The sequence below is a fragment of the Lagenorhynchus albirostris genome, chromosome 3 (genome assembly GCF_949774975.1).
Source record: "Lagenorhynchus albirostris chromosome 3, mLagAlb1.1, whole genome shotgun sequence".
In the NCBI taxonomy this organism is placed as follows: domain Eukaryota; kingdom Metazoa; phylum Chordata; class Mammalia; order Artiodactyla; family Delphinidae; genus Lagenorhynchus; species Lagenorhynchus albirostris.
In genome coordinates this window covers 161,474,011-161,587,845 of record NC_083097.1, presented here as the reverse complement: position 1 = coordinate 161,587,845, position 113,835 = coordinate 161,474,011, and the positions used below count along the sequence as shown (strand labels likewise).

Below are 113,835 nucleotides of genomic sequence, written 5' to 3'. Positions count from 1 at the left end.
AAGAGGCTGAGGATCACGGAGGCCCTCCCCCAGGAACCCCTGGCTTTCCAGTTACTTCCCTCCTCCACCTCTGTGGTTTGGGGGGTCCGTCACCCCTCTCCTGGAGAGGAAGCTGCTCGGTTTTCTTGGAAGCAGGAAGGAGAGTCTGTCTCCTCAGGCTGACTCAGCTGGGCATGAGGGGAGTTTCCCACAAAGCTGTTTCTGTGCCCCCCACTGCTGGCGAGGTCTTGGGGGGCCTGAGCATGGCTGAGATCCCAGATGCCCCATTTACGGGGGATGTGCTGAGAAAACAGGCCCACATCCCACCAGGGACTGAGGCTGCTGAGCTGGGCCTCCTAGGGGAAGTGACAAACAGCAGGCCGGGAAGGGGGGGCGATGGTTGGAGAGAGGAAGCACCAGGATCTCTGGGTGGGGGTAGAGACTGGCTGGGAAGCCCAGAGCCCCGCAGCATGGTCCAGGGGCACGTGTGTGTCTGGTTGGCTGTGGGTTAGTGTGTGGCTGGCCTGTCAGGACATGTGAGAGTGTGTGTGAGGCCTGTCTTCTCAGGGCATGTGTCTGTGTGTTGGCCCAACACTGCAGGGGTGTGTAGGACCTGCCTGCTTTGGCGCGGGGTGGGGGGGTTGGGGGGGGAGTGTGTGTGTGAGTATGTGTATGGTCTATGAAATAGGTTGCATGTGGCTGGCCTATGTACATGAATGTAGGTTGTTTTGGAGTTCATATGGCTAACCTATTCGTGTCTAGTGTGTCTGTGTGTCTGTGTGTGTGTGTGAGGTCCATGGCTTGCCTGTGTGAGGTCTGTGGCTGGTGTGTGTCCGTGGCTCAGCTATGTGTGTGTGTCTATGTGGGCTCTGTGGCTGGTGTGTGTGTGTGTGTGTGTGTGTGTGTGTTAGCCAACAGGTTCTGTCACAGTGTCTCTGTGCCAATGTGTTAGTGAATGTCCGACTGTGGCCTGTCAATGCTTCTCTGCGTTGGGTGTGACTGTCTGGCTAGACCATGTGTGTGACTGTCAGTCTGTCTGCTTACATCTGCCCAATCTGTCGGAGGGTCTGACGTGTGTGTCATCGGTGAGGTAGTGTGTATCTGTAAGGCTGACTTCTGATGTTCTCAGAGCATCTCTGAGTGTGTGTGCAACTGTGGCGGGAGGTGGCGGGATTCTGTTATGGTCTGTATGTGTCCTTCCCCATAGGTTTATGTATGTCCATCTCCCATAGGTTTATGTATGTCTCTCTTGCCTCTGAGTATCTTTTTGAGTTGGTGATCTTGCTAGTGTGTGTTCATGTATGTGTGTGTGTGTGTGTGTGTGTGTGTGTGTGTGCGCGCGCGCGCGCGCCTGTGTTGCTTTCTTGTGTGTCAGGATCTGACACTGTGTATGAACATCTCTAGTGCAGCTCTCGGGGAGCCTGCACTGAAAGTGACTGTCCCTTCTCTCTGAGTCTATCCACATGCATGTATTGCCCGTCTGTGTCTGACACACAGTTCTGTGTGTCCGTCCTGCCTGTGTGTTTCTGGCCTGTCACATTTGTCTCAGAGTGCCTGTGAGCATGCCACTGTCTGCCAGGCTGTGTGCTTCTCACCAGAATGTCAATGTCCTTCTGTATTTGTGTCTGTCCGTGTGTCCATCTTGCCTGTGTGCTGAGTTGATTTATCTGTGTCACTCACTCCCTGCCTTTATGCTTCTGGCCTGTCGGTGTCTTTGTGTGTTTGGCAGCATTTCAATCTTCCTCTTGAGTCTGCCCTGTCACTGTGTCTGTGTTTGACAGCCGTCTTGCCCAGATTTGTGTCTGACCCTGTCAGTGTGTCCCCGGTTGGCAGTCTCTCTGTGGCCAGGGTGACACGGGTGTTGTGTGTGTGACTGTGTATGTGTACACTCCTTGCCGCCCCCCCCCCAAGTCTGGCCACCCTGGGCCATGTTTACTCTGCCCCCAGCCGATTTCTGCCCTGCCCGGGGAGGGGCTGACCCTCCGGTCTGTCCAGCCAGCAGTCCACAGCCAGCAGTCCACAGGATGTTCCCGAGACGCTGTCTCCGCCGACATCCCCTCCCTTGGGCCACCGTCGGGTCAGGACCCAGGCGTCCAGGGCGGTGGGGGTGGGGCCGCAACGTGGCGGGGGGCATGCCAGGGCCCCGGAATGAGGGTGAGGGGTGGGGAGGCAACGGGCCCAACAGGTTCCGCCTCATTCCTGCCCCGCCTCTCACTTCCTGGGTGCCTGCCCCGGGCAGGGGGTGGACGGGATGAACCCCATGGCCTCAGAGCGCCTGGGTGGGGCATGGCGCGCCCCACAAGGACTCGCTTCTGCTGGTCACCCTGACACCCAGGCCTGAGAGACAGGAGGAGCCTGGGTCCTTCTACCGGCCAAGCCCCCTCCCTGCTCCTCTGCCCAGCTCTGGGAACAAAGCGTCCCATCTATTATTCGCTTAATCCCACAAGGCCACAATAAGTGGGTCATAGTTATTCCCCATTTTCAGATGGGGAAACCGAGACCCAGAGAGTAATGAGGGCAGAGGCAGGATTTGAACCCAACCCTGTATGCTACCCAAGACCCCCAGCCAGCTCACCAATAGCCTTCCCTCCCCTCTCTAAAAATGGTACATGTGGGGTGGAGTATGAACCCAGGCCCCCACGAGGCCCGGCTCAAGGGGGCGCCTGGCTTGCTCTGAGTCAAAAGGAGCCCCTGGATGAAATGAATAAGAAAACGGCTTTAACCGTTTCATCGCCGATGGGCTCTGCAAAAACTTCCTGTGGGCTATGGGGGAGGGGCTGGGGGCTGGGTTCCCAGAGGGTTGGGGGGTAGGTACTGCCAATTCAGGGGTGGGGGAAACGGCTCTAGTGACCTTGGCAAGGGATGTCTAAGGCAAGACACCAGACACCGACCCTCGCCGGAGGTCGAGCCCCACTCCTTAAGCTCTAGGCCCCCAGTACTCGGTTCTCAGCCCCCACTGCCTGGAGGGGGGGTCTCAGAGTCCGCAGCCCCCTCCCCAAGGGCTTGAGTCACACAAGGGGAAAGCCGCGAGGGGTGAGTCACGGGGTGGAGAAGGGGAGCGAGGTCGGCTGCGGCCAGGGGACCCTCAAGCTGGCCTGAGTCACGCACGCCAGGGCCTCGCTGACCCCAGCCCCTTCCCCGGAGACCAGGAGGCCAGGAGCGGGCAGCGCATTGTCGGTGGAATACGGAGCTGGAGGAAGAGCGGGAGGGGGGAGGAAGCACGAGCCCGGCCGCGCGGGAAGCTCCGGTTCCCATGGTAACCGAGGGGTCTCTCAGCTCGATGGCGGGGTTCCTCCCTCGTCAGGGACGGTCCCCGCGCGCCGGGGAAGCCCCCGCGCGCTCTATCGAGGGGCCACAAGTTTCAGGTCGGGCAGGAAGGGGTTAACGGCAGCCCCCTCCCGGGTTTCACCCGCGCCCAAAGTCCCCGCCAGGGTGGGGCTGTGCCCCGCGCTCCCCCGCGCGCCTAACCCCCGCGGCCGCCCACGCACGCACGCACGCAGCTAGCCCATCCCCCCGCGCTCGCACGCACGATTGCGTCTGGCTCCGCGCACGCAGCGACCCCCGTCGTGCCTCACGTCACGCACGACGCACGCGCCCCCGCAGCGCCGGGAGGGGCCGAGAGCGGCAGGACTCCGGGGGCTTGACGCACCCCCCAGCACATCACCGCCTCCTCACGCTCTCTTGTGTGACTTTGACACCCCCCCACGCAAGGTCACAAACTCTCAGATCCACAGTGTCACACGGACACAGGATACACCTGCCACACGTTGGCACAAACATTAACTAGTCCAGCCAGCTCCGCGGCGAATGTGGGCAGGGTCACACTGTCACACATCGTTTGTGGTAGGGCCATTTTCATACACAGATAGGTGGCATATACAGACACTCCGATAAAGCCACACCATCGAGACAAAGTAAGACACAGATAAAAGTCTTGGACCTCAGGACTCCAGTTGTCACACAGCCACTCCTCTCACATGGAGATTGTAGAGGTACAGAGACACATGCTGGGGACGGACACACGACGGTCATGCTGTCACGCAGACATCACAAGTAGGGCACATGAAGTAAAGTAGGGTCACAGACACAAACCCACAAGGCCACACACAGGGACACCAGATTGTCTCGGGGACATGGATAAACCAAGGACAAACATGACAGGCTCATGCTATCACAGAAAAACACATGATGGAGAGAAGTAGGACACGGTCACAGAAACACAACCTAAACCCATACTGAAGTACTGATTGTCATACATTCACTTCTCACACAAAGAATGACCTAGGGAGATAGACACACAGCAAGGTCCCATAAAGAGAAGCATGTGCCCTAGTCCCTGACAGCACCCCCCAAAACCACCAAATCACACACACATAGCCTGTTGGGTAAATTCCCAGGGCCCCAAGACACAGATAGATGCAAACACATAGGCCTGTGCACACACAATCACAGACCCACCATCTCACACCTACATAGATGTGAACACACTTCACATGGACTCAGAGACATGTACAGACCCGGGGAGGGGGTCAGGATGGGAGTCCTGGTGGAATGTCAGTGTCTGGAGAGCAGAAAGCCTGCCAGAGTCCCTCATGGTATGGGGCATGGTGTCCACCCTGAGCTTGTGGTCAGCCCCGGGGGTGGGGGAGGGGCACCATCTCCAAATGTGTGAACCTAGGGTCTCCATCCCAGCTCTCATGACTGGGTCTCTGCCCAGATGTGAAGGCCGGAGGGGGCGGGCGGGGGTCCAGCTGTGGCCGCAGGGAGGGGTTGAGTCACCCGCTTCCCAGCAGTACAGCCCAGGCTGGGCCCAGCTGTTCCTGGAAACAGAGAGGAGGGGGTGGGGTCCCCAAACCAGCTGGGGGCTGCTGGTCCAGACCTGCACCCCGTCCTTAATGGAGGCCTCCAGATCATTCCCCAAACTTGGGGGCTCTCTCCACCGAAAGTGGGGGGTTTGAATCCTTCCCCCAAATAAAGGATCCCTGCTTCAAAATGAGGGTTTGTGACCCCTCTCTTTGGATTGAAGGCACACTGATGCCCCCAACAGTGGGGTTCCCTGCGTCACATAATAGGGATTGCTGCTCTTCCCTGCCAACGTAGGGAGCTCCCTTTCCCCCCAAACATGAGACTCCTTGCCGCCCCAAATGGAGGGTTGTGACTCCTCCCCCAACGTGAGGGCACCCAGACCTTCCTTTAAATCTGGGGACTTTTGGCTCCCTGAACATCTATAACGCCTATAATATCATGGCAACGTTAAAACAATTCAAGTCCATGCTCCGAATATTTAGATTCCTCCTAAACATCAAGATCCCTGCGGGTTTTGCAAGTATTGGGGACCCCACTCCCAAATATTTGGCAGTCCTAGCATGTCTCCCAACATTGGGCAACCAGGTCCTCTCACAAATAATCCCAGCCTCCTCTCCTTGTAACAGCCATAGCTCCGGCTCACCTTCCACTTCTGCCTGGTGGCAGGGGGGCCCCGCTTCCCCTTACTGGCAGCACCCTCTCCTTAGTGGGTGCGGGATAAGGGAATCAGCGGCGGCTGTTCTCACGCCCGCCGCCGTAAGGCAGCCTTGTCCAGAAGCCGGCACTGTTGGCCCTTGTCCCCTTCCTCCCTACTCCCCCCCACTCCACTCTACTCCCAGGGGATGGAGGCTGAAAACAACTCGGAAGGGGACGTGGGTGTGTAGACGAGCCTCCAAGGCCCCTGCGTGCGTGCAGTTGTGCGTCTGAGTGGGCTGTAACCTGGAGTCTGGTGCTAGAGTGATTGTGTTCCTGCGATGGTGCGGGGAGCGGAGGAGTGCGGGCGGGAGAGGGGAGCTGTAGTCATCCTGCTCAACCCATTCGGGGGCAGGGTCGCCGAAGCCAGACTCTGGGTTGGAGGGAGCAGCTCCCCGCCCCTCAGACCTAGACCCACCCCCAAAGCAGAGTCCGCCCCTCTCTCGGTACAGCTAATAACCTCTAATTACTGCTCATTACCTCGCCCGCTCCGCAGGGGAGGGGCTGCCGGGGAACTCAGGCGTCAGAGGTCCGGTGCTTTAACCCCTCCCTTAAAGCCGGATCCACCCAGAACCTCTGTTTCCTCGCCTGCGAACCGGGAATTTAAAGAGCACTTGCTACCTAGAGTCGTGGAGATTTCAACCATCTATATATTTAAATCGCTTAGCGGAGAGACTGCATTTTGTAGGCACCCCATAAATGGTGGCTGCGATTTTATTGTTAACTAGTATTGTTAGCACTTTTCCTTTAAGACCCCTTCACTGCCCAGACGGGGTCTCAGAGTGGGCCCATCCTTTTCCCCGTAGGCCGCGTTCCTGCTGTCTGGGCGCCCCGGGTGGGCCGTGGCGATCAGGGCGGCCCTGTCCTGGGTTCTGAGGGAGGAGGGCCCAGGCGCGGGGCTCAGGGAGGGGAAAGGGCAGGGAAAGCTCAGTGGAGGACGGATCCAGGCTAGGCAAATAAGTCTGTCCGTTACCTAGGACATGTGTCTGACCCATCCTGCCGTCGACTTAGAACCCAAATCCCCTTGTCTACCCCTAGGCAAGACTATCAAGTCACCTACACTGGGAAGAACCCTTTAGTGTTGTTCCCCCTCCAAGTCCATAGAATATATTAAGACCTGCCCCTCTCCTGCGCAAAGGCTCTGATCATAATGTGGCTAGACAGCAGAATTTCTTTCAGCCGAAGGGAAGGGACGAGAATGCGCCTGTACAACAGGGTGGGGCAGCTCCGCCTCCGATGAAAAGGAACGACGGTGAAGTCTCCGTTACCCCAAAAAGAGCTCGGGGAGGAGGGGAGGCGAAGCCACCCTTGGGATGCGCAAGGCTGGCCCAGACTGACCCCTAGCGGCAGGCTGGCGCCCAAAAGCTTCCCGGATCTAAGATGGAGGGTCTGAAGCCCTAAGCTGGTGCCGGAAGGAGATCACGTGTCCAGGGCGGGGCCTGCGCTTAGGGGGCGGGGCGGCGCTCTAGGCCGAGCGGGAGGTCGGGGCTGCGGGCGCTCGCTGGTGGCTGATCTGGACGCCGCTGCGGTGGCAGGGCTCCGCGGCCGGGGTTGAATCCAATCGGGAGCCATGAGCGTGGACAAGGCCGAGCTATGCGGGTCTCTGCTCACCTGGGTAGGTCGGGGGCGGGGCCAGGGACAGGTGTACGCCCTCTCTTTTCGCCCGGGAGCCCCGACCTTGGCTCTGTGCACCCTTCCGTCCTGGGGCAGGGAGGAGGAAGGGGTCGTCGGCCTGCCAGGCCGTTGCACTCTGGCCTGAGCACCTGACCCGTCAAGTGGCAGGTTTCCGTGTAAAGAGCAGGTGAGGCCACGCCCCTTGGTGGCTGGGTCCTGTGGGGCGAGGGCACAGGTGAGCTGGCCTGGTCACGTGGTGCCTATGGGGACCAAGTGACTCGCGGTCTGACCTCGCCTGGTCGCGCGGGGTTTGTTGGGCAGAGGTATAATGAGGCCACGCCCCCTCCGGTCCGTCCAGGTGAGCAGAAGCCACTCCCCCACGGAGTTGGCTTGCTGAAGCAACAGGCCAGCCCCCACCCAGCACGTGAGGGTCCTGCTGACCGGAAAAGTCTGTAAAAGGGGTTTTGTTCCGTGGTCCCAGGCCTTGATAATGCCTGTTGCACTTTCCTCTCCCCCACCAGTTGCAGACGTTCCATGTCCCGCCCCCCTGTACCAGCCCCCAGGAACTGAGCAGTGGCCTCGCAGTAGCCTATGTGCTGAACCAGATGTGAGTGGGGCTGAGGGGGAGGGTCCCAAAAGGGTCCCCCAGCAGCTCATCCCACCTTCTCACCCCCAGAGACCCTTCCTGGTTCAACGAGGCATGGCTCCAGGGCATCTCAGACGACCCAGGTCCCAACCGGAGGTTGAAGGTGACAGGTGGACTCATGAATGGGGGACAGACTGGTGAAGAGTTGATCAGGGAAGGGTCAGTTAGACATGTCCTGGGTGATGGACAAACAGATCTGGACAGGAAGAGGGACAGATGTATGGTGACCAGCCAACTATGTATTTATTCCTTCATTCTATTAAGCAGGCCTGGGTGTGCAGCAAGGAATAACTCAGACAAAACCCTGCATACACAAACATTAACATTGACTTCCAATGGCAATTAGCTCTATGAAGACAATAAAAGCTGGGCCACGAGAGAGAGCAACTGAGAGTGGGTGGGTGGTTACTCTACATGGGCTGATCTCCATGTAAGATTTGGAGGAATAGCATTCCAGACACAGAGAGCAGCAAATGCAAAGGCCCTGAGTTGGAAATAAGCTTGGTGTGATCGAGGAAGGGCAGGGGGGTCAGAACAGAAAGCAAGGGGGCAGGAATGGTAGATGAGATCATCAAGGGCCTGGCAGGCTGGAGCAGGGAAGATAGATTCTATTTTAAGTGCTGTGTAAAGTCAAGGAAGGATTTTAGTAGAGGAAAGACACAAACCTGGCTTGGGCTTTAAAAAGCTCCCTCTGGATGCTTGTAGAGAAATGGAGGGGTGGGCAGCAAGAGTGGAAGCTGGTGCAATAATTCAGGTGAGAGATGATGATGGCTAGGGTCAAAGTGTAGTGGGGCAGGTGGTGAGAAGTGACTGGATCCTGGGGACACGTGAACAAGATGGGCAGGTGGGTAAGAAGGGCAGGCAGCCAGACAGGTCACTCCTAGGAGAGGGGACATACAGACAGAGAATGGGGCTAAACAAGATGAGATGACAAGGGATTGGGAGGCGAGACAGAGAAAAAAAGAATGGGCTAGACAGATTCAGGGTGGGGGCTGCTTGGCCCCTTCTGGGGGGATTTGGGACCCTGGACACAATTCCTTGCCCCTCCCCAGGTCAACAATCTGAAGACAATCTTACAGAGCCTGGTGGAGTACTCCCAGGATGTGAGTAACTGTAAAGGGATTTAGGGGGTTGGGTTGGGAGGAGGGGGGATCCGTCAGCCCCTGATACCCCTTCCTCCTCCCATCCTCAGGTCCTGGGGCATCCCATTTTGGAGCAGCACCTTCCAGATGTGAGCCTTATTGGCGAGTTCTCCGACCCAGAAGAGCTTGGCAAGCTGCTTCAGCTGGTGCTGGGCTGTGCTATCAGTTGCGAGAAGAAGCAGGGTATGGGAGGTTAGGGGGTCCCTAGGGGAAGACCTGAGGAAACGCTTCTTGCCCTTCCACCCTCCATCTCAGTCTCCCCCACCTTGACCCCCAGAGCACATCCAGAGAATCATGACGCTAGAGGAATCAGTTCAGCATGTGGTGATGGAAGCCATCCAGGAGGTAGGTGGGTATGCCCACTGTAGCGAGGAGCTTCAGGGGAGGGGACATCTCCAAGGCAGCTGGGCACAGGCTCTGCCCTGGTAAGGTCTGGGCTCTGTCTGGAACTCAGCTGGCCACATTTCCCTGTCCCATGTGTCTGCCAGCGCCCCCCAGCTCTAAGTCACAACCTAGCACACTAAAAGGGCCAGGCCTCGGAATTCCCTGGTGGTCCAGTGGTTAGGACTCAGCGCTTTCACTGCTATGGCCCGGGTTCAATCCCTGTTTGAAGAACTAGGATCCCACAAGGCGCGCAGCGTGGCCAGGTGGCCGGGGAGTGGGGAAGGACCAGGACTCCCTGCGTGCTGGACACATGAGGCAGCCTCTGGGCTGGGGTTATTGGGGAGGACTGGCTTTGGGGACAGGAGGATGGAGTAGTTCTTAGTCTGGATTGTAGAAGCCTTGGAGGCTGCCCTCATAGGGCCCAGTTCATCTCAATGTCCTCCCACTGCACCCCCCCCTCCAGCTCATGACCAAAGACACCTCTGACTCCCTGTCACCGGAAACATATGGGAACTTTGATAGCCAGGTAAGGGGTGGGGACCTTGTTAAAGGTCCGACCCCATTACTGATTTTCAGGGCTACCTAAGGAGCAAGGGCTTGACCTTAAGCCTGTAAACCACTCCCATCCTCCAGGGTCCTATCCTCTTCCCTTGCCAGGTCCCCAGGGTTCCTGAATTGCCTTTTCTCCAGTCCCCTCAGGTCCCAGCCCTCTCTTCTTAGATCTTGAGGGTTTCTTGGCTCCCTCCTCTCTGTCCCTGAAGATCCCATCCTCCGTTTCCCCATTTTCCTCCCCTGGATCCCTGAGTTTCTTGTTTCTCCCCACCCTCCCCCCTCAACTCCTCCCATCAGTCCCGCAGGTACTACTTCCTGAGTGAGGAGGCTGACGAGGGTGACGAGCTGCGGCAGCGCTGTCTGGACCTGGAGCGGCAGGTGGGGCCGAGGTGGGGGTCCACAGGTTCTCCCAGGGCAGGGCCGCCCGCATAGCCCCTCTCCCAGCTCCGGCTCGTCTGTATGCCCTGCCCACAGCTGGTACTCCTGTCAGAGGAGAAGCAGAGCCTGGTTCAGGAAAATGAGGTGCTGAGGGAGCGGGTGGGCCGGTCCGAGGGTGAGGGTGCCACCGGCCTCACCTCCAAGAAGCTGCTACTGCTGCAGTCCCAGCTGGAGCAGCTGCAGGAAGAGAACTTCAGGTATGGTCAGTTGGGGACAGGGCCAGCAGGCCAGGGGACTGGGGCAGGCACAGTCCCTTCATGTGGTGCTTCCCCCACCCCCAGGCTGGAGAGCGGCAGGGAGGACGAGCGCGTGCGCTGTGCTGAACTGGAACGGGAGGTCGCCGAGCTGCAGCAGCGGAACCAGGAGCTGACCAGCCTGGCCCAGGAGGCACAGGCCCTGAAGGATGAAATGGATGAACTTCGGTGAGTGGCAGGTCCCCACCACACACCCCCATTGCCAGAGTGCCCCTCTGATGCCATAGGACCTCTGTAACCCCCAAATTCCTAGTGGGCACCCACAATGCCCTGTTGACTCCACCGCACTATCCTGGAATCCACCTTGTCCTCTGGACAACACCAAACTCCCTGGATCCATGGTGCCCCCCAGGACCCCACAGTGTCCCCCTGTTATCCCACATTGTATCCCACATACCTTAGAGCAGGGGTCACAAACCCCTGGGCCGCGGACTGGTTCCGGTCCGCAGCCTGTTAGGAACTGGGCCACACAGCAGGAGGTGAGCAGAGGGCGAGAGAGTGAAGCTTCATCTGCCGCTCCCCATCGCTCCCCACCACTCTCCATCACTCTCCATCACTCGCATTACTGCCTGAACTATCCCCCTACCCCCCGCCGGTCCGTGGAAATATTGTCTTCCATGAAACCGGTCCCTGGTGCCAGAAAGTTTGGGGACCGCTGCCTTATAGGATCCCTGTGACCCCAGCAAGCCTAGGGGGTCATAATGCTCCCCAGACCCCACTGCACCATTCTGGGACCCATCATGCCCCAGCATCCCATGGTGCCCTTCAGGACCCCACAATGCAATAACTTTGCCCCTGGTGACCCCTCTGTCCCCCCATCACATGACTGTACCTTTTTATGACTCCACAGCATCCCTGCAAGCACAAAGTGCTTGGTAGGCCCCCATAGCACCCACCCCTCAACCTCACTGTGCCTTCTGTTGCCTCAAAGGGCTCCCCTGTGACCCCCATGGCATTCCTGTAATGTTAAAGTGCCTAATGAGCCCCTACCATACCTTCAAGAGCCCCACAGTGCTCTGCCTCAAAGATCCCCCATGACCCCACCACGGCCCCTGCACCCACAATACCCTTGTTAGGCCCATAGATACATCATGACTCCAGAGTGTCCATGGGGGCTCCTCAGAACCTCTGGGCCCCATCATTCCCCCTGTAACCCCACAGTCATTTTTGTGTTCCCCAGATTCTGATTTTGACCCTGGGCTAACCATTGATGTTTAGGGCTCCCTTTATGCTCCCTAATGATTCCCCCAACGCCACCAGGCCCCGCTGACCCCTGACCCTCATGACCCATCACCTTGCACCCAAATGCCCCAAGGCTGACCTGACACCTTCCCCTGCCCTGAGGGCCTCGCATCCAGGCTGAACCCCTGACCTCAGACCCGCCTCCTCTTCCCATTGCCCCCGCCCGCAGGCAGTCGTCAGAGCGCGCAGGGCAGCTGGAGGCCACGCTGAGCAGCTGCCGGCGCCGCCTGGGCGAGCTGCGGGAGCTGCGGCGGCAGGTGCGGCAGCTGGAGGAGCGCAACGCCGGCCACGCAGAGCGCACGCGGCAGCTGGAGGAAGAGCTGCGCCGGGCCGGCTCCCTGCGCGCCCAGCTAGAGGCGCAGCGGCGGCAGGTACGGGCGGGGGCCTGGACCTGGACTGGGGTGGGGGCTTCTCTTGGCCGGCCGCTGACTTTAGCTCACCCTCAGCGTGGTGCTAAGTCCTTCCACCCAGCGTCTGCTCCCATTTTTATATAGAGGCCACACCCTTTAGGCCAGCCAGCTCCTCCCTAGGCTTGTAAGCCCCACCCCTTAAGCCTCCTCCAAGTTCCCTCAGCTGGTCCCTCTGGCTCCGCCCTTTCACCTTGTACTCAGTCCCTGCCCCTCCTTCCCACCCTGCTGTCCTCTCCCCTCTCCTCTGTTTAGGTTCAGGAATTGCAGGGCCAGCGGCAGGAGGAGGCCATGAAGGCCGAGAAATGGCTATTCGAGTGCCGCAATCTGGAAGAAAAGTATGAGTTGGTGTCAAAGGAGAAGGAGGTGAGGCTGAGGTCCCTCCACCCAAGCCCCACCCTGCCCATCGTGGCAGAGCCCATTCCCTAGGACAGCAGTCCCCAACCTTTATAAGATTTTTTTTAAGGGAACTTTATTATTTTTATTTATTTATGTTTTGGCTGCGTTGGGTCTTCGTTGCTGCACGCGGACTTTCTCTAGTTGCGGTGAGGGGGGCTACTCTTCATTGCGGTGCGTGGGCTTCTCACTGAGGTGGCTTTTCCTGTTGCAGAGCACAGGCTCTAGGCGCACGGACTTCAGTAGTTGTGGCACGTGGGCTCAGTAGTTGTATCTCACGTGCTTGGTTGCTCCGCAGCATGTGGGATCTTCCCGGACCAGGGCTCCAACCTGTGTACCCTGGATTCTTAACCACTGCGCCATCAGGGAAGCCCAGAAGTGCCCAACGTTTTTGGCACCAGGGACCGGTTTCGTGGAAGACATTTTTTCCACGGACTGGGGGTTGGGGGCAGTAATGCGAGCAATGGGGAGCTATAGGGAGTGGCAGACGAAACTTCACTTTCTTGCCCATCGCTCACCTCCTGCTGTGTGGCCCGGTTCCTAACAGGCCGCGGACCGGTACCGGTCTGCGGCCCAGGGGTTGGGGACCCCTATCCTAGGAGACCGATCCAGCCTCAAGTGCCCTGTTGCATCCCGTCCCTCCAGCGGCTGCTGGCAGAACGGGACTCCCTGCGGGAGGCCAATGAGGAGCTGCGCTGCGCCCAGTTGCAGCCTCGCGGGCTGACCCAAGCCGGTGAGTTGGAGGCCCATCCCAGGGCCTGGGAGATGGCTGGCCTGGCCTTACCTGGTCTGGTGTGCTGTTAGGGCAGGCAGAAAAGGCAGTGTCCCAGGGCTTGTCTAGGTTGGGGGCAGAGCTAGGCCACATTGGAGGGAGGCTAGAGTGGAAAGAGGTGACATGGGCTGACAGAAAGCAGGGACTGTGTATCGGGGCTCTGGGTGGGGCAAAGGCAAACCCAGGCCAAGGATCATGGCTCCTTGTCATGCCAGGGGTGGGGTTTGGGTCAAGTCAGGCTTTTGGCCGAAGTTGAACCCCCAAAGATGCTTCTCGGAAAGAGGATCCTAGGGATGGGGACAGAAACTGTGCAGCTACCTGAAGACTTTTCACACATTCTCCAGACCCTTCACTGGATCCCACCTCACCGGCTGTGGAAAACTTAGCAGCCGAGATCCTACCTGCGGAGCTCAGGTATCCTGGGGTCACTCAGAGCTCTGGCCCCACTGGGGCCTGCCAGTGCCCACCCTCAGCCCCGTCCCCAGTACAGGTATTTACCACTAGCTAGGCCTGCTCAACTTGGTTCCCAAGTCCTAGCCGGGCTTCTAGGCCCACTCACTCCTAATTCTGCTCTTACCTGGCCAGGGCTCTAGCCCTATTGGTGCCTCACCTCTTCAGGATCCGTCCTGAGTGCACAAATTAGATCCAACCCATCTGTCTCCACTCCCCAGGCAAAAATCCTTTGCTCCAGCCCTGCCCACATTGGGTTCTGCCCCCAGGATACAGCCCTGTCCTCAGTATATTCCCTGTTAGGTTCACTGCCCTGTGCGCTGCCCGTAAGAACTCCCACCCCAGCTTTTCACTTTTCAGTGTCTTACTTTACCGGCAGCCGCATCTCAGTGTTCTAACCCTCTCCTGTAGCCCCACCCTTCCCTGGCGCCACCCCTAGACCCAGCTCATGGCTCCGCCCACTTTGCCCCCCAGCCCCACCGGCGCTCCGCCCACCCATGCCTAGGCGCTGTCCCCTGTACTCTAACCCTACCCCAGGGTCTGGCTGGGCTCTTCCCCCAGGGCTCTATCCCTCTCCTGGCCGCGTCTGCCCAGTTTCCCTGCTGGAGCCTTGGTAGGCCTGAGTGGTGACCCATCTCCCGCACTGCTCACTCCTTCCCGGTCCGCAGGGAGACGCTCCTACAGCTTCAGCTGGAGAACAAGCGCCTGTGCCAGCAGGAGGCGGCCGACCGGGAACGGCAGGAGGAGCTGCAGCGCCACCTGGAGGACGCCAACCGCGCGCGCCACGGCCTGGAGATGCAGCACCGGTGAGGACCCACCTGGCGGAGGGGGGCCTCTCACACGCTTGGAGGGGGGCTGAGGGCGGGCGCAGGCACTAAGTGGGCCCCCCAACCCTGCAGGCTGAACCAGCAGCAGCTGTCGGAGCTGCGGGCCCAGGTGGAGGACCTGCAGAAGGCCCTGCAGGAGCAGGGGGGCAAGACTGAAGATGTGAGTGCCCACCTCCTCCCTGCCTGGCCCTCCTTTGTGTCCCCCAATAACCCTTCTCTCTCTTCCCCCTGCTGCCCGATGCCCCGTGAAGTCCATTGTAAGTACCTTGAGCCCAGGGTGGCACCCCCTACCCTCAGTCTGGAAAGAGGTTGGGACCTCTGGAGCCCTCACTCACCCAGTGCCTCTTCTCTCCTCCAGTCAACCCTGCTGAAGAGGAAGCTGGAGGAGCATCTGTGAGTCCCAGAGTGGGGGTACTCTTCGTGGGGGGAAAGGCTGGGGCAAAGGTGTGGGAGGTGGCTCCGGTGTCGATGGGGAGTTCTTGATAAGGAAGGGAGTCTGACGGGTCAGCTCAAGTGGGGCCTTATAGACTAAGGGAAGGCATATGGAATGTTTTGGGGGAACAATGGGGTGCCACAGAGGAAATTGCAACAAGGTTGTGTGACAAAGTAATAGTCACCTTTTACTTTTGCATTGTTAAAAAGGAAAGTTGTTTTTTTGTGGTTTTCATTTTTGGCCACACTGTGTGGCTTGTGGAATCCTAGTTCCCCAACCGGGGATTGAACCCGGGCCCACATCAGTGAAAGCTCCGAGTCCTAACCCCTGGACTGCCAGGGAATTCCCAAAAAAGGAACTATTAAAAAAAAAAAGAAAGAAAGAAACTATTTTAAATGGCTATCACATTTATAGTTTAAAAACCAAAATGTATACCGAGCTATACAGAAATAAAGGGTATACCTCTGAGTGCTCCCTCATTGACTCAGTTTCCACCCCATTCCACCCTCATTTCTATTAGTTTATTATGGAAATCCTTCCAGAATTTTTAAAGCAGATCCAAATGAATATGAATATAGATTTTTACTATCATTCCTTATTTACACAAAAAGTAGTGTAATATGTGCACTTTGCTTTCCCTACTTAACAAGTTAACTGGAGAAATTTCTCCTTAAGAATAAATAAAGGAGTCCTTCTTATTTTTTTTTTCACATATAGCAGCCTTTGTCAACTGGGGTTCCATAGGGGAACTAGGCCTTACAGAAAATTATTTTCGTGACTATTTTCTCAGTTCTGCCAAGGATGCAATGAAGCTAAGGCTGACCTGGAACACAGAAAGTTATTTCCTTACAGAGGATGGATACCTGGAGGCATTAGGGCTTAATTCTCCTGTAGAATTCTGGTCCAGAAGGTCTGGCCCATAGCATTTTTTGTAATATTGTAATGTGTTTAACCCATTCTTTCTAGGTATTTGCAATTTCAAGCAATGTAACAAAGTAAACCTTGTACAGGCATCATTTTGCTTGTGTGCAAATATACACAAAAATGCAATGGGTGGCTCCCAGGGTACATGCCTTTGTAATTTTAGTAGACATAGCCAGAGGTTCACTATTAGATGTTACACCATGTTCCATGTCCGACACATGATAATAGTCTCACCTACAGGAATCTTTGGGGTTTTGCCACAGGTGGCAGAACTGTCAATTATTAGCTTGCATTTCCTTTCCTGTTTTAAAAATGTTTAAAAGTTTTAATTTATTTTTGGCTGCGTTGGGTCTTTGTTGCTGCACGCGGGCTTCCTCTAGTTGCAGCAAGTGGGGGCTACTCTTTGTTGCAGTGCGTGGGCTTCTCATTGCGGTGGCTTCTCTTGTCATGGAGCACGGGCTCAGTAGTTGTGGCTCGTGGGCTCTAGAGCACAGGCTCAGTAGTTGTGGTGCACGGGCTTAGTTACTCCACAGCATGTGGGATCTTCCCGGACCAGGACTCGAACCCGTGTCCCCTTCATTGGCAGGCAGACTCTTAACCACTGTGCCACCAGGGAAGTCCCATACTTCCTTTTGTTTTATAAGAGATTTGCATTCCAGAAAGATACCTGGCTGCTGGGTAGAGAATGGAACTGAGGGGTTGAGAGTAGAGGGGGCTGGCAAGGGATGATGGTGCCTGGACCAGCGAGTGGGCTGTGGAATGGGGAGAAGTGGACAAATGGGAGGGCTGGTCCAGGGCCCACCTGATGAGGGGTGTAGAGGGTTGGGACTCTGATGGCTGAGGAGATGGTGGGGCCAGCGCACATAACCCCCAGGCTTGGGGTCAGGCAGAAAGATCTGCAGGGACACTTCTGGCTGGCTGGGAAGGCTGTGGCCACCACTAGGAGAAAAGAAATGGGCCCAGAGCTCAGCCTACTGCTGCTGGTCCCCTGCCCGCAGGCAGAAGCTGCATGAGGCAGATCTGGAGCTGCAGCGGAAGCGCGAGTACATCGAGGAGCTAGAGCCCCCTGCCGATAGCAGCAGTGAGTGGGACTGGGTGGCCGGCTGGGTGCAGGGAGCCCCAAGCTTGGCACAGAGCTGAGGGGCCACCTGTTCCCCCAGCAGCCCGGCGTATCGAGGAGCTGCAGCACAACCTGCAGAAGAAGGACGCGGACTTGCGGGCCATGGAGGAGCGGTACCGCCGCTACGTGGACAAGGCGCGCACAGTGAGGACGGGCGCTGGGTGCCCTACACGCCTTCTGCCGAGGCTGCTGCCTCCCATTGGTTCATGCCTCCTGCCCCCACACCTGTCATATCTAATCATGTCACAGACTTTTACACCACGGCCTGTGAGGCCAAGGTCACCCTGGCTGTGTCTTCCCCAACCCCTAGGTCATACAGACCCTGGAACCCAAGCAGCGGCCACCTGGGGGGGCTCCTCCGGAACTCCACACCCTGAGGACACAGCTTCGAGAGCGGGATGTCCGCATCCGGCACCTGGAGGTGGGTGTCCTTGTCCCTTCTCACTGTCCTCAGCATATCCAGGTCCTTGACTATTGCCTCCTTAGCAGATGGACTTTGAGAAGAGTCGAAGTCAGCGAGAGCAGGAAGAAAAGCTGCTCATCAGTGCCTGGTATAATATGGTGAGTGCACCGTTGCCATGGCTGAAGTATTGGGTGGGCATGGCGGTCCTGTGGGCTCACCTGACCCCAACTATGCCCCTCCCTCCAGGGCATGGCTCTGCAGCAGCGAGCCGGGGAAGAGCGGGCACCTGCCCATGCCCAGTCATTCCTGGCACAGCAGCGGCTGGCCACCAATGCTCGCCGCGGACCCCTGGGACGCCTAGCACCCCTGAACATGCGCCCCACTGACAAGCATTGATGGATCTCAGGATCCTGCCACCTGTCCAGCCAATCAGGGCTTAATCCACCCTGGATTCCCCTGACTCACATGGGGCCCAGCATTATGCCTCAGCCAGTTGCTTGAGAGCCTTGAAGTCATAATCTCTGCCCTTTTCTCTCCCAGGTGGGACGAGAGTGCAGGATGAGGCGGGAGGCAGGAATGGGCCTATTCTTTTTAGCAATGTGATTCTTATTCTTGATTTTAGTGAGCTGCCAGGGGAGAGAGTGATTTTATATTTGAGAAGAAAGATAATAAAGACTTTCAATCTGACCTGGCTGGACTCTGGGCTCTGAGGGGAGGGAGAGAAGGTAGGCCAGGGGCTCAGGTCACTGCTTTTAAGAAAATCCTAGCTTGTGTTCTTACTAAAGTGTGAGTGACTGATAGCACCCCGTAGGAAGTTTGAATCATGTTTGTATCTGTGTAACTGTATGTGTGTGTGGTGGGTTTTGAAGAAGCTTCAGACAAAAATCCCTACCTCAGGAAGCTGTCAATTCCAATGGAGACAGATAATAAACAAAATAGATAAAATATTTGATGTGAGAAGTGCTACAGAGAAAAATAAAGCAGACAAAGTCATGGGGATGCAGGAGGTGGATTTGGGAGGTGGTGATTTTTTTTTTTCTTTGCGGTACGTGGGCCTCTCACCGTTGTGGCCTCTCCTGTTGCGGAGCACAGGCTCCGGACGCGCAGGCTCAGCGGCCATGGCTCACGGGCCCAGGCGCTCCGCGGCACGTGGGATCTTCCCGGACCAGGGCACGAACCCGCGTCCCCTGCATCGGCAGGTGGACTCTCAACCACTGTGCCACCAGGGAAGCCCTGAAGTGACATAATTTAAGCAGAGACCTGCAGGAGGTGAGGGAGGGACCATGTAGGTATCTGGGGAAGAGTGATCCAGGCAGAGGGAATAGCACGTGTAAAGGCCCTGGGACGAGACCTTGCTCGGTGGGTTAGAGGAACAGTGAGGAGGCCAGTGTGGCTGGAGTGGAGTGAGTGAGGGGAAGAGTGGAGAGAGTCAAGACCAGGCAGACTGTCCAGGGCCTTGTAGGGTGTGTGGATTACTTTAGCTTTCATTCTAAGTGAAGTGGGAGCCACAGAGTGTTCTAAGCAAAGGAGCGACATGACCTGATTCAAGTTGTCACAGGCTCCCTTTGGCTCCTATGGGAGAAACAGACTGCGGGGGTGTCAGGGCCAGAGCTGAGAGACCAGGTCACTCGTCCAGGTGGGTGGTTGGGTGATAGGGCTCTGGCCGGGGTGTGGACCCTGGAGGAATGGGAAATGGTTGGATTCTGGATACAGTTTGAAGACTAAGCTGATGGGGTTTGCTACTGGGTTGATAAGGAGAGGGGATGAAAGAAAGGAGTTGAAGGTGATTCCCAGGTTTTGTCCTCATCATCTGGAAGGACAAAGCTGACAGAGGTTGGGACAGGTGGGGAGCTGATAGGGAGCTGGTTTGGGGGCATGTTATGTTCGAAGTGCCCGTGAGCTCCCCACATGCAGATGTCAAGCAGGAAGTTGGCTCTCTGGGTCTCGAGTCAGGGGAGGGATCCTGGCTGGACTTCTAAATTCGGGAGTCACCTACATACGATTGATGTAAGACCTAGAGCACTGAAGGGGTATCTGAGAGTGCAGGGGCTTGAGGCAGAGGGGTCACTTGCAGAAGCATAAATCGAGACTGGCAGGGGAATTCCCTGGAGGTCTTGTGGTTAGGACTCCGCGCTTTCACTGCCTTGGGCCCGGGTTCGATCCCTGGTCGGGGAGCTAGGATCCCGCAAGCCACGTGGCAAAAAAAAAAAAAAGAAGAAAAGAAAAAGAAAAACGCTGGCAGGAGAAAGCTATGGTCCTTGGACCGTGGGTCCTACATTGATGAATGAGTAAAGCCCTGGGCACTAATGGGGCCATTTCAGAGAGAATTTGGGAAGAAGTGGGCAGGGCATCATCAAATAATCTGGAGGATCCCTTAAAGCTTACTTAGCATAAATGCCTGGCAGGAGTTGAGTAAAAACAAACAAACACTAAAAGTTTATTGAGCACCTATTATGTACCAAACACTTTAAAGCCACATTTCATTTCATCCTCACAGCGCACTGAGGTGGGCACTCATATGTCCAATTTGAGGAAAGAAGAAAGGCAAGGCACACTGATAAAAACTCTCACGCAGTGGCGGGTAGGAAGTAGAGCTGGTGGTAAGGACCGACAGTTCAAAGATGCTGGAAGAATACCCTGCCCTCAGTGCAGTGCCTGGCCCACAGGAGGCGCTCCAAGCCTCTGTGCCAAACGTAAAGGCGGGACGCAGGCAGGTAAGCGGGCAGGCGGAGTCCACAGGCAGCTTATAAAGCCCAAACCACTGCTTGCGGGCGGTGTTGGGGCATTTTCTCTATCCTTGGGGATCCAGGGTCCAAGGGTCTCAGGTTAGACTCTCCTCCTCCTCGCCAATGGGGCTGGGCAGCCAGGGTGGAGCCGGCCCCCGGGGCCCGGGCATTGGCACAACGGTGAAGGGCTCGGCGGGTGGCCCGGGGGCTGGCGGCTCGCGGCCGGCGTGGGGCTCAGACTCCGGCTCCAGCAGGCCTAAGGGTAGCAGCGCGTCACTGCCACTGCACTCTGGGGCCGCGCCATCAGGGGCGCCCGCGCATGCGCAGCTGGCGGCTGTGGATTCCTCCGACACGCAGCTGTTCTTGCGGCGCAGTAAAGACAGGCGCCGGCCCAGCAGGCCTCCAGCGGCCATGCCCGCGCCCACCGGCAGGAGGCGCTGCAGGAAGTCGCCGTGTGCATCGCTCAGCGGCGCATCCACGCCGTCCTGCCGCTGGAACTGCATGTCCTCCTTGGCCAGCCTGCGGAAGAGACAATGGGTCAGCGCTGCGGCCTCTCCCTTCTTCATCAACAGAGTTGGGACCGAGGAACACTGCTTTTCCACCCCATTGTCCCACTTATCCCAAAAGACCTTGGCTCCTCACCCGAGAGCCTGGCCTTATCCTCTGGCTCTGGCTATGCTCAAACTTAGGCCTCAAAAGGCTAAGTTGGGGCCCTGCCGCCTGTCCTTTGGTATCGCTTCTGGCCCGTCCAGTCCTCATAGACTGTAGCCCTTAGCTCTGCCCCCAGTTAGTGGCCGGGTCCCAGACCTTGACCCGGATCCCTGACCCCTGACCCGTCCTAGTCCTCATGACTTTAGCTCTTAGCCCCGAATCTCCAGGGTGTAGCCTTTAGCCCCGACCTGGTCACCCAGGGGTCACCCACAGCCCCTTCAATCAGATACACCCCGCAGTCATGAGCCCCTCCCCCAAGAGGCCCCGCCCATCCCCACTGGCTCACGTGATGTCGAAGGTGGAGCCCTGGAAGGAGGGCTGCTGCAACAGGAAGGCGGTGGCAGCGGTGTAGGGAGCGCGAGCCTCAGCTGCGTCCCAGTATAGGTCCTTCTCCAGCATGGCCAGGTCGTCGTACATCTCGTCCACGGCCAGCATTGACACCTGCGGGCGAGGATACGCGGGGAAGAGTGGGCATGGAACAGCGCCGGCACCGAAGGGTGGACCCCTCTGGACGGGTAGGAGTGTGGTGACCAAAGAGAAGGATGGATCAGGGGCGATGTCTGAGCGAGTCTTAGCAGGGGTGGGGCCAGGGCCGCTTTGGGAGCCCAGAGATGGTCTTAACCGAGAGAGTCTCACTTGGAAGTTGCGGTCGATCAGAAAGTTGGTCTCAAAGTCATCGTCGTCCTCTCCGAAGGGGTTGATGAGCTGCTCAGCTACCTGAGTGGGTAAGAGGAGAGGTAGGTGGAGAACTGAAAACCCCTGCCCGCTCCACCCCTGGAGTCCTGGCCTTGGGGCCCCACCCACCTTGAGCCAGCCCGCGTAGAAGAAGAACTGCAGCAGGGTGAAGATGGGTACGCACAGGTCCAGGTCGTGATCTTTGTAGCCCTGCGCCGGGTCCAGGAACTGGCGACCGATGAGGCAGGCCAGGAAGTAGCTGTACACAGCGATGGTCACCACCTGGGGGAGGGGCAGGACGGAGTGCTAATTCAGGGTTCTCTGGGCCTTGGGGGGTCATGGAGAGACCAGAGCTAGGATCGCGAGTCACTGTGATGGGGTCTTAGCTGGCCCTCAGTTTCTCCTTGAGACCAACGCTCCAGGGCCTCTGACGCGGGATATAAAGAGGCACGGCGGGGTTACCTGGGTGTAGACAAGGGGTACGCTAATCCAGTCGTAGTGAAAGAGCATCCCACACTTGGCCCGAAACACAGTCAGCTCCTGGAGGCAGATACACGTCATGAGGGGGCCTGAATAGTGAGCTCACATATGGGGATTAAGTGGGGGGGGGTGTACCTGGGATGGAGGTGAGTGGTCACCTGGTGGGAGGCGGGCGTGTGCTTCTAGGGACTTCAGGGAGAGTATTTAGTGGTGAGTGTACGCCTAGGAGTACTATGCACCTAGGAGCCGCCCCATAGAGATTTAAGTGTACACCTGGGGGCTGCTAGATAAGGGTGGTTGGGATCCGCCTTGTGGGAGGCGCATGGCAGACACACAACCTCAGGGTGCGTGGGGTAAAATTTCCCTGGTATTTGATATGAGTGACCACCCGGAGAGCCCACCTCCAGCAGCAGCTTAAGGGCGCCGTTGTTGCGGATGCGGCCCTCGCGCTGAGCCTGCGCCGCCAGGTTGGAGAACCAGACGCAAGGCACCCAGTACTTGTTGTAGGATGAGTTCAGGTTCTCGAACTTCTTGCGCTCCTCGCGGGTCATAAACCCTGGAGGGGCGAGGTCGGGGGTTATTTGCCCCACCCTCAGTCTTTGCGCCCCCCCGCCCCCCCCCACCCGCGTTCCTTTTGGCCGGAGCCTCACCTGCTTCCACCACATGGTCTATGGTGGGGAAGCGCTTGAAGACAGCGGTGCTGACAGAGCGCAGGATAAGCACAGCAGAGAGTCCTGCATAGCGCATGAGCGTGCGTCGGTAGAGGCGGCCGCGCTCGTCGCGCCCGTGCACTGTGCCGACCACCACGCACATGAGCGCGTCGGGCAGGGGCATGCATAGGTACTGGTTCCACCAGCGGTGCACCACCAGCGTTACGTAGAAGCCTGCGGGAGAGCCGGGAATGGGAGACTCAGTTGGGACACTAGGGCCAGGGGTTTGGGGTCCCAGGTCATGGGAAGAGGAGTGACATAGGGTCTTCATCAGGAACATGCGGTAGGCTGGATACCCAGACCATGTGGGGCCACCTGAGCTGGGAACCTGGAGATTCAGCCCTGAGGTCAGTCCAGGCTGGATCACCCTGGCTACTTAGATGTCACCTGGGATGGGAGATTAGGATCTCCGTGTAGAGGTGGAGACAGAGGGCCCACAGGCAGGTTGTCACCAAAGCCACAGGGAGCCCCGGAGCCAGGGATGTGTGAAGGGGTTGGGCATGGTGTCTAAGTCAGGGAACCTGGGGCAGGCTGGTCACCCCATCCTTGTGGGCCCAGAATGGTGGGAGGAAGGCTGAGGTCAAGTGAAGTCACTGAGGACAGGGAGCTGGGACTTGTCAGAGTCCCTTGCCCCTCAGGCTGGACTTGAAAGGAGGGAGTCATGTGGGGCTCTTGGATGGGGGTCCCTGGGGCTCAGTACATGTGAGGGGAGGCACTAGTAATCCCATGCAGACACAGATGGGAGTCCCTGAGTTGACCAGGGATAAAAGCCTATGCATGACACGGAGTTCTCATTGGGGGCACCTCAGGGGACCCTCTGACCAGATGACATACAAGGTCTCAGGAATTGGGGCCATACTTGGCCTAAAGGACGCAGAAATGGGGATTTGTGGGGGGGTGGCTTTGATGGGGGGGTGTCTCAGAAAGGCAGGAATGGGAGTCTCCAAAAGGCATGAATGGCAATGGGTTTCTCAGGATGAAGGGAATGGGGAACTCAGGAGCGCGAACGCACCGAGCACAAAAGAGACCGGGATGAGACTGGCGTACTGGTCGCAGTAAAGAACGAGCTTCTCAAAGTAGCGCTTCTGCTCTTCGGTCAGCACGAAGCTGCGAGGGAGGGGGCGCGGGATCACGGGCGAGCCCCGGTCCCCAGTTGCAGGTCTCCCTTCCAGCACCTCCTCCGGGGCCGGCCCGCAGCCCTCCCCAAACGCCCCCACTCCGGCCGGCCCTCCCCCCTCTCCCGGGGCCGCCTCACCGATAGGCGGCACTCAGCGCCATGTAGAGCCCAAGGAAACACAGCAGCTCGCGCCACAGAAGTTTGTAGATGCTCCCGCGCCACAGCAGCAGCAGCTTCGAGAAGCCGCCGAAGCGCGCGTTCGCCACGCAAGCTGTGTACGTGACAGTCATCGCGGCGCCCGGGCCGGTCAAGCCCAAGGAGAGGGGGCTGGACCGGACCCGGGATTGGGGGCCGAGGAATGGGGGGCCGGGCCGGGCTGGAAGGCTGCTGGCGAGGGTAGAAAGGTGCGGGGACGACTCAGCTCCGCGTCACTTTCCACGCCCGGCCACCTCCTCGGTACCGGCTCTGGCTCAGCTTCCCGTCCCCTCCCACCTGCTCAGTCCTGCCCTAGCCCCCAGCCCTCCTCCCCAAGGCCCTCTGGCAGGCCACTCCCTTCCTTGGACTCCAGGTCCCAGCGTCCGGCGCCGACCTCCCCAGGCCCTCTCCGTTCATCCCCCACCTCCAAGGCCCTTGGTCCACCGAGTTAACCCGAGCTGCCCGCTCTGATCCCATACCCCTTACCTGGACGCCATCTACAGCCTCTCCCCCGCTCCCCGAGTCCCTAGCGCCTCAGTTTCTATGTTCCCGGGGCTCCAACTGACTTCCTTCCCTCAAGTCCCACTTCTGTTTTCCCTCCCCCTACTCCCCTAACCCAGTCTCGGCCCATTCTCTCCCCTGCACTTCCTTTTGAAGCCCTCCAAAGCCAGATCCCCAAGCTTCCAGGCCCCAGGTCCTCCCCCACAGCCCCTCAGCCTCGGGCTGGCTCCGTCTCCTGCACAGCTGCCCCAGCCTATCCCCCTCCCACTTAATCGAACTGGCTCTGCCCCCTCCCTCTTCTGGATCCACCTAGACCTTTCCTCTGTCCATTCCCCTCTAGCCTTCTGAGCCCTCCAACCCTACCCTGAGGACTCAGATTCTTGCCCGCAGACCGACTCGTCCTCAAGGTTCCCTATTCCCCCAGGCCTGGGTCCTTCTCACCTGGTGGCTGGTTCAGGGACACTCAGGGACAGGGAAAGGACGGGCTTCAGGGTTGGGTGGGGCTGAAGCCAGATTCTGTGAGGGAGGGGGCTGGGGAGTGGGCGTGGGTGGCCCCTCCCTGGCCCTCCCCCCTCAGTTGCAGCCTCAGAACTTTGAAGTCTCATCAGTTTGTTACCTGGGGCAGGGGGTGGGGAATTCACCTTGTCCTCCTTAGCTCCTTCCTGTCCAGTCTCCCAGTCAGTCACTGGCAGATCCAAGAAATCTTGGACCTAGACCTGGGGGAGGGGGCAGGAACCCTGTCTTTACCAGACCCAGACATATACACACACTGCTCAGTGAGTCTGGGTCGCTCCACGCTCACCTGTAATCACACACAAAGACGCGCCTAGAAACACACACCATAGACCCAGACACAAATTCAGCTTTCCTCAACACAGCCTCCCACGACCACGGTGACCCAGAAAGCAGTACGCACTGGTACAAAGACTTCCAGAGTCACCAAAGAGACAACACTTAGCCCCCCACCCCCATACGCAGATATAAAGCAGATGGACCCTAACCCACCAGGCTCTCAGCTCTCAGGCACTCACATAGTGCTCCAAACAGCCACCCAGGAACACAGGGGCAGGGACCCAGGCACCCTGAATTCCTTCATGATCATACTATGTAATAGAGACACACGCAAGGTCACACAACCAGCCAAGTGCAGACCCCAGCCCGACCCCAGAATGCCTTCACACGTGAGCCATCACACAGAGGGAGGTAGCAGACATTTATTCCTGATCTCCCCTGCACAAAAACACACCATGGCCACACACCAGATGCAGGAGCACAGCAGCACACAGTCCTGGGGTCAGAGCCGGGTCCTAGGGAGTCCCTTTGATATGCCAATGTAGCAAAGACACACTCATACAACATCGACCCCTCCCAACAGTCCCACAGACCCAGAGGGTCACATCCAGATGGAGTCAGGCCATAACCCCTCATGAAACTCACCTGCATTCATTTGTACATCAATACGTAAGACACACGCTCCTCAACACCCCTTCACTGCGGGCGGCGACGGGCAGGCACACACACACCCTGGGTCTCAAACACTTTGGGCGTTGTCATGAACACACAAGCTTAGGGACACAAAACCTTGTCTCCACATTTGGCATGGATACAGGACAGATGTTCTCCCTTTACAGACACACCTACAAAGGGGGCACTCTAGCCTGGCACAAACAACCCTCCATCTTCACCATTGAATGCATAGCCCAGTGTAGGAGGGGCAGTTGCTCAGGGTTTCAGCTCCAAGAGGGGTGCCCTGGGGCGCCCCTGAGCCTCTCAAGTCCACCCCAGCACCAGGAGTGCACATGGCTCCGCTCGACCCTGCACCCGAAGGTCTGGCCAGCCAGGACGCAGTGTTCCTAACCTGGCAGGTGTCTGCCCAGCCCGGGGTAGTTAGGAACCAGCTCGGGCTGGCTGTACTCGGACCTGTGCCTCTGCCGTCCAGCTGCTGGACAGCACATAAAAGAGGATGAGGGGTGATGCTGCTAGCTACGGGAACTGGGGAGGGGACAGGCTTCAGGTTGATGGGCTCCATACCTGACCAGAGGCCCCTATTCCCTTGGATGTATCCTCACATGCTGCAGCCAGCCCTCCCCTCCACAGCCCCCATCGACCCCTGTGCGCATCTCCCCTCCTCCAGCTCACTGTCCCCACATACTTCTGACTGCTTAACCCGGGCTGGGGCAGAGGCGGGTTGCCCAGGCTAGTTCACATGCTTACTAATTGTTACAGTGAATAGTAACAAATAGACCTTGGCAGGTACATGCCTGGGGCCACTGTAAAGGCGTTACCTATTTCATTTCATTGTGTCCTCAAAAGCAGGAAATGTGAAGTTTGTGCTCCTTATTCCCGCTATCAAGGTAGGGAAACTGAGGCTCAGAGGACGCACAGTCTGTTCATGGCACAGCTAGGATCTGAACCCAGGCAGTTTGGTTCGGAGCCTGGGGTCCTGCCGTGGGCTGCACTGCCATGTTCGTTTACAAGCACCTCCTCAATGTGGGCGTGCCCACATGGGTTTGTGTACACCTGACTGAACTGGGGGGACACGTCTAGGCTCGTGGTTGCATTCCCCTCACACACACACCCTGGCACGCCTAGACCCTGGGTGTGCACTGTCTGAACACCACTTCCTGACTCATGCATATCCTTAGTCACCCCCTTTCTCCCGCCATCCCCATCCAGCTCCAGCTCGGAACTTGCAAACGCCCAAGGTCATGCCAGTCCTGGGTCTTGGGGATGACCGTGACTGTCCAGGCAGTGGCAGAGGGAGGAGTGAAGGAGAGAAGGGGTGCTGCTTTATGCCTTTCCGGCTGGTTTGCTAACCCTTCCAGGGTCAGGTGAATTTGTGCCATGGCCCTATGAATGGCCACACTTCTGTCTCCATTTTAGGAATACGGGGACTGAAGCTCAAACTTCAGGAAACAGGCGGCAGGCCACTCAGTGAGGCTGCTCTGGGGGCAGGACAGGACTTCAGGGCCCGTCCAGCCTGAGTCCTTTGTCATCCTGCCCCTTAATCAGCCCCCCCTGTTGCAGCCCTGTGCTGGGAGGGGCTGAGGCCATTCCATGTAACAGGAATTGGGAGGTGGGGGTGGAAACTGTTAATCCGCAGTCTGGCAGGCCCAGCCTCTGCCCAGGGTGCCCACTAATTCCCAAACCAAACAGCAGGCAGTGCTGGGCCCGCTGCCGACCTAATCCGCTCCCCACCAGCCTGGAGCTGGCCAAGGGGCCTCCCCGTTCCCACGCTCTGAGCCTTGAAGGAAGTGGGCAGATGCCCCTTTCTTCTACTCCAGGCTTTACAGCCCCAGAGGACACCCTTACCCATATAGAGCTAGAAAAAGGCACCCCTTTACAGAAGAACCCTCCTTCCAAAATTACCACAATAAACACACATCTCTATTAGGTCTCTGTTGTGAGGGACCTAAACATACATCTATGCCTCTCTGGATGTGACATCTTTGTGCAGTGTACAACCTTTGCAACTGTACATGGAGGTACTAGGCCCCAACCCCACCATGTCAACATCCACAGTAGTTTAAGATCATTTTATTGAGGGAGGAGAGGCGGGGAGAGGTGCGGGGGCAGCTACAGCTCCCCCAGCCCCACCAGGGGGAAAAGACCCCCTCCCCGCCTCCCTTCCCCCAAGTGGTTCCCCTGTATTATGGGGGAACTTTGTGCAAACTCTGCCCCGGTGGGTGGCGGCTGAGTGTGAAATGGCAGCAGCTGGGGCTGGTGGTGGTGCTACTGGGCACTGGGGGGCTTGTAGGGCTCCAGGAGAAGAGCAGAGAAGGTGTTGACCTTGTCCGCCCCCCGAACTTCATGGGGCAGCAGTGGCAGCTTCACAATGTGGAAGTCTTCATATAGGTCCTCCATCTGCGGCAGGGGTAGAGGGCAGAAGGCAGCAGGGCCACAGGGCAGGGACAGAATGTGATCAACGTAAAGGGTCAGGCTAAGGGTCTCCCAGAGTCAGGGAGAGAATATGAGCAAGGGCTTCACAGGGACATAGGTGGGAGTGGCGCCAGTGAGGTCAGAGACCACTGGGCTGGACCTCCCACTCCCCAGGGTGAGAGGTATCTAGGCCAGGCCAGCCAGTCTATGAAGGCCAGAATCAGAAGGTCTGAAGCAATGGGTGAAGGGCAGGGGGTTGGGGCGAGGAACAGAAGGTGGGCTGGAGCAAAAGGTCAGAGAATACAGTAAAAGGTCAGCAGTGCCTTGGCTGGGCTGGGACGGACCCCAGCTTCCAGGGTCAGAGCTACGAGGGCTGGGCGGGAGGGTGGGTGTGCGCACCTGGTCCAGGTACTTGGCCTGGATCTTGTGGCGGGCCTCACACATCTTGCAGGGCTTCTCGGGATCAGGGAAGACGAGTTGGTTGACAATGATGTTGTGCGTGTCGATCTTGCACTTGGCCAGCTCCTGGATCAGCCGCTCCGTTTCATACAGGGACAGGAACTCAGCAATGCACACACAGATGAAGGTGGTTTGCTCCTGCAGGATCCAAGACAGGACAGGGAGGGGCAGATTTCAGCCCTGTCTCTTTCCCCTGAGCTTCTCGCCGCCCGCCTGGACCGCAACTCACAGGGTCCTTGAACTGCTCACTGACGGAGCGGATGACAGGCAGCGTCTCCTCCAGCTTGGAGGCCAGCTGGTCTGCGTTCATGTCCCCGAGGCCCAGCATGTTGCACATCTGTGGGGACGATGTGAGAGGGCTCATGGTTTACCTGGGGCACATTATACTCCCTGGGTTGGGCTCACTAGATACCCGGGGGACGACTCCTGACACCTCCCAGTGGTTAAAGGTGTGGGCCCTTGAGCAGATCGCAGGGGTCCAACCCTAGCTCTGCCATTTCTGCGGGACTGTGGCCAGGTTAGCTTGACCTCCCAGAGCCTCAGTTTCCTCATGTGTAGAGCTGTTGTGCTGTATGACATGTCACGTGCTTGGAACGGTGTCTGGCACACAGTAAAGGCCCCACAAATGTGACTGAGGCACAGGTCCCCGCCGGGGGACCACACACTACCAAGGAGGTGTCAGCGGTGTGCAGAAGTGTGAAGGCATCAGGGTTGTCATGTCGCGCTAATAATAACCCATGGGGGGATTCGCATGCTCTCCATTTGACAGATAAGGCCCAGAGAGGGGAAGTGACTGGAGGTCACACAGCTGTGTCACACCAGAGTGCAAAGCATTTGAACCCGGGCCATCTGGCTCTGGGATATGTGCTTTCAAGCTCTGTCTGGGGCACTCAGCGGGTGGAGGCAGGGACACTGGGTGCTGTGGAGTAGGGGGGACAGTCCCCCCGCAGTGAAGATCCATCCCATCCATTGGGAAGCGCTGACTGAGAGCATATGTGGGAAATGCCTTTGTTTCTGCACATCTTGGGGTCCGGGGGCCCACTCTGATTCAGGGGACTCCTGGATGCCCTGGGGCTCTGCCTGCCTGTGAGATGAAGGGGCTGATCTGGTTCTTGATCTGCATGAGGCGGCCTAGTCCCCGCTCGACGATGGTGGGGAAGTTGAGCAGTCTTAGCGTGTGGCCTGTGGGCGCTGTGTCGAACACCACCACCGAGAAGTTCATGCCCTTCACCAGCCTGTGGGGAGATGAGGATCAGGCCCGCTCTGCCCCCTCTTCCACCCTAGCCCCAGGCAGCACCGGGCACCCAGAGTCCCCGCCGGGCCTGACCTCATGACCTCTGCATAGCTCATGGCCTCATCGATGCCTGGGAAGGCGCTCATGGCTTCCTGCATCATCTTCTTGCCCATGCTCAGCATGTTGTCCTCCTCAAAGAACTCGTCCGGCAGCTCCGCCACACCCAGGCTGGGGTCAATCTCCTGGGGGCCGAGAGGGTCAAGACTCAGGCTGCTGTTGCTGGAGCCTTCCCACCTGGGCACGGAGCCCGAGGGAGCCTGTGGGGTGCCCTGAGCACAGCCCTTCACCAGGTCACAGCTGGGGAGACCTCTGAGGTGCCCTGGCCCTTCCCTTAGGCGCTTAAGGTCTCGGGTGGTGGCACAGATTGTTAAAGTCTTTCACAAGCAGATGGAAAATCGCCAACTGTGCTCAGTGTCCCAGAGGGAAGCCAGAGTGCGTTGCAGTGCCTTCTCACGGGCTGTTCCCCCACCCGGGCCTGTGGCCTCTTCCAGATCATTCCTCTAACATGAGTCATCCCTGACCGCCCAATCTAACAGTGCAGCCCTAGCCCCCTCTGCCCTGCCTTCCTTTCTTCTTAACATCTGGCCTCTCCTCACATGGTTTACTTAGCATGTTTTTCGCCTGTCTCCCCAACCAGAATGCTGGCCCCACAAGGGCAGGGGTTTTTCTGTCTTGTTTACTGCTGTGTCCCCAGTGCCTGGAAGTGTCTGGCACAGAGTAGGTCCTCAACATGGATGCAGATTCCATGAAGGGGATGACCAAGCCTGGGGTCCCTGGCCCGTCCTGCACTCATTGCCTCTCTATCTCCCGCCTGTCACCTCTTCTACTTGAATTCATGTTTCCTGTGGCGAAGCCCTCCACTCCCTGGCCTCAGAGGTCATTTCCCTGCAGGGAGCTTGTCCACACATCACCCCCCCACAGTCACACCCTTGATGGGTTGTTCCTAGTCACCAGGCCACTCTCTGACCCCAGCCTTCTCACTTCCTGTTATTCTAGACCTTCCTGGGCCACCTCATCCCCGCACCTCTGCCCGCTTTTTCACCGTCAGTGTCCCTCTTGGGCGGCACTCTTATCCAGCCCAGTCTCCACAAGATGCCTCTGCAAACACTCCCTTCTCCCTCTGTGGTTGGCAAAAGCCCCATCCTGTTTATTCACAGCTCGCTGGCATGGCTACACCAAGGTGAACATCAGGGGAACATCCCAGACGAAGAACTCAACCTTGCTCCCCATTCCTGATCACAAGTCTCCAACAGGCACTCGACGAGCCAGAAAATCCACCCGTGGGAATGTTAATGCCATATCTTCTCCCTGCTCAAACCCCTTCTGGCCCGTGTGTCCCTCACCCTCTGCTGAGGCCTGTGCCTCGCCTGTGTCTCAATGAGAAAGCGAAGCCACTGGCTGCCTACACCCTCATTTCCTCCCAGGAAACACCCCAGTCCCCCCACATTCCTTCTAAGCCCCTGGTCCTGGCAGAGCCCAAGTCCTGGGTCTGTGCGCTGGAGTGAGCTCACACCTGCCTGAGGCCCGTCCTCAGCCGGCATCCTCACTCCTTCCTGCAATATCACTTGTCCTTCCCAGTTGAAGCTTCCCCCCACCCCCTCGGCTGCACCGCGCAGCTTGTGGGATCTTAAGTTCCCTGACCAGGGGTTGAACCTGGGCCCTTGGCAGTGACAGCCCAGGGTCCTAACCACTGGACCACCGAGGAATTCCCTGAAGCATGTGCAGCAGCAAACAAACATGCTCTAGCATCTCCTTCCTCAGAAAAGCCTTCCTTAACCCTCATTCCCTTCTCCCTCCAGGGATGGCCATGCTCATTTCTCTGCTCCCATCATGGTGATCATTGTGTCCACCTCAGCTCACCCATTCCAGGCAGGCTTCTGCCCCCATTCCCAGGGTGATCTGCTTAAAACTCATGTGCCTGCTAGAGCCGACAACCTTTCTGCCCTAGTCCCTTTGTCCTCCTGGAGCTTAGGAGCCCACACTCTCTGGCTTTCCTCCCACCTCACCTGTGGCTCCTTCTCGGCCTCTTTCAATGGTTCTTCCTCCTCCTCTGCTGGACCCTAAATGCTGATGTGCCCCCGGGGTTGTTTCTGGGCCTCTCTATTCTTTCACGTGCTCCTCCACTCACACAGCTTTAAATACCACCCTTGGGACAATGACTCTCAAATCAATGCCAACCTCCTCTGAGCTCTAGGTTCACATAACTAAGCTGCTGTCCTGATGTCTCCACTTGGATGACCAGTGGGCACCTTGGTCTCACTGTGGCCAAATAAAATTCCTGACGTTTGGTCTTCTAAACCTGCTCCTCTCCCAGTCTTCCCCACCTCAGCTGCCCAGGGAGATAACCAAGACATGTACTTATGCTTAATTCATTTTTTTCTCTCACCCATTACAAACAAGCAGTTAAATTGCTTTAATTCCAAAATACATCCCAAATTTGACCACTTCTCACCCCTCCTCCCAATTTTGGGCTGCCATCATTCCTAGCCTGGTCACTGTCCCAGTCTCCTTGTTTCCATCCTTGACTTACAATCCAATTTCTGCATGAGAGCTACAGGGAACTTTCTGGAAAACAAATTTGGCCATGACATTACTCTGCTTAAAACAAACAGCTTCCCATTAACTTGGAAACAAAGCTAAACTGATCTCAGTGGGCTGCAAGGTCCTACACCATGTGGTCCTGATTGATGTCTCCCTCCCTTCCCTTGCTCACTAAGCGCCAGTCACTCTGGCTTCCTTTCTGCTCCACAAACGTTCCTCACTCGTTCCCCTGTGGGTATGCTGAAGAAGGAGTGAAAGTGGAGAGACAGAGGATGGAGAATGGGCAGGACATGGTAACTGATGGTGGGTGTTCACAGGAAAGGCCTGAAGGTGACTTTGCCAGAGTTGGGGTGGGGGGGTGGGGCTAAGCCCTGCTGCACTCACCATGGCGAAGAGGTTGTCATAGCCTTTGACCTTGGTAGGCACCTTGGAGAACTTCTGGTCAAATGCATCGGAGATATTGTGGGCTGGGTCAGTGGAGATGATCAGAACACTCTCCCGCCCCTTGGATAGCTGGACTGCTAAGCTGCAGCTGGGCAAGGGAAAGGCCAAAAGGTGGGAAGTGAAGGGTTAGGCTCTGCTCCTTAGGTCTGCATGGAGAGAAGAAGGGTCCCAGGAGCAGGGGACCTGGATCAGCAAGGGCCTTGAGAGAAGAGTACGGATGACTGTGGGATCAAGCCTCAATCCCTGCAGAGGGACCCTATCAGACCTCACCTACTGAGCCCTCCAGCTGGCTATATAGTGGTAAGGTTCAGCTGAATGTGTCCGTCCCGCCTGATGCCTGCTTCCTTGCTGGCACAAAGTAACATGGTCCAGCTATCCAGCCAACTCGACCCTGTGTCCCCTCCCTCAACTCTAAACTCAGGAGTCCTTTGCACCTCCTGCTAAATTCGATAGTTCAGTCCACTTGTCCAGGGTAATTTGCCCCAGGGACCCCTCCCCCTCTTCCCAGCTGAATGGGTAGTCTGATCATGTGCCCTCTCTCCCGCCTTCCACCCCCACCCCCACGTGGGCATAGAATGGCAAGGTTCACCAGACTAGGATAGTTCGCCCCGGTGCCCCTCCCCCTACTCTGGGCTCACTCTGGTACAGTCTAGCTGATTGGGACATTTAAACGCTCTCCAGGCTCCCGTGCGCTGGATCCAATGTGGTTCAGCCCTTGAACAGGCCTGCATTCAGGAGGTAGCTTCCATTTGCTCCCGATAACTTCCGAAGAGTACAACCCAGAAGGCCCCAGCCCAGCCCTCCTGCCCGGCTGGTGGTGGAAGACCCGGTCCTTGGCCTCCCCTTCGCCCTGTGGTACATCCCACCCGTTTTCCCGGCCACCACCGCAGCCTCCTTACCTGCAGGTGGTCTTTCCAACACCACCCTTGCCCCCGACGAAGATCCACTTAAGGCTGCGCTGCTCGATAATGTTGCTAAGCGTGGGCTCCAGCGGCTCCACATCAGGGGCATCTTCGAACTCCTCTGCCTCAACCCCCCACCCGGCCACCCCTGCCGCCATCTTGGAAACGGCTCACGTGATCAAGCGGAGCGCACCATGCAAAGCACCTACAGGGGAAATTTCCTATCACAACCCCATCAAGGCTAGAAGATTGAACCAATTTTCTCATGGCCTAACTCTTAGGAGCTAATAGAAGCTATATTTCCAACGTCTTCCCCTTCCAAGGTTCAGCTTGTCAGCCTCTTGTCTATATTTTCTTCAAAGACTCCCCCTTCCTAATTAACATATTGGTACATCCCAGGTTACTCCCCTTTACTGATTGGCCCCTAAGTCTTGCAGCACTCCTTTCATTGGCTACATCTTTTCTTACTTTTACCAATCACTCTCAGGTCCCGGTAGCCGCCAACCTCTCCTTAGCAACCGGCCAAACACCCACTGCATACCTTTTTGAAGAAGTTAGATCCGAGGTCCACCCTGACCTGACCCCATAGGCTCAACTTCATGTCGATCATTCCCCCCCTATTCTCCAACCTGGGTTCCAACACCGCCTCAGGCCCGTCTCTTCTGTTATTCAATTGGCTGGGAACCACCGGGCTCCTGACGCAAACCAATCATAAACGAACCGATTAGTTGGCTGGAGACGGTCCCGGGGCTGCTGTGGGCGAGGTCCGCAGATCCTTGTCCAGTGAGCCCTGAGCCCCCATGCAGGACAGGACAGGGCAGGGACAACACTTGCAACTGCGCTCCTTGTCGTAGAAGGGACCCTGTTCCCGAAAACCTCCTTCCAGTTTGCTCTCTGTCCGAGGGGAAACTCCAGTTCAGCCAATTCTCTGAAACTCTGCCCTGGGCAGGAATACAGGCTGGGTCCCAGGCCCTTAGCGGATACTCTTAGGTGGAGACTCCAGCCTAGAAATATCCGCGGTTTCATGAGTACTCTAGCACATAAAATAATACCCTGACGTTCAAATGGGGATCCCCGCTCCTTGGAGTCAGCTGTGTCTCTATTCCCAAATAAAAGCTCCACCCCAGAGACAGGTACCCAATCCAGAGACACCCCTATTTCTATTCTGGGGGCCCAGGCTAGATATGCCCTCTAGTTAGTCCTAGTTAGGGACCCAGCTTCCGAGATGTCAGCTGAGCACACAGCCTCAGGCGAGGTCCCACCCCTCACTGAGATTATCCCTGGTGCCAGAAGTGGATTCTAGCCCCGAAAAGCTAATATGCCCCTAAGTCCCAAGCGGGAACCTCACTCCGAGAGCCCGCTACAGCCCCAGGCGCAGACAATAGTCTCATTCCGGAAGAGACCATCTCTGCGTAACGCCTGCGGGAGTCTAGCAGGGCTATAACCATCCGCGGGGCGGAGGCGGGGGCGGGGCGGGGCGGGGCGTCTGCCCGCCGGCGCGTAGCGTCAAACCTTACTCCTCATTCACCCCGCCCCTCATGCCCCGCCTCCACTGCGGATGCCTGAGGGCCAGACCGGTCTTCCCGGCATGCATTGCCCGGGACGAGGCAAGTCTGGCGCCAAGCGCGGGCCCGGAGCGGCCTTCCCGGAATCCTTTGCGAGGTACCTGGCGACAAAATGGCTGCCCGAGGGAGACGGGCGGAACCTCCGGGCCGGGAGGCGCCGGGCCCCGCGGGCGGCGGCGGCGGCGGGAGCCGATGGGCTGAGTCCGGGCCCGGGACGTCGCCCGAGAGCGGGGATGATGAAGTGTCGGGCGCGGGTTCGAGCCCGGTGTCGGGCGGCGTGAACTTGTTCGCCAACGACGGCAGCTTCCTGGAGCTGTTCAAGCGGAAGATGGAGGAGGAGCAGCGGCAGCGGCAGGAAGAGCCGCCCCCGGGCCCGCAGCGACCCGACCAGCCGGCCACCGCCGCCGCCGCGGGTCCCGGGGATCCGAAGAGGAAGGGCGGCCCGGGCCCCACGCTCAGCTTCGTAAGGAGCCGCGGGGGTGGGGGCGGGCACCAGGGCCTTCCTTGGCAGGGGGAATCGGGTTCGAGAAAGGGGAGCGGGATCCAGGTCCACCCTCCGACCCCGATGAGGGAGCCGTCCGGGTCACCCGCTGAGGATTCGGAAACTGGATTCTCGACGAGAGAGGTCTGGGGGCGGAGGTGGGGACCCCCGCAGTATGCCCGCAAGAACTGGGAGTTGGGGGGAATTCCATTGGAAACAGCGCTCCGAGGATGGGGAAACCAGGATACCAGGATTCCTGTTTGAGTGGAATCCCGAACTTTGGATACTGGGACCATCTCCCACTATGGGGATGGGGGGCATAGTCAAGTCTGGACTCTGAGCTGTGTGGATGAGAGACTCAGACTGCTTACTGTGTGACCCTAGCAGATTTGCTTGAGTTCCCTGAGTCTCATTCGTCCAGTGTCCATTTATTGAGCACGTTACCTTGTGCTGGGCAGTGTGCTAGGTTATGGGTATGCTGTGTTGATTATGACAGGCATCTTGCTTTCCTGGGGCATCTGATCTGGTCTAACCTCATTTTCCCTGCTTGTAAAAATGGGCATCATCGCATTTTCTGATGTGATTAGCACTGGGCCTTTCTTATAGGAAGGGCTAAACCAGTGGTTCTCAACTGGGGACGATTCCCCTCACCTCATCCCCACATTTGCCAAAGTCTGGAGATATTTTGGTTGTCAGAACTGGGGGAGGGAGTGCTATTGACATTTATGAGTAGAGGGCAGGAATGGTGCTCAACATCCTACAATGCGCAGAACAACTGTCTCCCCCTCCCGAACAAAAATGATCCAGTTCAAAATGTCACTAGTATATGCGATTGAGAAACTCTAGGCCACAGAAATGGTACCTACCTTGATTGTCAACTCTGAGCTTGCTTTGTCTCTGGTGTTGAGAGCAAGTTCCTGTGGTATGGAGAAAAAAGTGTGGTGTGAGAGTAACGAACTGGGGGTCAAGTTTCTTCATCCGTCAAAAATGAGTGTGAGAATAGTCCCAACAGCGCAGGTCACTTAATGCCTGGCTGAGGGATAGGGATGGGATGTCTGTAAAGCCTGTTGCAGCCCCTGGGGCACAAGAAACCCTCAAGTGTGTGGGAGAAAACAGAAGACCAGGATGAAAGTTCAGAGTAAGACTTATGTTTGAGGAAGGGGAAGTGGCAGGACCTGGGCTGGTGTGAGAACTGGGTGGAGGCCGAGTGCCCCTCTGTGAGTGAGAATAGCAGTAGTTGTCGCTGCCTGTTTCATTTGTTCATCAAGGGGCCATTTGCAGGAGCACCTGCAAAGAGGCCAGGCCCGGTTACGTGTAGGGGAACAGTGTCGCTTGGTGGTTAAGAATGCTGCTCTGGCCTAGACACACCTGACCCAGAATCCAGCTCCACTGTTTGCTGTTGGCATGATCCATGGTACAGGCTTCTCCTTTTCAGAGATGTTTCCTCATCTTTACAATGGGGATGGTAACCTTCATCGTAAGGTGACTGTGAAAGTGGAAGGAGATAGTATATCCAAAGCACTTGGCACAGGGCTTAGCATACAGTAAGTGCTCAATAAAGGGAACTGTTGCTGTCTGTGTGGTTTCTACTAGGGGAGGGTGAGGACAGTGCTCGTCCCCACCGATGTGGGAATTCTTTTCTCTCCCTGGGAGGGCAGCCTGGGGGCCCAGGACTGCCTGGGCATCATGGGCCCAGGGCAGGCGCTGAGTCGCGTGTGCTCCTCTCTGATTGCTGCGCAGGTCGGCCGGCTGGTGGAGCTGGGCGCGGCGTCGGGACGGGCCACCGGGCCGGGCTAGGAAGGTGTAGTGGGCCTCAGCGCCGCCAAGGGCGGGCCCCGGCTCCTGTAACCGTTGCAGTCTTCTGTCCCTTCACCCAGGTGGGCAAGCGCAGAGGCGGGAACAAACTAGCCCTCAAGACGGGAATAGTAGCCAAGAAGCAGAAGACGGAGGATGAGGTGAGCAGGCTGGGTGTGGGGGGCTGCCCACGTTGCCTTTTCCTTCCAGCCTCAGTTCCTGGCCCAGGTGCCCTGTCCCTCCCTCCTCAGTATCTAGCCCTTGGATGGGTGTACTGGGTGGGGGAGGAGGGCTTTCAACAAAGTTCCCAGATAACTTGATTCTCCATATCTTTACCTCACACCCAAGACCTTTGCGGTGACTCTGTGGGTGGGTCAGCTGTCTCAGGACAGTCCTGACCCTGGTTCCTGGCCTCCTTGGCATCTCCTTCCCAACCCCCGTGTGTCCCTCCCCTCCCCCCAACAGGTATTAACAAGTAAAGGTGATGCATGGGCCAAGTACATGGCAGAGGTGAAAAAGTACAAAGCCCACCAGTGCGGCGATGATGATAAAACTCGGCCCCTGGTGAAATGACCCCCCTCCCTGCCTGCCCACGGCCTGGGACTCTGCGATGTACATAACTATTTAATGCAGCGGCAGCGCGGCAGCCTTTTTCCCCCAAGGACTTATATACAGAAGGAAACCGAGATGCTTCCTGCAGCTGCTGCAGCTGCGGACGATTCTCCAGGACTCTTTTTTACCTTGAGCACTTGTCTCCTGAGACTTCATAGAACAGTGGTTTACTGTCTCCTGTCTTCCCAGCTCCTCCCTCTCTCTGGCTCTTTCTGTCTTCCTCTTCTCATCCTCTCCTCCCTCCCTTTAGCCATCACTTCTGGGAAGTAAAGAACTTGACCTAGTGCTGGAGCTGTGTGCTTGGTTTGCCTTCTTTGCTGTTCTCCAACCTAAGCCCTCCCCTCATGGCTGGCACTGCACCCACCAAAGCCTGGATCTGGCCCAGTGAGGGAGGGATTTGGGAGGGTGTAGGGGGAGAACGAGGGTGCATCACCTCCTGTAGGCCTGAACTCTCCTCAGGTCTCACCCCTGACTTTCCCCCCCACTGTTGGGTGTTCTTGTTCAGTGTCCCTTCACAGTCCCATTTGGGCTGGGCCAAAGCTGTCAGTTTGTTCAAATCAGAAGACACTGAGCATCTCTGGTGTGCCTGGGTTTTTCTGGGCCCTGCGGCTGCTGCAGTGAACAGAACAGACCATGCATGCTCCCTGCCATTGTGGAAGAAAACAGACACAGATGAAAGTGGGAAGCCGTTCTGGGAGGTGACTGCGAAGGACAGGATAGAGGCTGCAGGGAGGGGTCTATTTTAGTTGACACATCTGACCAGAGTCCTGAGGGAGGTGAGAAAGCCTGTCCCAGGGGTAGTGAACAGCCAGCATAAAGACAGGGAGAGTGCCTGGCCCTTATGGGCAGCTTTGAGGAGGCCCCTATGACTGGAGCTGGCTGAGTGAGGAGCATGGGTGGATTATATGCGGAGCCTTGTGTGCTAGGGTGAGAAACCTTTGGGGGTGTTGTGAGGTAAGGAGCAACATGATGTGTTTTATTCAGTATGTCTTAACAGGATCCCGCTGGCTGAAGGGGTCTGGGCAGAACCTGGGAGATGGAGGAGGCCAGGCCATGATCAGGCAAGGGGAGGTGATGGGGTGTTGGCAGTGGAGGAAGTAAAGAGGGCTAGGATCTGGGTTCCCGTGGGGCTGCTCTGTCCTGCCAGCTACCTGTAGCCCTTCCAGGGAAGGGGCTTGTTTGTCCCACCTTGCAGAACATGACAGTTGATATATCAGGGGACAAGGTATCCTAAAGGAAACCTGATGCCCCTAGTGCCCCTCTAGTACTCCTTGTACTTCTGTGTCTTCCTGGCCTCATTGCTCATCCTGCTGGAGCTGAAGGCTGCCTGGCTGCCTGCTTTCCCTGGAGCCCACAAATATTTTAAGATGCCCTTGCCTCCTGACCCCTTTTCAAACCTATTAGACCTGGAGCAACATCTAGGCCCCCCAGCTGTGGGCCCATCTCCCAGGCCTTCCCAGGCACGAATGCTGAGCAGCTCGGCACTCCTGCCCATCCTAGGGCCAGGCTCCCAACCCTCTTACAACAGGGGAGCATCATGACTCTGAGGATCAGGTGGTAACCATGTGCTTGGCCCTCCACCACCCATAGAGGCAGGGGGAGGAGGGCTGAGGTAGCACCTACCCAGCCTCACACTGCCAGATTCAGCCTGTGGAGCGTGGGGCATTCCAAATACTGAGCACGAAAACACCAAACTCTCTGTCCTAGTGGAGCGAACATTCTGGTTGGGGGAAACAGACAAGAAACAAATACAGAACACCACATGTTTATACATTCTGTGGCGGGGGAAAAAAGCATGAAAGGGGGACTGTGATGAGAGTGGGAGAGATGATAACTTTAAATTGGTCGGGAATGGCCACACCATTTGTTCCAAGTCCCGAAGGAGGTGGGGCAGGCAGTGAAGATGGTTCTTGGAAGAGTGTTCAGGCTAAAGGAACAGCAGGTGCAAAGACCCTGAGCTGAAACCACGCCCGGCTTGAAGAGTGAGCAAACAGCCTTTGGAACAGGCAACATGTCCCCCCTCACTTCCTGCTAACACACTGTAAGGCTTGTCTGGTTTATTTTCCACATCACCTCAATGGTCTCCCTCCTACTTTCAGGATGCTGAGCTGGCCCAAGTGTGACTTTAACCTTGGGGATGTAGTGTGGGGGAGAGGACATAGGAAGCCAATGGAGCCAACTCTACCTCCTCCTCCCTCAAAGCCACCCACAGCCTCTGGATCTTTAAAAAGAAACATAAGTGGGAGAAGTAGGTCGCCCCTGCAGCAGCTCAGCCTCTATTCTGGAGTATCAGGAGGCAGAGGGAGCTGATGGCGTCCCAGCACCTCCTTTCACTGAGCTCACCTACCCTGACCTGGGGAAAGTCTGAAGAGGGAGGAGAATCAAATTCAGGTTTTGGTGAGTCACACAGTCCCAGCTTCAAACTATTCTGGTGTCTGTTTGCTGTGTGATCTTGGGCAAGTCATTTAGCCTTTCTGTGGTTCAGGTTCTTCATCTATAAAGTAGAGAGAAAATACTGAAGCTCCTTGTAGAGTGAAGTTCTAAAGTAAGGGCACTGTTCATACAGCCATCGTTAACTCTGACAAAGTGGCTGTTATTGCTTCTCTAGGTGAAGCAATTGGCTTGTGTTTGGGGACCGTGTTTGAGAAATACCTTGATAGGAAGGTGCAGTGTGATGAGATGCTCAGGCAGGGAGGCTGTTGTAAACTGAGAGGTGTTTGTCTCCCATCTCAGATTCACGGTTGGGCATCAGTTCTTTGAGTTTCCTTTTTGCACTGAGCGCTTCTAGTTGAAGTAAGTTTGCCGTGCACAGCGCTGTTGTGAGAATACCATTTGTACACTGAAAGGCAGTAGGTGCATAATAAATACGGGGAAAAAAATTTTTTTTTGATTTTCTATTCAGTACTGAAATTCACCATCAGGGGAGAGGAAGAAAGATCTGTGATCACACGAGGGCCAATACTGTGGACTATACAGGCAGCAGGGGTCACATTATTCTGCCCTAACTCCTCGCTCCCCCGAGGCTTGCTCGGGGCCGTTGGACACTAGACATATTAAAAGTAGGGGGTGAGCATTAACAAATTTTCTCCTGCATCTCCAACTCGCTCCCCACCTGACCCTTGTCTGAGGCAACCCCCAACCGTGAGCAGAAAACTACGGTTCGCATCCTCTCCCGAAACCCCCAGATCCCGTCCCAGCCCCTCAGCCTTATTCTTCCTTCTGCTCAACGCCCAACTCTGGGGAGCTCTCCAACCCCTCAGATTCGAGTCTCAGCCAGAGACCGTAAGCGCGGCGACGCGGGCGCACGGCAAGATGGGATTTGTAGTTCTAGGTCCTCACGATGCGCGAGGGAAGACCATTGCGCATGCGAAGGCGGTGGCTTTCCGCACGTGTCCCTCAAACCGGTTTCCTGTCTAGCGGAGCCGGCTGAGGTGGGAATCCAGTCCGCTACTTTAGGGATCCCAACTCCTGAAGTGGAGTTTGGCGCCAGCTGACCCTTCCCAAAACCCTGGCGGCCCCAGTATTCGGCAAGAGAGGGCTTAGGTACCTGTTTTTCATGAATGAACGGAGCCAGGACTGACTTTGCCAATGGCAAGTGGACTGAGAAAATTGTCCCCCTCCTCCAGGCTGGGGCAAGAATTGACCTGTGCGTCTCCCGAGGCCAAAACGTCCCTCAGGGCAGGGCTGGGTTGTTCTTTGGGATTAGAGCCCTAGTTGATTCAGTGAATTCAGTAAATATTGGTTTAGGGAGGAGCCAAATACGGTAAAAGGACGGCCTTGAGCCTCGGAGTAAAAGCCACGTTTTTGAAGAACAATTTACTGCATATCTTGTAATGCTTAACTTGGATTATCTCAAACCCAGCAAACTATTCTTATACCCATTCCACAAATGGGGACACTAAAGCATAAGGTCGCCCAACTTTTTGTCAGGAGGGCGGAGACGTGGGGAGGGGGGAACGGGGACGCTCATGCTCCTCCCTACTCCGCTTTACTCTTAAGAGAAAGAAAAGGGGTGCCCTACTTTGTCCTCAGACGGCACAAGAATCACGGAATGTCTTTTTTCATCTTCCTTCCCTTACCTAAATTTCCTTAACTGTTTCACCTCATTCAGCCTCAGGGAACGAAAGGAGATAGGCCTTTTGCTCTAGCGTTTATTTTATTAGTTCATTTCATTTAAAATTTTATATCCTCGTGGGTTTATTTTTTTATATCCTTTTAAAAGTTGTCAAACAGTACTGGAAAATAAATAACGCAAAATATGGCAGAGGCTTCTTCAGGAACCCAGCCCGTCTCAGGCACTCCCTTTGTCTGACTTTCCCTCCTTTGTCTCGGGTATAAAGTCCACCCCAGGCTCAGTCCCCTCCACTCTTTCTCTGCACGCACATGTACTCCTCCCAAGTACCGTCTGGATGGAGGGAGGAAGGCACAGTTAAATTCTTAGAGGAGGGGGGTGACAAAGGCGCAGGTGGCTCTGCCTGAAGGGTTTACAGGTCCACCATACACCAAAAAGTCCCACGCGCCACCAAACTCCTAGTTCCAGAAAAGAGCTCCTGTCAGGCCGGCGTTGAGGCAGGCTGAGAAAACGAGATGGTGGGAGGACCGGCCGGCCAGAGAGGCCTAGAGAGCCTGCATCTCTTCGGTCACGTGACCCAGCCTCTGCTGGGCCTAGGTCTCCCGGTGCCAGGCCACGTGCGACGGCTGTTTCTCCGGATTGGTTCTTCTAGGCCAGTTTGAACGGCGTACGGAAGCCTCCGCAGTTCATATACGGCCGCGTTTTTTTTTTTTTTTTTTTTTTTTTGCTCCCTGTCTTTGGCTCCCTCCTTCCTCGCGAGTCTCAGGAGAAGCCGCGGCTTAAGGCCCCGCTGCTGCTGCCCGAGGCCGGGTAAGTGAGCCTCACCCGGACCCTAACCGGCTGGGCCCCGGCTTGCGTCGACCCCCGCAGGGCTTCAGGCCTGCGCGGCGCGCGGCCCGGGCGTCGGGGCCGCGCCTGACCGAGAAAGGCCGAGAACCCGGTTGGGCCCGATTGAGGAGGCAGCGAGAATGGGCCGGGGCGGGGGAGGGGGGAACCGAGCCGGGCTTAGGGGGTGGGGCCTCAGAACCGGGCCAGGTCCCGGTGCCGCGAGAATCGGGCCAGTGGGACGTCTGGGGTCGGGCTGGAGGGGCTCTGATTGGGGGAATCGTATGGGGACTGCTTAGGGACTGATTGGGGGACGTCGCGAGGATCGGGTGTGTGTAGGGGGCTGTTTCGGTGGGGCATGGTTGGGTCTGGTTGGGGGAGGCCGCATTGAAAAGTTGGGGGGGTGCTTGTTGGACCCTGATAGGGAAAGGGCTTCAGACTTCGGCTTGGAGAGCTTTTCTGGGTCTGACTGCGAGGCGTCGCTGGGATCAGTTGGAGGAAATGCCCTGGGGAGTGTTCGGCCAGGTCTAATTGGGGGTAGCCGCAGGGATCGGACGAAGAGGGTTTTCGGTTCGAGGTGGTGGGAGGCTTGGTCGAACTTGATTGGGGGAAGCAGCAGTGACCCGTTAGCAGGAGTTAATGCTGACTGGGGCGGGGGGTTGGAGCGCTGTGTGGGGAGGCTTTGCCAGACCTGACTGAGGAAGCGACAGGGACCCGTCCAGGGGCCTTCTGTCGCCGGATAGGTGGGCTTGGTTGACTCTCCTGCGGAGAGGCATCAGGGACCTGTCTGGAGACTGCTTTGGGTCTGATTAAGGGGAATCGCTGGACTGCGTGCCGGCACGGGAGAGACCACGGGGGCTGGGGCACTATCGTGTTCTGGGGCAGGGTCCCTGGATGGGGAGGTGGCTGGGCCCTCGCCTAGCAGCTTCGAGGGAAGTGGAAGTCTTAGGGCCCGGAGCCGAGGGCGGCGGTATGGGCCGCGGTGGGCTGAAGGCCCAGTGTTGGGTGGGATGAGGATCCGCCGGGTCCCGTCGCCACCTCGCATGGCCCGCTTCCACATACCCGCGCCCGCGCTCCCGAGCCCGCGACTGCGCGGCCGTGGATGGCGCAGCTGGCGGGGACCCCGCACTTGGGCGGGCGTGGATCGGCGGCCTCCGTCTGTCCGCCGAGGACGCTCCCGCCCTGCTACCGCCGCCACCACCTCTGTGGGGGCTCAGCCCGGGACTCACACGGAGCCCCTGGGATCCAGCGCTGATCCTGGCCCCTACCCCCGCAGTTCACCTTGCACCATGGACTGGCAGCCAGACGAGCAGGGCCTGCAGCAGGTCCTGCAGCTGCTCAAAGACTCGCAGTCGCCCAACACAGCCACGCAGCGCATTGTGCAGGATGTATCCTTCCTTCCTTCCGGGTCTGGGGGGACGGGGCAGACATCTGCAGCTCCTGAAGGCCAGAGAGGAAGGGGTCTACTCCCTAATTCTTAGACTCTTTCTGCTGTGGCAGGAGCAGGCCTTGGCAGAGAATTAAGGATTAGGATTACTGGGTCCCATTCCCAGAGGAAATGTGGCCCGGCAGGAGAAGGGGGCACTTCTAGCTGGTGCTTGGCTTTAGTTGAGTTTCATGGGTAAAATTTCCTTTTTTCAATTGGTCATTTAAAATGCTATAAGTTAAACTTTTAAATTATTTAAACCATTAGCAAGTTTCACTTGAAAGTGTGAGTTCCCTTCTTTTTTTTAAAAAAAAAAAACATGCCACATTGGATTGCTAGTGAGTGGAGCTGCCAACATCAGAGAGAGCTGAGTTTGCTAACCCTCTCCTGCTCTGGCCAGATCTTCAGGAGTGGTGGGAAGCTCAGACATGCTCCCCCACCCGCTGTATGAATCTCATGTGCCTGAAATGCTGTGTTATTCTGGGCATGGGGGTTGACAGGTGGGGTTCCAGGAGCTGGTTGCCTCGTCCCCATAGTCAGAAGTAGTATCAGCTATATGGCAGTAAGGGGGCTCTGCCTGGGGAAGACCTCTGTCTCCCAAGACCCTTAACAACCTAGCAGAAACTCAAACAACTGAACCAGTTTCCCGACTTCAACAACTACCTGATATTCGTCCTGACCAGACTCAAGTCGGAAGGTATGCCCTTGGTGTCCCTCCACACAAGCCTGACCCCACTTTCTCCCTTGTGGTTCCCTAAGCCTCAGCCCTCTTCCCCCAGATGAGCCAACTCGCTCTCTCAGTGGCCTCATCCTCAAGAACAACGTGAAGGCACACTACCAGAGCTTTCCACCACCTGTGGCCGACTTCATCAAACAGGAATGTCTCAACAACATCGGCGATGCCTCCTCGCTCATCCGGGCCACCATAGGTAAGAGGGTGCAGCGGGAGTCAGCCTGTGATGATGCCCTGAGCTGTCACTCTTGGCCAAGAAACTTCTCAGTGTGTTAAGGATATTGATTCACAGAATGTTCCAGCACCGTGGATGGTAGTGTAGTACTGTTATTACTGCCATTTTACAGATGAGAAAACTGAGACACATAGATGTTAAGGGATTTGCCTGGCAAGTAGCAGAGCTCAGAAGTGACTAGGTCAGGTCCATGCTCTGAACCACTCCCTCCTGAAACAGCTGTTCTCATTTCTGAGAACAGAACCTAGATGGCTTCTCCCTCACCTCCTCAGGTCTTTGCTCAGATATCAAGGTGTCACCTAGTAAGGCCTTCTCTAGCCACCCAATTAAAAATTGCTACCCTCATCCTCAGCACTTGCTAGCCATCTTCTCTGCTTTATTTTCTCCCTTATCTCTTGGCATCTAGCCACCGAGGTCTTTTGCTGATTTATCTTTACCTCACAGCCTCCCTCACTAGATAGTCAGGTCCTAAGTGCAGGGATTTTGTGTTTAGTTATGTGCTGCATCCCAGGGCTTGAAACAGGGCTGGCTCACGGTAAGACTCAGAGGATCTCAAAGAGTGTGTAGGGTTACAGGGGGTAGCGCACAGAAAGTGTGCTGGAGTGAGTGCGCAGCAAGGAGGGCTGGGGCGCCAGGCAGGCCCGCACCCAGCCTGAGGCAGCGTCCTTTCCTGGCCGCCCCAGGCATTCTCATCACCACCATCGCTTCCAAGGGCGAGCTGCAGATGTGGCCCGAGCTGCTGCCCCAGCTGTGCAACCTACTCAACTCGGAGGATTACAACACTTGTGAGGTAGGGGATGAGCCATGGCCTGCCTGCCTAAGCGGGAGCTGGGGCCAGACCGGGACCCACACCCATGTGCCTGCTCCCCTCCACTCAGGGAGCCTTCGGAGCCCTGCAGAAGATCTGCGAAGACTCATCCGAACTTCTGGACAGCGATGCCCTCAACAGACCCCTCAACATCATGATTCCCAAGTTCCTACAGTTCTTCAAGCACTGCAGCCCCAAGATCCGGTGGGTGCGGCTCCCCAGGGGTCTGCAGGGGGCCTGGAGCAGGTGGGATGGGTGGGGTCAGGAGTGACCCATGTGCGCCTGCCCCCTGCCAGGTCCCATGCCATCGCCTGTGTGAATCAGTTTATCATGGACCGGGCCCAGGCACTGATGGACAACATCGACACCTTCATCGAGGTGGGCCACTGGGCTGGGGAGGGGAGCAGGGGGAGGGCCGAGGGCCCAGCCACAGCTGACCCCGGCTTCCCTGCAGCATCTGTTCGCCCTGGCCGTGGATGATGACCCTGAGGTGCGGAAGAACGTGTGCCGTGCACTGGTGATGCTGCTGGAAGTGCGGATCGACAGGCTCATCCCCCACATGCACAGCATCATCCAGGTATGCCTGGCCAGGGCCAGCCCGCGTGTGCGCTGAGGGGTGGGAGGCAGGTGGGGAGCCACCCCTAGCCGGGCCAAGCCTTAGCCTTTCTCCCATCCCACCCCAGTACATGCTGCAGAGGACCCAGGACCATGATGAGAACGTGGCCCTTGAGGCCTGCGAGTTCTGGCTGACACTGGCCGAGCAGCCCATCTGCAAGGAAGTCCTGGCCTCCCACCTGGTCCAGTGAGTGCTGCTTCTGCCCTCTGTCCCACCCCAGCCTCCACCTCTTGCCATGCCTGTGCCTTTCCTTCTGGTCAGCTCCTGCGCTAGCCTCAGTCCACATCTTGTATCTTGGTTTACTTTTATTCCTGTGCACGTTTATTTTGCAAACGGTAAGTATGTAGCTTTAATGACTTAAAAATTAGGTTAAGTTATAGGTGGAAAAAAGTGAAGACTCAACAGAGGCTTTAGGCATAGCTGGATCCAGGTGCTCAAAGGATGTGAAAGGCGCCTGTCTGGTCTCAGATCTACTTCCTCTATGTTGGCTTTGTTCTCAGGCACAGCCTTCCCTCGTCGTAGTACTGTGGCCTTCTGCAGCCTTCCAGCTCAGGAGTCTCAGAGTAAAGAAATTCTCTCTCAACCAGTATCTCCGCAAAAGTCCTAGGGCTGATCCTCCTGGACCAACTTGGATTACTTTTCTATCCCCGAGTCAGTGAGGGCTCTAACCAAAATCTCCGATCCCGACGTGCATGGGCTCCAGCTGAGGGGGCAGGCTGCCCTGCCTGTTTGGTCCCCTAACCAGGCCCCATCCTAGGGAAGTGCCTGGTGACAGGGCCACATGTCCCTGCTTTATGGTGTGCTAGGGGTCAGGCACTATTCCAAGCTTCTCAGTGTATTCAGGGGTCGGGAATTCACTGAGTGGCCAGGGGTCTGGGTCCAGAACCTTCCTGTGGAGCTAGGAGTAGTGTTAGCTCTGACCCAGTCACAGTGGCTGAGACTCGGCTGAGATAGTACCCACTAAGGGAAATGAGTGGATGTAGCATAACCAGGATCAGCATGTGCAGTCGGCCCCTTGGCTCCCTGACCTCCTCCCCTCCCCGCTTCTTCCCTCTCCCCCAGGCTGTAAGCCCCCTCTGGGGCCCCTGCATCCTGATTAACAGCCTCTCTTCCAACAGGTTGATCCCTATCCTGGTAAACGGGATGAAGTACTCAGAAATCGACATCATCCTGCTCAAGGTTAGTTAGGGCTGACCACCAGGCACAGGCAGGAGGATGAAGGCTGGGGCACTGGGGATGGGGGCCTCTGTGGTGCTTAGCCATCTGCCTGGCTCCACAGGGGGATGTCGAGGAGGATGAGGCCGTCCCTGACAGCGAGCAGGATATCAAGCCACGCTTCCACAAGTCACGCACGGTGACGCTGCCCCATGAGGCTGAGCGGCCTGATGGCTCTGAGGATGCAGAGGATGATGATGACGATGATGCTTTGTCTGACTGGAATCTGAGTAAGTGGCCAGGCCTGGGGTGAGAAGGGGGAAGTAGGGGGCAGCAAGCCCTGGGCTCCCCTCTTAGGAGGGAATCAGAAGCCTATATGGAGCAGATCATGAAGATTCTAATCATGATCTCTGATCCTGGGGGGCACAGAGAGGAGGGCTGGTGGCCTGCCTGATGTGCCTCCCTGAGCCCGCCACCCCTCGTCCCCCATCTCCCCTCCCACCCCAGGGAAGTGCTCGGCGGCTGCACTGGACGTCCTGGCTAACGTCTTCCGGGAGGAACTGCTGCCCCACCTACTCCCCCTGCTCAAGGGCCTCCTCTTCCACCCCGAGTGGGTGGTCAAGGAGTCGGGCATCCTGGTGCTGGGCGCCATTGCTGAGGGTAAGTGACCTGCCAGCCTGGCTGCGCCTGACCTCTGATCCCCACGCTGGTGCGAGACTGGGGCTGGCCCAGGCAGGCTTGTGGGGGGCGACGCCATCCCCAGGTTCTCTCCAGAGGCCTGCTCACCCCACTCCAAACAGCTCTGGGATTTGAATCTTCCTTTCAGCCCGTGGGCCTGAAAGGGACCCCCGAAAGCAAGCTCTCTCCTTAATTCTCATGGACAGGCCATAAGCATAATAACAGCAACAATAATAACAGGCACTTCTGCAGTGCTTGCCCCACAGCAGGCAGCCCTGTCCTGCGGGCTCACTACCATCTGAGGAGGTGGGTTTCTTAGATGGGGGAACTAAGGTGCAGAGAGAATCAACGGCACTTCCCTCGTCACCCAGAGTGAAGCTGGGCCTCAAACCTGCTCTGGCTGCGAGGCTGGCCTGCCAGAATCAGAAGTGTGCAGTGGTGTTTCCTTAAACTTCACACGGTGTGCTTGTGCTGTACTGACACGGTTTCCAGGTTCCCCTTGTCCCGATGGATGGGGTGTACAGCGTGAACTACCAGAGGGCTTTGCAGAACTGTTACAGGCAGCACACACGACCCCCTCAGCATCCAGGCCTGCTAGAACAAGCAGAGAGGGCAGCAGGAGCCCTCACCCTGGAGAGCTTTTCAAAGTTGTCTAAGGAAATGTTTCCTCATATAATAAGTAATGGGTCTTATGTTAACAGGACACATAACACGTTCCACAATGCACATATGTATTTTAATAGACTATGTGAAGTGTTCTGCATATATAATGGAAAAAGATCTCAAGGAACTGACCCTAAACTGGTAAAAATAGATCTCATGGCTTGGGATTATCAGAGGGTGTGCTATTTATTACCCGTGTTCTGTAATGAAAAGAGAGACACAGTTAAGGGTTTTTAAAAAGAGAAGATGTAAAGTAGAAAAAGAAAAATCACAAACATCCAAGAAAGGTTTCAAAGGAAAGGTCCTTTCTGTCCACCTGCGTTGTTACTGCCCATAAAGCCCAAGTCAGTGTGCAGCTTGGCCATCTATGAATGAACTAGTGACCAGATAAAAACATCACAAGCCCTGGAATGGGGTGGAGCTGATGGAGAGGAAAGTCTTGCTCTGATGCCGTTTCCCATCCCCATCCTGCCTTTCACTGGCTCTGTGACTCTGAGCCAGTTATTTAACTTCCAAGCCTCAGTTTCCCCATCTGTCAGGTGCGGCTGATCCTCTCCCCAGGAGGGTGGATGTGACCCGGCCCAGTTGGGCTCAGCCTTGCCTCTGTGCCGGCTCCTTGCAGGCTGCATGCAGGGCATGGTGCCCTACCTGCCAGAGCTGATCCCGCACCTCATCCAGTGCTTATCAGACAAGAAGGCCCTGGTCCGCTCCATCGCCTGCTGGACCCTGAGCCGCTATGCCCACTGGGTGGTCAGCCAGCCCCCTGACATGCACCTCAAGCCTCTGATGACAGAGCTGCTCAAGCGCATCCTGGATGGCAACAAGAGGGTACAGGAGGCGGCCTGCAGGTGAACCTCGACCCCTGGCCCCACAGCCCTCACCTCACCTGGCCCCACTGGCTGCTCTCTGGGAAGTGATGATACTCATGACCCCTGACATTGTACTGATTTCTCACGTATTCGTACTGGCTGATCCCGAGTGCACCCTCCCTGACCCGACTCAGAGCCTAGCCCTGCCTGTGGCTGCCTGCTAAACCCCTTCCCCCTTCCAGTGCCTTCGCCACCCTGGAGGAGGAGGCCTGCACGGAGCTGGTCCCTTACCTCAGCTATATCCTGGACACCCTCGTTTTTGCCTTTGGCAAGTACCAGCACAAGAACCTGCTCATCCTCTACGATGCCATCGGCACCCTGGCCGACTCTGTGGGCCACCACCTCAACCAGCCGGTGAGACCCCACAGCGGCTCCCTCCTCCCGATCCCTGTGCCCCTTGGCATCCGGTGACCTGGCGGCGACCCGTGTCGCACGCCAGGGACGTGGCCATGACCTCGACAGGCAGACAGACAGACCCGGCCCCAGCCCTCGCCCTGTTCCCAGTCTAGTGGGGGAGACAGACAGTTATGAGACAGCGTGGTAAGTGCTGTGCCGGGGGAGCTCAGGGGCCTGCAGGAAGCAGGAAGCGCTGACTCAGGCTCCAAGGGGCAGGAGGGGGGGTGGGGGTGGGGCTCGGGATGGGTGAGAAGGGAGTAAATTAGAAGGGCCTGGAGGTCTGGCTGGATGGCGAGGCCTCGCAGGGCCCCATGAACCAAAGCGAGGAGCCTAGACCTCATTGCTCAGATGACGGGCACCTCTGAGTCACAGGGAACCCTGCTGGTTCCCAGGCCACCACCCACACCCAGGGAGCCCCAACTTCCTGCTCCCCTTCCAGGAATACATCCAGAAGCTGATGCCTCCGCTGATCCAGAAGTGGAACGAGCTCAAGGATGAAGACAAGGACCTATTCCCTCTGCTGGAGGTGGGTGAGCTCCAGGCCCTCTCCCGAGGCCCCGTCCCACCCACCTGAGCTCACCTCTCCTGCCCTCCTCCTTGCCAGTGCCTGTCATCAGTGGCCACTGCCCTGCAGAGTGGCTTCCTGCCCTACTGTGAGCCCGTCTACCAGCGCTGTGTTACCCTGGTGCAGAAGACGCTGGCCCAGGCCATGGTGAGCATCCCTCCAGCACCACCCCATCACCCGCTCCTCTGCTGCTGCCCCAGCCTGGGCCCACTCCCCTCACCTGCCTGCCCCCTTCTGTGCCCAGATGTACACCCAGCACCCTGAGCAGTACGAGGCCCCTGACAAGGACTTCATGATTGTGGCGCTGGACCTGCTCAGCGGCCTGGCTGAGGGCCTGGGCGGGCACGTGGAGCAGCTGGTAGCCCGCAGCAACATCATGACACTGCTCTTTCAGTGCATGCAGGTGGGTGGGCCCCTCGCGGGCCTCTAAGTGGACAATGGTGACACCCAGCAGCCTTTGTGGGCTGCCTTGGGTGGACTCAGGGCCTTGGTTATGCCCTGAGGACATCAGGGAGAAAGGACCCATTAAAAAAAAAAAGCTTGTAATTATTTTTAAAAGTGATTCAAATAAAACATGTAAAATCTCATTGAAAAACCTAACAATGTACAAAATTAAAAAGTAGAAAATAGGAAATGTGAAAGCACAAGCCCCTCCAATATGACGCCCCCACCCCCCAGCGTATTGAGGATGGGCAGCAGTTCCAAGTGCTCTCTTCTGTAGTGGTACCGAGCTGGGCATTCTCGTTCACATGCCCCGAGTCCCAGATGTACAGATGGGGCCTGTAGCCTTGGCACTGGGAAGTGGCAGGGTCAGGTCATGCTCCAGGAACTGTTCCCTTAGCTGCCCTGCTCTGAGGGGTTAGTTGGGATCCCGGCTGGTTGGGGGAAGGGGAGCCCGGCCACGCTGACCCTGTTCCAACCCCCAGGACTCGATGCCTGAGGTCCGGCAGAGCTCCTTCGCCCTCCTGGGAGACCTCACCAAAGCCTGCTTCATCCATGTCAAGCCCTGTATTGGTACGACCCCCATTTCGTCCTTACCCCATGACCCCAGCCCTGGCCTCAAGTGATGGAGAGATGACCTGGGAGGACTGTGACCGCACTGGGATGTATTCGTACTGTCTGACGGGGCCTGCTTCGCAAGTGTCAGAAGCTTACCCTGGCTGGCCCTCCTGCTCAGCACCCTTCTTTCTCCCTGCCAGCTGAGTTCATGCCCATCCTGGGCACCAACCTGAACCCCGAGTTCATCTCTGTCTGCAACAATGCCACCTGGGCCATTGGCGAGATCTGCATGCAGATGGGTAAGTGCCCCACAGCTGGGCAGGCCCTGTCCCTCCCCATTGGCTTGTTCCCAGCCTGGGGCCAGGAGTCTGGCTCTAACTGACAGGTTCCCTCTAGAGGGCCCTGGTGCTCCTTGAGGAAGGCTCCGATTGGCCAGGGACAAGGGGACACCTCTGAGCATTTTCATCCGAGATGGGGACACATGGCTGAAAGGCCATCTGTAATTGGCTTTTCCAAAGAGGCACAGGACAGGAGGCCTGTACTTATTGGACTACTTGTCACCTCCCTCCCCTCCAAGCAATTGGCTGAAAGGCCCCCTGGGATTGGCTGGGAGACTGTCACTGCTTCTCTGCTCTCTGCCTAACCCCACAGGGAGGCTGGGTGGTGTGGTCTCACCCTGGTGTCCAGCAGTGACGCCAGGGAAGCTTCTGGTGTTGGGAGGGTGTAGGTCTGTCTCTGGTTGGCCATGGCGCCTGGGCAGCAGATAGCCAGAGAAGGTTGCTTGCTCCCTCACTGGTTGGCCAGTGTCTGGATACAACTCGGGTCAGTGTGGGTGGCGTGGGCTGTGTGGGGCTCTGACTGGCCTGTCCCCCAGGGGCAGAGATGCAGCCCTACGTGCAGATGGTCCTCAACAACCTGGTGGAGATCATTAACCGGCCCAACACGCCCAAGACGTTGCTGGAAAACACAGGTGGGCCCCAGGCCTGGGCCCTTGCCGCCCCCTTGCCCGCCTCCTGGAGGTGGGGTATCCTGGCTGGGAGGGTAGCTGACAAGAGGCCTTGGGAAAGAACCAGGGAGGGTGACTGGAAGGACCTGGAATGGGGCTATGGGAGGAGGCCTAAGAAAGATGTTGGCCTCGGGGGAGACCTGGGAGAGACCCAAGTGGGGTGGGGAGGAGACCCTGACCGGGCCAAGCTTGGGGGCCCAGGGAGCTGGCAGGAGCTATTCTCTTGGGGCCCGTGGGGCGGGGCTGGTGCCTCGTGCTAGAGGCCCTGCCACGTACCGGGGCCGCTCGGGGTTGCAGGTCGCCTGACGAGTCCCTCTGCCATTCCAGCCATCACCATCGGCCGCCTGGGCTACGTGTGCCCACAGGAGGTGGCACCCATGCTGCAGCAGTTCATCCGGCCTTGGTGTGTGCCCACCTGTGTGGGGCCTGCCGTACGGTGGGCTGGGCGGTGGGGGGAGGGTGGGACAGGCCCGACCCAGTCCCTCGCCTGTGCCCACCCAGCCCTACCCTGCCCACCCGTGGATGCCCGACCCAGCCCCACCGAGCCCTGATCTCCTGCTTCCCCCACGCCTCACAGATACATGTCCCATCCCAGCCCCACCACCCACTGGCCCACCGCTCCCTGCTGTCCCCCACAGATGTCCATCCTGCCCCAGGCCCACTGGCTGATTCCCCACTGCTTACCTTCCCCACAGGTGCACATCCCTCAGGAACATCAGGGACAATGAGGAGAAGGACTCGGCCTTCCGAGGCATCTGCATGATGATAGGCGTCAACCCCGGGGGTGTTGTGCAGGTTGGGGCAGCTGGGCTCTGAGGGAAGTTGCTGGGGCTGGGCTTGGACGGCCCCTCACGTGGGATCCGTCACGTTTCAGGACTTTATTTTCTTCTGCGACGCTGTAGCCTCCTGGGTGAGCCCGAAGGATGACCTTCGGGACATGTTTTATAAGGTAGGGCTCCCGCTTGGCCCTGATCTAGTCTCGGAAGGCGGCAGGGTGGGGAGAGACCGAGTTCATCTTCATCTTGCTCCGCTCCGGGGCGCCCCTCACCCCCTCCCTCGCTGCAGATTCTCCATGGCTTCAAAGACCAAGTTGGGGAAGAAAACTGGCAGCAGTTCTCAGAGCAGTTCCCGCCGCTGCTTAAGGAGAGGCTAGCTGCCTTCTACGGGGTCTAGATGAGTACTGCGACTGCCAGGTGAGGAGGCCGTGTGCAGAGAGGGCTGGCGCTGTTGTGGGAGCCAAAGGGGCGCAGGCCCTGACCCTCTCCTCTCCTCACAGGTTTCTGTCTGCGTCGTCGTCAGAGGGGTTGCTGGGGAGCGCGCTGCGTCCAGAAGTCGCCGTGCCCTGGTCGAGGGGGGTTAGGGAGGAGTGAGTGGGACCCAAATCCAGACGCCCTCCCCGTCCATCTACCTGCCATACCCGGCCATAGGCCGGTCAGCGGGTGGGCAGGTGGGTGGGGCCTCCACGTTCATCCTATAAATGGGAGGGGGGTGGGACTTCTTGGCAGCAAGGGCCCCTTGCTCTAATTGGGGTCACCTCAGGCAGCCTACTTGGGCCAGCCACGTGTGGGAGGGAAGAATCAACACGGCCGACCAAATCCGGCTTAGGATGAGGCAAGGGAAAAGCAGGTGGGGAGGGGGGTCCTTGTAGAGACACGTACACTCACACGTACACACGTGGCTACACGCATGTGCGGGCGCTGCAGCCAGCCAGGCTGGGCCAGCCGCCCCACCATTTCCCCGACTGCATGGAGACAGTAGAATTAGTGAACCCCTGAGTTAACTCGTAAGGCCTTCCGTGTAACCTGCATCTAGAGTTTAAGAAGCTTCTGCTGTTTTGCCGGAATTGGCGGTGATTAGGGAGGGCTGGGTGGGTTGGGGACCTCCGCTGGGACCCTGGGGCGGGTGGGGGGGAAGAGGACGGCCACCTTGGGGCCGCCCAGTCAGCACGCACACGCTTTGGACCTGCTCCGCACACTTCTTGCCAGCTCTGTGGCAGCCTCAGCCAGTGTGTCTCCCTCCTTGTCCCGTCCCAGCCAGAAGAGTGGGGACCACCGAAGTGGCCGGGGCTGGCCAGAGGTCGCCCTTTTCTCCCTCCCCTGTGCTCCAGTGACTTTCAAAGATGCTGGGCTGGAACTTTTTCCCCCTGAGGAGAGTTGGGGGCAGCCAGAGCTGCTGACATCTACCCCTGTGTCTCTCCATAAGCAAGTCTGTTTCAAAGGCAGTCCGTTTCTCTGCTTCCGAGAGCCCTCTTCCAGGCCTGGGTTTTAACACAAGGGCCGAGGCTGAGGCATTTAATTGATGGTGATAGAAAACCAAGGCTTATGCTTTGCCAGCAAGAGGGAAACCAAAGGCTTGGAGGAAGGGAAGGGTGCTGTATTCCCTTACCCGACTCTGGCCCTGGGACTTCCTGATCATCACAGCTCCCAGTAGGCCCCAAGACCCCACCAGATTGGGGTAGCGATCCTAGGGAAACTTCTGGGATTGGTTGGGGATGCAGGCACAGTGGGAGAGGCTCCCCTAGAGAGAGGAGGTGTGGTTGCTTCCCAGTTGGCCTCAAAACTGAAACCAAGCCTTGAAGCCCCCTTAATGTTGTTTTCCTCTTCCCTTTCTACTTCTCTGGGGGCCTCTTTTTGCAGTTTTGGGGGTTTGACTGGATTCCTGCATTCTGGGTCCTGCTCCATGCATCCCTCTCGAGCACTGGATCACACCCTCATCACAGCCCTGTGTCTCCTATCAGACAGGGTCAGGCCCCACCTCTCTTCCAAGGGGCACTTGGTGCACATTCCATAAACTCAGCTGGTTCCCCCGCTGTGAAACTCCAGCAGGTCTCTGGAAGCCATTTGTAAAAAAAAGAAAAGAAAAAAAAATTAAATACCATTTAATTTTCTGGTAATTCCAGTTCTTTGGAGCATCCTCTGCTGGGTCTTGGGGTGTGTGGATTGGCTGTCTGATGGGATTGGTAACCCCTTCTCCATCCAGGATGGGGGGCCTCCAACCACCTTCAGGGAAGGGGAGCCTGGTTCTAGTTATCTTTTTCTTCTTTTCTTTTTTTTAATTAAGGAAACTATTTAATTTTTTAATTTATTTTTTTGTTGATTTTTGCACAACGAAGTTTCAGCTTCTCAACCTTTTCCCCTGCGCAGGGCTGCGGACCCTGACTGGCCTCGATCTGCAGTCCCTCTCGTTCCCACATCCCTCCTTCCCCCTCATCCTCTTCTTCCTGCGGGCTCCCAGGGTCTGTCCATTTGTTACCGTGCTGTGCTGGGGACTGGCGCCAAGGTGGCGTGAGATTCCACTTGTGTAGAACTTTGTTGAGTAAAGATCAGTTTCTTGTGAAACCCTTGGTCTCCATCTGGCCTCTTGTGTCCTGGGCTTTGGCAGTAGAGAAGAGATGTGGAGGGGGGCCTGGGAAGTTTTAGAAATAGGGATGCACAGGAATCAGGTCAGGAAATAATTGTGGGAGTGGGGAAGTAAGTAAGGTTAAAGATTAAATGTGGTAACGTAACACATGCAGTGCAGTCTTTGGGACATTATTACAGCTCACTAGAGCCTGAGCTCACTAAAGGGGACCCATTAGTGTTACAGCCCAGATTCAAGATCCCCATCTACTAAAGACTAAACTGAGTGGCAAGGAGCAAGACCTTGCAGCATTCTTATAATCTTTGACTTCACAACTCTGGATTGCTGGGCAGGTTAGACATTTTTGTAGAATGCTCAGCTCAGCGCCAAGCCTGTGGGACATAGGTAAATATGTGCAACAGTTAAAGGCAAATGAGAAACTGCTCATCTGGGGACGCACAGGCCTCAGGATAAAATCTTGTTGCAACCTCAGTACAGCCCAAGCATCACCTGCATCAAACTGGGAAAATTTTTTGAAATGCTGACACACAACCAACTTTCGTTTAACAAGTGTGTGCATTTTAGTGAGAGGAAAGCTAATCAGTGAAACAGCGATATGTCCCATAGAGAAAAATACAGCGGGGAGAGGAGAAAGAACGTTATGGAAAATGGTCACAGTCTTGACAGTAGGGTACTCTGGGACTTCCCTGGTGGCGCAGTGGATAAGAATCTGCCTGCCAATGACGGGGACACACATTCGAGCCCTGGTCCGGGAAGATCCCACATGCCGCGGAGCAACTAAGCCCGTGTGCCACAACTACTGGGCCTGGGCTGTAGAGCCTGTGAGCCGCAACTGCTAAAACCCGCGCGCCTAGAGCCTGTGCTCTGCAACAAGAGAAACCACTGCAAGGAGAAGCCCGCGCACTGCAACGAAGAGTAACCCCCGCTTGCTGCAACTAGAGAAAGCCTGTGCGCAGCAATGAAAACCCAACACAGCCAAAAATAAATAAAATTAAAAAAGAAAAAAAGGGGGGGGAAACAGCTAGTGCTGCTTAGAATTTGTGTGTTAACACTGCCTGGCTCAAAAGAGGCTGTCGATAAATGAGATGCTGTTTCTATCAGTAGGATTTTGGGTAACTCAGAGTTAACTTTCACCGAGGTCTCTGCAGTGTAACTGCTTGTTTCTGGCTCCGGAAGAAAAGAACAGGAGTTCGAGTCACTAGCATGCCCAGACCGCGAACCAGGAAAAAGGGGTTTTCTATCTGTAAGGTCAGTGTCACCTGTGAGAAGTGCTTCGACAGGGCCGTGTTTTTCAAACCAGAGTCCGCTGGCCCTCTGCATCAGCACCATCAGAGATGCTAGTTTAAAAAACGCAGGAACCAGGAATCTGCATTTTCCAGCTCGGGGCCGACGCGGCTGAAGAACGAGACCCTTCCAGTGAGCTGGCTTTCAGTCTGCAGCCGGTTTCCCCACGACCCGCTCGCTTCCGGTTGGCGCCCTAACGTCATCAGGCAGCGCCGGAAGTACCCTTGCGCTGCCTAGGAGACAGGACGCGGGCTCGGCTGCTGACAGGGCCGGGCCGGCCGCGCCCACCCGGTCGCCATGGAGCTGCCTCCAGGGCCGCGCGATGATCCCTGCGCCTGGGACGATGACTCGGAGCCGGAGCCGGAGCCTGACCCCGACGCACAGGCCGAGGCTTACGTGGCCCGCGTGCTCAGTCCTCCGAAATTCGGGCTGGCGCCCCCGCGCGCCCCTCCGCTGCCTGCGCCCGCTGTGTCCCTTGGCGCTCTGGAGCCGCGGGCCGCGTCCAAGGGCCCGGCGGTGGCGGTTCCGGGCCTGCTGAGCCTTCCTCCGGAGCTACTGCTCGAGATATGCGCCTACCTGGACGCGCGCCTCGTGCTCCACGTCCTGCCGCGCGTGTGCCACGCGCTGCGCGACCTCGTGCGTGACCATGTCACCTGGAGGCTACGCGCGCAGCGCCGCGTACGCGCGCCCTACCCAGTGGTGGAAGGTGCGCGCGCCCGGGGGCCAGGGTGGCCCGCCCAGGTCAAGCTTGAGGCGGGGGGAGGGTCCAGGGTGCTGTAAGTACAGTCACTGGAGCAGACTACCTGGCTATCCTGGCTCAGCGGTGGCTGAGGTACTTACTGGTGGTACCAAAGCCCCTGACCTCTGGGTGGACTATGAGACAGATACTTGGGGTCCTGAGGCTGTGGAAATCTACTTGGGTAGCTGGGGTCCCTGAACTCGGAATCCAGCGATCCTCAGGCTTGGGGTTGACACAGGGACTTGAAGTCTTAGGCTGTCAGAATCTCCTTGGGGCTCAGAGTAAGCCCAAGAATCCCCAGGTTCTGGGTCTAGGTGCTAAGGCAGTAACTGGTGATGCCAAATCCCCTTACCTCTAGAGTCTTGGCCTAGGTGAGGGTGCGGCAGGACTCAGGTCCAGAGCCTGCAACCCTTGAACTTATTAAGCTAGGGTTTAGAGGTTGGGATCCCTGATATTAGCAATAACAGACCCTCGAGTCCAGGTTCTAACCTGGGATCTTAGGCAGGGGCTGGTGGTAATTTCTCCTGCCTCCAAGGTCTTTGGTCCCTAGAGGATAAGGCAGCTTGGTGATCTTGAATTGATGGGACTTTACTGAACAGCTTGATAAAACATAGATGTTTGGTTGGGTCAAGGGCTTGGATTCTGCATCTTGACAAAGCTCCCAGGTTTGGGATGCTGGTTTGGGAAACACTTCCATGGGTCCGGTTCAGATGGCCGAGGCAGGAAGTGTTAGTTATGAAGTCCTAGCTCTTGTGCCCAGCCTGAGGGTTGGGAGGGCTGAGGTTGGACCTTAGCCAGGGGTGAGGCAGGGCCTTAACGTCCTGAGGCTGCTATCCCCCAAACTTGGGTTGGGGGATGAGGCCCGGGAAGGTGATCCTGAGGCTCCAGTTACCCAATTTCTGGAAACTGGGTAAGGAGCAATCCTAGACCTGCTTGGCAGGTGCGTGGGCTGGTGGTCCCAAAGCTAGAGCCTCGGCCTCCTTGGGTGGGGTAAGGGATCCAGGTGGGTTCTCTCCAAGTCTGGTTCAGGTTGTGCTCCCCGGAAGCCAGCGCAGTGAGCTTGGACAGCTGGTGTGGGTGGTGGCAGGATTCCTGCCCACTGGGGGCCCTGCTTTTGCGTACCACAGAGGAGGACTTTGACTGGCCAGCAGCCTGCATTGAGCTGGAGCAGCACCTGTCGCGCTGGGCAGAGGATGGGCGCAGGACTGAGTACTTCTGCCTGGCCGATGGGCACTTTGCTTCCATTGACTCAGTGCTGCTGCTCCAGGTGAGACGGGGGTCGGTGGAAGGCCAGGCAGTGGTGGGCCAGGGTGACCCCAACAACATCACCTCACTCCTCTCCCAGGGTGGGACACTCTGCCTGTCAGGCTCCCGAGATCGCAATGTCAACCTGTGGGACCTGCAACAGCTGGGGGTGGAGCCCAGCCGGGTTCTGGTCAAGGCCCTGGGCACCCAGAAGAACAGCACTCACAAGGTGAGGGGGTAGGAGGCCAGGCAGAGGTAGGAGGCGTGCGGCCTGAGTAGGGTACCGTGGCTAAGGGCACAGGTTTTGGCACCAGACCTCACAGATTTAAATCTTGCTCTGCTATTGTCAGTGTGACTTTAAGTGAGATGTATGACTTATCTGGGCCTTAGTTTCTGCTTCTGTCCAGAGGTCAATTAGGATGAGGACGAATGAAATGAATATGCATTAAGAGCGTTGCTCAGGCTCATATACAGTAGGTGCTTAGGAGGTGTCAGGTATACCTTGAGTGGCCCCAGGTAGGGCAGTTATGAGGCCACCCCTGGGGATCAGACAGCTCTGAGCCTGACTGTCATCTCATGAGAGGTGGTCATGGAGGGGCACGTCCACCAGCCATTGAGGTGGTCTAGGCTGGTGGCCAAGAGCTTGGTCTCGGAGCCAGGCTGCTGGGTTCAAATCCCCACTCTGCTACTTCCTGGAAGTGTGACCTTGGGTGAGGGACTCAACCTCTCTGTGCACCAGTTTCATTATCTGTGGAACGGGACACATCATAGTACTATCCTCAGAGGGTTTGGTGACGAATGAGTCAGTGGGGAGCTAGCTGCGTTCTGTGCATTTTAGCTCCTGACACAGGGACTTTTTTTTAATGCTCATTTTCCCAATGAAGAAACTGAGGGATAGTACTTCATTCACCCAGGTCATGGAGTAGAGGCCCCATTCTTTTTTTTCCCCCATACCAAGCAGCTTGCGGGATATTAGTTCCCTGACCAGGGATTGAACCCGGGCCACAACAACGAAAGCCCAGAATCCTAAACACTAGGCCACCAGGGAACTCCCTGGAGGTCCCATTTTTGTGTGTGCCACGTGGCTTGTGGGATCTTGGTTCCCTGACCAGGGATAGAACCTGGGCCTTTGGCAGTGAGAGCTCGGAGTCCTAACCACTGGACTGCCAGGAAATTCCCATGGAGGCCCCATTCTTAATCACACTGTCATGTGGCCTCAAACCACCGCTGCAGCTGAGGCTCTGCAGAACTTGATTTAGGAATATTATTAGGTTGGGGTGTGCATGTCCTGGGCTCTGAGGTCAGACCCACAGACCTAGGCTCTAATCTCTACTCAGTGCTGACTCACTCTGGGTTCCGTGAAATGGGGAAGATCACACGGGTCTGGTCCCACAGGGCTGGGTGTGGTCACTGGCAGCGCTGGACCACCGAGTGTGCTCTGGTTCCTGGGACAGCACCGTGAAGCTCTGGGACATGGCGGCTGATGGGCAGCAGTTTGGCGAGATAAAGTGTGAGGGGTCCTGGGCAGGGGGGCCTGGGTGGGCAGGGGTCTGTCTGGCCACAGCCCCAGCCCTGTGGTCTGTGTGTCCCCAGGGCCAAGGCAGCTGTGCTGTGCCTGTCCTACCGGCCTGATATCCTGGTGACTGGCACCTATGACAAGAAGGTGACCGTCTACGACCCCAGAGGTGGGCTGGGGACCCTGAAGCCTAGGTGGGAGAGCAGGGCTGCCTGGTGTCTCCAGGGTCATCCTGGGGAAGGAGACACTTGGGCCTCACAGTCTACCTGGGGTGACAGTCACATAACGAGAGGCTGACCACTCAGAGTGGCCTCAGTGTTGTGCTGGGGGCCACAAAGGTGACAGGTGGGGGTGGGTATTGGGGGCAGAGGAAGCCCCGCCTCCATGTGGGGTGGGGTCAAGTACTGGAGGGCTCCCAGAGGAGGGGCCTCTGAGCCTGAGTCCCGTAGGAGGCAGGACAGTCCTTGAGAATTCTGGCTCCCCCACCTCCTAGCTGTGTGACCCCAGTCAGGTTTGAACCTCGTTCCCCCTTTTGTCAAATCCAGATAATAATAACTCCAGCCGCGTAGGGCTAATGGGAGGAGATGACAATAAGAACTTTGGTAGATTAAATGTTTACATTAAAATGCCTAGAATGAACTTGGCCCAGCCCATAAGCCTTTTCCATTGTTTATTTATTTATTCATTCTTATTTTAATTGAAGGGCCCAGTGTAACTTTTCCAGGCAGAGCCAGAGCCGGGATGGGGTGGGGACAAGTCTCAGGCTGACCTGCAGGAGGAGTGAAGCATTTTATGCTGGGACTTGGCTGAGGTCCATTCCGTACTGAGAGCAGATGGGACTGGAGGAAGGAGCGGGGATGGAGATGGGTTGCGGGGGGGTCTGGTGGTCCTGTGAGGCCTGGATCCAGCTGGGGTGGCAGAGGAACAACAGGGTTACCTGTGGGATGGGGGTTGGGGGAGCAGACAGAGTAGTATTTTGCCAGGAAGGATGGAGACCCAGGGTCCTGGGGCGGGCCAGGGGGCCTCCAAGGGGCTCTGATGTCCCCCTCCTCCCTGGCCCATCGCCCATGCAGTCGGCCCGGCCCTGCTGAAGAGCCGGCGGCTGCACTCAAGCGCGGTGCTGGCGCTGCTGGCGGACGACCGGCACATCATTTCAGGCAGTGAGGACCACACGCTGGTGGTGTTTGACCGCCGAGCCAACAGCGTCCTACAGCGGCTGCAGGTGGGTGCTCCCCAGGGGGCTGGAGGGACCAGGGCTGCGGCGGGGCCCGGACTGGCCTGAGCTGCTCCGTCCCGTGTGTCCCTCCCACAGCTGGACTCCTACCTGCTCTGCATGTCTTACCAGGAGCCTCAGCTCTGGGCCGGCGATAACCAGGGTCTGCTGCATGTCTTCGCCAACCGGGATGGCTGCTTCCAGCTCGTCAGGGTCTGCCAAGGCTCTTGCCCACGCACGATCCGCCCTGGGCTGCCTCCCTACCTCTTAATCCCTGGGTGGCGGTGGGGGACTGGCCTTGGGAGAGCCACACCTGAGTGTCACCTGTCCCTCCCTTCCGCAGTCCTTTGATGTGGGCCACAGGTCTCAGATCACAGGGATCAAACACTCCCTGGGGGCCTTGTACACCACGTCCACCGACAAGACCATCCGGGTGAGGCTCTGCGACAGTCCCCCCTCTCTACCCACCCTCACTTGCAAGGAGCACACCTCGTGACCTTTGCCCATTGCCCCTCACCAGGTGCACGTGCCCACAGACCCACCAAGGACCATCTGCACTCGAAGCCACCACAACGTGCTGAATGGGGTAAGGCCCTGTCCCATGCACCCTGCCTGGCTGCTCAGAGCACCCCTGACTCCTCATGTCCCCGCCCTGGCAGATCTGCGCTGAGGGCAACCTGGTGGTGGCCGCCTCTGGGGGCCTGTCGCTGGAGGTCTGGAGGCTGCAGGCCTGAGCAGGCAGATGCGGATGTGGATCTGCCGGCTGGCAGGCTGGGCTGGGGCCTCCATTCTCAGGGGGGACCTTCCCCCACGCTGGTGCTGCCTTTGCCCCGCCCCCACAGGACTAGGGCACAAGGAGTCCTGGCCATGGTGGGTGGGTGGGTGGGGGTCCCTGGGCTGGGCCCCATGCCAGGGGAGGGGAGGTTTGTGTTTCGGCCAACCCAGGGGGCTGCTCCCCACCCTCGGGCCCTTGTTTTTGTTATGATTTGGATGCCTGCTCTCCCTGGAGAGCAAAGGAGAAATAAACCTGATGTACTGGTGCTCCGGCCTGGACTGTGAGCTTGGTGTCACCTGAGGGATCCGCCCAAGGCTGCTTGGTGCTGGGATGCCAGGGATGTGCGTGTGTCTGTGAGTTGGTGTATGAAAGCCTCAGCAACAGCCACTGCTGTGTGTGTGTGTGTGGGGGGGTGCACCTGTGCCCGCCCGGGTGCATTTCAGGGATCACGTGCGTCTGAGTGTCCCCGGGGAGGCCGGTCTGGCTGTGTGTGTTGTTATAGTATTCCTGTCTGTGTATGTCTGTGTGGAAGAGGGAGGCCCTTGAGAACGTGGCACCTGTATGATGGCACCTGTGTGTATGTGTGTGTGTGTGCGCTATGTGGGCGTGTATGTGTGTGGCACGCGCTGGCATGTAGATTGGGACTCTAATCCCGGGTGTGTTTGTGCACTGGGACAGGGGATCTGCTAATGCTATGCCATAGGCTGGAGGGTGGGTAGCAGGTAGGGGTGAGGGAGGGGCGTGCTTCTCTGTCCAGGGTCCAGGGTGTGTGTGGGCCCCTGTGGCCATGACCCTGGAGTGGGCGGGGAGGGAGGCTGGGCCAGTTGCATACCACACTGGTCCCTGCAAGCCCGAAGTCCCCCTTCGCCCCCCATTGCAACCTGGCCAAGCCATGCCCTGAGGAGCATTCACTTCATGTTTATTGAGGCCCTCTGGGTGGTCCAGGCTACAGGGTCATAGGATGGTGCAGGGCTTCTTCTCCTTGAAGGGGTTGGTGGCAGCTGGGATGCCCATGAGGAAGGGGTTACTCTCGGCCTGCTCCGTGCAGAACTGCAGCAGGTCAGCGGCCGCCTTGGATACCTGCAGGCCAGCCCGGTTAGCCAGACCTGAGCTGGGCTGTCCACCTGCCCCCTTGGTCAGATGCACCCGCCTTGCCCTGGCCTCACCTTTACACGGTTGATGCCCACCTCCATCTGCAGCTGCTCCACGGCCCAGCGGGCCTGCCCGATGTCGCTGCCAGTGGTCACCTTGCCGGGCATCTGGGGGAGTCGTGAGCAGAGCCACGGACAGCAGGCTGAACCCCAAACCCTCAGCTCCCACACATCCTCCTGTGTCCCCTGGGGACTGAGGGATGGGATTGGCTGCTCCCCAACCCCTGTCAGGACCACATACCTCAGCTGAGGACTCCGGCTGACTCCTGGCTGCTCAGTCCTCCTCCTGCAGCCCCGCTCTGGCTCCCGCCCCCACCACCCTGGCCTCTCCAACCCCCTCCTCTCCCTCCCCAACCCCTGCAGAGACTTTGAAGCCAGGACACTCATGGAGTGTAATGTCACCAGCGGCAGCAGTAGCTGCTGAGGCTGAGTGGGGGGGGGGGTCCCTGCTCCAAGAGGCCCAGTGGCTGCCCTGGTGTCATGTGTCACCTTGGCTGGGGGAGTGTAGGGGCCCTGGGCTCTCACTGACCTGTTTGATCCCCTGCTAACTGGCCCCTACAGACCTTCTTCGCCAGGCTCCAGCCCTACTCCGATGGGTGGAGGTGCAAAGTGTAACCTGGTTCAGGTGCAGCCCCGTCTCTCCTCTCTCCAACTGCACTCATGGCCCAGGGATCCACAGATGACTCAATCCACTCACTCATGCTGATGGCTTCCCCTGCCTCATCCCAGCCCCTTCCCTGACCTCAGACCCACCTGAGGACCCTCCTCCCTCCTCGGTCCATCACACCCATCTCTCTGTTGTCTCCCACCTAACTTGGCCAAAGCTGGACTCTGGATCATCCTCCCCCGAAACCTCCAGCCCCCAAATTCACCACCATCCATCCAACTTCTCTGGCTCATATCTTTAACTCCTTCATTCCTTTCTTCCAGTATTCCCACACTTGATCCTTCCTCAAGAGCCATCAGATCAACTTTCTTTTGTTTTAATTAATTGTTTTTAATCGGCTGTAGTTGATTTACAATGTTGTGTTAGTTTCTGCTGTACAGCAAAGTGAGTCAGTTATACATACCCATATATCCACTCTTTTTTAGATTCTATTCCCATATAGGTCATTACAGAGTACTGAATAGGGTTCCCTGTGCTATTCACAGATCAACTTCCAAGTTGTCAAACTGGTCACTTCTCTCCACCCTGTTGGTAGCATCCGGGTCCTGGTGCCCCCAGCTCAGTGTGCCTGGATCAGCGCAGTTGCCTGGTCTCCCCTGCCCTGCACAGCCCCGACCCCGTTCTCCTCAAGTCAGCCAGTGGGATCTGTTAAATAAATCACACTACAACACGGATGCACCTTGAGGACATTATGCTAAGTGAAATAAGCCAGTCACAAAATGACAGATAATGTATGATTCCACTTATGTGAGGTCCCTAGAGTAGCCAAATCCATAGCGACAGAAAGCAGAATGGGGGTTGCTGGGGGCTGAGGAGAGAGAGGGAATGGGGAGTTAGTGTTTGGTGGGTAAGTTCTGAAGATGAATGGTGGTGACGGTTGAACAACAATGTGAATGTACTTAATGCTTCTGAACAATGCACTTAAAAATGGTTACAATGGTGAATTTTATGTGTATTTTACCACAATTTTAAAAATTGGAGAAAAATAGGGCTTCCCTGGTGGTGCAGTGGTTAAGAATCCACCTGCCAATGCAGGGGACACAGGTTTGATCCCTGGTCCAGGGATCTGGATCCATGTGCTGCGGAGCGACTAAGCCCATGCGCCCCAACTATCGAGCCTGCGCTCTAGAGCCCGCGAGCCACAGCTACTTAAGGCCACAGGCCTAGAGCCCATGCTCCACAACAAGAGAAGCCACCGCAGTGAGAAGCCCACGCACTGCAACCAAGAGTAGCCCCCGCTCGCCGGAACTAGAGAAAGCCTATGTGCAGCAACGAAGACCCAATGCAGCCAAAAATAAATAACAAAGAAAAGCACCTATTTTGTAGGTAGAATTTGGCAGACGTGTGGAGGGATGGATGTGGGGTGTGAAAAAGGGGAAACATCAGGCTCAATTCCCCAGTTTTCAGCCTACTAGATGAGTGGAAGGTAGGGCTGTTTGCAGAGATGTGGCAGACTGCAGGAAGATCAGGGTTAGGTGGCGAGGGAACTGAGGCCAGGAGTTTGAGATCCAAGTGGGGGCTGTCAAGGAGGATGTTCTGTTCCTCTAATTAAATAGGCTCCTTTTTAACCTCAGGGCCTTTGCACTGGCTATTCTCTCTCCCAGTGGGAATGCCCCCCCCCCCCAGATCTTCACATATGGGGCCTCTTCTGATCTTGGCTGAAATATCACCTCCTTGGCATCCTTCCCCAACCACCTCTCCCTCCAAATAAAACCACCAACTCTTCCACCCACCCCCAACCCCATGGACTCTCACATCAGCCCGTTTAATTCTACATAGCACTTACCACTGTTGTTATCCTTCTAGCTCCCCAAACTGTGGGCTCCAGAAGGGCAGGGTCTGCATTTTGTTCACTGATAAATATGCAGCACCCAGCACAAAGCCCAGTGTATAGTGTAGACTCCATAAACTGCAGAGTGAGAGTGATTAAAGGGGTCCCTCTGGACCAGACCCTATGCATGGTTTGGAGGACCCAAGAGATACAGACAACACCCTCCAGGATCTCAGTCTTGCTGGAGGGAAATAGATGTCAGCCCTGGATCTCAGAGGAGGTCTCTTACCCAGAAAAAGGTCAGGGAAGGCTTCCCAGAGGAGGTGACAGCTGCAGCTGCCAGGGGAAGGAAGACCAGAAGGTTATGCAGCATGTGGAGGCTCTGGAGACTTGCAAGACACGAACAGGGATCACTATCCCATTTGACGAGAGACGCTCAGCGGCAGAAACTATCTGATACTTCCTGGTGATTCGAATTCTGTCCAAGGGCGACGTCTAAGAAGCCATCCTCTCTCTCTGAGAGGACAGAAACGAATGGGCAAGCGCCACGCAACGCGGTGGGTCTCCAGCGGGCTCCTCATTCATCTGAGACTGAGAACACGAGAAACAGGAAATAATGGCTCCTTGAGGCTTCCGTACTACGGAATACACAAGCAAAGAAGGCTGCATCCTGGACTCCGGGCGTCGGCGGTTCATGTGACATGCACAACTTCCGGCCCTCCGCAGGTTGTGCGTGCTGGGGCTTAGAGGTGTTCGAGGCCGCCGGAGGCCTGGCCTGGGGCGGCTCTGATTTGACAGTGCGGCCGCAGGAGCATGGAGGGTCCCCTGGAGAGGGAGGCGCCCGCGGCGGCGCTGGCCGCCGTGTTGAAGCACAGCTCGGCACTGCCGTCCGAGAGCGCCCAGGTCCGGGGCTACGACTTCGACCGTGGCGTGAACTACCGCGCGCTGCTGGAGGCCTTCGGCACCACTGGTTTCCAGGCCACCAACTTCGGGCGCGCGGTGCAGCAAGTCAACGCCATGGTGAGGCCTGGGTGGGACTTCCTGGGTTGAGGGGGCGTGGCCTCCAGTAGCACTGTGGGGTACTTGGGGGCGGGACTTCCTTGGGAGGAGGTGTGTTTATCGTCCGATAGTTGGAGAGAGACGGGGACCCCCTCCTGGGCGCGAGTTTTTGTGCTGGGGAGTGGGTTGGGACTGATTCTAGGTAGGCGGCGCGTTATAGGCAACATGTGCAGGTATTCTGGAATGGGCGGAGTCTGGGGCCAGACCGCGCAGTTGAGGGAGGGATTGAAGGAGGAGCCTAAGGCAGGGCGGGACCTGAGGTTGGATTTGCTTTTCCCAGTGGGGAGAGGGTTCGGGACTGCAAAAGTGATTCCTGAAAAGAGGCAAAGCCTGAGTGTGTGACTTGAGACTTGGGCTGTGGAAAGGGCGGAGCCTGCACAGGGGCGTTCATTCCCTGATTCCAGGTAGAAGTGGTCCCATATCCCTCAGTGGGCAGGGCCTGGGCGCGGAGTCTGTCTCTGAAACCCACCTGGGGTCCTTGGGCTGGAGTTTGGGGCCAGAGGTTAACTCGACCCTGCCCTTATACACCTAGATAGAGAAGAAACTAGAGCCGCTGGCTCAGGATGAAGACCAACATGCAGACCTGACCCAGAGCTGCCGCCCACTCACCGGCTGCACCATTTTTCTGGGCTACACATCCAACCTCATCAGTTCGGGCATCCGTGAGACCATCCGTTACCTCGTGCAGCACAACATGGTGGGGACCTGGTGGGGTTGTGGCCTTGGCCTCTCTGGGTCTTAATGGGCAATAAGATTACTGGTCATTGAAGTGAGATAGGGAACTATGGGTCAGTTTTGTTTTGCAGCAGAGCTCCCCACAAGGGTCACTGGATGAGAGTTGGGAGTTAGGAGTCCTGCCTGGTACGAAAGCAGGGCCTCCCTTCCTTGGCCAACCTCACTGCCTTGTGACTGCAGGTGGACGTCTTGGTGACCACGGCTGGGGGTGTGGAGGAGGATTTCATCAAGTGTCTGGCGCCCACATACCTGGGCGAGTTCAGCCTCAGGGGGAAGGAGCTACGTGAGAACGGAATCAACAGGTGGGGGGCCCTGAGTGGTGCTGGGTAGGGGAGCCAGGCTGAGGGTCCTGGACCCTGATGCCCACATGCCTCCTGTCCCCAGGATCGGAAACCTGCTGGTGCCCAATGACAATTACTGCAAGTTTGAGGACTGGCTGATGCCCATTTTGGACCAGATGGTGCTGGAGCAGAACACGGAGGTGAGGCTGGAGGAACCTGGGGGGGGGGGCGGGTGGCATGGTGGGTGTCAGGGGAGGTGCCGCTGGCTGAAGCTGATGTCTCCTCCTAGGGTGTGAAGTGGACGCCTTCCAAGATGATCGCCCGGCTTGGCAAGGAGATAAACAATCCAGAGTCAGTGTATTACTGGGCCCAGAAGGTGAGGGGCTGGGTGGGGGCAAAGTTGCCAGGCTTTGGCATGTGTTGTTTCATCTTTACAGCCACCTGGGGAGTTGGTACTATTCTTATTCCCACTCCTAGGAGAGGAACCTCAGAAACAGAGAGGTTAGGCAATTTGCCTGAGGTCCCACAGCTGTTGAGTGTGGTCCTTGTATTCTGGCTCTACTCCTAGACTACTGGGAAGCAGTTGGGGGCAGTGCTTAGCAGCCCCCATGGGGCCTGGTGTAGGGTCTCATGCTCCTCAGAGGCTATGGGGCCCAGCAATCAGAAAAACAAGAGCTACCATTCTTTATGTGCCAGGCACAAGTGAAGTTAAGCTCCCTGCCCAGAATCAGGCAAAGAGGAGGGAGTGCTCCCAGACTGCCCCTGCAGGGCTCTGAGCTCTAACCGCTCTCCTGCCTTGCTCTTTCCCAGAACCACATCCCTGTGTTGAGCCCGGCCCTCACAGATGGCTCGCTGGGTGACATGATCTTCTTCCATTCCTATAAGAACCCAGGCCTGGTCCTGGACATCGTTGAAGGTAAGGTGCTGGGGCTCCAGAGGAGCGGGGGAGGAGGGCTGCCTGGGCCCGCGGCCTGACACAGCCCTCTTTCCCAGACCTCAGGCTCATCAACACACAGGCCATCTTCGCCAGGCGCACTGGGATGATCATCCTGGGCGGTGGCATGGTCAAGCACCACATTGCCAACGCCAACCTCATGGTGAGCAGGGATGGAGTGTGTGTGCTCCCTAGTAGGGGGTGGCACTCAGGCCCGTCATGCAGACAGGCCTGTGTACTCGGCCTATGCCATGTGCTGGGTAGACAGCTGTGGACTAGACAGGCCAAGATCCCTGCCCTCCTGGCACTGATGTTCTAGTGGGGGGAGATAGCAAACAGGTGACATGAGTATCAGGTGGTAGTAATTGCTATGGAGAAAAATAAGGGAGGATGACGAGATGGCAAATGAAAGGGGTGCTGTTCATAAAAGGGAAAGCTTCCTGGGAAATGTGACCTGCCAGCAGAGGTTTTTCAGGGGGTGGTCCCATGAGCCATGTGGTTGTCTTGGGGGGTGGGGGCGAGATAGAATTCCCAGCAGTGGAACCAGTCAGTGCAAAGGTTCTGAGGTGCCTGATGTAGGTCAGGGAACAACTAGGAGGCTGGCGAAGGCGAGAGTGGGAGGAGGAGGTGAGGCAGGAGGTGACAGGCAGAAAGTGCAGGGCCTTGAGAGCCACTCAGGTGCTCTCAGGCGCTCTCTGGCTGCTCTGGGGGGAACAAATGAGGGGCCCAGGGTGGGGGCCATAGAGAGGGGAGAGGTAAGTTGGATTTGGAGGTCTTCTACAGAGCTGGTGGCAGATGTGGGAGGGCTCTTGCTACCTAGCAGGCGAGTCTGGAGCAACGCTGCCCACTGTCTGCCCAGCATCCCGTGACCCCTCACTCTGCCCAGATGTTGACGTGGGGCCCTTCCCTTGGAATGAGGGGCAGCCAAGGGCTTCCTTCATCTGGAACACGTCCCTCAGCCTCTAGCTACAGTGCCCTGCCTTGGAGTCTGTGTGGCTGACAGCCCACTCTGCCCCTCCCTACAGCGGAATGGGGCTGACTACGCTGTCTACATCAACACAGCCCAGGAATTTGATGGCTCTGACTCAGGCGCCCGGCCAGATGAAGCTGTCTCTTGGGGCAAGATCCGGGTGGACGCACAGCCTGTCAAGGTGAGGGCCGGCCAGCCAGCTGGGGCACAGGGTCTCCCGGGGTACGGCCTTGGGTCCCGTGGCTCACCTGAGTCCCCTCCACAGGTCTATGCTGATGCCTCCCTGGTCTTTCCGCTGCTCGTGGCTGAAACCTTTGCCCAGAAGGTAGATGCCTTCACGCCCGAGAAGAACGAGGACTGAACACTGGACGGTGCAGCCCCAGGGAGGCCTCACCACCTCCTCTATTTATTAGTTTGCAGACCCAGCTCCTCCCAACTCCTTGGTCAGCAGCATGTCTAGAATACATGGTCTCAGTGGTCCTCCTCAGGCTGTCTCTCTCTGTCCTTGGTCGTCCCCTGGCTTCAGCCTGTGCCATCCTCAGCCTTGTAGGTCTCTTCCCGCCAGCATTGGATGCTGCCCCCCATGGCGGTCAGCAGGCAGGGCTCCGTGGGGTGGTAGGCCAGCGACTGTACCACACTGGGACCTACAGGCAGGGCCAGCGCCAGGGCACCCTGTGGAGTGAGGGGGTTGGGAGTGTCACCAGTGTGTCTCCCTCCCCTCAGCTGCTTTTCCCCCGCTCTCAGCCACATGCGTCTAAGTGCTTCCGAGACACTGTAAATTGAACCAGCCACAAACTGAGCCCCTCAGTCACTCCGTCCTTCTAGGTGCTCAGGTCAAACATCTTGAATCTTTCTCTTACATCTCACATCCCTTTGTCGGTAAATCCTCTTGGTTCTACCTTTAGACCATGCCCAGAGATTGCTGATTCTCTCCACCTTCACAGCCACTACCCTCCTCCACGGCCGGTCACATGTGGGTCCCAGCTTCCCTCCCCCTCTGCCGCCATCTGGGCTTCACCCGCCCACTTGATAGCCTCAATGCCCGCTCCCTTCATCACCCTGCAGACACAGCTCAACAAACACACTTCTTCAAGGAGGCCACCATTCCTCTTTCCACCTGGAAAGTGTCCCTTCATGTGCCCTCCCCTTCAGGGTGACTTCCGGTCTACAGGAACCTCGAGAAGTAGGCAGAACGTTGGCACCTTCTTAGTGCCCAGAGGGAGAGCTGGCCCCTGGACTCTCCAGGGCCCCCTGGTTCCCTCCATCCTCTTAGGAGGCTTACTTCTCTGGCCAAGCCCCAGCTCTGACCCCACTACGCCTGGCTGGTCAGTTCGCATCCTGACACCCCCAACAGGCTGAGACACATCAGGACAGGGCCCACAGGGCTTGGGGGCTGGATACCACAGGGATGCTCAGGGGTAGCTCAGATTTCCTGAACAACTATAGCCCTGTCTCCCCTGAGGTCAGATACCACTATCCCCTCCTCCTACCCCAGGGTCAGTCCCAGTGGCCCTGCCTGACCTGGATTCTGCTGCCGCCAGTGCCATCCAAAGTGCTTCTATCTCCTGACCAGTGCGTGTGTGCCACAACCCCGAGCCTTAGCACATGCTGTGCCCTTTGCCAGGAATGTTCTCACCTCATCCCCTCACTCACTCCTCCTTCCAGCCCCCAGTTCTAACAGCACTCCCTTATAAAGGCCTGGGAGTGACTCAGGTAAGGACCGGGCAGGCCCCCCGGTGCAGAGGCTCACCTCCACCAGGTCCCAGAAGAACACCTTCCCGTCCTCGGAGCAGCTGACCACGTGCGTGTCGCGCTCGCTCAGGCAGCAGTCCAGCTTGTACTCCTGGTTCTTATGGCCCGTGTACCTGGGTGTGAGTGGCATCAGTGGGGGTTTGGGGCCTTACTGGGAGTGGGGGAGGGGCCCCACAGCCCTAAGGACTCACTCGCCCAGCAGCTCCCCTGTGTCCTTGTCTAGAAGCCGCAACGTGGAGTCCAGGCTGGACACCAGGGTGCACTGCCCGTCCCGGCTGAAGCAGGTGCAGGTGATGGGGCCTGGGGGGAGGGGAGGGGAGGGGTGGGCAAGCAGGTCAGGCTGGGGTCTCCCGTGCTGCCCCCACCTTCCCTGCCTGCCTCACAACCCCAGCCACACTCACTGCCCACGTAGTCTGAGAAGAGTTGCCCCATCCTCAGGTCATAGCGCCTTACCCGGCCATCTACAGAGCTGCAAGAGAGGATGGATCCAGCTGAAACATCACAGGCGCCAGTAGGTCCAGGGCTCCAGCTTTGGTGTTCCTGTACCCTCTCACCTGGCCAGGGCCCTGAGAGCAAGGCTGGGTGCCTGCCCTTCCTGGGCACCCTTCACTGTCATGTCATGTTCAGGACTGGCCACAGAAAACATGCATTGAAGTGAATTCATGAGTGGAATTCTGAGGCACTGGCTTTGAGACTCAGCCCCAGGGGCCAATCAGGTCCCACTGCATCTGTTTCTGATTTATACTGAGCTCCTTCTCTGGGCTACACCCTGTGTGGGAGCTTGGGACACAGCTGCTACCAAGCCAGGAGCACTTGCTGCCAACGTGGAGCCTTGCTGACTGAGGGTAATCAGGTCCCCAAGGAGGTGACGTTTGAATTGGTACTTAAAGATGAGAAGGAGCCAGCCATATGCAGTCCAAGGGGGGATGTGTGGGAACTGGGTAGGCCACCACGCCATGCAGCCCAAATGCCCCCAGTGGTGGTATCGGCACTCCCTCAGGTTGTGGCAACATTTGGGCAGCCCTACATGGGAATATTTTTTTTTTAATTGTCTCCTGCAGGTAGAACATCAACTCTATGTAAGTGGGGTTTTTCCTTGTTTTCCTATCTTTTCACTCCTGTATGCTCATTGACTGAAAACGTGACCTGCAGGTGGTGCTCAAACACACTCGGAATAAGTAGTAGAAGGGTAGCCCAGGCAGAGGAAGAGCAATTGCAAAAGTCGGTCCTGGGGTGGGAGCATGTGTGGCATATTTAACAGAAATGAGCCTGGGAATGAATAAAAACTGAGAGCACAACAGAGACCAGACCATGCAAGGCCTTGTGAGTGCAGTGAGGAGAGTAGATTTTTTTTTTTTTTGAGAGTAGATTTTAATCTAAGTACAGAGACAGCTATGATCCCCAGTGGCACCTGGGGAGGGGCAAGGTCCTGGTCCCACTCACCCTGCGAGGACCTCATGGTCTGACACCTTCACGCTGGATATGCCATCCTTGGCTTCGTCCAGCGTCTGTATGGGCTCAGGTCTCCGTGAGCGGCAGTCCCAGCAGCGGATGGTGGAATCGATAGAGCCTGTGAGGTCAGCATGAAAGTGGATCAGGTTTGGGGGGGCCGGGGCAGCCCCCTGCACCCACCTGCCTAGGCCCCGGACTCACCAGACAGGATAACTGTGGCCTCTTCATTAAACTGCACTGTGTTCACCTTCTGCAAAACAGGAACAGCAGCTTAGAGAAGGCTGGACTTTGGAGGATGGGGATAAAAGCAGGGTTCCCAGTGCAAGTTAAAGCAAGGGAAAAGGCTAGGGGTAGGGGAGGTGAAAGTTTTTGGAGGAACTGCAAGGACAGGGCTTGGTGAAGGCGGGGCCGTGGGGAAGGATCCTTGCGCTGTAATTGCGTGGGGAGGGGTGGGTGCCTGTCACCACCTACACGCAATTCCGGTCCTTTCTAACGAGGCCCTTTCTTGCTTGCACTCACCCCCGCGTGGCCCCGGAATTTGCGCACGACCTGCCCCGATGCCACATCCCACAGCACCACTGCCTTGTCCCCGCCGCCGGAGCAGAGACTGCTGTTGTCAAAGGAGCTAGAGAGCAGAGCAGGGAAGATCAGCGTCTACCTCTGGCCCCGGCCTCAGCGCCTCGGTCCCGCTCTGGCCCCCGGCTCACCCTGCCGCGTCCAGCACCTCGTAGCCGTGGCCGCTGTACGTCCGCAGTAGCGTCCCTCGCAGCGGGCTCCACAGCTTCAGGGTCTTGTCGCTGCCGCAAGTCAGACAGTAATTGCCATCCACTGGGGAACACCACGAGGGGGTTACTGGGCCGCCGACTTCAGGAGGCGGAGGTAGGACCCGGAATGACGATAAGGGCGCTCACCATTAAATCGCACGGCTCGCACCGCCCTCTGCCCGCAGTCCAACGTCTTCAACAGCTTCCGAGGCAGCTCCGGGGCCCGCGGTTTTGGCTCCGGGAAAGCCATTGCTCCGCACTCCCTTCCTCACCACCGTACAGTAGCCTGCACTGGGGCTTTCTGCCCTGGGAACCCACGCTTTGGTGTAACCTTATTATTGTCCTCCATAGTCTACTTCCTATTTCTCACTTCCGGGTTCAACGTTTAGGCTTTTTGGAGAAAGCGCTGGAAACACTGAAGCTTGTTTCCAGCGTCTCGGTTTCTTTCCCCACGTCCTGTTTTCTTGGAACATTTTTGGCTTCTTCGAATTCTCTGTCCCCTGGATGGGGGGAGTTCCAGCTCCCGCCGGCAGGAACGGAAGCGCGAGGGCTGAGGGTGTTACTCTAAAAGCCATCCTCCGTTTCCCTGCTGGAAGCCGCCGGAAGCTGAGACTCCCGCAGCGGAAGAGGCGCGACTCGCTATGTCCGCGAACAATATGTCGGACCCACGGAGGCCCAACAAAGTGCTGAGGTGAGGATCCTAGTTGTCATGGTGTTAAAAAGCAAAAAAAACAAAATTCATCTTTAAAATTTAAAGATATAATTGGATTTATCAAATGATTCATGAATTGGGCAGCATCCCATCTAGCAAGTAGAGGGGAGCGCTAAAGGGCTACAGAAAGGGAAAGGTTTTTTAAAGGCAAGGCGAGGAAGTCATAATCAGAAAAACGGGTGATTTCAGATTAGGTCATTTACCTTTTCGGGGAAAAAGCGTCTTATTAGGTGGGGTTACCTCGTCTTCCTTTTGGAGGATGGAGAGGGGAGAGGACCCATGTGACCGACTACCTCATTGGTGCTGACCAGAAAATTCCTGACTGACCGGTTAAGACTACATTTTTGGAGGAGGTTGAAGCTTCGGTTAGGTTAGGTATTGAGCCCTGCTTTGGTTGCTTGGCCTAGCATAAGGGACTCCATTTTTGGCCTGTGGTTTTCTCTTTAACAATGCCCCCTCCTCCCACCCTCCCCACCTTAATCAGACTCTCAGCTTAACTGAGAGATGTGAGCAAAACTTAAGGCATGAGGGCCACTCTCAGCTACTGCTCTGAGGTTCTCGTAGTTTTTCTTGTTCCTTTGTGTGCTAACCAGAGGTTATGATATTTTTGCTTAACCCCTGTGATAGTCACAGGTCCTGGCTGGCTTCAGGTTCACAGTTTTTAAGTTGGTCACTTTTTTGTTACTCTTCTGATGTTCGAGTCTTAAGGAGATCTTTTGCTTGGTGGTTAGTGGCAGTGAGTATGCATTTAAAGCTTTTGAGAGATTAAGTGCACCAGGGAGATTATTATAATAAACAGGATAATTCACAATGTTTGGAGTGCACTTCAGAGCCATGGTCCCCAGGATCCAAACCAGGCAAAATCAAATACGTCAAAGAAAGTTCCCATTGGGAATTCCCTGGGGGTCCAGTGGTTAGGACTCCACGCTTCCAATGCAGTGGGCACGGGTTCGATCCCTCCTAAAAAAAGAAAGTTCCCGTTGAAGGAGTCACCTTCTTAAGCCAACTGGCTTGTTCAGTGATTTTATATAATAGAGTTTCAGCTAATCCAGAAGGGTTAATCCAGGTGCAGCTGGTGGTATTGACCACAGCATAGACACTCCTTGCTCAGCTAAAAGGTAATCAAGGGCTATTCTATTATAAAGAACAACTTTGGCCAGAGAATCTAAGGATCTTTCTTGGGCTGATGGCCCTGCCGAAGGAAATGAATCCTGAGTCATGAAATCCTCATCGTTATTTTTAAAAAAATATTTATTTACTTATTTGGCTGCAGTGGGTCTTAGTTGCGGCATGTGGGATCTTCCTTGTAGCATGTAGCATGTGGGATCTAGTTCCCAGTTCCCTGACCAGGGATCAAACCCGGGCCCCCTGCCTTGGCAGCGTGGAGTCTTAGCGACTGGACCACCAGGGAAGTCCCGCTCATCGTTATTTTTTAACTTGATGATGTAAATCCAGGGGATTTGACTAATGAGGTGTCTTAGTTCCCTTGTGGAATGTCAGGGGCCCAGTTACATAACCTAAGAGGTATTGCCCCCTGTGCACTGGCTATCTAGGCATTCAGAGGCCCAAAGAGAATGATAACCACCATGGACAAAGACCCTATGGGGACACAAACCATTCCCGTTAAGAGGTACTGTTAATGGATTCAGTCACAGGAATTACTGCGTTTACCTATTCCAACCAGGTGTCAGTTAGGTTTTCAGCACGTATGGGAAGAGAATCTCCCATCCTGAAATAAAGTGTTGTTCTAAATGCTTTGCAAACATGGTTGCTGCTGGTGAGATCTCTTAGTGATTGGGGGCAAATCTGATCTAGATTATCATGGGAACATGGGGGTGCAAATGCACTAAGATTTACTAGGTAATTGTGTCTAACTGAGTAAGTTATGATGGGAGAAAGGCAACAACAAGGCATAGGTTGTTCTGGCTGTACAAGTTGAGCCGCATAAGAAATTTTTAGGGGGTTCGATTGTAGTTTTCTGTGACTTTGAGAATAGAAGAGAAATTGGTCACAGGAAGGACCAGGGGGTCTCTGGCATCATGGATAGATTGGAATCTTTGTTGACAAATCCAGCAGTCTGAAAGCTTACCTCCCTTAGCAATGGCCTGGGAGAGAAGGGTGAAAACATCTTTCCAGGTCAATACCAGAGTAAAGAAAAGAAAAAGGAGGAAGGGTTTCACGTTTAGTTCAAGTATGGTCTATAGCTGGCGTCTGGGACAGAAGCAGTCCACCTTGATGTCAGCTGCTTCTCTTCCTTATCAGTTACATTCAGAGGTCTCCAGCGTCTGTACAGGACTAGATGTCTGGTGGAGCCTTCCTTAGCTGTGAGATGTGTACCCAAGGCTCAATGCCTTCTAGTTTTGCAGCAGTGTCAGTGGTTAGGAGCACTTGGTGTGGTCTCTTCCAATGGGCTTGAGGGCTGTCTTCCTCTGATGACGTTTCCATAATACCCAGTCACCAGGCTCCAGACTGTGACCAACAGAATCCTTTGAACTGGGATCTTGGAAGTCTTCTTTAACCTGTCGATGATAGGCCTAAGACATGAAAGACTTATGGTAGGTGGTCATACTAACATGAGATAATAAGGGATCAGCAGAAAGGTGTATACCAATTGACACTGGTCTCCTGGTGACTGTTCCATGTGCAGTGAGTCTATGTTTTCCACAGGGGGTACTGGGAACAGTTGGCATGGCCAGAGGCAATACCTTAGGCCAAGGGAGTCCACTAGTTTTAGCAAGTTTAGAGATTTTTGAGGATCCCATTAGTTCTCTCTACCTTGCCTGATGATTGAGGGTGATAGGGAAAGTGATAATTCCAAGAAGTTTGCACGGTTTTCATTAAGCCTTGTCTGGTTTGCCCAGTGAAGTCGGTGCCTCAATCACTGGAGATTGTGGAAGGTACACCTCGCCTGGTAAACACATTTTCTAACAGCTTCTTTGCCATTGTGAGGGCATCAGCCTTGTGGCAAGGGAAGGCTTCAACCCATCCTGAAAATATACATACAATAACAAGAACTTACTGATAACCGATACTAGGTGGCAGGTGAATGAAATCCAGCTGTAGGTGCTCAGAGGGCCCAGAGGGAGGAGGTCTGAGGCCTCTGGGAACAAAAATAGTTTTTCCAGGGTTATGGACCTGGCAGGTCAAACATTGGTGGTAAACTGTTTTTGTAATTTTGTGTCTCCCCACCAATGTCTATTCATCATTTGAGTCATCTTAAATGCACTGTGGGGCTTCCCTGGTGGCTCAGTGGTGGAGAGTCCGCCTGCCGATGCAGGGGACACGGGTTCGTGCCCCAGTCCGGGAAGATCCCACATGCCGCGGAGCCCCTAGGCCCGTGAGCCATGGCCGCTGAGCCTGCGTGTCCAGAGCCTGTGCTCCGCAACGGGAGAGGCCACAACAGTGAGAGGCCTGCGTACCGCAAAAAACAAAAACAAAAACAAAAACAAACTGCACTGTGATGGGTGAAGGGATGCAAAAACTGAAAAATGGGGTTTGCCGTGGAGCTGGAAGTGGCCATCCTGGGTTTCCCATAGCCCCAATTGTTCATTTAATTTACAACCATTGTTTGTGCACCTTAATTCCTCTGTTCAGGGAATTCCCTGGCAGACCAGTGGTTGGGACTCTGTGCTTTCATTGCCGAGGGCCAGGATTCAATCCCTGGCGGGGGAACTGAGATCTCACAAGCCGCCCATGGTGTTGCCAAAAAAGAAAAAAAAAATTAAAAAAAAAATGTCTCTGTTCAGGAGCAGGCTGGTGCCATGTTACAAGGACATCAGGATGGCCAGTCAGGCAATGAGGGGTCATTTTTTGCTGAAGCAAAATGGTCTTCATCCATATGTGCCTTATTTATTTATTTACTGGCTGCCCCGTGCGGCTTGCGAGATCTTAGTTCCCCTACCAGGGACTGAACCTGGGCCACCACAGTGAAAGCACCCAGTCTTAACCATTGGACCACCAGGGAATTCCCAGTGCCATAATATTTATACTCTGTTGCTGCTGTCTGCATGAAAGTCAGCTAGGGCATTCCTGGAACTCAGGTTCAGTCCTTTTGGTCTGAACCTCAATTTTTTTTTTTTTTTTTCTTTGCGGTACGCGGGCCTCTCACTGCCTTGGCCTCTCCTGTTGCGGAGCACAGGCTCCGGACGCGCAGGCCCAGCGGCCATGGCTCACGGGCCGAGCCGCTCCGTGGCATGTGGGATATTCCCGGACCGGGGCACGAACTCGTGTCCCCTGCATTGGCAGGCGGACTCCCAACCACTGCGCCACTGGGGAAGCCCTGAACCTCAATTTTAATGATAGCAATTTCAGAAGGTAAGAGAATAGCAATAAGAAGGTAGTTTATTTGTTGCCCTTTTTCTTTTTAAATAAATGGATTTTTTTCAGCATTTTTAAAAACAATTATTGGGCTTCCCTGATGGCGCAGTGGTTGAGAGTCTGCCTGCCAATGCAGGGGACACGGGTTCGTGCCCTGGTCCGGGAGGATCTCACATGCTGCGGAGCGGCTGGGCCCGTGAGCCATGGCTGCTGAGCCTGCGCGTCCGGAGCCTGTGCTCTGTAACGGGAGAGGCCACAACAGTGAGAGGCCTGCGTACCGAAAAAAACAAAAACAAAAAACACAATTATTTATTGATTTATTTTTGGCTGTATTGGGTCTTCGTTGCTGTGCGCAGGCTTTCTCTAGTTGTGGCGAGTGGGGTCTGGTCTTCGTTGCGGTGCGCGGGCTTCTCACTGTAGTGGCTTCTCTTGTTGCAGAGCACAGGCTTTAGGGGCGTGGGCTCTAGAGCGCAGGCTCAGTAGTTGTGCTGCATGGGCTTAGTTGCTCCAAGGCATGTTCGCCCAGACCAGGGCTTGAACCTGTGTTCCCTGCATTGGCAGGTGGATTCTTAACCACTGCACCACCAGGGAAGCCCTGCATTTTTGATTGGGAGCCCAGAGGACATAAGAAAACCCCTTTGTTTCCATAATATCCCCAAATCATGGATGACCCCAAAGGCATACCAGCTATTGGTATAAATATTAACAGTCTGTCATTTGATAACTTGCTGCTTTAGTTTGTGGGAAGTTTCCCTTTCAAGTTATTCATATTGGTTAGTAATATCATAACCAGCTTGGAAACAAAGTATCCCTTTTTCATTTTTAGAGTAGGACCCATCAGCAAGATTAGATCAGTATGTTCTTACCTGGCAGTCATGGGGCTCACCTTTGTCAGGCAGGGGTGGTGATGTAGCAGGGTTAAGGACGTTGCAACATTTAAGATGTTGAGTAGGTAGAAAGCAGAAGGATCTCATAGGAGGTTAATCTGCTTGCAGAGAAATGTTGAGTCATTTCAGAGTTAAGAAGACTTTGGACAGCCTGAGGAGTTTGTAAATAAATGCCATTACCTAGGGTTAGATCTGCTGAGGCTCCTACTAACTTTGCAGCTGCAGCTATAGCCTTAAGACACTTGGTATAGGGACTGGCAACTGAATCCAGTTATATGCTGTGATAGGAAACAGGCTATGTTTATTGCTATGCTCTTGTGTGTGCATTGCCAGGGCTTGCTTATCTCTTTCATGCACGCCTAAGGTGAAAGGTTTTGAGTAATTAGGTAGGCCTAGGGCTGGCGGTTCTTACAGCACTGGTTTTAGTCTTAGAAAAGCCTGCTTATGTTTATCTTCCCTAGGAAGGGGCTCAGGGACTAAAAGTTTAGTAAGTTCATAGAGTAGGAAAGCCAATAGAGAAAAATTAGGAACCCATAGTCTACAGTAGCCAATCAAGTCTAGAAATCCACAAAGCTGTCGCTTAGTTATAGGCATAGGACATTCTTGGTTTAGCCTAATCCTTTTTGGAGATAGCTGGGTTCCTTCAGCACTAGGTAATGAACAGTATATAGAGATAATTGTAATTTTTCCTTGGAGAGTTTATGTCCCTTTTGTCAGTGGAAATAATCAACAACCAACCTATAAGAATTTTAGGGCTTCCCTGGTGGCGCAGTGGTTAAGAATCTGCCTGCCAATGCAGGGGACATGGGTTCGATCCCTGGCCTGGGAAGATCCCACATGCCGCAGAGCAACTAAGCCCATGTGCCACAACTACTGAGCCCACGTGCCACAACTACTGAATCCCACGCGCCTAGAGCCCGTGCTCCACAACAAGAGAAGCCACGACGATGAGAAGCCCACATACCGCAACAAAGAGTAGCTCCTGCTCGCCGCAACTAGAGAAAGCCCGCGCACAGCAACGAAGACCCAACACAGCCAAAAAAACCCCAAATAAATAAATTTATTTTTTTTAAAAAGGATTTTATTCAAGCCGACCTGAGGACTGTAGCCCAGGAAACACAGATTCAAGAAGCCCTTGAATTGTGTTTTGCCAGACTACAAAATGGCAGAGGCTTATATAGGCAAAAACTGCAGTTACATAACTTGTTTGTCAAGAATTATAATTGGGGCTTCCCTGGTGGTCCAGTGGTTAAGATGCCACGCTTCCACTGCAAGGGGCACCGGTTTGATCCCTGATCAGGGAAGTACCGCATGCCACGAGGTGCAGCAAAAAAAAAAAAGGAATTATAACTGGAACTGGCAAGAAGTAAGGGTGCCTGTCAAGCAAGGATTGGTTGGGGTCTGAAGTGGTTGTATAGTTACAGTGGGAGATCTTGAGACCATAAGGTTGCAGCTGGCAGCTGCTAGCAGATATTGTCTTGAGAATAGTGGTGTAGTTAAGTTTGATACAGTTCAGAAAATTCAAGTTCTCGGTGATGCAGGAATATATCCACATCCACAATGACCACCCGGCTCCATTTCGATGCCTGAAGCACAGTTCTGTCTTGTCAGAACAAAGAACAAACATCGAACATAATACATTCCTTCAAGGTTTCAAGAGACAGATTAGCACATACACAGTGAGTCAGCATGACCTTAGTTTTGGGGAAGGGAACCTCATCTTCAAAGGAGTTGATGCATTGGCATCTTAGGGATGGCGTGAATGGACATTTATCCCTATCTTCAAAGTGGACATTCTGAACAGTCTGATAACTGTATTCCATTTTTTGTCTGTTTGTTTTAATGGTTAAAGCAGATGTACAATGTCTGTTTGACAGGGCACAAGACGGTCTGCTCTAATTAGCAAAAAGTTCAAGCCCAGGGGACTTCCCTGGTGGTCTAGTGGGTAAGACTCCAAGCTCCCAATACAGGGGGCCCAGGTTTGATCCCTGGTTGGGGAACTAGATCCCACATGCATCCTGCAACTAAGACGCGGTGCAGCCAAAATAAATAAATAAATAAATAATAATAAAAAAAAGTTCAAGCCCAGTCATGTATGAGCTAGGATGACTTCCCCATACCTCAATATGTGAAAATTTCTTCCATCACTTCTCAGCTAACTGTTGCAGCAGATACATGGAGTCTTTTATGGATGCCTCTTTGGTTACTGAGCACAGCAAGAAGTCGTCTGCCTATTGTAAAAGAGTTGATATCCCCGGGACTGGCGGGTCCTTACATTTTGGTGGAGCACTTGGGAGAAATAAGAAGGGGCCTCAATGAGCCTTTGAGGCATGACTGTCCAGGTGTATTGCTGATTGTTCCAAGTTAAGGCAAACAGATATCAGCCGTTGGGGTCTACAGGGGTGCTGAAAAAGGCTGAACCAAGGTCTGCAACAGTGAACCATTTTGAGTCTGGTGTCACTCATGACAAAAGGGTGTTCTGGGTTTGCAACAACTGGGAAATGGGGAATAACTGTCTCGTTAATAGCTCTTAAGTCCTGAGGGAAGGGATAAATTGGGAGACTGGAATTGACAAATACACACTACTATATATAAAATAGATAACTAATAATAAGAACCTCCTGTATAGCACAGGGAACTCTACTCAATACTCTGTAAAGACTTAAATGGGAAAAGAATCTAAAAAAGAATGGATATATGAATATATATAACTGATTTACTTTGCTGTACAGCAGAAACTAACACAACATTGTAAATCAACTCTACTCCAATAAAAACTAAAACAAACAAAACCTTTCCCTGGGGGGAAAAAGGAAAAACCTCAAGTTCTGGACAAATCTCCATCCTCACCCATTAGGTTTCCAGGCTGGCAGGATCTGTGTGTCATGGGGGCTAATACAGGGCACGATTACCCACTGGGAGATGAGATCTTTTGTTGCGGGTGTGAGGCTTTAGTGGATATTGAGGTAATTGAGGAAGAGGTTTAGTTATGTGTCTCTGAATCTTTATAGGCTCTGTACTTTTTATTGTCCCAGTGTCAGTATTAGAAATAGCACACAGGTTTTTGGGCACCTCAATTAAATTAGGGGACTTCTGTTGGAATCCTTCCTCTTCTACGTCAAGGACAGATTGTAAGAACGTAAGAGAACATCAGGTTCAGTTTGGTCAGGAAATTTTACGGTGAGGTCCCCATTGGAAACAAAATGTATTAGCCCTTTTAACTTAGAAAGCAGATCTCTACCTAACAGATTGACCGGGGCTATGTCACATAGCAAAAAAGAATGCTTTTCAGTCAAAAGTCCCAGAGTCATTTGTATTGGTTGAGGTGGAAATTCTCTCTGAACGTTTATTAGATACTTCTACTAAGGAAACCTCTTTTTCACTCTGAGGGATTTGTCGTCCTATGGGAGTGGGGTTTAAAGTAGAAAGTGTAGGGACTTCCCTGGTGGTCCAGTGGGTAACTCCACGCTCCCAATGCAGGGAGCCTGCGTTTGATCCCTGGTCGGGGAACTAGATCCCGCATGCGTGCCGCAACTAAGAGTCTGCATGCTGCAATTAAGAAGCCCGCCTGCTGCAACTAAAAAATAAATAAATAAATAAAAGTAGAAAGTGTAGCTCCATTATCGACTGGAATTTGGCACGGTTTCCCATTAATTTTAATTTTAGTTTCCCCTTGGCTGTTTAAGGGAATTACTGATAACAGCTTACTGGAGAATCCTTCGGAATACTGAGGGGGTAGATGTGGGGCACTCAAGTTGAAGAATTTGCATAAGACCTTTGAGGACAATCTTTTTTTCCAGTGTCCCAGTTGATTACATGTGAGACATTGGGTCTCGGGCCAGCGTTTTGATGGTGGACCCCTAGGAAGGTGTTATGTTAGGTCTCTGGCCTTGGAGCTTTTGTAGCTGTAAGGCCAACAACTTGGAAAATTTTTGCTTGTGGTCTTGCTCTAAGGTCATTTCAAAGTGCTCAGCTATGGTCACTGGCTCCATCAGACTGGTGGTCTCCCATCCTATTTCCTGTCTTTTTATCAATGCACTAATCTCAGGAGATAATCTACTTGCAAATAGGGCAGCTAAGAGCAGGTTGAGTGACTCTTTTATATGGGACCGGAACGCCATAGGAGGAGTGCTTCCAAGCGTGCCTTAAAGTTGGCCCAATTCATCTTTCTTTGGTTTGCATGTTTGAATAACAGACCGATCAGTTGGGGTAGGGAAGATCCTAGGAATGGCTTATAAAAGGTCAGGTGCTGTTTTGCCAGCTTTCTCTGGTTGAGGATCTTGAAGATCATCCTCCGGGTTTTGCCATTTTGCTTCCTGTGTCCATTTGGTGCTTCATCAGGTCCTACCTGCATGTGCACGAGCTGATAAAGATTTTGCAGCCTGGGATCGAGGCCCTGATAATGACTCCAGATTCTTCAAAGAACTTTTGGGGTTCCTCCCTAGGTTTAGGAAATGCCTTAACTATGGCCCTTAGTTCCATCTTTGACCAAAGAGTGAAAGATACCCGAGGAGGTTCGTCTGCAACCTTGGGTAGTTCTCTCTTACATGGTAACTGTTGAATAGTCCCTTCAGAGTGGAAAAGCAGTTCAGAAAGAAAATCAGTAAAACATGAGTACTCAGGGGCTTCCCTGGTGGCGCAGTGGTTGAGAGTCCGCCTGCCGATGCAGGGAACACGGGTTCGTGCCCCGGTCCGGGAAGATCCCACATGCCGCAGAGCGGCTGGGCCCGTGAGCCATGGCCGCCGAGCCTGCGCGTCCGGAGCCTGTGCTCTGCAACGGGAGAGGCCACAACAGTGAGAGGCTCGCGTACCGCAAAAACAAAACAAAAACAAAAACAAAAACAAAACCAAACATGTGTACTCAGGTAAAGAAGGAGAGAGGGGCTTCCATGGTGGCGCAGTGGTTAAGAATCTGCCTGCCAGGGCTTCCCTGGTGGCGCAGTGGTTAAGAATCCGCCTGCCAATGCGGGGGACACGGGTTCGAGCTCTGGTCCAGGAAGATCCCACATGCCGCGGAGCAACTAAGCCCGTGCGCCACAACTACTGAGCCTGCATGCCACAACTACTGAAGCCCACACGCCTAGAGTCCGTGCTCCAAAACAAGAGAAGCCACCGCAATGAAGAGTAGCCCCTGCTCTCTGCAACTAGAGAAAACCCGCGTGCAGCAACGAAAACCCAACGCAGCCAAAAAAAAAAAAAAAAAGGAGAAAGGAGAGCAGTAGGAGTCATGTCAGCCCTTCCTTTTTTGTTTTAGGTACTTCTTGTGTTTTAGATTTTTCATTAGCCTTTTTGTAACCCATCTTTTAATGAAACTATTTTGGAAACTTGAAGCCTTTTGGAAGCTTCCATATACCAATGAAAATAGGTATCCCATTCTGTTTGCTTAATTTGGAAACCCTCACTTTCAAGGGCACTGTTTTTTTTTTTTCTTTTTTTTTTGCGGTACGTGGGCCTCTCACTGCTGTGGCCTCAGCAGCCATGGCTCACGGGCCCAGCCGCTCCGCTGCATGCGGGATCTTCCCGGACCGGGGCACGAACCCGTGTCCCCTGCATCGGCAGGCGGACTCTCAACCATTGCACCACCAGGGAAGCCCACTTTTTTTAAAAAATAAATTTATTTGTTTTTTGGCTGTGTCGGATCTTCGTTGCTGCGTGCGTGCTTTCTCTAACTGTGGACAGGGGGCTGCTCTTCATTGCAGTGTGTGGGCTTCTCATTGCGGTGGCTTCTCCTGTTGTGGAGCATGGGCTCTAGGCCCCCGGGCTTCAGTAGTTGCAGTGCGTGGACTCAGTAGTTGTGGCTCGCGGGCTCTAGAGCTCAGGCTCACTAGTTGTGGTGCACGGGCTTAGTTGCTCTGCGGCATGTGGGATCTTCCCGGACCAGGGCTCAAACCCGTGTCCCCTGCATTGGCAGGCGGATTCTTAACCATTGTGCCACCAGGGAAGTCCCTCAAGAGCACTTCTGAAATAAACAATCTTGTCTCACTGACACATTCCCCACAGTGGCCACTGTAATTCTAGGTTGTTTTTAGTAATATTTTGCCATTTTTGTAGATATTTACAGCTTTTGGGATTATAGTTCTTAGACATAAAAAAGGCAGGTGTGCTGATGGGTGGCATGCTTGATTCATTAAAGGTGAAAGCTCCCATCTCTCTTAGCCTCTCTTAGCTGGCTTTATCTACACAAAGCAAGACAGACAAACATGAATACCTTAACATTCCACCTGTAACCAGTTACTGCGGCCTGGCCAAGAAAAAGGCCCTGGGCGCACCACCACCAACTGCCTACACAGAACCTGGGGCTGGGGGAAAGGATTGAACCAGCAGACCCCAAATGGGGATTGTGGGCTGATTCCAAACGAATGGGGAACTGCAGCTGCCACCAGCAGTGCCCACCGTGGAATCTGGGAAAGGATCCCAAATAAATGGGGAACAGCAGACCATACCGCCAGCAGTTCCTAACATGGAATCTGGGAACAGAACCAAGGCTGGGGGTTTCCAACCAAATGAAGAACTGTGGTCCGAACTACCAGCAGCTCCCAACGTGGAACTAGTGATTCCAGACAAATGGGGAACTGGCTGGAAAGCCAATTAGACTGGGAGTGACACAAAGAGAGCAGAGGTCAGAACTGAGAGGAACTTACCCATGGCCCCCAGAAATGGCAAGAAAGACAGTGGACTCAAAAAGGGGTTCATGGGTACCATGCTTATGTTTCTCGTCCCCGAATGCTGTCAGAGGTTCACTTTGGATCCTGTCGCTGCCACCAGATCTGTTGAAAAAACAAAATTCAACTGAGTAAATTTTAAAGATCTAATTGACCTTATTGAAGGCTTCATGGATCAGGCAACATCTCATCTAGCAAGTAGAGGGGAGCTCTAAAGGCTACAGAAAGGGAAAGGTTTTTAAAGACAGGACAAGGAAGTCATAAACAGAAAAAAGGATTATTTCAGATTAAGTCACCTCCTTTTTGGGAAAAAAGGGTCTTATTAGGTGGGTTACCTCTTCCTTTGGCGGATGGAGAGGGGAGAGGGGCCCATGTGACACTACCTCATTGGTACTGACCAGAAAATTCCTGACTGACTGGTTAAGACTACATTTCTGGGGGAGGCTGAAGCTCCAATTAGGTGAGGTACTAAGCCCCAGTTTAGTGGAAGGCCTAGCATAAGTGACTCCATTTTGGGCCTGTGGTTTTATTTTTAACAATGGGAATGGGCCTCGCGTTGTGGGTTGGAGGCCCAGGGGAGCACCTGCCCATCCTGGGGGCAGAGCTTGAGCACCCCAACCCTGCTGCAGGTACAAGCCCCCGCCGAGCGAGTGTAACCCAGCCTTGGATGACCCAACACCAGACTACATGAACCTGCTCGGCATGATCTTCAGCATGTGTGGCCTCATGCTCAAGGTGGGCAGGGCTGAGTTTCCTTCCCGTAGCTCTGCCTGACAGTGGGGAAGGCATGGATTCAGAATGAAGCAGGGCCAGTGCTGAGGGGGCAGGGCTGTGGTGATGCTGGGTGAAGAAGGCTAGAGCTGTCGGGGAAGCCAGGTGTCCGGGTCAGGGTGGCACATAGGACGTCAGTCTGAGGGTGGGGCCAGGCTTTAATGCAACTTGGTGGGGACTGGTGGAGAAAATGTGGGGTCCGTAGCACGATGGGGGATGTCAAAGGCCAGGCTCCTTAGGCCTGAGGGGACATGGTGGGGTCAGAGATGCAGGACAGGGAGTAGGACCAGAACTTGGGTACCTGGAGTTAACTATGGGGGTCTGGAACTGAGAGACTCCTGGGGCTCAGGGTTTGAGCTGTATCAGGTGGAACTGGGGTTGGAACTGGTGCCTGGGAATGGCCCTTGTGGGGGCTCACTGGGGTGCCTCTCACCGACCTAACCCACCCACCCACCTACCTCTTCCAGCTGAAGTGGTGTGCTTGGGTCGCTGTCTACTGCTCCTTCATCAGCTTTGCCAACTCCCGGAGCTCTGAGGACACTAAGCAGATGATGAGTAGCTTCATGTGAGGCTGGATCTGGAGAGGGAGGGACTCCTGGGTGAGGGGAAGGGGACCCCAAGCCTATCCATCCTGGACTGACACCTCTCTCCCATCTCAGGCTGTCCATCTCTGCCGTGGTGATGTCATATCTGCAGAACCCTCAGCCCATGACGCCCCCCTGGTGATGTCAGCCTAGAGGGGTCACATCCCGGACCCCTCTATCTACCTTACGCCCTAGGCCTGGCCCATGGCTGCTCAGCCTCCTGCCCTCAGCTGCAGTCCTGGGCTTCCCTGGGTGAGGTAGTCTTGGGGCCTGCAGCTGGATGGAGGGAACCTGGCCCTGTCCTTGGGATCCCACTTCGCTGGAGCAGAGAGGGGAATCTCCTGGGTCTACCCCTCCTGCCTTCCTTCCCCACCCTGCCTGCTGTTGGGGGAGATACTATCCGTGTTTCTAGGTGTATCCACTTATTTTCTTGTTGAAACCAGTTAATAATAAATTTTTGCATTCTGGTTGTTCTCTTGAGACCTCTCTCTCCTTCTATGCATTGTCATAACAGGGGGAAGGGCTCTAGTTCCTCCACTTAAGTCAGGCTGGGGGTGGGGTCCCCAGTCTGGAGCCTTTTGGTTAGTTCACCTGCTTATTTCACAAGACTCGAGCCTTAAGTCAGCTGCCAGAGACTGAACAGTGGTCCCTGCCCTCTGGCAACTCAGCAGACAGCCCTGCTGATCTAAGGAATCTGTGCTTTGGTTTTCTTATCAGAGGAATGGGGGTACTGTCAGCAAATCGGATGGACTGGTAGGGACTGGGGGAAGGCATGAAAGACTGAGTTCTCCCCCACCTGCCATGTTCTCACTCCTCATCAGGGGACACCGGTATCTCTCGAACAAGGCTGGATGCCTCCCCTCCCCAGCACCGTAACGGCGGTTACTTTACATCTCCATGCATAGGACAGAACAGAGCTCCCATTAACCTCTGTTCCTAGCCAAGCTAGGTCCCTCGCGGACCCTAGCCCAGAAAGTCAACGGAATACCCTAGGATCCTAGGCATATACTCTACCTCCAAGGCAAACACAGCATCCGTAGGAAAATCTGAGACCTCTGCGCCCAGGGGGAACAAAAGGGCACTCGAAGTCCACATGGAGGCCACACAGAGGCCACGAGAGGCTAAAGGCTCGTCTGGCCGAACCAGCACCCCGAGAGTGGGACGCGCTCAGCGCCTCCTTGCGCTCCTAGCGCCCGCATTGTCCCCAGCGGTACCCAGAACTACCGCCTTGGTCTCGTGACGCGCCGGCCACTCCCTAGCCCCGCCCCTCCGGTGCCCATTGGCCAAGCCGGGTTCTGGAGGCGGGGCGTTTACCCGGCCCCAGGCAGGCCCGGGAACCCCCGGGAGGCGGAGGCGGAGGCGGAGGCGGCGGCGCCTGCGGCGGCGGCTGCGGTGTTAGAGCCATGGCCGCTGACGCGCGGTCTTCGGGGGTCCGCGCTGGCGGCGGCCGGGGCGCGGCGGCGTCCCGGACGAGCTCCTGGTCGCTGTGGCCACCGCTCCCGCCTCTCTCCTTTCTCTTTTTGTTGTTGCTGGCGACGCCCAGCGCTTGGGCCGCGGGATACCAGGTGAGCGCGGCCAGCGAGCGGAAATGTACAAGAGCCAGAGTGAAGCCTCTAGTAGGGTCCGGAGGTGTGGGTGGGTCTGTTTTGTGGGCGCCTAGTGAATGGTTGCTAATATGACAGTGTGGTCTGAGTGCATGCTTTGTGTCGTTGAGAAGTCTGGCTGTGCGTGTCTGAGAATGGGGCTGTCTGTGGCTGCTTCCTTTGCTTCTGGACTTTGCACGCATTTACCTGTGTGGCTGGATGTGAGCGGGCGAGCAGCTGTATGTGTGGCGAGGACTGGTGGAGAGCTGGGAGTCAGCTGCCTGAAGTTCTAGCTTGGCTCCTCCACTTCCTGGCTGCGAGATCTTGGCCAAGTCACTTCACCTCTCTGATCCTCCGTGTTCTCATCTGAAAACTGGAGATAATATCGCCCCCACCCCGCAGGCTTGGTATTTGCAAATGCTTAATAAACATTAGCTACTACTATTATTTCCACAGGGTGTGAATGAGAGGTGCTCTGAGAAGTTGTGTCAGGTGGGAGTTGCATCTGTGACACAACTATATGTGTCTTCCCTGGGAGGGGCTGGCCCCACCTGAGCCACTTGCCTCTAAATCAAGGCTCACCTTATGTCCTCCCCAACGCCCCACTGCAGCCTGCCTCTTAACCTTGGGGTTACTGACAGGGTATGTGTGTTTGTGTTTGCGGTCGCTGTGCAGACATGCCCCAAGGTGGAGCCGGACATGCTGAATGTGCACCTGGTGGCCCACACACATGATGACGTGGGCTGGCTCAAGACGGTGGACCAGTACTTCTACGGCAGTGAGTAGAGGGTGGGGACTGACCCCTAGGACTCCCATGGCCCCTCGGAGCCCCTCGAATTCTTTTTCAGCCCTGGACATTAGGGTGGGGGCAATACCCAGCTTGGGCTCCTGTGTCTAGGATTATGCCCCTTGGCTTGCTGGCCCCTGACTGCCTGACCCCTATTCCCATAGTCAAGAATGATGTCCAGCACGCGGGCGTGCAGTACATCCTAGACTCGGTCATCTCTTCGCTGCTGGCGGAGCCCACCCGCCGCTTCCTCTATGTGGAAATCGCTTTCTTCTCCCGTTGGTGGCGACAGCAGACAAATGCAACGCAGGAAATCGTGCGGGACCTGGTGCGACAGGGTGAGGCTGCCCTAAGGAAGTGAAAAGAGGAAACCCAGCCCAGCTTCTGTTTCCACTACTCTGGCTTCTGAGATTTTTATCATACCGAGTGCTGCCTGTATGTGGCTGCACCTGCCTGGAATTTCTCTGTATTTGGAGAACTCCTGTGCGTCCTCTAAGGCCCCACCTCCAGTGAATCCTCTGGAAAGCCTAACATGCCAGGAGGGCTTCTGTTCAGTATCTCTCTACACTGGCCTGGGAGTGACCCCTCTTCGCCTCTCAGGCCTGGGCATGCAGGCAGGTCTTCTCGTCCCCGGCATCACCAACCCCGACCCCACTCCTGGCCCTGACAGCTGACTTGGACTTTGCCCCTCCCGGCACAGGACGCCTAGAGTTTGCCAATGGTGGCTGGGTGATGAACGATGAGGCGGCCACCCACTATGGAGCCATCATCGACCAGATGACACTCGGGCTGCGCTTCCTGGAGGACACGTTTGGCAGCGACGGGCGCCCCCGTGTGGCCTGGCACATCGACCCCTTCGGCCACTCTAGGGAGCAGGCCTCGCTGTTCGCGCAGGTCTTTTCCTGGCCTCTTGGGCCAGCCCCTTCATTCCCTTTGACTCCTCCCCCGGTCACTCAAGCCCCTCCCTTCCCTGAAAGTTCACTCAGACCAGGCCCTGCCCCTGGCCCTCTGGCCCCTTGAGACCCTGCCTCTTGGGTGACCTGTGAATCCCATTCCTTTTCTGCTCTGGCCTCGACCCTTCTCTGCCCCAGCCTAGGCTGACCGCCCCCCCGCCCCCCCCCCCCCCGCCACCGCACCCTCACGTCCAGCTGGCTCCTCCCCCCTCCCCGACTCCACCCCGTTTGCTCTGATCCTGGCTCCTCCCCAAGTGGGGTGGCAGGCGATGGCCTGCCGTTTTGCAGCCGGCTTCATTACCTGTGCCATGACCCCGCCTCCTTCCCGTGCTTAGGCTGCAGAAGGTGGAGGTGGGTTCTAGCGTTGGACCAGCTCCCTCCCGGCGCTCCCCGCAGGACTTCCGACCCTCCCCAAGTTCAAAATGAACTGGAGGGCCTCCCTGGTTTTAGACTTGGTTTTTCTATCCGTGCTCTGAAGGGGTGGCGGTTGGTGAGAGGGCTAGGCCCTTATTTATCCTGCCCTGTCCTGCTCTCCCATCCCGCTCTTCATCCTGCCCCACCTCCAGATGGGTTTTGACGGCTTCTTCTTCGGACGCCTGGATTATCAAGACAAGAGCGCGCGGAAGGAGAAGATGGAAATGGAGCAGGTGTGGCGGGCCAGCGCCAGCCTGAAGCCCCCCGCCGCGGACCTCTTCACCAGTAAGGGGGTGGAGTGGGGAGAGGGGCTGCCCCCACGCTCAGAAGGGCCCTGGGCTTGGTTTTATAGCCAGCTATCATTGTCTTGAAATTCTTAATAATTTAGGAACAAGGGCCCGGCATTTGCACTTTGCACTGGGCCCTGCAAATTCTGAAGTCCGTCCCCTGTGGGGCCTGGCAGGTCTAGGGGGTGGGGCCACCCCTGAGCCTGGTGCGGCCCACAGGTGTGCTCCCCAACATTTACAACCCACCGGATGGTCTGTGCTGGGACACGCTGTGTGCCGACAGGCCCTTTGTGGAGGACCCACTCAGCCCTGAGTACAACGCCAAGGACCTGGTCCATTACTTCCTGCAGTTGGCCACTGCCCAGGTAACCTGGTATCCAGAACCTGTGCCTCTGGTGTACATGCACGGGGCCCTTCCACCGGCCCAGGCAATCCCTAGCACCTCCTCACCATCCTCGGAGGAAGGTAGTGTTCCTTTCACCATCACTATGCCCTCCTCCTGGATTTGTGTGTGTTCCTGACTAGAAATGCGGACCCCTTCACCACTGCACACCTCCACCATGATCATGAGACAGCATGGCACGGTGCCTCAGTACCCACGTCTGGGTGGTGAGCCCAAGAGAATTACCCAACAGCTTGTGGCTATTTTTCTGTTATGTTCCTCTGCTCTCACGTGACACACTTCCACCCCTGCCCCCCCATGCCTCTGTGCGCCCACATTCTTGACCACGTATATATCGAGACACAGCTGTCCACAGGGGTGGCCCAGGACACCCTGGCCTGAGGACACCCCCCCATCCCACCTACAGGGCCAGCACTACCGCACCAACCACACTGTGATGACCATGGGCTCAGACTTCCAGTATGAGAATGCCAACATGTGGTTCAAGAACCTTGACAAGCTCATCCAACTGGTCAACGCCCAGGTGAGTGTGCCTACCCCGTGGGCACCTGTGCTTGTATCCCTGGGCCTTGGGTCACGTACATTACCTATGGGTGCTATCTTAGTTTTCTATGGCTGCTTTAACAAATTACCACAAACTTAGTGGCTTAAAACAACAGAAATCATGTTATCTTACAGTTCTGTAGGTCACAAGACTGACATGGGTCTCACTGGGCTAAAATCAAGATGTCAGCAGGGCTGCGTTCCTTCTGAAAGCTCTAGGGAAAAGTCTTGTCCAGCTTCTAGAGGCTGCCCACTTTCCTCGGCTCATGGCCCCCTCCTCCATCTTCAAAGCCAGCAACACAGCAGCTCTCTGACCCTGCCTCTGGTGTTACATCTCTTTTTCTCACTCTCACTTCTTTCTCCTCCCTCTTCAATTTTTAGAGACCCTTGTGATTACATTGGACACACTAGATAATCCAGGATAATCTCTCTAGTTTAAGGTCAGCTGATTAACAGCCTTAATTCTGCAGGCTTAATTCCCTTTTGCCACGTAACCTAACATAGTCACAGGTTCTGGGGATTAGGACATGGACATCTTTTGGTGGCCATTATTCTGTCTACCGTGGATGTATTGATGTGGCCTCTGTAAATGGTCTGTGGCTGTGTGGGCAGGCATTCACTCTCCCATCAGCACAGAACCTCGTCTCCCCTCCCCCATCATTTCATCCCCAGAGTTGCCTACTGGCACAGTCTTTTTTATTTTTATTTTTTTAAAAAAATTATTTATTTATTAATTTATTTTTGGCTATGTTGCGTCTTCGTTGCCATGCGCGGACTTTCTCTAGTTGTGGCGAGTGGGGGCTACTCCTCGTTGCGGTGCGCGGCCTTCTCATTGTCGTGGCTTCTCTTGCTGTGGAGCATGGGCTCTAGGCGCGCAGGCTTCAGTAGTTGTGGCACATGGGCTCAGTAGTTGTGGCTTGCAGGCTCTAGAGCTCAGGCTCAGTAGTTGTGGCGCACGGGCTTAGCTACTCCGCGGCATGTGGGATCTTCCCGGACCAGGGATCGAACCTGTGTCCCCTGCATTGGCAGGCAGATTCTTAACCACTGTGCCACCAGGGAAGCCCTGGCAGTCTTTAATGTCCTCACCTTCCACGCACTCCCTACATTGCTGTTTCACCAAAAACAGCTCTCAGTAACGTAATCAAGGGCCTTCCAGAAGACATTTCCCAATCCTCCCCAAGCCCCTGGTCCCTGAGGAGGCTTCAACACCTTGACTACTTCCTCCTGCAAATACCACGTTCCTGGGCTGCCAGAAGATCACACTCTTTTGGTTTTTCTCCTGCCTGCTCCTTCACACACTCCATTTTACTGGAAATGGAGTTCCTTGGTTCAAATCCTGGTTTTGCCACTTACTGGCTCTGTGACCTTGAGGAATGTTCTTAAGCAGTCAGTGCCTCAATTTTCTTATCTAGGAAATGGGCATAATGGTGGTTCCCAGCTGACAGGGCTATTGATGAAAGTTTAATGAGTTCATTTGCATAGACCAGTAGACCAGTGCCAGGTAAATAATAAGTATTACGGTTGTTTATTATTATTATTTAGGGCTGAAAATCTGCTGCTGCTTAAGACACCAGTTGCAACTGGTGTTGCTTCTCTAGGAAGCCTTCACCAGGCCCCAGCCGAGCTCTTGCTCTTTCCTCTGTGCTCACAGGAGTCCCCACAAATACCTGTGATGATACATCTAGGCTGACTGTAACCAACTGACTATCTGTTCAGTTTCTCTCCCGTGCACTTGGCTGTGAATACCGTGAGAGCAGGGTTAGCCTTTGGTTGTAAATTGTGTCCACAGTCCTGAGCATGCTGCAGAATCAAGTGATTGTTTGCTCAGTGAACACAGTGTGTGTGTATGTAAATCTGTACATGAGTGTGTGTTCAGGGGTGTAAATGTGTGTTTGCACATAAAGGCATGTAGTCCTCTGCACTTCTCTTCATTCACTCAAGTGTTTGTTTTGTTTATTTTTTAAATTATAGTTGATTTACAATATTGTATTGTATTACAAATATTGTATTAGTTTCAGGTGTATAGCAAAGTGATTCAGTTATATATAATTTTTCAGGTTATTTTCTATTATAGGTTATTATAAGATGTCGAATATAATTCCCTGTGTTATACAGTAAATCCTTGTTGCTTATGTACTTTATGTATAGTAGATTATATCTGTCAATCCTATACTCCTAATTTATCTCTCCTCCCCTCCCTTTCCCCTTAGGTAACCATAAGTTTGTTCTCTATGTCCGTGAGTCTGTTTCTGTTTTGTACATAGATTCATTTGTATTATTTTTCAGATTCCACATATAAGTGATATCATATAGTATCTGTCTTTCTCTGACTTCACTAAGTATAATATTCTCTAGGTCATTCAAGTGTTTATTGAGCACCTACTGTGTACGAGGCACTGGGGACACAACTCGAGCAGAACAAACATCCTTTAACTCACGGAGGTCACCTTCTTGTTCCTCCACCTCCCTCAGTTGAAAGTGAGCCTCCATTCATTATAACAGTTGTGTCATCTGGCAATAACCTTACAGTGCTGAAGAGTTATTATTCCTGTCCTATAATGTCATATTTAGTTTTTCCATGAAAGTTTTAAATAATAAAATTGGAATTATTTAAAGTTTAGTAAAATCTCAGGTTTATTCTTGCATCCCTGAAATTCTTTCCAGGCTGGTAATATTTAGCTTCGGCCAACATTCATTTTCACACTTGGCCATTGGTTTGCACTCAAACTGTGTATTAAGAAAGAGAATCTGAACCGACTGGATGCATGAATGTGTGCACGTGTGTGTGTAAGTTTGTGCACACTTGTGGGTTCCCCCCTCCCCGGGCTCCTGAGCTCACACAGACACCTCCCCGCAGCAACAGGCCAACGGGAGCCGCGTCAATGTTCTCTACTCCACTCCAGCCTGTTATCTCTGGCAGCTGAACAAGGCCAACCTCACCTGGTATTTGGGGGGACTGGGGAGCCTGGGGATGGGTGGCATGCCCTGTGGGTCATGACCCTGCCCTCAATGCTGCTGCCGTTGCAGGTCACTGAAAGAGGATGACTTCTTCCCTTACGCCGACGGCCCCCACATGTTCTGGACCGGTTACTTTTCCAGCCGGCCTGCCCTCAAACGCTATGAGCGCCTCAGCTACAACTTCCTGCAGGTAGGTGGGCGCCAGGCTCAAGGGGGTGGCTCAGGGGTCCTGACAGACCTGGTGCCCCAACATACCCCCTGCTCTACAGGTGTGCAACCAGCTGGAGGCGCTGGCGGGTCCGGCAGCCAACGTGGGACCCTATGGTTCCGGAGACAGTGCAGCCCTCAGTAGGTGTCCAGCGGGTGAGGGGACGGGGGCGAGGCTGAAGCTGGACTCCAGACCTCCACTGCCCCCTCGAGTCCCTTCTTTTTTTTTTTTTTCGAGTCCCTTCTTAAAGCCCCTAAGAACCCAGCCTGCCAGCACATGACTTTTCACGTCTCCTTGGGGTCGGGGGCCAAGAGTCCTGCGGAGACCCCACCCGGCTCACCGTCTGCCTGCAGATGAGGCGATGGCCGTCCTCCAGCACCACGATGCGGTCAGCGGCACCTCCCGCCAGCACGTGGCCAATGACTACGCTCGCCAACTTGCAGAAGGCTGGGGGCCCTGCGAGGTGCGAGGGCGGAGCCTGGGAGTGGCGGAGACAGGAAGGGGCAGGCCCTGGAGCAGAAGGGGCGGGGCCAGTACGGGGCGTGGTCGAAAACAGCGGAGTGGTGTCTGGAAGGGCTCGTGGGGCGGGGCTTGTGGAAGGAGGGGCGGGTCCTGGGATGGGAGGGGCGGAGAAGGCAGGGGCGAGGCTGGGGGCGGGGCGGCGAGGAGGAGACGCGCTTGGTGGCCGGAGCATACCTTCCACTTTACGCGCTTCCCCAGGTTCTCTTAAGCAATGCGCTGGCGCGGCTCAGTGGCTCCAAGGAGGACTTCATGTTCTGTCGCAAGCTCAACATCAGCGTTTGTCCGCTTACCCAGACCTCAGAGAGCGTGAGGCGGCCTGGACGGGGAGGGGCGGGGCCGGGGGACCGTGCCCTGGGTGGTGGGTGGGACGGCAGCGCGGAAAGGAGGCGGGGCTGATGGGCTCTCGAGGCCTCAGCGGGTTGCTAATCACTCTGGGGCGAGATCACTGGGGGCTCAGTGAAGCTGCGGCAGGACGGAGACCAGTGTACCACTTGGGGGTTTGAATCACCCAGGGACGTTGCTGCACATGGTGAGTGGGTTTGCAGAAGGCGTATTGTGACCCATGCCTGCTCTAATCTTCCCACCCCAGTTCCAGGTGATCATTTATAACCCCTTGGGGCGGAAGGTGGATTGGATGGTGCGGCTGCCTGTCAGCAAACACGTTTTTCTCGTGAGAGACCCCAGTGGCACAGTTGTGCCCAGCGATGTAAGGCCACTCGGCAAATATTTTTCCCTGAATACCACAACCCATGAATACCTAACCCCTTGGAAACCTCCCACCATGAGCATTTCTCCCTTCGCCCCATGGACACTTCCCCCAGGTTTATTTCCCTCCATGGATCTCTCCTTCCATGGACACCTCCCTCTCTTAGATACCTCCCCCGCCATGGATACCTTCTGCCCATTACTGTCTCTTCTTCTGAATATCTTCCCCCTCTACCCCTTAATATCACACCCCCTTGGGAACATTACCCCCTCTCATGAGTATCTTCCCCCACCTTTTAAAAAATGTATTTTACTTATTTATTTTTGGCTGCGTTGGGTCTTTGTTGCTGCACGTGGGCTTTCTCTAGTTGCTGAGAGTGGGGGCTATTCTTTGTTGTGGTGTGGGGGCTTCTCATTGCGGTGGTTTCCCGTTGCGGAACACAGGCTCTAGGCGCGTGGGCTAAAGTAGTTGTGGCACGTGGGCTCAGTAGTTGTGGCACACGGGCTTAGTTGCTCCGCAGCATGTGGGATCTTCCCGGACCAGGGCTTGAACCCGTGTCCCCTGCATTGGCAGGCAGATTCTTAACCACTGCGCCACCAGGGAAGCCCTCTTCCCCTTTTAAATATCTCCCCGTGAAAAAGTTTCCTGTTTATGAATATTCCCCTCATCCTGGAAGGCCTCTTCCCACTAACCTCTTCATCCCCCAAGAATCTGTCTTTCCCTCCCTCCCCTGTGTCAAGGATCTCTTCCTGAATTTACTCCCTCACTTCTCCCACTTCCCACAGTAGCTCCACCCTCCTAGTGGATTTTTCCCACCTTATGAATCTTTGCAATCATTTTTTTTTTTGGCCATGCAGCTCGCAGGATCTTCGTTCCCCAATCACAGATCGAACCCATGTGCCCTCTGCAGTGGAAGCACGGAGTCCTAACCACTAGACTGCCAGGGAATTCCCTCTTTGCAATCTTTAACTCAGCATTTCTGACACTCGCATCCCTTCTGCCCAACTCCTAAATTTCCTCTCCCCATCCTGGAACTCTTTCCCCTCCTCAAGTTTGACCCCTCCCTGTATGTGTGGTGTGGCTTTATATGTGTACTCAACAGCTTCTTGACTTGGTTTCCTTCCTCCCTTACCCAAGGTGGTGATGATTCCCAGCTCAGACAGTCAAGAGCTGCTTTTCTCAGCCTCAGTGCCTGCCTTGGGCTTCAGCATCTACTCAGTAACCCAGGTGCCTGGCCAAAGCCCCCAGGCCCACATCCACCATCCCAGATCCCAGAAGCCCTGGTCTCGTGTCTTGGTCATCCAGAATGAGGTGAGACCCTATTCATATCCCCTTCCATTCCTGGGTGACAAATTTGAGATGTGGCAGTAAGCCACAGGGACCCTGGGCCAGTGGGTCTTAGGTTCATGGTCTAGCATCATCAGCCCCCCATTGTGTGTCCTCAAGTGAGTGACCGTCTTCCTTTGAGCCTCAGTGTCCTCTCCTGGGGCTGTTATGAGGACCCAATGTAATCATGGGTGACACTTGACAGAAATGTAAGAGCTGATGGAGGTAGGGTTTTGCAAATTAAGTGAGGCATGTCAGAGACTTGGGGGAGGGAGCCGTGTGGCCATTTTCGGGGAAGAGGGATCCAGTCAGGTAGGGAGCAGCAGACACAAAAGCCCTCAAGTAGGCGGGTGATGGGTGTTCAAAGAACACTCAGTGTGGCTGAAACAGGGTGTTGGGGTGGAGGTGATAGGTCAGATCATGTGAGCCTTAAGGGAAGGCTGAGGGGAGGACTCTGGCTTTTACTGTGAAGGAACCACGGGAGAAACAGGGTTGCATTAAGACTCTTGTGGGTCCTAGCACTTTGGCCTTTGTGGGTCCCTCCTTCCATAAAAATATGTTAATTATATTTCATGATAGTATGGATATTAACATGAATATTAACCATGCAGAATTCAATATAATATATTCATTATTATTTCATTCAGGTTTTCTTCTGAACCTAAAAGAAATTGAGATTTATACCTTTCCACGGGCCCTAAAAATCTTGTGGGTCCTGGCACTGTGGTTCCTCTGTCAGTTGCATAAGCAGCCTGGGTCCCAAGCAGATGGGCTGTGATCTCACTTCTGGTGTTACAGGCACCTTTTGGCAGTTATGGGGGGAAAAGACTGGGGAGCGAGCATGGAAGGTGGGAGATCAGGAAGGGGTTGGTTGCAGTCCAGGAATGCCATTGAGGTGGTGAGAAGTGGTCAGATTGAGGGTAAGGTAGAAAGTGGAGCTGTTCAGATTTGCTAAAAGAGTCAGAGGTGAGGAGTAAGAGAGAGAGAGGAGGGAAGGGTGGGTGACTCCAGGGTTTTCTCCTGAGCCCCAGGAAGGATGAAGCTGCCGTTGGCTGAAGCGGTGGTCATTAATGTCTGTCCACCCATTTCTCCCCAGTACATCCGGGCTAGGTTTGACCCTGACTCAGGGCTCTTGATGGAGTTGGAGAACCTGGACCAGAACCTCCGGCTGCCTGTTCACCAAGCCTTCTACTGGTGAGGGAGGACCACCAGGTAAAGGAACAGGTGTGAGCAGAGCTGGGGTCCCTTGCCTGACTCTCACCTGCCCTGGCCCCAGGTACAACGCCAGTACAGGCAACAGTCTAAGCTCCCAGGTCTCAGGTGCCTACATCTTCAGACCCAACCGACAGCAACCACTGCTTGTGAGCCACTGGGCTCAAACCCACCTTGTGAAGGTAAGGGGTTAAGACTGATGAGTGGGCACTTGGGGATGGGGCATGTGAGGGGTGTGTGTGTGGAGGGTGGTGTGCCATGTGTGCAATGAGGGGAGGATTTACATCTCCAATGAATAAGAAGGCTAAGACCCGAGGGGAATACTTGAGGATCCTCCCACAGGGTTGATGTTCATGGCTGGTTGTGTGACAGTCACGCCATGGAAGCACATAGAAAGGCATTCACATCTGTTGTGAATGTCAAGATTATACTTAGCTTTTGAAATTGGGGGTGGGATGCTCCCATTTGGCCAACAGATAGGGAGAGCCAGGGGTAACTGCTTGCAGATTTCACCAAGGATCTGTGGTAGGGGGGGATTTTATCTGGGGTGGACATTTAAAGGTTCACACTTGGATAGGGCTTGGGTGATTCTAACTTAGGGTGGATATTTGAGGGTGCATCTGGCTGGGAACAGGGGCTCAGGCTTGTGGGGTTTCCTGGGGCCTCTCGTTGACGTTTCCTCTTAGGGTGGGAATGGGGCAGGTAACGGAAAGCCTCACATTTGACATGATTCTCCTTGAGGTGAACACCTGCATACCTGGGTCACTGTATGTTGATATAGTTTTGCTTCCTGTAACAGGGTTACCCAAATTAACCATGCCTAAAACAAGATGGAAGTTTCTTTCCATCTAACGGAAAGTCCGGGCAGGTGGGATGGTTCAGTAGTCATCTAGTCTTCTATTGTTTTTTATTTTTTAATTTTTTAAAATTTTTGGCTGCTTTGGGTCTTCATTGCTGTGTGCGGGCTTTTTCTCTAGTTGCGGAGAGGGGGGGCTACTCTTCATTACGGCGCGCAGGCTTCTCATTGTGGCGGCTTCTCTTGTTGTGGAGCATGGACTCTAGGCGTGCGGGCTTCAGTAGTTGTGGCATTCGGGCTCAGTAGTTGTGGCTTGCGGGCTCTAGAACACAGGCTCAGTAGTTGTGGCACACGGGCTTAGTTGCTCTGTGGCATGTGGGATCTTCCTGGACCAGGGCTCGAACCCATGTCCCCTGAATTGGCAGGCAGATTCTTAACCACTGTGCCACCAGGGAAGCCCTAGTCTTCTATCTTATTGCTCTACCCTCCTTAGCATTCAGCTTCCACCTCATGGCCCAAGATGGCTGCTCAAGCTCCAGCCATCACATTTGCATTTGAGCCAGTGGAAGAGGGAAAGGGGCAAGGAACGTTGTTCACACCACTTTGACTGAGCCAAACATGGTCACGCAGCTACTCAGAACCTCAGGGAAGACGAAACAGTACAGTCTATTCCCAGTAGCCATGTGCTAAGCTAGAATCCTGTTCTAAGGAGGGGAGATAGGGTAATGATGGGCAGCAAGCATGTATGCCAAACTCAAAATTTACATGGCTATGACTGCGGTACAAAGTGTGGGCATCACACCTAGGCAGGTGGGGGAGGTGGGTGGGGCTCCCAAGCTATCAGTGGGGTTGACCCTGATGTAGGCCTTTATGAGCTTCACAGCTGGGGTGGACATTTGCAGGGCTTACCTCTGCTCAGCTGCACGCTTACACCTGCCCTTCACCCCCATGTACTTGCAGACAGCCTTGGTGCAGGAAGTGCACCAGAACTTCTCAGCCTGGTGTTCCCAGGTGGTTCGTCTGTACCCGGGACAGCGGCACCTGGAGCTGGAGTGGACGGTGGGGCCAATACCTGTGGGGTGAGTGGTGGAGGCTGGGAGTGGGGGCTGAGTGAAGGGCAGAGTGGAGTTAAAGTGAGGCTCACCACCTTGCCATCCCATTGGGTATAGTGATGGCTGGGGGAAGGAGGTCATCAGTCGCTTTGACACTGTGCTGGAGACAGACGGACTCTTCTACACTGACAGCAATGGCCGGGAGATCCTGGAGAGGAGGTGGGGTGATTGGGGGCACTGAGGGGTGGTCTGTGGTCTTTGGGGGCCCAGGGCCAGTGGGGGCACCTGCTGATCCTAATGAGTGTGGGAGGGAGAGGGTGAAGGGGGAGTGAGGAGTGGGTGAGCGGGGAAGGGGAGCCAGACCCCGGGCCTGATCAAATCCCACCCCACCCCAGGCGGGATTATCGACTCACCTGGAAGCTGAACCAGACTGAGCCAGTGGCGGGAAACTACTATCCAGTTAACAGTCGCATTTACATCACGGTACCCATCCCCCATCCTGCTCCCCACATCTTCCTGACACCCCTTTACAGAGCAGGGGTTCTCTCTCATTCTTAACATCTCCCAACTGTTCTCAGCAGTCTCCACCATCCTTGTGGGGCCTGCCTGGGGGCCAGGGCTGGCCGGCAGTGCAGCCCCTCACTCACCCCTTGCCCCCCAGGATGGGAACGTGCAGCTGACTGTGTTGACTGACCGCTCCCAGGGGGGCAGTAGCCTGAGTGACGGCTCCTTAGAGCTCATGGTGAGTGGTCCGAGCCCCATCTAAGTCAGGGTCCTCCTACCAGTTCCCTCCCTGGCCCCCTGCAGGACCTTGAAGCCAGTTTCTGTTGCTAGGTGCACCCCTCCGTTTGTGGTCCCCGCTAAGCGGAGCCCTCCATTCCTATGTGAGACATTTACTCCGTGCTTTTATCCAACCCTTACCCAAGCCTCCCCTCCAGGCCCTGATTTGCCCTATCCACGCCCCCATTAGATCCTTACCTCCCGCTGTCCTAGTACCTTGTTAGGTCGGATCCCCACTTCTACTGGGGACCCCCTACCAGACATTCGTCCTCATCCGTTCCACCCCAATCTTCAATTTTTCTTGAAATTCCCACTTGCTTTTGCCCAATTTCTAGCCCAGAAATTGGCTAGAAGGACCCTCACCCTCTCCTGGCCACTCTCCCCGCAGGTGCACAGAAGGCTGCTGAGAGACGATGCACGCGGAGTAGGGGAGCCGTTGCTGGAGGAGGGGTCGGGGCTTTGGGTGCGAGGGCGCCACCTCGTGCTGCTGGACAAGGCCCGGACCGCGGCCGCCGGGCACCGGTTACAGGCGGAGAAGGAGGTCCTGGCCCCGCAGGTGGTGCTGGCCCGAGGTGGCGGCGCCCCCTACCGCCTCGAGGTCGCCCCTCGCACGCAGGTGAGGGGCGATGGGGCCGGCAGAAAGAGGACCCGAAGGAAGCCTGCGGGGGAGGGGCGGGGTTGAGGGCGGATTTACCTAGGCTTAACTGGGACCCACCTCGCCTGCCCCTACCCGTCCTGGGGAGGACGTATGCTAGTCCAGTCCCCTTAGCTCAGCCCCGTCACCCCGGCGGCCTTGGCCCGGCCCTCTCGTCTACTCACGTCCTCCAGCCGGGTCTCTCCACTCTTCGTCCCCGTCCTAACTCAGTCTCAGACCAAATCCTTTGTGCCCCCAACCTGACACCGTCCCGTTCCCTCATTGGCTCTGTCCTGGGTGAGCCCCGCCACTCCCCGGTAAGCCCCGCCCCCTCACCGCGGTTCCCTGCACGCCGGGTCTCCGCCTCCTGGCCGCCATTCAGTCCCGCCCCTCGTGGCTCAGCCCCGCGCCACTCTCCCGCAGTTTTCGGGGCTGCGCCGAGAGCTGCCGCCTTCCGTGCATCTACTAACATTAGCCCGCTGGGGACCGGAGACGCTGCTGCTGCGCTTAGAGCACCAGTTCGCCGTAGGGGAGGACTCGGGCCGCAACCTGAGCTCGCCGGTGACCTTGGACTTGACGGTGAGGAGGGCAGAGGTGGGAAGGAGACAGGAGAGAGGCGGGAGGGGAAACCCCAGCTTTGTCCCAACACAGCCCGGCCCATCCACTGCCCGCAGGACCTGTTCTCCGCCTTCACCATCACCGACCTGCGGGAGACCACGCTGGCGGCCAACCAGCTCCGGGCCCACGCCTCCAGGCTCCAGTGGACACCAAACACGGGTGGGGGCCTGCCCGGAGCTGGGGGCCGGGTGGGAGGTGTGGGAATGTTGACCAGGTCCAGGTATAGAGCTCGAGGGCCTGAGTCGGTCGGTGTTCAGATCTAGGTTAGGGGTTTAAGGGACTGAGGTGGGTCCAGCAAATTAGTGGTAGTTCTTGAGGGTTTGAGAATGGAGTGCAGTCCCAAGAACAAGATTTGAGAATCTCCATCGGTGTCTAGTTCCAGAGGCAGGCGTTGGCTTGACGGTCCTTGGGGTGGGGCTTGTGGGTGTGAGGATGGTGACCAGGCACTGGGGAGGGATTTGGGGATCTGGGGGTGGTATCTAGGCCCTGGGAAGCAGTTGAAGGGTCTGTGAGTGAGGCCCTGGGGACGGATTTAAGGTGGTATGTCTGTGTTCAGGATAGGGAGCACAGGGGTGGTGTGGGGTGGCATATGGGTGTTAAGGCAAAGGAAGTCTACGTCCCTCACTCCTTCTCCCCTCCACCTCCCCAGGCCCCACACCCCATCCTTCTCCTTCCCGGCTGCTCTCCACCACCATCACGCTACAGCCCATGGAAATCCGCACCTTCTTGGCCTCAGTCCAATGGGAAGAGGACAGCTAGACCTGGTGGAGGCAAGATTCCCCCAGAGCCTGAGCCGGGTCCTCCAGGGGCGGGGCAAACTCTCCCCCTTCTCTTGCTGCTGCTGCTACCACCAAGGAAAGCCATTAAAATGCCACTACCAAGAAAAGACTCAGGTCAAGGTGTAACTGAGCGTGGGTTTTTTTTTTGTTTTATGGAAGGCAGTGGAATTTATGACCCAGAAAGGTCAGCAAACCTTAGCTGACCCTTGACCCAAGGCCTTGCAGGAAGACCACTTGCTGGTTTGAATCCTCTCACCAGAGTCTACACGATTCACACCCCACCTCACCTACCACCACTCTGTCCTCCACTCCTGCTTCACTCCTCCGTCCACTAGGGCTGTGACACAGCTGTATTTTTGTTTTGTTTTGTTTTTTGCCGTGCCCTGCGGCTTGTGAGATCTTAGTTCCCAGACCAGGGATTGAACCCGGGGCCACGGTAGTGAAAGCGCCGGGTCCTAACCACTGGACCGCCAGGGAAGTCCCTGACACAGCTGTTTTGAGAAGCCACTAAGGGCAGGCTTGTGCTGGCTTGTCCTGGGTCCTGGAAGCCAGACATACCCCAGGGCCTCGCATACTCTACTTTGGGGCCCTGAAGGTGGGGAATCTGGGACGTCTTGGGGTGGAGGAAGACTTAGAGGCAGGTCCCAAAGTGGGGCCTTGGACAGGTGGGCTGGAGCTTTGGGCCTCCCAGGAGACAGGTAGAGAGCCTGGTATACCCTAGTTCTGGTGTGTTCTGGAGTCTGTTACAGAGAAAGGAGACCTTGGGATGAAACCTGAGGTTTAGAGTTGAAAGGAAGTAACTTGCCCTCCAGTTGATACAGTCTTGTGTGGTTCCCTTGAAGGCGTCTGGAGGCTGGGAGGGCATGTCGAGCCCACCTGTAGGCCATGTAGAGAACAGTGTTCGGATGCTCGGGCCCCTGATTCTCAGATGTGCCTTCAGAAAATATTTCTACATCCCCCTTGGTGGGGGAACAGGCATGAGCCTGGGCTGGCTTGGAACCCCCGGGCAGAACACAGATGGGGTCTAGGTGGCAGATGTGCCTCTTGAAAAGTTTTCTAAGTCTCCCCCTAGAGAGATAGACCAGAGAGGCCCAAGGAGGGCACCCCAGTCTATTTGCCGTCCTGCATGGGGTCCAATCACCCATGCTGTGTGGGTTACAGGATCTTAGTTCTGCTGACCAGGGACTGAACCCGGGGCCATGGCAGTGAAAGTGCCAAGTCCTAACCACTGCACCACCAGGGAACTCCCATCCCCAGACTTTTAAAAATTTTATTCCAGAAGGGGAAGGCAGCAGAGCTGACTAGGACAGTCTGGGGCATGTGCCCCAGGGCTGCCTGCTGTCCTGCATCGGGTCCTGTCGTAGGAAGTGCCCACCAAAACTGCTTGTAAATATTCCTCTGGTGGCAGGGATCAGGCTGGGCCAGGCAGTGTGCCCCAGGAGTGGCATCGCGTGTCCGGTCATCCATGTGCCTTCTGAAAATGTATCCAAATCCAGGGCATTATCCCAGGAGACTCATGGAGGTTGCCCTGGGTCCTCCCTCAGTTGTGCATGGAGCCCAATCACCGATGCATCCTGTAAACCTCTCTAAGGTGTCCTTGGTAGTGGGCACAGGCACAGCCTAGCCAGAAAGACTCAGGGTAGGTGCCTGAGCCAGCCTGTGGTTCTGCACAGGTCCTGGTATCGGACCCATGGCACCTGGTGGTGCCTCCTGAAAACATACCCACATCCCCATTCAAAGAGGCAATGACCTGGGCTGGACCTACTGGCCCATTGCGTGTGCCACGGGCTCAGGTGCTATCGCTCTTTGGTCATGGTCATTGAGAGCCCCTCCTGAAAAGTTTATGTGACCTTTTGTGGAGGGGAGGACTGGTCTGGGCCAGACATGGAGGCCCGAGGGCATGGCAACCCACTTACTATCCATGTGGGTCCCTGTTGGCAGAAACATGCGCCTAATACATTTCTAAGTCCTGATCCAGTGTGGACAGGCTCCGGGATAGTCAGGGAGTTCTGTGTGGAGACCTTAGCATGCCAGTGGTCTTGTGTGGCATGACTGAAAACATGTCTAGTCCCCTCTGGTGGGGACAGGGCTGGATGGACCAGTGTGTCCTGCGGAGTGTGACCGTGGCCTGGCTGTCATCCTCTTGTGCCCTGATCATTGCATTCTTCTGTCCTGAGCAGGGGCACAGGTCTAGGCTGGCAGAGAGGCTGGGTCAGGGCACACTGGCCCATAGTGGTCCTGCTTGGATGCCAACTTTTAAGATCACCTTCTGAAAAGATCTCTACGTCCTCCTCACTAGGCTAGGGCCAACCCAGGCTGGGTGGGAATGCCCATGGCCTGTCTGGGGCCTGGATTGAGGATGTGCCTGGGCCAACCAGGGAGGGTGTCCCAGGTGCACCCAATGACCCACTTAGGGCCTGGTCACTGGAGACAATCCCTAAAAACGTAAGTTCCCTTTAGAATACTGGACCAGCTGTGCCAGCCATGGAGGCTGAGGGGGGCGGCTAGAGGCCTGCTATATGGTCCTGCTTAAGGGTCCCATTTTCAGAGGTTCCCCCTTTGTTGGTGGGAACTAGTTGGAGCCAGGAAGTCAGCCAGGGGGGCAGGTACCCAGACATGACTGTGGTCATGTGTTAGCATTGTGCCTCTCAAGAGTTTCCAAGTCCCCCTCTGGATGAGGGCCACTGGTCTGGGCTTAGAGGGCTCCCCACTTCTACCTGCAGACACCTGTGTGGTCCAGTTGGTGGATGCGCTTCTCCCCTGCTTCATTTTTCTAAATCTCTCTTTGGAGGAGACAACTGGTCCTAGCCACCCAGGGAGGCCCCAGGGAGGATGTTCTGGGCCTAGCCATAGTCACAGGTGGGCCCTATTCATCACATATGCTTCTGGAAAATGTTTCCAACTCCTCCTCTGCAGAGAGGCAGTGACCAGGAGGGTAAAGGACCACTTCCGAGGTTGTCCAGGGCTTGGGGGAAGTCCCACGTGGGGATGGGTCACCAGATGTGCTTCCCCCAAATATATATATATATATATTTTGTGATACGCGGGCCTCTCACTGTTGTGGCCTCTCCCATTGTGGAGCACAGGCTTCAGATGCGTAGGCTCAACGGCCATGGCTCACGGGCCCAGCTGCTCCGCGGCATGTGGGATCTTCCCGGACCGGGGCACGAACCCGTGTCCCCTGCATCAGCAGGCGGACTGTCAACCACTGCGCCACCAGGGAAGCCCCCCCCCAAATATTTTTAAGCCCTCTTGGGAGGGGAGACTGAACTGAGATGGCCCTGGAGGCGCGTGGAGAAGGCTGAGTCACAGCCCCCAGCCCCGTCACAGTCCCCAGTCCCGCCACAGTCCCAAGTGGGGCCGGGTCATTGGGGGTGCCTCCTAAAAAATGGATAAGTCCCCCTTTGGAGGCTGAGATCAGCCCCGGTCGTCCAGGATGTTCCGTGGACGGTGTCCCGGGCCCACCAGGCCAACCCCGGATGCTGAGCTGAGGTACACTGTTTGAGTGAGACCCAGGAGAGGTGGTGTCTAGGGGTCCAGGTCCGTCCAGGTCGCGCTGGTTGTCGGGCGCCACCTGGTGGCCTTTTTTTTTTTAAAAAAATATATAGTCCCCGGAGCTCCACTGAAGTGGGATCCGACTGCCGAGCCCAAGGGCGAGTTCCATAAGGCCGGCAGCGTCGTCTTCTGGGATGCGACACTCTCTGCCTCCGAACACGGGCTCCTCTGAGGTTGTCTCTGCTGTATAAAGGAGAGGGGCATCTGGGAACTGCATGGCTGGCGCATGGAAGTCCCCTCCACCAGCGAGGACTGACGAGGTGTTGCAGGTGACCGGGGTAGGGAGCCCCGGACTCGGCTGCATTCCCACCTCGTGCCCGCTTGTCTGGAGTGCCTCCTGAGAATTTTTCTAGGTCCCCCTCTTGGGGCCAGGATCGCGCGGTGCACTGTTGCATGATGTGCGTCCAGAAAATTTTCCCTTCTGAAGAGGGGACAGGGAGGCCGAGAGAGGGCACCCAATGTCCAACTGCAGTTACACTGGGGGCCTGTTCTTGGACACTCCCCCCGTCCCCGAACCTTTGCAAGCCTCCCTCCAGTGGCAGGGACCATCCCAGGCCAACCAGTGGGGTGCAGGGGTAGGTACTATGGACAGGGTCCCCAGGAGATGCTTGGTCATCTGAAGTTGCTGGAATCGGTTCCAATTCTGCCTGGGGTGAGGGTGTGGTACTGGCCCTGGCAGGTGAAGGAGGTTCCAGTTAGATGCCGTCGGGGCTTCATTCCCATGTGGGCCTTCCAAAAAGTTTCTTTTTTTTTTTCTTTTTTATTGGGGTATAGTTGCTTTACAATGTTGTGTTAGTTTCTGCTGTACAACGAAGTGAATCAGCTATATGTATACATATATCCCCTCTTTTTTGGACTTCCTTCCCATTTAGGTCACCACAGAGCATTAAGTAGAGTCCCCTGTGCTACACAGCAGGTTCTCATTAGTTATCTATTTTATGCATATTAGTGTATATATGTCAATCCCAATCTCCAAAAAGTTTCTGTCTTCCTCAGATGGCTGAATCCTTAGGGGGCTGCAAGGGAGGCCTGAGGAGGTTGCTCTTGAAGTCAGCTGTCCTCAGCGGGACCCAGTCACCACCTGTACCTCCTGAAAATGTTTCCTGAGGGGAGGAAGGCCCCAGGTCAGGTCCCTATACCAGGAGACTACAGTCACATGTGGGTCCTGTTCGCTGAATCCACCACCTGAAACATTTTCTAAGTCTCTCTGTAGTCACCAGTGAGCCAGCCAGAGAGGCCCTCCAGCTGCTGTGGAAGGATGCCCGGGTCCTGTCCACAGCCCAGATCAGGCCTGGTACTTGGAGGTGTCCCCCAAAACATTTCTGAGTCCCTCCACCCAGGCTGTGACCAGCCCTGGCTGGACCTGGAGTCTGGAGAGAGCATCCCTGTCTTGATCGTGGGCTCACATAGCCCCAGTTGTCATATTTGTCCCTTGAAAATGTTTCCAAGTTCCCCTCAAGAAGGGGTCACCAGTGTGGGCTGGTGAGGGACACCTGAAGAGCATGCCTGGGCCTGGCTGTAGTCACATATGGGGCCTTGACAAACATGCCTTACCAAATTTTTATTTTACTTTATTAATTTTTATTGGAGTATAGTTGATTTAAAATGTGTTAGTTTCAGGTGTGCAGGCTTCTCATTGTGGTGGCTTCTCTTGTTGCAGACCACAGGCTCTAGGTGCATGGACTTCAGTAGTTGTGGCATGAAGGCTCAGTAGTTGTGGCTCACGGGCTTAGTTGTTCCACAGCATGTGGGATCTTCCCAGACCAGGGATGGAACCCATGTCCCCTGCATTGGCAGGCAGATTCTTAACCACTGTGCCACCAGTCCCTGGTTTGCTAATTTTTTTGAGGATTTTTGAATCAATATTCATCAGAGATATTGGTCTGTAGTTTTCTTTTCTTGTGGTGTCTTTATCTGACTTTGGAATCTGGGCAATGCTGGCCTCAGTGAATAAGTTAGGAAGTATTCTCTCCTTTTAAATTTTTTTTGAAGAATTTGAGAAGTATTGGTGTTAATTCTTCTTTAAATGTTTGCTAGAATTTACCAGTCAAACTATCTGGTCCTGGTCTTTTCTATGTTGGGAGATTTTTGATTAATGATTTGTTCTCCTTACTAGTTGTAAGTCTATTCAGTTTTTCTGTTTCTTCATGATTCAGTTTTGGTGTATAGTGTACTTCTAGGAATTTGTCCATTTCATCTAAATTACCCAATTTACTTGTGTAAAATTATTCATTATATTCTCTTGTAATCCTTTTAATGTAAGATCAGTAGTAACATACACTCTTCCATTTTTTAATTTTAGTAGTCTGCATCTTCTCTCAATCTAGCTAAATGTTTGTCAGTTTTGTTGATCTTTTCAAAGAACCAAACTTGGTGTCATTGATTTTCTCCATCGTTTTTCCTTTCTCTGTTAAAAAAAACACCTCTTTGTCTAGTAAGTCTGATGTCTTGACTTCTTCAGGAACAGTTTCTGTCAGTTTATTTTGTTTCCTTGAGTGGGCCATGTTTTTCGGTTTCTTTGCATGTCCTCTTTTTGTTGTTGTTGTTAAAAATTGGGGATTTAACTATTTTATTTTTTTATTTTTGAAAATTTATTTATTTATTTATTTTTGGCTGCGTTGGGTCTTTGTTGCTGCACGCGGGCTTTCTCTAGTTGTGGCGAGCGGGGGCTACTCTTCGTTGCAGTGCGCGGGCTTCTCATTGTGGTGGCTTCTCTTGTTGCAGAGCACAGGCTCTAGGTGCTCAGGTTTCAGTAGTTGTGGCATGGGGGCTCAGTAGTTGTGACTGGCGGGCTTAGTTGCTCTGCGGCATGTGGGATCTTCCTGGACCAGAGCTCGAACCCGTGTCCCCTGCATTGACGGGCGGATTGTTAACCACTGAGCCACCAGGGAAGTGCCGATATGACTGTTTTAATGTGATAACTCTGGAAGTTAAATTCTTTCCCTTACCTAGGGTTTGTAGTTTGTTTTTTTTTAATTGTAGAAGTCTGCAGTAGCCTGTTTTGAGACTTTTCCAAACTATTGTTGCAAACACCATTCCTTGTCTGTGATTACTGAAGTCTGTGTTTCTTTAGCTTGTGTTTAATGTTTTGACAGTGTTTCTTTTTTAAAATTAAAAAAATTTTTTAATTTATTTTAAATTTTTATTTTTTAAAATTGAAGTATAGTTGATTTACAATGTTGTGTTAGTTTCAAGTGTACAGAAAAGGGATTCAGATATACATATATATATATTCTTTTTCAGATTCTTTTTTGTTATAGGTCATTACAAGATATTGAATATAGTTCCCTGTGCTATACAGTAGGTCCTTGTTGTTTATCTATTTTGTATATAGTAGTGTGTATATGTCAATCCCAAACTCCTAGTTTATCCCTTCTCCTGCTTTCCCCTTTGGTACCCATAAGTTTGTTTTCTATATCAGTGAGCCTATTTCTGTTTTGCAAATAAGTTCATTTGTACTTTTTTTTTGTTTTTTTTAGATTCCACATGTAAGTGATAGCATATGGTATTTGTCTTTCTCTGTCTGACTTACCTCCCTTAGTATGATCATTTGACAGTATTTCATGACTGTCAGGAGCACTGCTGGTCTTTGCAGTTTGGATCTGCTCTGGGCCACTCGTTCAACACTTAGCTGGACTTGCTCTGAACCTGGGGTGAGAACTTTGAGGTCTTAGCTTTTTTCAGAGTGTGCATCTTGTTTGGGTGTGCACATGGCCTTCTAAATTCCCCTGTACATCGCTGCTTTTTTTTTAAATTAATTTTTTATTGGCATATGGTTGATTTACTTTATTTATTTATTATTTTTTGCCACACCGCACAGCAGGTGGGATCTTAGTTCCCTGACCAGGGATCGAACCCACCATGACCCCTGCAGTAGAGGTGTGGAGTCTCAACCACTGGACTGCCAGGGAAGTCCCGGAGCATAGTTGATTTATAATATGTCAGTTTCTGCTGTACAACAAAGTGAATCAGTTATACATATACATATATCCACTCTTATTTATTTATTTATTAGATGTTGGGGGTAGGAGTTTATTTATTTATTTACTTTTGCTGTGTTGGGTCTTCGTTTCTGTGCGAGGGCTTTCTTTAGTTGTGGCAAGCGGGGGCCACTCTTCATCGTGGTGCGTGGGCCTCTCACTATCGCGACCTCTCTTGTTGCAGAGCACAGGCTCCAGATGCGCAGGCTCAGTAGTTGTGGCTCACGGGCCTAGTTGCTCCACGGCATGTGGGATCCTCCCAGACCAGGGCTCGAACCAGTGTCCCCTGCATTAGCAGGCAGATTCTCAACCATTGCGCCACCAGGGAAGCCCAATATCCACTCTGTTTTAGATTCTTTTCCCTTATAGGTCGTTACAGAGTATTGAGTAGAGTTCCCTGTGCTATACAGGAGGTTCTGATTAGTTATCTATTTTATATGTAGTAGTGTGTAGATGTCAGTCCCAGTCTCCCAATTTATCCCTACCACCCCGCCCACAGCTGCTTTCATTTACTTTTTTATAAA

The 113,835-nt window shown here is 55.2% G+C and overlaps 11 protein-coding genes, 1 long non-coding RNA gene and 2 other non-coding genes across 37 annotated transcripts; 9 read left to right on the top strand and 5 right to left on the bottom strand.

The window, feature by feature from the left end:
- The first annotated feature begins 6,927 nt into the window (after positions 1 to 6,927).
- On the top strand, positions 6,928 to 32,542 carry HOOK2 (hook microtubule tethering protein 2). 3 transcript variants are annotated; one of them, XM_060144928.1, is made up of 22 exons: positions 6,928 to 7,093; positions 7,614 to 7,699; positions 7,769 to 7,841; positions 8,791 to 8,841; positions 8,931 to 9,063; positions 9,158 to 9,225; positions 9,728 to 9,790; positions 10,114 to 10,194; positions 10,291 to 10,451; positions 10,536 to 10,676; positions 11,920 to 12,121; positions 12,413 to 12,523; positions 13,199 to 13,286; positions 13,670 to 13,739; positions 14,444 to 14,581; positions 14,675 to 14,762; positions 14,961 to 14,995; positions 16,958 to 17,040; positions 17,123 to 17,223; positions 17,390 to 17,500; positions 17,569 to 17,640; positions 17,729 to 18,429. In XM_060144928.1, exons 1-22 carry the CDS (start codon positions 7,049 to 7,051, stop codon positions 17,876 to 17,878), a joined length of 2,151 nt encoding a protein of 716 aa, XP_060000911.1. In that variant the 5' UTR covers positions 6,928 to 7,048; the 3' UTR covers positions 17,879 to 18,429. The 3 variants fall into 3 exon arrangements, with proteins under 3 accessions (XP_060000911.1, XP_060000910.1, XP_060000912.1); XM_060144927.1 differs by having other exon boundaries at positions 6,929 to 7,093; positions 17,120 to 17,223; XM_060144929.1 differs by lacking the exons at positions 6,928 to 7,093; positions 9,728 to 9,790; positions 17,729 to 18,429 and adding exons at positions 19,980 to 20,196; positions 31,387 to 32,542 and having other exon boundaries at positions 7,683 to 7,699; positions 7,769 to 7,848; positions 8,931 to 8,969; positions 17,120 to 17,223; positions 17,566 to 17,640.
- BEST2 (bestrophin 2) lies at positions 19,934 to 25,355 on the bottom strand. Of its 4 annotated transcripts, XM_060144933.1 has the most exons (10): positions 24,583 to 24,648; positions 24,040 to 24,288; positions 23,797 to 23,891; positions 22,725 to 22,958; positions 22,476 to 22,630; positions 22,057 to 22,134; positions 21,724 to 21,876; positions 21,556 to 21,636; positions 21,206 to 21,360; positions 19,934 to 20,727 (listed from the first exon to the last, which is right to left on the bottom strand). In XM_060144933.1, exons 1-10 carry the CDS (start codon positions 24,591 to 24,593, stop codon positions 20,304 to 20,306), a joined length of 1,635 nt encoding a protein of 544 aa, XP_060000916.1. In that variant the 5' UTR covers positions 24,594 to 24,648; the 3' UTR covers positions 19,934 to 20,303. The 4 variants fall into 4 exon arrangements, with proteins under 4 accessions (XP_060000916.1, XP_060000915.1, XP_060000913.1 ...); XM_060144932.1 differs by lacking the exon at positions 24,583 to 24,648 and adding an exon at positions 25,214 to 25,355 and having other exon boundaries at positions 21,206 to 21,636; XM_060144930.1 differs by having other exon boundaries at positions 21,206 to 21,636.
- Positions 28,119 to 34,431, bottom strand: GET3 (guided entry of tail-anchored proteins factor 3, ATPase). Its single transcript, XM_060144934.1, has 7 exons — positions 34,114 to 34,431; positions 33,155 to 33,302; positions 30,263 to 30,411; positions 30,020 to 30,170; positions 29,165 to 29,272; positions 28,876 to 29,073; positions 28,119 to 28,461 (listed from the first exon to the last, which is right to left on the bottom strand). Exons 1-7 carry the CDS (start codon positions 34,272 to 34,274, stop codon positions 28,330 to 28,332), a joined length of 1,047 nt encoding a protein of 348 aa, XP_060000917.1. The 5' UTR covers positions 34,275 to 34,431; the 3' UTR covers positions 28,119 to 28,329.
- Positions 34,432 to 35,568: 1,137 nt separating this feature from the next.
- TRIR (telomerase RNA component interacting RNase) lies at positions 35,569 to 38,859 on the top strand. Of its 2 annotated transcripts, XM_060144936.1 has the most exons (3): positions 35,727 to 36,144; positions 38,040 to 38,117; positions 38,422 to 38,859. In XM_060144936.1, exons 1-3 carry the CDS (start codon positions 35,794 to 35,796, stop codon positions 38,527 to 38,529), a joined length of 537 nt encoding a protein of 178 aa, XP_060000919.1. In that variant the 5' UTR covers positions 35,727 to 35,793; the 3' UTR covers positions 38,530 to 38,859. The 2 variants fall into 2 exon arrangements, with proteins under 2 accessions (XP_060000920.1, XP_060000919.1); XM_060144937.1 differs by lacking the exon at positions 38,422 to 38,859 and having other exon boundaries at positions 35,569 to 36,121; positions 38,040 to 38,116.
- Positions 38,860 to 43,325: 4,466 nt separating this feature from the next.
- TNPO2 (transportin 2) lies at positions 43,326 to 56,955 on the top strand. 6 transcript variants are annotated; one of them, XM_060144920.1, is made up of 25 exons: positions 43,326 to 43,450; positions 44,742 to 44,853; positions 45,513 to 45,588; positions 45,671 to 45,820; positions 46,543 to 46,649; positions 46,738 to 46,871; positions 46,964 to 47,045; positions 47,122 to 47,244; positions 47,351 to 47,469; positions 48,402 to 48,462; positions 48,563 to 48,728; positions 48,946 to 49,098; positions 50,402 to 50,627; positions 50,831 to 51,002; positions 51,484 to 51,570; positions 51,649 to 51,756; positions 51,854 to 52,012; positions 52,536 to 52,623; positions 52,809 to 52,907; positions 53,483 to 53,578; positions 53,912 to 54,017; positions 54,310 to 54,409; positions 54,489 to 54,563; positions 54,680 to 54,807; positions 54,891 to 55,055. In XM_060144920.1, exons 2-24 carry the CDS (start codon positions 44,755 to 44,757, stop codon positions 54,785 to 54,787), a joined length of 2,694 nt encoding a protein of 897 aa, XP_060000903.1. In that variant the 5' UTR covers positions 43,326 to 43,450; positions 44,742 to 44,754; the 3' UTR covers positions 54,788 to 54,807; positions 54,891 to 55,055. The 6 variants fall into 6 exon arrangements, with proteins under 6 accessions (XP_060000903.1, XP_060000904.1, XP_060000905.1 ...); XM_060144922.1 differs by lacking the exon at positions 43,326 to 43,450 and adding an exon at positions 56,758 to 56,955 and having other exon boundaries at positions 43,865 to 44,853; positions 53,942 to 54,017; positions 54,680 to 54,781; positions 54,891 to 55,061; XM_060144917.1 differs by lacking the exon at positions 43,326 to 43,450 and having other exon boundaries at positions 43,865 to 44,853.
- On the top strand, positions 50,687 to 50,756 carry LOC132518949 (small nucleolar RNA SNORD41). Its single transcript, XR_009540062.1, has one exon. It is a non-coding gene; the product is annotated as a small nucleolar RNA SNORD41 (small nucleolar RNA).
- On the top strand, positions 52,665 to 52,739 carry LOC132518959 (small nucleolar RNA ZL2). The gene has a single exon (XR_009540071.1). It is a non-coding gene; the product is annotated as a small nucleolar RNA ZL2 (small nucleolar RNA).
- Positions 56,956 to 58,078: 1,123 nt separating the features above from the next.
- On the top strand, positions 58,079 to 64,011 carry FBXW9 (F-box and WD repeat domain containing 9). 3 transcript variants are annotated; one of them, XM_060144925.1, is made up of 10 exons: positions 58,083 to 58,964; positions 60,125 to 60,264; positions 60,343 to 60,471; positions 61,638 to 61,750; positions 61,836 to 61,927; positions 62,832 to 62,980; positions 63,071 to 63,184; positions 63,315 to 63,404; positions 63,492 to 63,557; positions 63,631 to 64,011. In XM_060144925.1, the coding sequence occupies exons 1-10, from the start codon at positions 58,556 to 58,558 to the stop codon at positions 63,703 to 63,705; spliced, it is 1,377 nt and encodes a 458-aa protein (XP_060000908.1). In that variant the 5' UTR covers positions 58,083 to 58,555; the 3' UTR covers positions 63,706 to 64,011. The 3 variants fall into 3 exon arrangements, with proteins under 3 accessions (XP_060000909.1, XP_060000907.1, XP_060000908.1); XM_060144924.1 differs by having other exon boundaries at positions 58,081 to 58,964; positions 63,492 to 63,774; XM_060144926.1 differs by lacking the exon at positions 63,071 to 63,184 and having other exon boundaries at positions 58,079 to 58,964; positions 63,492 to 63,774.
- A 689-nt stretch (positions 64,012 to 64,700) lies between these two features.
- Positions 64,701 to 65,116, bottom strand: GNG14 (G protein subunit gamma 14). The gene is made up of 2 exons (XM_060146653.1): positions 64,913 to 65,116; positions 64,701 to 64,826 (listed from the first exon to the last, which is right to left on the bottom strand). Exons 1-2 carry the CDS (start codon positions 65,003 to 65,005, stop codon positions 64,701 to 64,703), a joined length of 219 nt encoding a protein of 72 aa, XP_060002636.1. The 5' UTR covers positions 65,006 to 65,116.
- A 2,905-nt stretch (positions 65,117 to 68,021) lies between these two features.
- DHPS (deoxyhypusine synthase) lies at positions 68,022 to 71,801 on the top strand. 3 transcript variants are annotated; one of them, XM_060144910.1, is made up of 9 exons: positions 68,022 to 68,355; positions 68,927 to 69,091; positions 69,310 to 69,431; positions 69,514 to 69,610; positions 69,700 to 69,786; positions 70,221 to 70,326; positions 70,404 to 70,507; positions 71,370 to 71,495; positions 71,580 to 71,801. In XM_060144910.1, exons 1-9 carry the CDS (start codon positions 68,149 to 68,151, stop codon positions 71,673 to 71,675), a joined length of 1,110 nt encoding a protein of 369 aa, XP_060000893.1. In that variant the 5' UTR covers positions 68,022 to 68,148; the 3' UTR covers positions 71,676 to 71,801. The 3 variants fall into 3 exon arrangements, with proteins under 3 accessions (XP_060000893.1, XP_060000894.1, XP_060000895.1); XM_060144912.1 differs by lacking the exon at positions 68,022 to 68,355 and adding an exon at positions 68,485 to 68,567; XM_060144911.1 differs by lacking the exon at positions 68,927 to 69,091.
- Positions 71,686 to 75,783, bottom strand: WDR83 (WD repeat domain 83). Of its 2 annotated transcripts, XM_060144914.1 has the most exons (9): positions 75,430 to 75,780; positions 75,226 to 75,346; positions 75,038 to 75,143; positions 74,720 to 74,768; positions 74,510 to 74,636; positions 73,468 to 73,535; positions 73,258 to 73,366; positions 73,065 to 73,179; positions 71,686 to 71,986 (listed from the first exon to the last, which is right to left on the bottom strand). In XM_060144914.1, exons 1-9 carry the CDS (start codon positions 75,530 to 75,532, stop codon positions 71,837 to 71,839), a joined length of 948 nt encoding a protein of 315 aa, XP_060000897.1. In that variant the 5' UTR covers positions 75,533 to 75,780; the 3' UTR covers positions 71,686 to 71,836. The 2 variants fall into 2 exon arrangements, with proteins under 2 accessions (XP_060000897.1, XP_060000898.1); XM_060144915.1 differs by lacking the exon at positions 75,038 to 75,143 and having other exon boundaries at positions 75,243 to 75,346; positions 75,430 to 75,783.
- WDR83OS (WD repeat domain 83 opposite strand) lies at positions 74,904 to 89,684 on the top strand. Its single transcript, XM_060144916.1, has 4 exons — positions 74,904 to 75,973; positions 88,490 to 88,595; positions 89,099 to 89,196; positions 89,291 to 89,684. The coding sequence occupies exons 1-4, from the start codon at positions 75,924 to 75,926 to the stop codon at positions 89,355 to 89,357; spliced, it is 321 nt and encodes a 106-aa protein (XP_060000899.1). The 5' UTR covers positions 74,904 to 75,923; the 3' UTR covers positions 89,358 to 89,684.
- Positions 89,685 to 90,566: 882 nt separating this feature from the next.
- MAN2B1 (mannosidase alpha class 2B member 1) lies at positions 90,567 to 105,890 on the top strand. Of its 2 annotated transcripts, XM_060144909.1 has the most exons (24): positions 90,572 to 90,780; positions 91,474 to 91,576; positions 91,750 to 91,923; positions 92,286 to 92,479; positions 93,105 to 93,237; positions 93,459 to 93,604; positions 94,049 to 94,165; positions 97,043 to 97,128; positions 97,213 to 97,333; positions 97,413 to 97,491; positions 97,705 to 97,814; positions 98,072 to 98,179; positions 98,463 to 98,579; positions 99,717 to 99,890; positions 101,002 to 101,099; positions 101,182 to 101,299; positions 102,874 to 102,992; positions 103,083 to 103,184; positions 103,361 to 103,448; positions 103,627 to 103,707; positions 104,134 to 104,361; positions 104,803 to 104,958; positions 105,054 to 105,156; positions 105,647 to 105,890. In XM_060144909.1, exons 1-24 carry the CDS (start codon positions 90,619 to 90,621, stop codon positions 105,754 to 105,756), a joined length of 3,027 nt encoding a protein of 1,008 aa, XP_060000892.1. In that variant the 5' UTR covers positions 90,572 to 90,618; the 3' UTR covers positions 105,757 to 105,890. The 2 variants fall into 2 exon arrangements, 1 of the variants encoding a protein (XP_060000892.1); XR_009539756.1 differs by lacking the exon at positions 105,647 to 105,890 and having other exon boundaries at positions 90,567 to 90,780; positions 104,855 to 104,958.
- On the bottom strand, positions 102,011 to 104,633 carry LOC132517534 (uncharacterized). 7 transcript variants are annotated; one of them, XR_009539762.1, is made up of 5 exons: positions 104,565 to 104,633; positions 104,109 to 104,404; positions 103,058 to 103,173; positions 102,823 to 102,960; positions 102,011 to 102,326 (listed from the first exon to the last, which is right to left on the bottom strand). It is a non-coding gene; the product is annotated as an uncharacterized LOC132517534 (long non-coding RNA). The 7 variants fall into 7 exon arrangements; XR_009539763.1 differs by having other exon boundaries at positions 103,061 to 103,173; XR_009539757.1 differs by lacking the exon at positions 103,058 to 103,173 and having other exon boundaries at positions 102,823 to 102,985.
- Positions 105,891 to 113,835: the final 7,945 nt, after the last annotated feature.

What these genes read in the sequence shown, in the direction of transcription:
- HOOK2 (XM_060144927.1), top strand. Translation starts at nt 7,049, where the DNA reads ATGAGCGTGGACAAGGCCGAGCTATGCGGGTCTCTGCTCACCTGG. An exon ending in GTCCCAACCGGAGGTTGAAG is followed by an intron (nt 7,842 to 8,790) that starts GTGACAGGTGGA and finishes GCCCCTCCCCAG; the next exon opens with GTCAACAATCTGAAGACAAT. An exon ending in GATGAAATGGATGAACTTCG is followed by an intron (nt 10,677 to 11,919) that starts GTGAGTGGCAGG and finishes CCCCGCCCGCAG; the next exon opens with GCAGTCGTCAGAGCGCGCAG.
- BEST2 (XM_060144930.1), bottom strand. An exon ending in AGACCATGTGGTGGAAGCAG is followed by an intron (nt 22,631 to 22,724) that starts GTGAGGCTCCGG and finishes TCGCCCCTCCAG; the next exon opens with GGTTTATGACCCGCGAGGAG. An exon ending in CCCTTAAGCTGCTGCTGGAG is followed by an intron (nt 22,135 to 22,475) that starts GTGGGCTCTCCG and finishes ATCTGCCTCCAG; the next exon opens with GAGCTGACTGTGTTTCGGGC.
- GET3 (XM_060144934.1), bottom strand. Translation starts at nt 34,274, where the DNA reads ATGGCGGCAGGGGTGGCCGGGTGGGGGGTTGAGGCAGAGGAGTTCGAA. An exon ending in GTGAGCAGTTCAAGGACCCT is followed by an intron (nt 29,074 to 29,164) that starts GTGAGTTGCGGT and finishes TGGATCCTGCAG; the next exon opens with GAGCAAACCACCTTCATCTG. An exon ending in AGGCCAAGTACCTGGACCAG is followed by an intron (nt 28,462 to 28,875) that starts GTGCGCACACCC and finishes CCCCTGCCGCAG; the next exon opens with ATGGAGGACCTATATGAAGA.
- TRIR (XM_060144936.1), top strand. Translation starts at nt 35,794, where the DNA reads ATGGCTGCCCGAGGGAGACGGGCGGAACCTCCGGGCCGGGAGGCGCCG. An exon ending in CGGGCCCCACGCTCAGCTTC is followed by an intron (nt 36,145 to 38,039) that starts GTAAGGAGCCGC and finishes CCCTTCACCCAG; the next exon opens with GTGGGCAAGCGCAGAGGCGG. An exon ending in AGCAGAAGACGGAGGATGAG is followed by an intron (nt 38,118 to 38,421) that starts GTGAGCAGGCTG and finishes TCCCCCCAACAG; the next exon opens with GTATTAACAAGTAAAGGTGA.
- TNPO2 (XM_060144922.1), top strand. Translation starts at nt 44,476, where the DNA reads ATGAGGATCCGCCGGGTCCCGTCGCCACCTCGCATGGCCCGCTTCCAC. An exon ending in CACTGCAGCCCCAAGATCCG is followed by an intron (nt 46,872 to 46,963) that starts GTGGGTGCGGCT and finishes GCCCCCTGCCAG; the next exon opens with GTCCCATGCCATCGCCTGTG. An exon ending in ACCCCGGGGGTGTTGTGCAG is followed by an intron (nt 54,410 to 54,488) that starts GTTGGGGCAGCT and finishes GTCACGTTTCAG; the next exon opens with GACTTTATTTTCTTCTGCGA.
- FBXW9 (XM_060144924.1), top strand. Translation starts at nt 58,556, where the DNA reads ATGGAGCTGCCTCCAGGGCCGCGCGATGATCCCTGCGCCTGGGACGAT. An exon ending in AGAAGAACAGCACTCACAAG is followed by an intron (nt 60,472 to 61,637) that starts GTGAGGGGGTAG and finishes CTGGTCCCACAG; the next exon opens with GGCTGGGTGTGGTCACTGGC. An exon ending in CCACCGACAAGACCATCCGG is followed by an intron (nt 63,405 to 63,491) that starts GTGAGGCTCTGC and finishes GCCCCTCACCAG; the next exon opens with GTGCACGTGCCCACAGACCC.
- GNG14 (XM_060146653.1), bottom strand. Translation starts at nt 65,005, where the DNA reads ATGCCCGGCAAGGTGACCACTGGCAGCGACATCGGGCAGGCCCGCTGG. An exon ending in TGGGCATCAACCGTGTAAAG is followed by an intron (nt 64,827 to 64,912) that starts GTGAGGCCAGGG and finishes GCTGGCCTGCAG; the next exon opens with GTATCCAAGGCGGCCGCTGA.
- DHPS (XM_060144910.1), top strand. Translation starts at nt 68,149, where the DNA reads ATGGAGGGTCCCCTGGAGAGGGAGGCGCCCGCGGCGGCGCTGGCCGCC. An exon ending in TGTATTACTGGGCCCAGAAG is followed by an intron (nt 69,787 to 70,220) that starts GTGAGGGGCTGG and finishes GCTCTTTCCCAG; the next exon opens with AACCACATCCCTGTGTTGAG. An exon ending in GGTCCTGGACATCGTTGAAG is followed by an intron (nt 70,327 to 70,403) that starts GTAAGGTGCTGG and finishes CCTCTTTCCCAG; the next exon opens with ACCTCAGGCTCATCAACACA.
- WDR83 (XM_060144914.1), bottom strand. Translation starts at nt 75,532, where the DNA reads ATGGCTTTCCCGGAGCCAAAACCGCGGGCCCCGGAGCTGCCTCGGAAG. An exon ending in GAGGTGCTGGACGCGGCAGG is followed by an intron (nt 75,144 to 75,225) that starts GTGAGCCGGGGG and finishes TCTGCTCTCTAG; the next exon opens with CTCCTTTGACAACAGCAGTC. An exon ending in ACAGGGGAGCTGCTGGGCGA is followed by an intron (nt 73,180 to 73,257) that starts GTGAGTCCTTAG and finishes ACTCACACCCAG; the next exon opens with GTACACGGGCCATAAGAACC.
- WDR83OS (XM_060144916.1), top strand. Translation starts at nt 75,924, where the DNA reads ATGTCCGCGAACAATATGTCGGACCCACGGAGGCCCAACAAAGTGCTG. An exon ending in AGGCCCAACAAAGTGCTGAG is followed by an intron (nt 75,974 to 88,489) that starts GTGAGGATCCTA and finishes ACCCTGCTGCAG; the next exon opens with GTACAAGCCCCCGCCGAGCG. An exon ending in CAGATGATGAGTAGCTTCAT is followed by an intron (nt 89,197 to 89,290) that starts GTGAGGCTGGAT and finishes CTCCCATCTCAG; the next exon opens with GCTGTCCATCTCTGCCGTGG.
- MAN2B1 (XM_060144909.1), top strand. Translation starts at nt 90,619, where the DNA reads ATGGCCGCTGACGCGCGGTCTTCGGGGGTCCGCGCTGGCGGCGGCCGG. An exon ending in CTTGGGCCGCGGGATACCAG is followed by an intron (nt 90,781 to 91,473) that starts GTGAGCGCGGCC and finishes GTCGCTGTGCAG; the next exon opens with ACATGCCCCAAGGTGGAGCC. An exon ending in CGGTGACCTTGGACTTGACG is followed by an intron (nt 104,959 to 105,053) that starts GTGAGGAGGGCA and finishes CACTGCCCGCAG; the next exon opens with GACCTGTTCTCCGCCTTCAC.